Genomic DNA, 142,600 nt, shown 5'->3' with positions numbered 1-142,600 from the left:
GTAAATAATGGTGCATAGTTTAAGATTTGCTTATTGAATTAGATTTTTATCTTGCGCAATAGTCTGTGATAACATGCGCTTCCATAAATCTGACCGCTATCTCTTCTTTTGAGATTTTGCCAACTATCACTGCGTTGATCAAGCTTTGCCCTAAATATTATTATACATATGTGCGTTTTAATGCACGATAAATGATGAATTCGAAATTAACAACTAGACAATACGAAATTTCGATGAGTATTCGACGTCTTACCTGGTTAAAATCATCATCAAAGAAAGAATAAGAACTGGGTTTTCTGCAACTTTCGAAATCTGTTTGTCTGTTAAATGGTGCATACCCTATATGCGCGGGAAATTTACCTGGCTGGCTTTGCTACAGTACCATAATCCGATCTACGAGCTGACCTCCGCAGAGTTGCCCTGATACGGGCATCAAGGTAATTCTTTCCAAAAGACGTTTTCTGATTTATGATTTATCCATCATCGCAGTGATAATATTATTTTCTGCTTAACCACTGTCGTTACGTAAAACACTGGACTGCGTTGTATTGACTGCGAATGCCCATGAATTCGTATAACGGATTAGATTAATTGTTCGTTGATTAGGAATGAGCGCTGATGACTAACAAGCCTAGACCGCTACACACCGGACTGTTTCAATATCGTCCGAGGCGCATGGCAAAAATCCTAGCACAAGTGGACAACTACTTTCTTTGGGTTCACTGGCGTGAATTCTATACCATAATAGTTCTACCGTTGGTATTATTTAAACCACCTCTCTACGTTTCGAGTTTTACGTCCAGTACCGCCTTCCACCGGGCTGTTAGCTCCCAGCACGAATCGTGTGTTTACGCCAGAATTCGAACCTAGACCACAACGTGTCCTTAAGACCAGCAAGCATATAGGTTTCCCACTAACCTATCACGGGAATCTCCAGATGCATCAGTATGATACGATGCAATGATTGAGAGGAAATAATTGTTTCGTGGTGAGGAGAAAAAAGAAAACAGGCTCAGCCAGGATTAAAATTTTACTGGTGAAGTTATTCTTGGTTCGTTCCATAAAACAGTATCAATGATGGTTACAAAAATCGTAGCAGTCGTAGTGCCCTGGGTACAGTGCTTCGGGCATTGCACTGCCTCAGGGTGTCTGGTGCTTCTCCGAACACTTCCCCTTATTCGTGTTCGTCAGCAATAGACTGATGGTCAGACTACCATGGGCAATTCCCCCCACCCAGAAATCTCCGGCTATGATCGGCGGAACACGTTCGTGCGAGCTTTGCATTGACCGTGTTTTGTTCGCTGTTTCTTTCTTAATAGGCTGAGCCACTTGCCACGCTCGTCGGCCCTGACACGGCACTACGGGCTTCCTCTTTGCAGAAACTGGTACGTGGCAGCCAGGCAACAGAACAAGGATAGCTATATCGGACGTCGGGTAGGCTGTCCCTCTTTAACGCGCCGATACCCTTTCCTAAACAAGTGCTGAGCTCTTTTTGGCCGTAGAACCCCACGAATGGAGAGGGTTTTTGCGGGAACCCTCTCCTTGGGATTAGTCGGGGTATAAAATCGAAACACGTGCGTTTGCTTGCGTACTGTTTACGCTGGACCTCAAACAGCGCATGGGTCTATACGTGCGTCCGACAAGCAAGGCATTGGACGTGTATGATTGGACGTGACTGATATCTGCACACACGGATAGATTATACGAATAATTGTAAAGGCGTACGTGAAAATATGACGCCAAAAGCGAAAACCAATAAAGTGAGGATTTCGGTACTCGGTGGCAAAGGAGTTGGCAAAACAGGTGTGGAAAATTATCGATTCTACGTGAGCCAGTACATTGTTGAGTGATAGAACCTGATAACCAAATAGTAAATTGTTTCTATGACTGATACGCAGAAGTTCGTGTCACAATGTACAACGCGATTCTTAATTATCGCGTTTGCGTGTATAAAGGGTTTTCATTTTTTTCTTTAATCCTTTACATTTAGTATAACCTACATGAGTTTTTATGCCTAAGGTTATTTCAATACAACGTCTGTTCGTTGATAGGTTTATCGTACTCATGGGTGACAGTTGTAGCTTGACAATGCATTTGAAATCTCTTTTAGTTACGCACGTGTGTAGAAATACATTTCTTAAATCCATGAATTATTTATGTTAAGAATGCTAGTACACACACACTGTAGTAGGTACACAAATAGGGGGTTAAATTCATTTTACTGTGATAGTCCTGCAAAGGATAGTTTTTATTAAGCATATGAAATCCTCTAATTATTCTATCGTTTTATTTAAATGGTTGCTTCACTAAGAAAAAATCATTACTTAATGAAGTGCCAGTTATGTCACTGTATAGTGTTTGTGACGGTCAAGTAAATGGTTACAGGAAATAATCCAGACAGCTTGTTGCCTCTTCTTTAGTACTGTCTGTGCAAGAGTAAAAAATAATTTTTTTTACAGTAAACAGTGGAATATAGATAATAGTCAGCAAATGGTAGAAACTGCGCACTCCTAACTTAGCCTTTTTTAATCATTCTCTTGTATAGATTTGCTAAGCATAAGAACCTTTAGTGGAATGATTTAGTCGTGAATTGAACGCAGGCCTAATTCGTTTCGTGCTGGACAGGGCCGCCAGCTTTTTACATTTATTTGAATGTTTTGGAAAACTGCCACTGTTTCCTTCGATATTTGTTGCTGTTGTACAATTTATCTGCGTCACGCGGATTTGCAATTGATTCGGGGAAATTAGAACTGAAAGCTTCCGGTTAGTCTGCGCCACATCTTAAATGTTTAACAATAAATGACATTCTTTGGAATGCTACCGACTGAAGGCGCCCGCATCTGATCGTAAGGCTTACCGAACCGGTTTCCGTTCTAGGAAGGCTTGCTGCAAACTGCAGGCTTTGCGAAGGAGAAACGTGAGGCCTTCAGCCCTTAAGAGATACTATGGCGCTGTTAGCACGATGCCAGTCGATGTTCAAAGCCTATAATCATTTATGCTTATCTAAGAAATCTATATGGCATTTGTGCCATGTACGTATATATATATATATATATTGAAACTGCAGATGCAATGGATTTCCCTATGTCACAAGTACAAATGTATTTATTTACGGGTGTAATACTGTTTCAATTGTAAGTTTAAAATTATTCTGAGGAAGAAACAAGGATAAGGCTTTGATCGCATCGTTTGTCCACATCTTGTTCATTGCGTAATTGCAGCTTGCATCACGCGGCTAATGTACGACAAATTCTTCCACGATCCGCACCATCACGCTAAGGAGGTCCATCACAGGACGTTAGGCATCGCCGATGAGTCGTTCGAATTGGAGATGCACGAGGAGCACAAAGTTAGCGTGAGTCTCTCTTTGACTGTATCAGCAATCGATCTGCTTCAAGCTTCGTCTTCCAGCTTAAAGACTCAAACTGGCCAAAAATCGCCCAGGGTTATAACGACAAATACTAACATGTAGTAGCAACTACTGTTGCTAGCCGTGTATTGGGACTGATCAAGGTTTCCGAACGAAAAATCAAGCAAAGCAAATTTCAGTTGCCCTGCTGTATCCTGTTTGTCTTACGGGTGAACGTCTATCAGGTCATACGATAGACGCACAACGAACAGCGTAAAGGTGAAAGATTTGTACGCAAATATGTTCCTTTTCTATGCCCCTTTCAAATGAGCGTTGTGTTATTGCGTTTTGTAAAACAAGGTGCTATTCTGTTCAGAAACATCCAATATCGTTTCTAGTTTTGTCCTTTGTCCGCTTTACTTATTCTGTACCTGGGAGGTTAGGTGGCGACAAACCCGGAAGTGAGTGTGTCGAATTTGCCTCGTACGTAGGCGCGCATATGTGTGCACCTACCTAAGCTGCTCGCAAGGCTAATTTCCACGTGGGTTTCTGACGGTCCACATAGGCGGTCAGTCACCTTTAATTAAATTAAGGAAAAATTTCGTTTCCATTCTATATACATGTATAAGCTTATGGTTCTGTTCCTCGCTGTCCAGTCTACCCAATCCTACTATAACCTTGAACCTTTTTTCAGCTAGTAAAAAACTAGTTTAATCGGTTTCATGTTGACACAAATTTATAAGGAGAGATCTTTTTCTAATGTAAAATACGCACATTACGTTATTCTGACCCTCGATAGTTGTCCAAGGCTCAGATGCCACGTAAAGGCATTCTTCTATTTTAGCATTTGATAGTATTCTAGGAGCTTCCTTAGCTAATGTTAGAAATGACTGATCGAAATACCGTCTGCTAATGACGGTCGAGGAACGTAAGCTAGAATAAGCGAATTAAAATGCTTCTATAGACTGGTAGGTACACGTTCATTCTTTGGTTCGCGTCACAAATACGCTACGAGTCTCTAGAGGGAATGTTAACCACAGACGAAATAAATGCGATCCAACAGGAACAACATTTTCTATTTAAATCGTCACCTCGTACCTCCATCGTGACAATTGACTGCCACTTGCATGCCAACACTGTATGCCGACCAAGGGCTAAATTGCCCCTATCGGTTGCCTTCACTCGGCTTTATCCAATTTTACGTTGGACTTGCACGTCTCAGCTTCAAATTTGTCTGAAGGTCGCTTAACCAGTTAGCTCGAACCGCGTCCCGACTCCCTGCGATGTTGCTCCCGGCGCCCGAATTCACTACTACCCAACAAAGCAGAGGAGCTTGGTGGAGCAGTGTTCTGACTCAGCAAACGGCTGCTTGCATAAAGACGATCTTGATAGCAAACGCCACCCGGTTTCAGAGGTGAAATCGTAATCGAACCATGGGTCGAATGTGTGACGCGCACACCATGATGGAGCCATAGACCCCCTGCTCTGCAACGCCTTTTTCCGTACAATTATTCCACTATGACTTGGGTGAAACGCCCTTCCACATTTAGGATGCACCATGGCGTCCTAGGAAGTTGTGACGGAAGGAGGAAGAGATGTGAAGAGCAAAGGCAAAGCCTAGCTGAAACACGAAAACGACCCTGATCCTTATGGGGTTTTCATAAAGTCAAAGACAATCGTCTCGACTCCCTAATAAGATGATAAACTGTAACGTAAATTGTTCAAAGGCTTCGAATGTCTGCTTATCGAAATTGGAGACAGAATTTCATGAGATAGAAATACTCATACGTGCTAATCAGATATGTCGAGGTAAAATGTCTCAGAAAAAGAGAACTCAAACAATAATTTACTGATTTTTTTTTCGAATTGGGTCTTTTTATAGGAGTGGACCTTTTAAAAATGTTAAGTTTATATTATGCGCTTTAGGAACGTCAATAATAACGATTCTCTATTACTCATTAATTCTATTTAAATTTCGCTTGACATAACGATCTCAATATATGAGATGTCATTAAATATCAGGATTTAGAACAGAAGCATCGGCTGAGTTTTCGCTCGACTGTTCACTTAAGGGCCTATCCTTTCGATAATGTAAAATTTTTTTCCAGAGTAATTTTTCTTTGAATTTCGCTAGCGTTTTTTTTTAAAACGAATTTTATATTCGTGGCAGCAGCGGCAGATAATTATTGCAGACCTTCACATAATAAAGTTTCCATAGTGGAGCTTCAGATTGTTCGTTGTAGCCAACCCGAATTGTGATACGCTCTGAGATACGATGTTTGCAGAAAAAGGCAGACTGCTGAACCGAAATTAAAAACTACATTAATAACACGATAATGTTCTGAGCGCAAAAATTTCGAATTCAGTGGAACAACTTTTGTTCCAGCCAAATAATAATTAATACGAGAGTAATCATTTTGCCAGCTAACTTTTGTACTCTGGTTACATCGTTCAGTTTGAACAGTGTAGCCACACGCACAGCATCGAAAATGCTGATGCTCTTCTGGTTATCTATTCGATCATTAGTCGGCGAAGTTTTGATCAAGCCGCCGAGCTGGTGACGTCCTTGGAGCAACGCTGTCCCGAAACGCCGCTCCTGCTTGTAGCTAACTGCTGCGATCTCAACTACAAACGCGAAGTTGAGACCGAGGAAGGTAAGCGTGCCAAAGCGCACGAGAACGATTGCGTACTTCGATGCCAAAATCCTTTTGTTGACACGTTACAGTGAGTTCTTGACTAACGTCATTTCGCAATCATAGTAATAACAATAACAGCTGTCGACAAAGTAGATCTTGTTTGGTTGGTTTATTTGGTACATTGATCTTTATTCCTTTTATTGGCTATGTATGATTTACGTACTGCTAGTGGCGACGACATGTACACTAAACGTTTTGCTATCTTGCATGTTCGCCTCTTCATCCACGCTGGCCACCAGGGCGTGAAGTGAGCTCAGACTTCGTCGAGGTGTCGGCCGCACAAGAAGGCTCCACTGATCTTCAGTCAGCTCTTGAGAGCTTGTTGAGACGAGTGGCCGCTGTTCGAGAGTTAGGCCAGCACAAACGAAGACGCAGCATTTCCAACGTGCTTGAAAGTATTTTTGCATGGAACAGCCGCGGTAGCTTTAGCATATCCGTCTAGCAGTTCGACAACTTCGTCTAGAGCCGATCTGCTCAGTTCTAGCCGAAGCATTGCCATGGCAAGCCTAATGCTAACTAATTTCGGGCTACACACGTAGCGTAAACAATCGAGAACCCTTAATGTGTCTGTGAGTGATAATCAGAGCGTGCGCTTTCATCCGCTATATTTGAAGGGGTTCACGCATTCAATCCAAGCATGCTGCATATATATACCTATATAAGCGATAATTACACGGCGCCGCCACAGCGGCGCGTCACGGATCTGACAAATAGCCAGCCTACCGTACAGCAGGGCATAGCTTCACGGTGTTAAACATCAGATAGGAAACGTGTCTGTAATCGAATCTGGGGGGTTTCCAAAGTACGCTGTCCGCTGTCCTAAATCAGGGAATAACCGTTGAGTTAGTGGAACCGTCTATATGAGCGCTTCTGTCATATGACCACACATACTGCCGAAAAACATCGTTCTAATAAGTAGAAGCTTTCCTCGACGATTGCGCAAAGCGTATCGAGACGCGGCGCTGTTAACAGCGATGCATAAAAAACAAGTCTTGGCCCATTCGTAAATGTGAAAGCGAATTTAGTACGTACGATCACCAAGGGGGCAACGTGACAATTTACAGCCATGGAAAAAGAGGGACATTATTATAATAACTGAGTAGAATCAAAGGTGACAGCAGCGTTCATATAACGTTGCGGTTAAAGAGTGTTACTACCAGCAGTGCTACATGAGAAGGTATATGAAGATGGATGGTACCGATGCTAGCAACAATAATTGCAAAAATTAAATATTATAATAACAAGAATATAAGAAAGCAGAAAATAAAAATAAACAATTATTACACATTGGAATATTACGATAATAAACAATCACACAAAGCATTTCTACACCATTAGAACGTTTGCGGTGTTTTTACTCAAAATAGCGATACTATAGAAATAGTTTCTCTAGAAAATAAAACACGTTTCAGTGGCTCAGGACATAGCGTGGTCTGTCCAATGAGCCGTTAAATTCGGCAAAAATCTCGACACTCAAGTGCTGTGATTGAGCTACGAGCTGTTCATGTCCATGATACGACCTTGTGGACGAGCAGCCCATCTATGATTCTATAGGACCAAGTTGAGCTGAGGGAGATATCGGTCAGCAGAATTTCACTGGTGTCGACAAAACAACGTTCATGTTCGAGAGATTAGACTTTTAAATAAATATCAGCGAGTTCGTTCCCCGGTGTTTTCTATAATAACTATGAAGCGGCACGATGTTTTCAAAAACGTTTAGTAAATACAACTATGAAAGCTGATAACTGGTTTTCGTCGTGAAGACAATAAAAAGTACAGTCGATGTATCATGATTTGTTCAAGGTACTTATGGATTTTTTATCGCACAAAAATGGCTCAGTGGAAAAACTTTTTCATACTACACTGATGATTTCGTTCTCAAGGAACCGTGTTACTAGAGTTTTTAACACCTGGAAGTCGTTTAAAACGTCTCGTATAAGGTCATTGATTAGGGTTTGTTCTCAGAAGATCGGTGAATCGTTAGGTGAAGATCCAGTTGTAGCTCACATTGAACATCGAATTTCGTATCGAACGGCCACTGTAATTCGCTAGGAGCTGTGTGATGAACGTGGAATTCTATTGTGCCCTGCCAAAAAACGAGTTTTTGAAGAATGTCTCTTTTTTTGAAGAAGAAGAAAACTTGGACTGCGAAAAGGAAAACATTTCAGATATACAGTCTGCAAGTTGGAAACAAGTGGTAGAAAAGTAACTTTGGTTGGTTAGTAGTAGTTTCTAAGTCGTCTAGGTCTAATGAAGCTGCATAAACTGAGGCACGAATTCGTGAACATTCAGTAAGTAAGTAAACTACTTGAAAGTAAACCAACATTTTACGAAAGGCCATCAATAGGTGCACGAAGAGTTCATGTATATAACACCTGATATAAACTTCGAATCTATGTGCCTCGCTTTTTAAGACAAGAAAACTCCACCAAATAAGATGTAATTTCGAAGACCTCATCCTTCCTAAATGCAGCATGTCTATTGCTGCTTTAATATAATCAGATCGAACTGAAACTGAATTGATTAGATATAACATGAACCCAACATTGTCTGTTTCTCCGAAAAGACAGGTATATCAGGCGTATCAAATATATATGGCTAAACAATTTTCGTGAGGCTTATTTGCTGCCTTCTTTTCGTGGCCCCATCAAAGTGACCGTATCGTCCATAATAATCACGGTTCACAGACAAGACGGTCTTTTTCCTGTTGTGGACGACATGTAGCAATTTGTAGGTTTAGTTAAACATTGTAATCCGAACAGCTTTTATTGGTTGTGTCGTCTCCTTTTATATATATCTTCCTTGAATTGTTGTCTCGACTTTTCCATCAGCTTTGTACACCATCGCTGCTCGCTCTTACGTACCGGCTCCCGTTAAGTTTTCCCCTTAGCCCGCTAATTTCCATAATTTTCGTCCCAACTACGGCGAGGTGAGTTCCAATTAGCCCTAGTGCCGCAACCGTCCTGCCCTTTCTGCTTCGAGGTTTTGCCGATTCTTGGTCATCGTTTGAACGGTGGTTAGTAGGTCTTGATCGGACTTGTCCTACCGCACAAGTCCAGTTCAAAGCGGACATTTTCTAGTGTACGAAGACGTAGACAAGACCTAGAGAAATAACGGTGTTACTGTGTGGCGACTTCTATTAGAACACTCTTTTGTTATGCGTGTTTTGCACACTTGCTAGTTCAAATACTAAGTAATCTAAGTTCAAGTAAATAATAAGGCTGGCTAAGCCGTCATTGTTCGTATTTTCGATTGGTTGGATCTTTGGTCGACCTCAGTCAGTCGATGGATGGTCAGTCAGCCTTAAAGGATACTTATGCATAACATAGCACACGACTCAGAAAGGTCCGATAAGGAGGTGACCTTTATATTGTGGCACGGACGAAAGGCCACACGAATATTGCTTCCAAATAGCTGTGTAGAGCAGCAGGCGAAGGAAAATCTCGGAAGGTGGGGAAACGCCAATCTTTGAGACGTCTGGCTAGACCCCAACGTTTACATATTGGAGCTCGATGAACGCATCCCAACCATATGGAGGCCTTGCGATCTGCGAACTTCAGGCGTTCTGCTGTGTAACCTAAAATATATAAAGCTTGTGTAAAAAAAAACAATGCGTATTTCGTCAGTATTTTAGAGGATATCTGCTGTGTGGGGGTTTTTCATATCCCTTCGAGAAGCCAGTTAAAGAAAAACAGCCTAAAAAAAACCTACCAAATAACAAAACGTAATCCTTAGGCACGATTTGTCTTATGGAACTTCCTAGGTATCTACTGATAACGGGAAAAACGGATTTTGCAGCCATTAGATGACATCTTGAATTCATCCCCTATATTCGTTTGTTAGCAATTTTTCTATGACGTGCCTGCTTAAAGGATAACAACGAACCGAGCTCATACTTTTACAGGAAATAGATTTACCACGGTCAAGATTCTATTAGTAATTACAGATTTACAACGTATGTTAACATCTACCATCAATTTGTAATTTTTTAAGTGTTTGATTACGTTATCTTGATAGAGTCCGGTGTCTTGTTTACCAGTTGATAATGAGATAGGAGGCAATTTCAACCACCTTGCCTAAACCTATTGTATTACATTGAAGGTTGCTGTTAACATAATTGAATGTAGAATACACCGGCGATCTCAATTAGACCGACGAAAGGAGAAGAAGACAGTGGAATCAATCAGAAATTGTCGGCAATTTCTAAGAGTATCTTCCTTGAATTGATTTAACGAGTGCATACTTTGGAGAGAGGTAATAAGAGAAATTACACGCGAGTCATCATTCTATAGAATATTTTGCCGCCAAAAATTAATGTCGACACAGAACTATGTAAATCCAGTCTACGCGAAATTACCACAATATACCTTGATATAAACCGCGTCTCAGTACTGCTTACGTCGCGAGGTTCCCTGTTTACGTGGCCGACCGATCTCTTGCTTCGTCTTTATTGTTCACACCAACTCTTTTATACCTTAGTCCGGTGTAATCGTGTGGGCCTGACTATAATTTAGGAGTGTCGAGGAGATATGCTTGCCCACTGGCACCTGGAAAAGGCCACAAATTTAGTGGAATCGTCAACAAAACCAAGAAAAAAAGAGGGTCGATGAAACGATGACAGTGGTCGAACGGAGCCGAATATGTGGGGCTGAAAACCATAAACAACACTGTAACCAAGTGGTGATGGTGAACTGGTAGAAAACAATAGCCAATATCGTTGAGGACCTGATTTGCATAATATATAAAACCAGTGAAGCATACAAGGGAATAAAAGGATTTGTATTCATAGAAGCTAGGACGGCCGACAACATAACGCACTTTTGTCCCATAACAGATTGTCGAACTGCAAAAAGTATTTTGCTATTAGAGATCAGTTCATATTATAGCAACGGATAATTTTTCGGCGCGATGAATTGAATGGCTAGATCTCTGGCTGATGAATGAGCCAACAAAGACCCCCTGATTAGACACCACCATCGATATGCCTGAGTAAACGAAAAAGGCTAAAACTATTATTATTTTTTATTAACTTCAAGGGCTGCTCAATGCGTTCTAGAAGAAATCATCTGTCTTTTCAACCACTCACGACAAATGACCGCTACTGCGTATACCACAATATCACAGTGACGTCCACTATTTATACGAACGCCTGTTTCAAGTAAGCGCTTCTCACAAATGTATGTAAAGAAAGCAGTCTCAGCGTTTTGCACATAAAACCACCAGCGAGAAACGCAGCAGAGCTAGGCAAGATGGTCCTAATGAGTTGTCCCTAACAGGCCAAACACTGTCTCATCAACGAGGTACATGTGAATAAAAACACTGGTCAATTATCCTCGTTACGCGTTCAAACTTGGTACATACATTGAGTGATAATATATTCTTACATGGAAAAATGAGGTCATCTTAGCCTTCAATAGGATTAGGCGCTTACTAGCTGCCGAGCGACGCCCCACCGAAGCGCATTTGCTTGACCCTATCTAAATCCTGGATCATTACAGCTTGCAGTGGTCGCTTGACATGCTGTGTATTGTGTTGCTCTTGGCTTGACCAGCTCTCTCAATATCGAATCCTTAATGGACCTCATCTTAGTAGGTCGCCTCAGTCACCTTTTAGTGCCTTTATACCACGCCTAGCGGAACCGATGGCTTCCTCGACACATAAGGTTTCCTCATAGGTGCATCTCAACACACGGAAGTGCTTAAACCTGACGTCGCTGACCCACCCCTAGAGTCAGTTGACAACCCCTTTGAACAGGATCGTCGAACAACCTTACAGGTCGGCCAGTCGACAAGGAAAATATGGGCCTTGTAATCATGCTTCTTTTCTTCGGCTTGCCATTATCTCTGCTTACGCCGTTATTTCAGTGAACAATAGATCTCAGGGGACAATAGAACAGTAATGACCACAGACGCCTGTAACAGACGCAACAAGAACAAAGGTCTGCCTTTATTAAATTGAGGCTTCCCATTAGATAACATGCTATGATCGTTACTAGGAATCCCGGGATGTCTAGGATCCGAAAGAAGTTACTTCCTGGTGTCGAGTCCGGAAAGTACTATCGCCTCCACTACCCTTGACTGACTCAAGGCACCAGATGGAGACACCGGGGAACTGGTATAAAAAGCCGAGTAAGAAAACAAGATGAAGGCAAATAAAAATGGATTTCATCACTTTATTAAAACCCCGGAAACAGTCGAAGACACCCTTAAAAAAGAAAACAAAACAGGGACAGAGCAGCAGCTGTAACATCCTGCAGGTCAACAGGTACTATAATAACAATAATGTACAACACGCGGAAAGGACAGAACGATATGAAATCATCGGAACAATAAGGTAAGAGTAATATGCTTGAATGAAACAACGTTCGTAGTACAGGTATATATTGCATTAGTAGGGAAACTGATTCCAGTATATAAGAAGTATTAAAGCTGATGAAAAGATCTGAGCTGCATGGTAGATTCTATTTGGGTCGGTCCTATTATATTATACAGTAGGCTGTAATGTTCAGTCTTACGTACGCAGGCAATCGTTTGAGATGCAACGACGTGCCATGTTTATCGTTTATTGCCCGTCGACGCGACTGTCTCTTTAAGCCTTTCAGCCGTAACTGGATTTGAATTCTATTTTTCAAGATTAGCTAGTGATTGATTAAGACTATTGAGAAGCATATACATAAACTAATTTTGTTCTTGTTCATAAAGCCCCAGTTTTGACAGTCACCTTAAATTAATATAATGTCCGTCCACCTTGAGTACGACTTCGGGACCTAAATTTCTTATAGACTCGTATAAAACATTCTGTCTGCAATCACGCGAACGTCCCCTTGATGGCACGAGTGAACGATTCAACGCTGTTAGTACTTGCTGGATTCTCGCTCAAAAGCCTGTATGCATAGTTATCCACCACTTTTAAAACTGGCCAGGGTTGCGATACCTATACCGTTCAAGCCTGCATCGTTCGACTATGATGAACCTTTTCTCTGTGGTGTGCTGAAACCTGGTTTTGCTCCTTTTGCGACAACATCTCTACGATGCCGTACATTGTCGATGTACAGCTTATTACCTCGTTTGCCATTCGTCTAGCCTGACGTGATAAAGTAATAACTCATTTTCATTCCCTCGCTTACATTCCTCGGAAAGAACTTACCAGGCTTAGATTAATTCATATGTAAAGCTGCGCGCGGCCAGTAAAAAAAATCAAAATTTTAACAGATCGCCCTGTGTTATTACCTGCCCATATAGTATTGCCAACTGTTTTGTAAGTGGTGTTTCACATGCTTCATGTTGCCGTTAGTTAGAACGGCAGGCCTTATAAGCGGGCCCACGTCAAGTACAAAGAAGCTAAAACTGACCAGGCGACCTTATTAAACAAGCAGCAGGCATAATCTTTGCCATGCGAAACGTTCTAAATATTTTTTTTAAATAGAAAATGTAAAAAGTTACCTGCGGATAATTTAAGCACGCAGGTAACTTGAGCAAATTCAAAATATATTTATATTAAGAATGAATTATGTGCTGGAGTGTTGAGGCGTCATACAAAGTACTCACATAATGGTCGTTCGAACGTTACAATGCAGTCGCTTTTGAAACGGCCGAGGCATCTAGCGTATCCCATGCCCGTCGAGTCGCTTATGGACAACCAACGTGACCTGTGTGTAGTTCCTCGCAATTCATCCTTGTAAACCTTTTTTTTTTATTGCTATTTCCTATTACTAACAAAATCATTTAGTTGTCGGGCTGTTTTTCAAGCGTCTATGTCCGTTCAGTGTATTTCCTTTCAGTCCCGTATGTTCTGACAAACGTTATCCTGTTTATGACCTATTATTTGGAAAAGCGATGAAATTTTAGCAAGGTGCCACGACCGCCCAATACCAATCGAGGACAATGACCTATACCAAATGTTATCCGTTTGATCTACTTGACCTTTGAATATCGGGAAGAGACATAAATCTGTTGCAGTTGAACAGAGAGGATTGCGGTGTCAAAGCCTTGATGAATCAAAACGATTTTACAATGTCTGCTTATTGATTTTCAAATGGCCCAGAAGAAAATGAATAGTCATTAGACGCAGCGTTTACTATAGTCTGCTAAACGAAAAGACAAAGGAAGAGGCATTTTTATGTGAGAAAGAAGAGTTAACAATCTATTCAAGGTTTCTTGACAAACAAGAGAAAGCTGTCTCAAACGTTTTCATTTGGAAGGTGCCCTCTGCCTACGATTCAATCCTATTCTCTCTGCAAGAAAACCTGAACCATTCCATCTTGGCACTCTCGTCGAATATTTCGCTCGCGGTAAACCATTATTGATTCAATAATCGCTAGCAAGTACAATACCACACAAGGCCTGTAGATAAACACTGTAACCTATATGGATATGGCAGACATAGGGATCAGTTGTAGGCAACAGAAGAATAGGAGTACTGCTACAGATCACTGTAGGTAATGTGTACTGCTTGCGTTATCGCTATACATACATATATAGATGGTTTCAGAAAAAATATCTTACGCATTTTAAAAATGCCTAAATCAACCATTGGGTGAGTACCTGACGAATAGATGATAGCTATTTTATGCTGAAGAGACCTGTGCGTTTCGAAAGGCTTTGTGAATAGGCGCCAATGATGTATCAAGCAGCTATGACAAAATCACAAATTTATCGTGATTTCGCAATGACATCAGGTCGGGCAGAAGTATGCTTAAAGACTTCAGGAAGAATAGTGAACTATATTTGAGATCCTGGTTAAAATATGAATATGTACAGGTGTATGAGGGTAACAATTATTAGGTCACTTTGATTTTCTCCAGTTATCGTGCTATTGCAGTGATTATTATTGCTTATCGGCTATATTATCTAAAAGGGGCCGAGTTTTTCGCCATTTGTCGACTTGTCTATACGGATCAGATATGTTTACTTTTTCTATTTATATTTGGATGCATGACAATATCAGTTATAGTTTCCATCCAGTAGCGTCCATAGTAACGCACCAGATCAAATTCATCTTCAACAAAAAAACCCTTAGTCACTTGGATCAGCTATCTGTATACTGCTATCGAAAAAATACTGGTTATCGTTGCGTTGGAAAGAACATAAAGTAACTTGGGTAACTGGGAGACTTCGTGTTACGTGAGGTGCAACTAGAGCGGCGATTAACTCCTGAATACGACACGGATGTTAGAACGTATTACTCGTACGTCATCAATGTACTGATCTCATATATTTTAATTGTTACATCCTTCAGTCTGCAGATCGGTTTTACTGATAGCTATATAAATACAACCCACATTGTATCTGATGAAATAATAACATAACTGATCTATTATGTCTCGCGGGGTTGTCTTAAATCGGAGTCCATACCTAAAAGCTTTAAGCCCGCTTTCGTCCACTTTAGAGTTAATTGCATGCCCATTTATAATAGCTGCAACCTTACTTTTAACCCCCATTCCTCTTTCCTTGTGTATGATCTGAGCTGAGGGGCTTGTCCGTACAAACACACATCTCTAAGAATCAGCACAAGAATATAAACGCATACATAAAAATTCGTTTTGATTTACTAATAATTCTGTTTTCTACCCTTAAGGCACTTTACACATTGGAGCGATATTTCCGTCAATGTCGTATTCTTTATTATAATACGACTGAATGATGTTGATAGACGCGTACACCTATGCGATCGTTGTTGTTTAGCGTCGTTTGATTTCCGTCGAGCCATTGTAAAATGAAACGACGAGACGGTCAAACTGACTGTAGAACTATAAACGTCCCTAAGCAAAAAGGACCTGAGCTACCCGCGTCCTTGCGTCTTCTATACTACGACCTTTACAAAGTTCGGAGTTCTCCGGGGAAAGAAGCCACGAGAAATTTTCCAATCAGAGCGAATGCAATATCCGAATAAAAGAACTAGCGATGGTTCTTGTCTTTTTTTTAGAAGAAAAACCATCCTAGTCGACATGTCCGACTGAGAAATCAACGTAGATTGCCGACACCGTCGACACTGTTCTACCATAGCAATGTTGTCCCTGTCACCATTGCACCCTCGTGGCAAACAGTAGGCCCAATACAGGCTGTGGGGACAGCTTTCTTAAACAGAGGCTAAGCTAATCGAGAAGGCTCTGGTAGTAGTAACAGCAGATTTTGAGAGTCTCCGTGCTTCCACTTCTGCTGCAGTAGCTTTATCCCCTGCTGAAGTCGTTTTACTGTGTGTATGTGTGTCGCTTCCGCTACTACTACTGCTGTTGCTGCTGATCCTGTTGCCGCTGCATCAATTCGTTCGTTTCTTTTTCTTCTCTTTGGTCCTCCCTTAGTCGTCGCCAGTGGAGCAAGCTTTTGGGGGTTGCGACAAAGTAAAGGGTTTTTGGTATGGAATCGCCTCCGCTATAGTGTTCCACTGGCCGCATTGGCTAGGCACTGTCAATTTCGGGCCAATACGAGGGAAACCATACTCATATGGTTGCATAGTCGATCGGTCGGTCGGTCGGTCAGTCGCTCCTTGCTCCAAAAAGACGGAAACGACAAAGAATCAGAGTGTCGGCGCGGAAGGTCTTTGGGGCTAGCAACGGAGGCCACGGATTGGCTGCGCATCTCTTTGAGATGAGCCCACTTTCCGACTCCTTATGACAGGCTGGCTGTTGGCAGGCCCGCAGACTTGCCACCAGCCCTTTGGGTTTTCCCAAGCGTTCATATAGCTACAGTCTCAGACACGAAAACACAGACGCCCATATGGTCACATAGCCACGAATTGAGATGAAGAAGAATAGTAAGTGGTAGGGATCGGAGCTAAATGGAGGGCTGCGTCGGAGCACGAAGAAGCTACAACTCGAGTTTTAAGGACCTTGTGTTGGTTCAAAAGGATCAAAAAGTACAGATTGTCCCTCTGGGGTTGTTAGTAAGCGAAACGGTTCTAGCGTTTGGCCGTTGTGTTAGCCAATAGCAGCACAGAAAAATCAAACCAGGAAGGACGGACCGGAACACATGTTGCTCTTCTTTCTGGAACGTGGACAACACAACCCTGAGACACGCGGCTGGCTCAGGTCTTTCCCCTTTATAACCAGCTGGGGCCTTCTTCCCTTTTTCAGCCTTCTCAGGCCCAAAAGAAGAGAGCGGTAGTGTATGTAGGAAACTTTAAGATTTTACGGTCGTCGCCTTAGGATCGCAGCAGGAAAATTCGCTCTAAACCTTTTCAGAACATTTAAGAACAGCCGCAACCTAAATATGCGTACTGATCAAGTGCAAACAATGGCGTCGTATAGCCTAAACCGAAAAATATCTAAGATGCTGAAGGGTTAGGGACGCGTGGGGGGCCTTTAACTTATTGCTCCTTCGAGCTGAACTCTCGGCTTTGATCCAGGTTTTGTCCACCATATCCACTAACAATATTGCCTACTCACACAACATTTGTAGGATGCAGACTCCTGCGCTCGAACGAGCGTCCTACAATAAACAAAATAGAAAAAAAAGATAAAAACCCTAAGCGAATTTTGAAGGCATACTGTTTCAAGCGTAGGTTGGAGACAGAAAAAGATCTGCATATGAATGTCGGCTAAGCAGTGCCATTTTTTTTACGTGTGTAGTGTCTACAAAAGGCAAGTGAGCATGGTAACAACGAATCAGAAAGTGTATAATGCTCGTAAGGTCGACTGAAGGGGGTCCGGACGCATCTGGTACTGATAATCCGTGTAAATTAACCATACGAACGCATCCTGCACACTGAAGCCACCTGGACAAACCATTACTTTGCTAGCAAAGGTCTGCGGGTTGAGCTTTAGTTCCACCACCAGTTGAGGCAGTGGCACCTCTATTTTTCCCATATGAAGCAGGGGTAAGCTTAGTCTTCAATAAGGCTGCCACAGTTTCAGTTCGGCCATTTGCTCGGTGCTCTAGCTAAATTGAAGTATTGCATGAAGCTCGTTAAGCTGGTTTGTCTTTACGAGCGATGTCACAGTGGCTATATATGCGTCGCGAAAATTACTTTGCTTCTAATAGGTAGCTTTGGCAGAACGCGCTAGATGCTTTCATCACGAGTAATTACGGCCGGGATAAACGCAGTCGTGATTCCTACATCCTAGAATATTGAAGTGTAAAATCTGCGTTAGCCCAAAAATAGGCCTCACAAGGTGTACAGTGTTATTATTGTCACAATAACAAAGTAGCCATCATCTAGACGATAAGAACATTTCGTACCAAGGGAGTTGCAATTTACCGTTCTTACCGGAAACTATCTATTGGTCAACATGCGATGCTGGCAGATGAAAGTAGAGCAGTAATAGGTGTCAGCCGAAAGCTGGGCACGTTTCCAGATGACAATGGTAATTTCCTAGAGGAAGTATAACTTCTCTAGAGGTAACCGACTCTCTAAAATACAGCCGTCAAAGGTGTACCATTTTCATCTTAACAGTCATACGAATATTATACACTCTTTTGCCATTGTATGATATGACAAGGTAAAAATATAGCTATCTACGATGAAAACGGATGTCAGTGTCTCACTATTTTGTACGCCGTGTATAAACAAGGTTATATATAAAGCTTAAGCAACAATTTTTTTTATATTCACTGAAGACTTTACATTGATTTCGTACAGATGCCGCAAGAGATGTTTTATCGACATAGAGTTAGTAGAGACACTTTGTCAGTTGCGCAACAATTACCACTGCTTATGTACAGGGACAAACGACAAAAAGAGCATGTTTTCGCACAGAAATTATGGTTTAGATAGAACTTGAAAAATATGAACTGATAGCAGATTTCCTGTAAAGACTAAAACATTTCGGTAATTTGAAAACGATGTTTTTTTATTTTTATCGTATTTATTAGATAAACTTATACGATATTATCGGAATATGTATACGGAATATGTATACTTACTTACAAGTAGCACCAGATCCAATTTTTATTATAGCAGCAACGATGTTAAATTCCAGTGAAAGTTTACTTTGATGTGCATAATGTACTTTCAACAGAGCTTCTTGCCGATGTATAGAATTTGTCAAAGTATTTCAGTCATTCTCCTACTGAGTTCATGATTTCAGGTTTCTTTTCCTACGACGTTGTCAGTCAAAGTCGGTTGCTGCGACCTCCTTATCGAAAACCCCACTACATGCCAATATTTTCTCGGTAACTTTTGGATTCGAGAAACTTCAGCATTACTCATTTAGTTCCACATTGAGCCGATATATCAGCAGCCACAAGTCGTACCTACGGAAAAATCTTAAAATACATCCAACATGAATTGGTAAGAAATGCACGAATACCTTTCTGTGTCTATGTGTACGTCAGTACGGTACGAATCATACCCCGTCGCCAATCTAAGGCATCGAGCCTGTCCCCTTGACCCGCGCGGCGATCGCCCCCTGGCGGCTTTCTCTGTCAAAACGAACGAAGAAGCCTAATTCGGTTCGACTGGCCTGCTCTTTAAATGCAGCAAGGCACACAGGGTCAATGGCCAAAGTAGCGCGTTGTGCCTTCAGACCTTGTTCAGTCCTAGCTGAACCGACAACTCAGTCTTTTCGCTTTTTTTCTTCTCGTTCTTGGAGGTTTCTTTCCACCACATACACAGCCATTTACACAGACAATCTCATTGCAAGCCGACGTGTTGATCGAGTGCTTTAATAGATAGCGCTCCGACGTAAACATCACTTTGCTGATCATTTGCTAGACAAACCGAAGGGGGAGAAAAGCGAATGAGACACAAGGGAGCAATTATCGCGTTAGCTGAGTTAGGCCAGCACGTACCAGGCTAGATTTAAACGTCGCAACGAGATAAAGATACTAATACCTTCTGAAGGTCATGTCACCAGGAATTTTTTCCAAAAGCAGCAAACACTTAATACTAGAGTGGTTTCTGCGCCCAGACCCATTGTAGATCTCGGATCTTAGAACCCAACATAGAATAGGGGCTAAATGCAACTTGGCTAATAGTTTGATTCCGTTTTCGAAAACTGAAATTTGAGGGGAAGGGCAGACCATTGACGATCCCCGGGCACCTTTTAAATGCAATCGCAAGCCCCGAGTTTCCCGCTTGTCCTTTTCCCTACCTTGGTCTTTAAGTCCCTTTCCACATCCCGTGTTGCCCGTTGTTCTAAAAATTCCTATGTACTGCTAGTCATCGTGGGCTACTTCGACCGCCAGCCGATAGTGCTGTGTTGCAGCGACCATTTTGTTCACCCTAGAGTACCTCATTGTCACGAGGTAGTTCCAGCTCGGTCCAGTCGCATGCCGCTGATGTAGCTACTTCGCTTATGGAAGCTGCACGTATCTGCTATTTGTAGGCTTGCTTGATCGTTGCTTCAACAGATATAGTAAAAGGAGCTGTTTCCGTCTTTCAGACTCTGTATTAGCTGAAGCTGAATCTAAAGAGGAGGACGTTGACCGTTCCCGGTACGACGTCGACTAAAATCAATGCGATGTAATTGGAATGTTCCGTCGTTAGAAGCATCCTCTGGGCGGTATTAGTATTACGTATATACGGGAAGAAGGAATCGGTAGGTGAGACAGGCAGCTAATAAGGTTGACTGTCGAAAAGTGCACTGTGTTCTTATCGCTGGCAATACTTACAAATAGCAAATTTTATTGATGAGGACAACAACAGAACTCCTACATTAGCTAAACAGATTGTAAAGAAATGAATATTTGACAAAGAATCCATATGTATGTGTACAAAATCCCGATATTCAATAATACATTGTAGTATTAATATGATTTCCGTACCACACTGCTACGCTATTCGTACTGCACATCTACGCTTCAATATAGATCTGGGTGTCAAATATGACTGAAAAATCTGTGACTGTTGCTAGTTTACCACCGTTTTTAGTTATTTGTGATTAAAGTTATTAGCATTACATTTCGTTTATTCGAAATAACAATTGCATTGATATTTATTATCATCTTCTAACAAATGTAACATATTGTCAAACTGAATAACCTAGTACGCGATCAGAGGCATTTCATCCGGTATCCATGTACGTTCTGGCAGGGCACATCAAGCCGAACTAATTAAAAAGTTTGCGAACATCAGTGTTTTTTTCAATAAGTAGAAATTTCATTATTCTCAGATCTAGGCGGACTCTGCAATCCATTTTGGCACGGTAGTAAATAACACTTTGATGCAAGTAGACTTTTCCGTAACTAGCAAACTGGGGTCTTGGATGATTACGTTATGGGGTATTTCCTTGAGTAATTACTGTCGGTGGAACAATAAGGTTGTATCTTCAGATCAAGCTACCAATATGCCAGCTCTAAATCGGCATACGTAAGCAGGAACTACTGGAAACAACCCATTTTTTTGAAGATTAGACTGCTGACGCCAACGAAAATGACAAGACTATGGCTTGGTCAAGGGCCGTTGTGTTCTGGCATAAGTTTTCGCGGTGGTTCTATGGCAACATGTTGGCCCTGCTAAATCGAGGGACATCTGACATGTTTCAGGTTCGAGACTAGGCGTAGGCATGCTTCGCTTTTAGCTGAACGCTAACCTTCTGAAACGAAACATAATCCGCAAAGCTGTATCGAACGTACAACTCGAACCATTCCTTGACTTATCCACTGAAATTCAGAGCTAAATAGCATTGTACTGTAGAGTTCAGAACTACTGAAGCTCTTTGCATCAGGCTGACAGCTATCTTGCACTCGAAATACTGAGGCACGTAATAAGTAGAAAATGTCATGTACGACGAAGTTAGCGTGTTTAACGCCTCTTGATCGGTATTCCGGGAAAGAGATAGCGTAGCGACAGGCTAAAATGGCAAGATAAGCTCCAATGCTAAACAGAAGCGGATCAATTCAGGGACATGCTTGTGGCCCTCACACTAGGTCCATGGCCTTGTCAAATCGGGGTAGCCATTATCGTCTACTGGTAGTACCACAATAGCAGCCTCTCATATTGCCGGTTGAAAGTTTAGTTATACCCATTTTGCTACAAGAAATCACCAAATCAAAACGTATCTAGCCGTCTAACGGCCCATGTTGTCGATAGCTAAATAAGATTATTTGCGACCTCAATTCCCGAACATGGCTGATCCGTTCAAGGATAAGCACGCCCTGCGTGGGTTGTCGCTACGGCCAGTGGTGGGTTCCTACTTCTTGACGGATGATGAGCTAGGCTGAGGGTGGTGCTAAGACCACGAGATGATCAAGTTTGGTCCTGTGTGGTTAGAGCATGTGCCATCAACAAACGGTTAACCGCATCGTGCTCAGCGTCATAGAGGTTAACTGCTGGAACGACTCGGTGGCGTGACTTCATCGTGGACAATTTTGGCATGGTAGGCCTCACATAGTCGACATGGCAGCAGAAAAACAGAGTTACGATAATATGACAAGGTAGACGAGGTTGCCAGGATTTTTGCAGTTTCGTCTTACAGTTTGGGACAGGAACCAAATGAGCGAAATGATGCCTTGGTTAAAAGAATAAAAAACAAGGAGGCCGTAACGTTTCTAACGCCACCCTATACTGGAGGAGAAGCCTGCGTCCGATGAAGGACGACGCAAAAGCGCGTTACGCATAGCTACGAGACTACGTGGTAAGGCCCTCCATTCCATTGGATCGATAGCCTCGCATTGATCGGTAGGCGCAAGAACTAGCTTTGAACTTAATTTGCAATGGGATAAAAATTTTAATTTTATTGTGATACTTGCCTTGTTGGACTAAAGGAAATTCCCAGGTTATTCGATAATGCCATAGAGAACACGTGTATCTGAGGCTGGCTGGCCTACGACATAATCTGTTTACGCATTTGTTTGATGGTCAGACTTAACTCTAACCTTTTAAAAAAATAATGCATCTGAGTGTATGATATTAACGAGGTCATGCTACGCTGCTGAGCCGGTCGTGTGGGTCGCTTATTTCGCAACTCCGACACCTTCTTGCATATTTAAACAGCATCCGTAGATATGTACGCTAGACATGTTTCATGTTATAATTGTTCTTGTACCTCGTTCAGCAGTTTCCGACGGGCTAAGTAGGGCTCTAATGGAAATGTCGAATCTACCAGGTTCTGGCTTTCCCCATTGCTGCACCCCGACACCTTAAGTTCGTTATGGTATCCACCTACGCGAGGATTTAACCGACCAATTTCCCAACAGCACCGGGCTGTATCTTGAAGTTATAGGTATGCCACGTTCAAAGGCTGCTTTTAGGCTGTGGCAGACTGTTCTTGCAAAGGTTCCAGGGTCTCGGTCATCGATGCACGTAAACACTATGGTTGCTCCTCACCTAATCCTCGAATTAAGCTTTTTCAGAGTTTGGCTTCAACGGATTCGCTATGCGACTGATTTCGTTTAGCTCGTAGCTAGCGTATTAGTCCTGGTTAAATCAAATAGAATACCCGAGGCGATGTTCATGATGCGGATACACGCAGATCTTAAACTTTTACCTGGCTGTAACACTGGTCGAACGCCATAATAAAAGTTTACCCTTTACAAACCTTTACCCATTTGCCCAGATGAAACGAGGTCCGTGGAGGATGACTACCAAGAGAGCGGACTCACAGGCTGACCCACTGTTTGCGACAGACGCGACACGGACTATTCTACACGAGCAAAACTGGTGAGGAACGAGGGCAAACAACCACACACTCTTTTTGTGGCAACCCCCTGATGTATAGTACATACAACGTAGAGCCCAAATAGTCCATAGACATGCATTTCTAGCGATCTAATCGTGTAGCAAGCCATTGGGTATTGAAAGCGCTTCATCAGTGTGTTTAGCTCTTAGGCTAATGACAGGTTCATAATGTACACCTTCTGTCTAAGGGAGTTCTGCTTGTCGTTTATCGTCTGCTCGCCATAAATTCATGGCCCGTGGCATGTTATAAAGCTCACGTTAGGAAGACTCGATATGCTTCGACCTTTACGCCTACGCAGCGAAGCTTGTGCAAGCGTTATGGGTTGGTATCATCGTATAAACATAGAGAGTCGACTTTCAGGAGATCTGGGTCGTAGCACCCCGAAAAACGGGCTTGCAGTACTCCCTAAACCTGAACTGATGCGGCTATCCGAAAGTAGACTACTACTGATGCTGTTCTCAATTGAATATTGAATCGTTTCGCTTGCAGACCGTTGGTTTTGTGACAGGTGGATATCGATGAAATGTAATGTTTAATACCTGATTATTCGGCTACAAACGAAGCTATTCAATATAATATTTTTTCGATGTATAATGTAACCTAGCGGAGATACTGACCTTGAGACTCGTCGCCAGCTTTTGAACACGAAGTAAAGGGACTAATCCGATCTTATATATATATATATATATATATATATATATATATATATATGTGTTATAGACTACTTGAAAAATGTGAGATCATTTGTCTGTGTTACTGACTGGCTCCTATCAAAAACGTTTCTTTGAATGCATATTTCGTTCATGTGCGCTCCTCCAAGCCGTTGCCAGTGTTTTTTTCTAACTTTTCTTGGTTTGCAGAACTAATATTTACATTAACATGAAAGAGTCAATATTTACTTGGACGCAATCAACACAAACAGACACATGGAAACCAATTTCAGATTTTCTTCGTTCTGAGCTATATATAAAACTTTTATTCTTCCGTCCGAAATGTGTATATCGAAATACGAAAGCAATATATGAACATATAGCCGTATATTGGAGAGTACGTAAATATATTTCCTCAATTAAACTGTGCTCATAAAATGGCGTTTATATCTCTAGCAAAACATAATTTTGAAAAATAAACGCAGGTAAATCTGATATACATTAAACGGCAAGACTCCTTATTTATTAATATTATGGCTTATGGAGGCCAAAACGCAAATATGGGCCCTCCAATCTAAAGCTAAATAAAAATGCGATTACATGGGTTTACGTATGGCATATTTTAGGCCCTTAATTTCATGAACATATATGGTAAGTACACATGACCTCCTTTTCTAGCGAGGTTTGATTACATCTACGGCAGATTCGTACATGATCGTTACGGCAGAGGGCTTTTTCTACCTCCCTGTGCATAAGTAGTCGTCTGTAGGGGAGAACTTTTGGATTTGGGTGCGAATTTCTCCAATTAAATTACAACAGAAACGGATAAGCCGAAAACTACCCGCCCAAAACTAATACCCTCGTCTCTGTGTACTGCTGGGTGTTACTGTGGCAGTATTAGGCTGGCCGAGAAAGTTTCGACCGTTTTTCCAGCTAGATGATTTGGAGTCACATATCTCCAATAATATGAGTCGCGTCGAATGGACATTGGTGTCAGTTAAGGCCTGAGATTTGGCAGCAGTCGATGCTTTCATTTATACTCAAGATATATGAATGAAATGTTGTGATTTTTTCGCGATACAGGCACAAATGCTGCCCAGGCCCATATGCTGTTTCTATACGGGCAAGATGCGTTATGGGAGGAAATGGCCAAAAGACAATTCTATATTCACCTTTCGTTCTGGAAATTCTATGAAAGGAAAATTACGGAAAGATTGATGAGATTGTTCCGATAATACAAGTCGAAGGCAAGACCGAAAGGTTAAGAGTCATGACATTGCGAACGAATTAGAGATCTGTCACTAAACTATTTTAAAACATTTGAAGGAACACTGGCTACGAAGAGAAGCTCGCTGTTCATGTGGCACACAAATGGATGTAAGAAAGTAACATACGACAGTAATGTGCAATAAAGACGTGAAATAAATGTTCTCTACAGTCGGTGGCAAAGCCCCAACTGACGCCAAGGAAGACATTTCGTGTGGTCGGTGAAATTGTAAAGGAATCGTACATTATGAGCTATCACCCGGCACAATGATAACGTCAGACCACATACATGTTAGACACCGGGTAAAAAATGGAAAGGACTTGAATGAGAAATGCTAATGCGTTCGCCGTTGAGCCCGGACCCCGCACCATCGGACTATCGTCTACCTCGGTCTATGCAGAACTCTCTCACTAGCGTTAATTTCGAGTTTAATGGAGGGATACATTCTAAAATGATGGCATTATGGCCTTAGGCCCAAAATGATGCACTTCCGGGTTAGTTATATTACTTTGAAATACAGAAAAACATTTATTTTAATTTGTATTTGAAAGTGGTGAGTACCTCTGCCGCGACACGACAAAGCAAACGACAATTTTTTTCCTTGTAACACCCCAGATCCTTGACACCCACGCGTTTACTATCCAGGTTAATGAATAGCCGGGGTTATATACGTTCAGATATAAAGAACATATCTTTATATTATGGGTACTGATGCTACAACTCAATGCTTCAGAACTAGCCATTCCAATCGCCGGCTCAAGATGGGCTTTAGTTTTTAAGTAAAATACCTCAGGAATGAATCGCCTAGCTGTTGAAGGTGTCCTAGCTAGCTGGCTAGTGACACTGCGTGCTAGGCAGCTCGGTTTGTTGGTGGTCGTACTGTATTAGTATATGTCTTAGTGCAACGAATCAACCCAGTAGATTCCGCCCGTATGTCGTGATTTACTTGCTATGTGACGGCAAGCGAAGATTGGGTTTGGGCCGCACTTCACCCACTTCTTACTCTGGCAGATCTCGTATCCCTTTTATCATTTGTGTGCTGCATTCGTGCATCGCTGAGTTGGCATTCTGTCGCCAATGGGACTCATCTGCATAGAGATTCTATTCAATGCTTCTGTAGCAAAGCGAAACTACGCGAACACACGCAGGATCGAAGAGTATGTTGTCGTTCGTGCGGCTGACCCATGCATATAGGCAGATAGTGGATTGGAGACAGAAGTAGCAGTTCTTAACTTACGCTTGCAACGACGGCGACGACGACATCAGCAGCAGCTTTCAGGTAAATGGTTTGGCCTATTTTAACAACTAACGGCCAGGTTCATTTCTAATCTTATTTATTGGATACAAGAGTTTGCATCGTCACTATTGAGTTAAGGCTCAAGGCCAGTTTTAATCGATTTCACAAGGTCATACAGCAAATGTGTTTAAATAAACAGGCACTTACAAGGCCAATCAGCAATTGCTAAAAACCACTGGTTGCATTTGACCCAATTGGATTTGCAGGACGAGCGGCTCCTAATTAATCAGTTCTTATTTCATTGATATGCCGCTTAATTGGTGAATAAATTAAAATAAAGAAAACGAAAGCCCTATATAGTTTCATAAAAATCGTGTAGATCAATTAGGTATGTACTGTATTAATTAATGTTAATCTGAACTTAATTTCATCAATGCGACATACAGAGTGTTTGGTACACTTAAATAAGATACCTTCTTGCCAAATGTTCAAAAACTTTCATTTCGTAAAAGAATATCTTACATAAAAACTTGCGCCCACTGTTTTTCGTTTTGAGTGGACAGAGTTGCTTAATTACCATCTACTAATATTCAACATAGAAGCAAAAAAAAAACAACAATATAAAAAACAATCATTCAACCCACAAAAGGCTAATTAGAATTTTAAGTTAACAAACATACTGCATCTATCTTTATTCCCAGAACGCATCAGGAAACAGAACGAAGACTTCTATGCTTTGGTAATGTCTATTCAACGAGTCGTTTGTTTTGAAGGCCCTGCTTTATCAGGACACTGGCCCTTAACCAAACCCTCACGAGTAGCATAAATTTTTCAAGGCAGTGTTTTTCTATATCATTACTTACGTCAGTTATGGCCTATGAAATTATTTGCTTTACATTACGACGATGCTGTCATGAGCTCAGCGAAAAGGACAAAGCCAAAAACTTATTATATGCCTAAGAAAAGACAATAAAAGTCATCTGAATGCAATGGGAAACAAATACCACTACACACACCTACCTCGCAGAGTTTTGGAGGATATTTAACCTACGGGTTGGAGCAAGTAACCTAACGGTTCAGGCACCATTTATTAGTTGAAATAACATAGCATACTCGTTATGCTCGTAGCGGTTGAAAGGTACGAGGCTGTTTAACAACTAACGAGAATTTGTCCAATGGGACAGGGACGATGCACCAATGCACCAGAGCCTATAAACGAGTAGTATGTCTGAAAGAGGTTAAGGCGATAAAGTAAGGGGTAGTTTTGCATTTCTTAGTTGTACTAGTGGTAATAGTTGTGATAATGGAGCACCAAACAAGAAGAATGCGTGAACAGGAGCAATGACCTCAAACCATTCCGTAGTGCTCGGCTCTTCGCCAAATAGAAAACAGCTTCCATTATGTATTTATTATTATTAATGAGAATTTACTGCTGTCTGCTCGTGTGCTTTGTCCTTGCGTTCCGGAAATTCCGGGACCAATTACAAGGAACAACGCTGGCGGAATGAATACGCATTAGAATTTAGAGCTGAAAAAGATGTATTGCTAGTCGGTTTATTGTTTTGTTGTCTAGTAGCAACATCAACCGCTTCGACCACTGTGCGCTTCACTCAAATCGTATGTCGGCTGAATTATTGTTGAAAAACTGTAAATAATTTTTCTAATAGAATAATAACGGAGACAGGATTACAGTAGTGTCATAATTATAGTATGATTCGTGATTTCTATGAGAACTTCAGCGGTATTAAAACCGCTGTTCCATGAATAAACCAATGTTAATCCTAAATTACTGCTCTAACTAAGTTCCTATGTTTAGAGGAACTGTTAAAATCGACGAAGTTATAGAGCTTCTCTAAAAGGTTCCTCAAGGTAGGTAAAGTTTGATAGCAACAAGCCTACACCAAACAACTTTGATTCATTATAGGCTGCAATAATAAATCGAGAACCTTAGAATCAAAACCCTAGAAGAATATTTTTTCTTTGTTTTTTAAAGAAGAGGGGGTAGTATAAAGCCACGTTCAGCTCCACGCTTTAGTTAACATTCCAATGGAAAGGTTAAGATGCAGAAACTTAGCATGGCCATTCTAGATACACTCCTTGCAAGGCTCTAGACAAACAACTTTTAGCATTGGTCATCTCTGTCGCTACTTCTTTATAAAGGAGAACGTTCAATCATTCATATTTCATATACTTTATATAAGTTGAATGATAGACTTGTAAAATATTCGGCAAAAGCTTATCAATATCGACTTTAGTCCCATAAAACGAATCCTTTCACACTTTTATTCTACAGTTTAGAACCTAAGCAGACTTTCCGACTCCAGCAGGAAACGATTACCGATATTAGCACGATGCATGTCAGCATCATACCACCCAGGTATTAGGCTATATTATAATTTTTATTACCATTACTGCCTCGGGTACAATAAATAGGGGATACCCTATTTGTGGTCACTATAGAGTTCGAAATTTATGTGTCTAACGGACGTGTCTCACGATCTACTCTCTTATTATCTCTCCCTTAAATAAATCTATTTTTATGGTTATATTAAATTCGTACTCCCTTTTGTCATTGTTTGCCGCTTCCCCGGCGAAAATCGCCGGGGAAGCGGCAAACTCCGGCATAACTCCGACGATTTCGGAGAAAATTTCGATCCCATTTGCCCCAATGAGCTACCCTGATCCGATACTGTTTTTTCCATGCTCCGAATTCTTCACTTGCTACGGTAAACTACAGTAGTTTGTGACCGTTTTTAAAGAAGTGTCTCTCTTGTATGGATAATCCCCAGACTGTCCCCTTTTCCAATGCCAGTCTTCGCTCTTAACATATCGTTACAGAAGCGCAGGTGGACCTAAACTACATTATGTCGTCCACAAGCTTTTGTTGCATGTATTTCATGAGAGCCGTCAGTTTCTGATGCTGCTGTCTCGCCGGGAAACCCTCGTAGCTATGTCTTTCGTTCGTTTTAGCCCCAACGCCATCCGCCCTTTCTTCAAAATTGTCATTGACTAATGGTGACTTTCCAGCCAGCAGATCATCGTTAAGTACGACGCAAGAAGACACACGACAAGTCTCTTTAGGGTACGTTACGGTTCGTACGTTCGCAGTTCCCGCTTTCGACAGCTACTAGATCGCATTGCTTGTCTGCCTGCCGATGCTGTCACCGCAGATGCAAATGAGAAGACGTACCCATTTCACCAGAAGATGGCAACGCACTCCTTTGCTTAGCCTTTCATTATAACCCGAATTCAGCGTACACACTTCTCTATTCGAAGGAGCAGGGCACTTCTCTTTCTGCCCTGCAAAGCCCGAGAAGAAAGAGAAACCGGGGTATACTTTTGAGGCGTAGAAGCAAGAACTCTTGGACATTTTACGGACCAGCCAAGGGTCTAGAGTAATAGAAGGTTACCTCTATTAGGCACGAAAGTTTCTGGTGTTTCAGGGCAGCTAGAAAATCAGTTTTACTGCAAGGTGCGGCACCATGGTAGTGGCTTCGGAGGCGGAGGCGTCTGGCTGGCGGACGCGCTCCGCCATAACACCATTTATAATAGGGTTGTAATCGTTGTAGTTTGGGGAACACATGACAAGGCAGAAGATGGCGGAAGTCTAGACCACAGATGATTTCTTGAATTTGTTCAAGGGACAGGCCAGAATAATCTACGTAGAGGCATTGTGACGTTGAATTCAAAAGGAAGGTAAAGGCTTGAAGCAACGCCGATTGGTTTTTGCGCTGTTCAAAAAAGGTATCCATGAGCGCGAATACCAGGGAGCCCTAGCTGACGCAGAGGCTGGCGTCGAAAAATAGAGGAAAGTCATTTATTGTATGTGAACAGCCATTGAGAATCTACAGATGCAAGAAGCAAGTGCTGATAAGTCACTGAGCTACACTAATTATAACAGCAGCTTTGATTTCAGCAGCTGGTGGCAAAATACGGGATACATCTTGGTGCCACACGGTCTAGTCACATTACACTTACAAGCAAACGTAAGGATCGGGGCCATACCGCCACCGTCGAGAACCGACATGAGAAAAAGTGGGACGAAACGAATAAGAAATAGGTGTACTACTGTTGTCGCCCCTACGACGTACGTTAGCGCTATTATTGCTAGTGTTGATGTATGCAAAGTTTGAAACGCGGGTCGGGTAAAAGCGAGGACGCACCTCAAGGTTGACGAAACTGTTAAACGCGTGACCACATGTAGCATACCATATGAGGAAGGTTCCCACTTTACTAGATGAAACTGAATCATTCGAGGCAGGGGTGCAGGATGTTGAGAAAGCAATGAAGTCTAGAGTACATGTTGTCCTCTCAACAGACCATAGTACAAGGTACCGCCAGTCAGATTCGTAAGTCCGTATAATTCAAACTAGGTCGATTACAGCGGCACTGGTGACATTACAGCGACGCACATTTCCTGCTGAATTTTTATCACTAAACACGCGTCTTACAAAGTATAAGCAGGCATAGATTGACGCGTGTCTTCAACGGTTTGGGTATCTATTCGAATTGCTATGGACGGCTCCATCGCAACAACGGGCTTATCTGTAAAGTAAAAATGATTTGCTTTATATTTGTTTTTTATATTCTATCTCGCGTAAACATCATGCCATAATTTACTATCCGTTCAAAGACTTCTATAAGTAGTATTATAGAAACGAAAGATATTTAATCGACATTTATGTAATCTCTCTTCTTTCTAAGCTAGATGAATACATATTTCTTGCACATTTTTTTTTGGACTCCCGTAGATGTATAGCTTAAGTAATGTTTTCGATTCTTCTTTAATCAGTCTAGGACTCATCGTACACAACGACAGAGCAGGTTCCGATCATCGTTTAGACCCCAAGGTGTAACGCTCTGTATGATTTGAACTCACTTAATTCCGTGTGCAAAGTTATACGGCAAGTAGTCGCACTATTCGCATATAGCTGTGTTCCGGTAAATGAAACAACTTGAAACGTTGAGAACTTGATATTATGCCAGTGAACTCTGAAAAGTAGTGTTCTCGATAAATCCGATAAAAATTCATTTAGAACCTGATTTAGGTGAACGTGGACAAAGACTCGCTTTCGAGAAGAGGCTTTATCGGGAGTACTTGTAACCAGTCGTAGAAACTAACGCTAGCGTTGCTCGTGTTTCATGATGCAATATCCAGTCATTTTACGGTCGCATACGTTACAGCGGGTTCTTAAGGGCCACTAGGCTTTCCATTTTATCATGACTGCATCGTTCCTATGTATCTGAGTATGCATTGGCAAAAAACTCCGCATTCATCTGCATAGAGAATAACTGGTTTATCGCTAATGCTGCTACAGCAGCGGTACAAATGCATAGGCTCAAAAAATTATTGAATTTTTAGCTATGAGAGCGTCGAAATTCACAAATGTTCTGCTTATAACCTGATGCTCGGAAGTCTGAAACCTGTGCTAGATTGTTTGACTGCAGTCGAAAACGCAGCTGTAACGTCGGCCGGCAAAACGCGCATCAGAGAAGTTGATATCATGAATTAGAAATGTATAGTACATGGCGCTTATAGCTAAGTGTTTTGGGTCTTGGGTCTGCCACTGGAGCTAAGCATTAGCCGTTCTTTTATGCAGAAAAAATAAATTGTAGAAAGCTATTAGGTATATTTTCTCTTGTTCGTTAGCTCAGCCGAGTAAATATACAAGTATCAAATGAGTCCGCACCGCCCATACTTGCAAAATCTCACTCGTATGGTTTTCAGCTGGTACACAGCAAGCCGACAAGAGAGCTATTAATTAATGTCGTCTTCTACAAGCCGTTACATAACACAAACCCAGGAAGATGTAAGGAGGAGAAAGCTCGCGACTTTGGCATCTTGTACCATAGAATTGACGGTGACTCGTGTAGCTAGCGACGGTGGCTGATGAGTAACCCAGCGGGTCTGCATCGTATCGCTGCTGTCGCCACCGTATCAACGGTCTATTCGCCAGTCTCTCGTTACGTCGTTTGCTAATACAGCAAACAGCGACACATCCATAACGAGACCTTTAAATAACCCGGACATCCGATAGCATCCAGTGGAATCAGCACACCCCACAACATCCCCTCAGCCACCCCAGCTGCCCGCCTCCTGAATGGATGATGCTCTTATCGGTACATTGCACCGAAAGAAAAAAAAACAGTGTGGATAGTCGCCAGCTTGTTTGACGAGATGGTGACCAGCGTAAAAGCAAAGGCAATAATATAGGGATTGAACAGGACCAGAAACTCTGTCGATGGGCCGGTGTATCTCATCGACTAGATACTGTCTGTGTCCTAGACGCGCCTCGCTTACCCAGGTGAAAATCTCCTTACGATCCATACAACTAACCTATGTAACCAGTTAGCCATGGTGTGGCATACTAATTATAATAAATGATAATTATATACCGCTGTGGATGAAATTTCGCGCATAATATAATATAATATATATATATATATATATTGATACATTTACTTTTAACGCTCCATCTACTGTATATATTAGCGACTTTTTGCACACTCGTTGCCACTGTACGAACTCTAATTTTTACTTTTTAAGTAATCTTTTGAAACGTATTTTGTCGCAACGTGACGATCGTTTTTATTTTTTATCACCAGCGAGTTTGAATAGTGATTTGTCGATAAGCTATTGGTATCGTTAAAACACTTATATTAGGGACACCTAGAATACGTATATTAAACAGATTTTTCACAAACAAGGTCGTATATCCTGTACCCAAAGATATATCAAAGGTAACGAAATCAGTCAGTACTTACTATTTACAGATTTATTTATTAGTTTGCTTCCTTTACTAGTATTACAACTGGAAAAATGTTTCGCATAAAATTGCAGCGGTACATACATATAAGCATCAGAATTGTTCCGTGTAGGTCACAGTTATCAGAAAATTCTCGCCGCTTTTGCAAAAACATGCATACATTATAATATCATACATTCAGTACCCAGAAAAGTAGTGTCTAAGATTTCACAAGTGCTGTGTACGCATGCGTTACTGTCGTCATTATATGATTTCTACGATTTACTGCAGTAGTCTCAGTAATCAGTAGGACTTGATGCTTGACTTGATTACTACACCGCTGATACGATCCTATTTTATGCTGAAATAAAGAACGTAAAAACGGCCAAAATGAAAATACGTTCACCATATCCGGATAGACAGACACGTAAATTTTCGGCATTTGTTTCGCGACGCGCGCTAAGATAAGCGAAATCCATTGCTTCAAGGTTTAAAAATCGGAGCGTATGTATTGGTGCTACATACCGATCCATGCGGCTTTATCGGCATCTAAAACACAGCACACACGACACAGGAGAACAAGGTCAAAAACGTCCTAAATCGTCTCCTATGTACTCCGTTTAACTCACGGCCTGGGCTGCAATAACTATGAGCATATGCAAATTTGCTGGAAGACAATAGCTAAAAACAAGCACAACAACGCAGAAGGGAGAAGAATAACGGCTGCAATTGGTTTTGAAAAGTGCTTCAGGACTAAGAAAAAAGCTGCGTCGAGATTATCCTAAGCCCGGTTTTGAATTTGTAAAACTATCTACGTAAAAGCAAGTTATGTTCATAGCGCTGTTCACTTCTTCATTTATCACAGTGTTCGTATTCGTTCAGACGGTTGGCCTTCAGCACGGAGGTAAAACCTGAAATACATTTTTGTAGGCTAAATTATTAGCTATAATTGACCCACGCGATTTTTTTAAGTAAACTTAACGCACTTTTTAATATATTGCACTTCGTTCTTAAAGAACGTCTGTAAAACCATTCCCACCGGATGGCTATATGCTAATCTATGCCCGTGTATGTTCATTCAACGATCTGTCGCAAAGGATATGGTCGATACACTGAAACAAGAACCTCAAGAGTTGCGATCGTACTCTCCGCTTGCTGGCTGCTTTCTCTTATCCTTATTTAGCTACACAAGTTACGGAGCTACATTGCAGAAGCTAAACGAAAAACACTTGCAAATTCCCCTCATCTTACAGCATTCGGTGGTTCAGATCCATAAACACACGGCAGGCTTGCGACAAAGCAAAGAACCAAGGATAATAATCATCCGAAGTGCAACTACCTCATCATAGTGAAGGTCAATAGCTTCTTATCACGAGTAAACATACGGAAAGGAACAGCTTCAGGGTCCAGTCGTTGTCGGCGTCATCATCCTACTCTATATTGACCTGCAGAAGGTTGGTTTGTTGATCATACAACAGATATCAACAGGGAAGGAGGACTTTGGGCGAGGGGTCTTTCGATTCGGAATTTTCGTGTTACAGCATCGTAATTGAAATGAGCTGACTGAGTGAGCGAATCTTCCGTTGATTAATAATGCCTCGCAAGCGAGAAACGTTTAGCGACAAGGGCTATTTTTAAGTAAGTTAGAGAAATTTCATGCAACCAACTGTACGAAGGACAAAATATCAAACAGGTCTAAGCAGTAAGCACGCGCCTCATTTTTAATGTTTCACTTATTCTAAAAACTAACTAGAGTAAACATTTGTTTATGGAACGTGAATCAACGTTTATAAGTCGCCTCAGGCGTTGTAATCTATTTATCAATATATTTATCTTACGATCAACATAAGTGTCTAATCCACTGCGTATGTACGCCTATCTGTCTGGCTGGCTGAAGTAGATGAGTATGCGTAGAGGGGTCCTTTTACACGATTTTTTCTGAAGCCATAGAACTTTATCCTAAAATAAGTCGCGCATTGAAATGTTGATTGAGTATTCATTTTCGGATCGCGTAGTTAGTTTTTTTTTAATTGAGAGCATTAAGTTAATTGAATTCACGCCGGCCAATGAATTTCTTAAACGAATTAAAGATTAAATTCTCTGGATCTCCCTTGGCTATTTTTGTTTTAGAATAGAATCACTTTAAGGCTAAAGAGTCGCTACATTGGCTCTGCAGGGCAGGTGGCCATTTACAAACTGGTCCTGTCGCCATTGATCATCGACAACATCAGCAGTCGCATCGTTGCTATTTAAGGTGGACAAATCAATTATTCGATTACAAATACCAAAGCAGTGAAATGTTTTTGCACATTTCATTACTGAAATCCAAGAAAATAACTTGAACATTTCGCGTTTTTTCCACCAATAGATGAGTATGGGCCTTAGGTAAATGCATTCGCGTCCATTCTGAAATCACTGGTAGACACGGACGAACTAGTACAGGAAATATGCAAAATGTTAAGGTGCTTTCATAAATACCTTTAACTAATTAGGTAAGTTAAAATTAACTTACGGAATACACTCTTGTGGAATGCTACAGAAAATGACTATGCGAATTGTGAACATGATTTGTTTTGAGCTAATGTAAATGTTTAATGCACTCGAGTTACGGGTATTGTCCGCGCTCCAACTGTTAAAAGAGTGAAGAAAAAAGTGATTTATGCGACATTGCACTTCCTTTGCTCCCCTTTCAATTCTGCTAATATATATATATATGAAGAGCAATTCAATTTTTCTAAAAATTTCATCCACCTAGCATTGTCTGTGATTGCCATTTCACTGTCATTATGGTCACATCGAAGGGAGTAGATGTTTAGACACGGTAGACTGCCGTAGGTTCATAATGGAAAACTTCGTGCAAAATTCCCTAAATAATTTCGCTTATTTACTCACTATCAGCGTAATACACATGTAACCTATGTAAATCAACCTGAAATTTAGATCGTCGTTGTTCCATTTAAACGCGAGTTTGGTGCACGCAGTTATTTAGACGGAGGACAGCTAATGTGCTTTATAGCAGCGAAACCGAGCGTTCTGGAGTCAATAATTTATAGAAGAAATTTAGAACTTTTCAATTATGTTTTGCGTGTCACAGTTTCGAGCAGTGCCAGTAGCTTAAATCTCTGAACGTGACATAACAGACAGAATACAGGTTAACCTAGGTAGCTTGAACCCCTGCCTGACAGGAATTCAAGCTTCCTAGGTTAGCACGTTTGAACGCAACTAGTGCGGTGTTTTGTCAGAGGAGGTATAGCAATGTAAATTAGTGAAAGCTTTTATAATGTTAAAATTACTCTAAAAAATGTTTAAAATTAATGCAATTTTTGGTAACCTATGTGTACGATGTACTTCAGTGTAGTAGGTGACTTTACGAAATGACTATACTGCCTAGGCTAACACTACGCAATTTTTTGAATAAGATAGCCGTTTATTTCTAATAAGTAACAGGTTCAATTTAGTTTATTAGAGAGCGTTAGCCTTTCTTAGTTGCACCACATCCACGATCAGGCTTCCGCCTCTAAATTTGAGGAAATGTACGCCCACATTTATTGTGCCATTGCATACGTGCATTAGTTCAATTTTTCTAGAAAAAAAACCCAAACAATCATCTGTTACAGACAAAAAATGTCACACATCCAGCACACTCCACACTATTGAACTATTTACCTAACTAAATGAAGTTTTCTAGCTTCCCGTATACTACCCAATTTCACCCCACCACCAAAATTACCTACTGGTCCAATAATAAATACCCAAACCCAAACCCAAATGCTTACCCTGTAGCGGCAACTTTGATCGTTATTGCTAAAAGCCATACTCGTATTCGAATCCCTTTCTCATCTAACCTCCGCCCCGTCCCCAGTCTTCACAGCGGTTAGTAAGTCAGTTAACTCAGCTAGTTTTTTCTAGTGCGGGGTCAATGGATAGACGAAACGCTTCCATACAACGAGCTGCTCATTCGCTCAAGCAACTGTTACAGAGAGCTCGTCCCGGATACTCGCGCAACTGCTAGCGCCGCTTGTTAGCCGCTCCAGCAATCTTTGTTTCGCGATAGCAAATCGAGCGATGGCCGACAGTTGTCTTATAACCGTGACGGCACGGAAATGAATACCAGTACGGCGCAGTTAATCTCAGCCTGGCTAACAGGTAACAGCAAGTCGCACGACTGAGGATCACTCACTCGTAAGCCAGTCGCAAAAAACAGACAAACAGACCGCCAGAGTTAAGAAAGAGGGTAAGTGAATCAGCGACAAACAAGGAGAAGGAAGCAAGCCAACATCGTCGCTCGTGATGGCTATTGCAGCCGTCTGACGGACGAAGGCAAACGGTACGCTCAAGATCGCTGCAGCAAGCGAGAATAGCGCAATAGTAACGTCTGTGGCTATCAAACGTTGCCACGGTCGTTACCACTATGGCCGTCAATGGCAACAGCGCTGAGACTCCACTACGTTGAACACTGGTGAAATCTTAGCTAATTTGTATTGACCGACTGATTTGTTACTGGAATCAGTGGTCAACGGACCCACAACCAAGCTGCTACTCGGACTGGGAAAACATTTTAGCTTTTGGTGTTGATATAATCTTGAAGCGCTTAAACCCCGCCCCGCTTCCCCCTATCGGGGTTTGAGGACTTTTGATGGCTGTTAACATGTTACTGCTTGGTAGTGCAATGATTAGTGGTCAGGTGTAGTGGACGAAATGGGCGGTAAAAAGACAGAAGTAGTGCTTTGTTTAGAACTATGTTCGAGGCGATACAGCAATTGAGTAGTGATCAAAGATACTATCGATTGCTTCAGGAAAATCAAGAGTGTGTTGATTAGGTCATCTAACTTTGTCTCTCACTTTTGTAAACAGAACGATACTGACCATACTACTTTAGTCGAAGAACAATAAATCTTGGTGGGAGTGCCTTTCGTAACTATTCGTGTCTTCAGTAATACTTACTTGAAAAGAGACAATCCACGAAAAAGGAAGGATGTCGGCGAGCTCGTCTGGAAACGTTCGTTTGCCACGACGGCTTCCACTTTTGATAGTAGATACTGTTCTTTTTCCAGGAACATCAATTCGAGTGCCTGTCAGCTCATCGAAAAGGTATAACCGCATATATACATCAGATTATTATTCTGAAGTTTCTATTACAACAGGTTGATCTATAATCCTCTGCTCAAAAATCAGCCTAACAACTAATCTATATGGCTCTTAATTTGACTTGCATAAAAACATGGAAACGATGCCACGTGTTCAAATTTGCATTACTAGAATTTTGCTCGAAAGCGATTGCTGGCGACACTGGTCGAAAAGCTTCTAAAACCTTTCTTAATATATGTATATGGTTTGTATTAGACAAAATAAGGTGGCTGAAACAAGTAACGCATAACATTACATTTATTATTATGGGTATATAACAATCAGTCTGAAGCTGAGAATTAAACCACTTGCAACTTAAATTGCAGATATATGATTATATTCAATATAAACCTGAATGTGATAGCAATACCTAGAGTGTATGCTGTTTATCCTGTTTATTTTATACCTACTTAGACATTCTTATTGGAAATAGGTATTCAGTTGCTGACTTCGAGCTTCAGTCGTCGGTACATTTTGTCATTTTTAGAGGACTATTGGGTTTTGCGTAAACCAATGCTCACAAAATGGTCTCTTTGTATAAATAGTACTTGATGATTCGTCCTGGAAACGTTACGAAAACGTCCACATTGTTTATGGATTGTTGTCTTTTGACTTGATTTTGATTTTCCTGCACACCAGAAGTTTTTGGATTTGCGAACGAGCCAACATTTACAGTGTCAGGGGTCGTGTAATCTTGATACATTTATGAAAGAAACACAATTTTAGAAATAATTTGAGGTTTCACGAAATCTGTTAAAGATTACCCAGTGATATTCAATACTATCTATCAAAGTTCCTCCTCACAAAATTAATTAGAAAAAGAAATAATTGGAAAGATCTGCATGTGTCTTATTGAGAATGGAAAGGTTATATTGACGATTGCGAAGTACTTAAGATCATACAAGCTTTTCATAATATGTGAACGTATGTATGAACCGCTAGGCTGTTAATGATTATGTTATAGGTTATATTTAACGAAAGTATTACACAATCAAGCGGGCCGACATCTAAACAAAACAAATAGAAACGCTGGTTGTTAGTCCAAATATGCTTATTAATATAATATTATAACTTCCAGTATTCGTTACAGTGCGTGCTCTCGGTCTTTTTTTTTTATTCAAGAACGATAATTAATTCCCTATTCTAACGAGGAATGAAACAGCGGTCATTCACTAGAGGCTATATTAAGTTTCTATCATATCTATATACTACTCTATAGTTACATTATTATTTACAAGTTCTTTTGTCATAGTTTTTATTAGAATTCAAACGTTGTCAAAACATTAGCTTATTGAATAAACTAAAAATTAATACAAATACAATACAGTGTCTTTGCTGAGACTATTAGTAGAATGCAAGATGTAAAGAAATGTTTCGATGCTTTGATGCCTATTTGGTGTATAGGTACGTAAACTGGCACAAAAATTGAAATGAACAATGATATTCGTGCTTAAAATTATTATACTGCGTATCTCTGTATACAGGCGTAAATTAAATCTAATGGGACATTGACCATTTTTATGTGATGCTTTTTCGAGAAGACCCACATAACCAACGTGCCCAGTGCTACAAAAAGACACATACACACATACGTAAACTTCAAATGAATATGCTTGTTTACCGCCAAAGGTGGTTTTTGGTCGTCGCTGACGGCCTCCATATGCATACTTCTGTCACTGGCTCTTTAACCGCTGTTCATGAGCGTCTCGTTTTCATCCTTCCACCCATTGGACCCTGCGCCACTTCGTCGATCTTTTTTTTGAACGTGTTGTAGCTCCTTGCTGAAGGATGTCATCGATTCGCCTAGAAGGTTCTTGACAACATTGCTACGTCACGTCACTGCGATGTGCATAGCGTACTAATAACTCTTTGGGCTAAAAAATTGAAAAATAATAAATAAAAATGTATGTGTGTATGCAGTGAGAAAAAGAGCGTTTGAATTGGCTGTGGTCTTTCTGGCTATTCTAACAAATTTTGTTAAGCATATGTTACAGCGATTTACCTTTTCCACCGATTGATGATCCTTTCGGTTATTCTGACTTTTCTTTGCATCTGTTCTGGCCAATAGTTTTCTTATTATCGATCTGCAATAGACGTGTCGAGTTCGAACAAGTAAATACGCAACATTGCGCTGTGAGTTTTTTTGCACACGTCTATATAAGAGCAACTTCAATGGCGAGTTTATTCTGTTAAGCGTGTTGGGTAAATGTTTGAGGGAAAAATCCATATGTGTAATTGTAATTAATTTCTGGCATCATTTTCGAAGCAACAATTAATGAGGACCCAACTAGGATTTTCTTATGTAAATTAAATTCAATACGGAAAGAACAATATAGAAAATAAAAGAGTTGATAAATATACTTCGGATCTGTGCTTATAATAGCCGGAGTGTGCTCGGTGTCTTAGCCTTTGAGCGGGGGCATCCAGTCAGAGCTCACCGTAACTAATATTATTGCATCTTTACTGTATTTTCCGATCCGCAGTATTTCAATGATAAAAAACCACTTGCTAAATCAACACACTATCGGCGGAGCCTTCGTCGGCGTCGTCCCTAGGGAACACCCTAAACGAGAGGTAGGGTATGAAATTACAGAGATTATTATGTGTTGCGTGTATTTTCTCTTACTAGACTCAACAACAAGTGCTTATTTATGTGAATAAAAAGTCATAATAAATTCCTATTATTAGGTTTCTGCAGAATTTAGCACATGTTTTCTCTAATCGCCTTTCTACCACGCACATTAAACATTTGGTTTTCGTAGAAAAGTAACGCAACGTCTATACTAACAACTGTATAGTCGACAAGATAAATAATAACAAAGAGCTTTAGTTTTTTTTACGAGGACTCTTGAATGTCATCAGAGGACATACCTTTCGTTACCTCGTTTACCGTTAACTAAGCTCTCACCAGTGATACGTTCCGGTTTTTGTCTGATTATAGTCTGGGCAATCAGGAGTTCTTCATCATGTGGGCACTGCCGGAATGGTCATCCAAGTAACTGGCAGCAGTTGGCCGAGGTCGACGTATACGTTACTAATCAACGGAGTTTGCAGGTTTAGGTGAGCTGTATACATACAGCAAAAAGCAATGAACAATTTCCACGCTCGAAAAAACGCAAACAGCCAAGCCACAGACATTAACACGAAGTACAGTATGAGAAGCTGGTATATGAACAATGTGATAAAGAAATACTACTCGCAGCACCTTCCCGATACGAATGGCAATGCCTTGCATTAGGATCCCCGACTTGCCTCAACCATTAGGGGATTTTGTGATTTCGCTTAGAAATTGTGCGGAGATCCTACGGAGAAACCAATTCGCATCAGATCTATTGGCATTAGTTCCGCATGCTTCTCTTTGATATTAACACATTTTCAACTAAAAATTAATTTCCTAAACTAACTTCATTATGAATTCTAAAGTGAGATAACTTGCCTCCGTTGCAATATTTATATACTACTCCCTGTAGTGAATTGGTTGTCCATCAGCCCGCTCGTTGACTGCTTTGTGTTATGATATGCCCGTATAGATTTCGTGTAGATTTCTCATCGGGCCTGAGATATAATAAATAAACAGTCGTTTGTGACTCCCGTAACGTTACATTATGTATTTGATTAGTTTGGACGAGATTGTTCATGAATCGCCCTATTTGATTGGGTCGGTGACTCAACTTGATCGCTTGCCAGGAGACGTGTACTCCGTCACGTCACTAAACCTCGAAGACCCCCAGGATTTCGAGCTCTCCGAACTTCTTAGACAGATTCGATCAATGGCTGGCACACTTGTCGAACGGCTTGACCTCAGCCCAGGATCTGCACAGAGGTATAAGGTAAGTGTTTAAGTATAATGACGAAATTTCCCGGAAACGTAGTACAAACAACATTATGAAGGAACTTTTCTGTTTTTTTTTCCATATAATTAACTTTTAAAGTTACTATGACACTAAAAGCGGAATAAATAGCTGACCCATTTGATTATTTTACATATTTTGACTATATTTGTTGTTCACCTTCGCGTTAATTTTTCAGCGTCTCTTAAATGCCCTACCATCGTACGCCCTGCCAGACATCAGTACTTCAATCGTGGCTGCAAGCCATGAAGAACGTCTTGCAGTGCTTGATGCGGTTGTCCTTTCTGAGCGAATTAAAAAGGCTTTGCCTTTGTTACGCCGACAAATTCACGCCCTTGAGGACAAAGGCGGAGGCAAAACGAATGGTAAATATAAGGACGGACTCCTTGTTGTTGGATTCGGCAAGGACATGGGTCGTGTAAACGGGCTTGAAATGCAAGATGATGACGACATGGACGATGTAGACGACATGGCAACACTTGAGAAGAAACTTCGCGCCGTCGAGCTGCCCGAACATGCGCGAAAGGCCGCGGTAAAGGAACTAGCCCGCCTCAAAAAGATGCCACCACATATGCCCGAGCATGCAATGACTCGCAACTATCTTGAGCTGCTTGCCGATCTTCCATGGAATCTGCGAAGCAGCGAACAAATCGATCTTCAGAAGAGCAAGGCCGATCTTGACAACGATCACTATGGTATGGAGAAGTTGAAGAAGCGCGTTCTCGAGTATCTCGCAGTGAGGAAGCTCAATAGCCGGATCAAAGGACCTATCTTATGTTTTGTTGGACCGCCAGGAGTTGGTAAGACTAGCGTCGGGAGATCTATAGCTAAAAGTCTTGGCCGAGAATTCTACCGTATATCGCTTGGAGGAGTGTCTGATCAAGCTGATATTCGAGGACATCGAAGGACGTACATCGGATCTATGCCCGGACGAATCATGCAAGGTTTGAAAACCGTCGGCGTAAAGAATCCTGTGTTTCTGCTTGATGAAATTGACAAGATGGTGAGTTCTTTGCCTGTATGGTCCTTCACAGTTGTATTATTCTTTTGTAGCCATGTATGCTAGCACGTGTATGTTAGACATAGAGGAAAGTCCATACCAACATTTGTCTCATATGAACTTTAAGTATTATTTATTTCCATCCTTCCGTTATCAAGAGGAAACCCTTTTTCTCGGACTTAGACTCCAGGTATCCATGGTGATCCAGCTGCCGCCTTGCTCGAGGTGCTTGATCCAGAGCAGAATGGTTCTTTCACGGATCATTACATGAATATCCCGTTTGACCTTAGTGAAGTATTGTTTATTGCCACAGCTAATACGACGTCCACCATACCTCCAGCTTTACTCGATCGTATGGAGCTAATCAACGTGCCTGGGTACACGCATGATGAGAAAGAACACATAGCTAGGGAACATCTTCTACCTAAACAGCTCCAGCAGCACGGTATACTGCCTTCAATGATGCAACTTACAAAAGATGCCATGCGAAAGATTAGTAAGTAACTTCAAAATAAATTAAGGAAGTAGCTTAGAAACAACGTTTTGTTTGATTATGTTAAGCCTTCAAGGAGCTTGCTCTAATGCACCCTTCATTCAAGACAAATTGACAAAATTGCCTTTATATATGCTCTCTATGTTTAACCTTGACTTAAAGAATTGGTTTCCAAACAGATTCTGTATATTCAGTGTTTGAGTTTACTTCTGTCGAAATACTTACCTATTTGTACCCGATCGTTTTCCAATTTAGTCACGAGTTATACGCGTGAAGCGGGGGTGCGTACTCTGGAACGACGTCTAGGCGCCGTTTGCCGTGCTGCGGCCGTTAAAATAGTCGAATCAGACCACGACGAGGTGCAGCAGGTTCATATCGATATTGATGAGGAACAGCTTGAAGATATCCTCGGACCGCCCCTTTTTGATATGGACATCGACTCAAGGTTGAACTATAAAAAACACTACCAATGTATCTGAATGCAGCAGTAGTCCATTCGCAGCCACATTAATTAAAAACATCCTTAACGTATGCTTTATATAAAAATAGAAAGGCAACCAATTTGTAGCCAATAAGATAGCTGACTCTCATGTGAGCTTAACGCTATTAGTATGTATTATATTATATACGACATTTTCAGGTTGATCCAGCCTGGCGTGGCGATCGGTTTAGCCTGGACTGCCGCCGGAGGAGAAGTAATGTTTGTTGAGGCATCAAAAATGGGTGGCACAGGCCAACTCACATTGACAGGTCAACTTGGCGACGTGATGAAGGAATCAGCCACGCTGGCTCTCAATTGGACGCGTATTCACTCATCACGATTCGGTCTCACTCAGCCTGATATTATGGACGGAACCGATATTCATGTTCATTTTCCTGCAGGAGCAGTAGAAAAAGATGGCCCTTCGGCTGGGGTCACCATCGGTAAGAACAGGATTAATTAAGATCGAGCTATTATGTGTGCGTTATAACGTTAAATTCGCCCCTAAAAAAAGAGAGACTATTAAGTTATTTACTGGTAACAAAATGATAAAATTATTTCGTGGTTTGGCATAAGTTGATCAGAGAACCAAAAATGAAGCTCAGAAAGGTCTTTAATAAACAGGCAAATAGAGAAGAATATGTTGTGGCTCTTTGTCCAAATGAAAAGAAATAGTCTAGTAAATTCTGGTGATTCTCACCGCGATGGTGGAAATAGCAACACTTACTCCATGTATCCGCATTCTTCACAATTTAGCAGTGCTTTGCATTAATACATAAGGTGTGTCGTTTTAGATGATGGAGTTCTATCAGTAGATGATCCTTTATCACATGTTTTTTATTATGATTTGGTTTGTTTTTTGGCTTAGTTTGCGTATTGGTGTCGCTGTTCACACAACGAGTGGTTGCCTCCGATGTAGCAATGACGGGTGAGATTACGCTCCAAGGTTTGGTGCTACCCGTGGGTGGAGTCAAAGAGAAGGTCCTGGCCGCACATCGTTCAGGTCTTGGCAGAGTGATCCTTCCGACGCGAAATCGACGTGACCTGTCTGAAATCCCGCAAAACGTCAGGGAAAAAATGACGTTTCATCTCGCTTCAACAGTTGAAGACGTACTCCAGGAAGCGTTCTTTGGCGGGTTCCCGCAATTACGACCTCCAATTTCACCCGGAACCAACCAGCAACCGGCGTTTCAGAGTAAGTTATAGACACCCCCTAGTTTACGGGGGCCGGAAAGGCCTTTCCATAAGGGCATGCGCACCCGTCATAGAGATGCCCTTCATGGTTGATTAACTCATATTTCGACTGATATACTCAACCATTCAGCGTGAACACATGTGCTAGCGATAACAGGAACATACTCGTAGGTAGTTTCTAAATTCAAGTTTATACAACTTTCAATAACCCCACAACATAAAACACTTCCACTAATTAAATAACAGATGTTATCTACCAGTTGAATTGTGTCTTTCTGTGAGTATATGAACAGATGTAACGATTCAGATTTCTATCAAGCGTCTATTTACTTTGATTTGTAAAAAAGTGGCTTCTTTTGAAACGCTCTTAAAAACTGCTCTGTGGAGTGAAAACCAGCGTTGTGATGTACCTGTTTGGTCATATGTGGAACACATGGGAAAACCTCGTTGAAGCTCCGTCGCGACTTTTGTATGTACGTACATTGATGTGCAGTTGAGTACAGCGCGTTTTGTTTTGTTTTTAATCTTGCTGCAGTTCTCTTGTTGTTTGCATATAACGTTTTTTCATATACGCGTAAACTTTGACGTTTCGTACAACTGCATGTGATCACTAGAACTTCATCTTATTGTTAAAGAAACATTACGTTTTTAAACGTTTTTTTTTCTCCTTAGAGCTAAACCACTGCAGTTATCACTGTTTTTTTTCATTCTCATTTTGAAATTTAGGTTCTGTTTTTATCTATAAAAACAAACGATTCTGTTTCAAGTTTGCATAACATTTGCATACTTTTCTAAGAAAGGGAGAGATGGCACACGATACATTAACGGACAAAGATTTACACAGATTATCAAAATGCCATTCTTATTGATAACGAAGCATATTGTGATATGAAAAGGCTCAGTCTTGAATAAAATTATACACTCATCTGTAGCAGTGTATTTCCTTAGACTATAGGAACTCACGTAAAATATTACCAAATAATGATAAGAATAATGTTAATAATACAAGACTGCTTCATTTAACACTACATTATTTACTGCGGGATTTAAATCAGCAATGTTTGTCGTTCCCAGTTTAACTGCCTAGGACCATCCACGAATATAACGATAACAAAGGTCAATATTGCCTTACGTTTTACATTCAAAGTACTAGGGCACTTCTTACAGGAATCACACGCAAAGCTTTGTTAGTTGCCTCGTTTACTTAAACGAAACCTGTTCTTTAGTTAACAAAAAATACTATTAACTACACTCCATACTAGTTGGCATATACTTATTTTCTACAGGCAGATGGGGCAGAGAAACATTCAGAAGAACAGATGAATTTGAAGGGTTTTTATCCATATGTTAACTTAGCATACTAGGTTCAGGTTGACAGCCTTATCCATGTTATCCCCTTTTAGCAAAGTGGCAACACTTAACATATATTCGTAATAACGGATCTTGACAATTCAGTTTAAGTTATTTAATTATCTAAATTTGTCCCACAATTCCACCTGAAAGCCATAACCTTCTACATATGATATCACAGTATTCGCTCCAACAATTTCTTTGAATAAAGCTTTTCGTTAATGCAATAAATTGATTTGGCTAAACGCACTACTCAATAGTTTTACAAATCGAGAAACAACCGTTGGTAGAATTGAAAAATAGCACTCACAATAGTCACCAATTAAAAATATGAAAACAAAATGACGGAATAGCATTTAAGCGTAAATATAATTATTGTGCATAAGCTGACCAGTTAATCGAAACATCAATAAATATGAGTAATTCATTATCCGAGATCAATAATTCCAAATATCCAATCAAGATAGGCAAGCACGTTGACATAGACACCCGGCGAGTTTTTGAGGGCACACGCACGGCCCCAAGAGACTACTCCATATTGTACGAGACGGCCACGAAACTCCTGAAATAAAGGACCACCAGAATCACCCTAAAAGCAAAATGCAACAGAAACATTAGTAATACTTGTTTAGGCAATCAAGCAATACAAAAGAGAAGTTGTTGAAACCTTTTCTATATATCTACTGCTATTTTTGTGGTAAATTACGATAAAATATCATAATGCAACAATACCATGCAAGCGTCTTTGTCCTTGGTGAGGGTGCATAAGGATGTATTTGGGTTTATGTCAAACCCCGGAAGGAGTTCTAAACATTGTGAAGGTGGAATTACGTCCAGTTGAACAATTTTTAGAAAATCCGACGTTGGCCCATCTGAAATTTGCGACGGTGACAAGTATATCAGCACATACACAATGTTTGCTAAAAGTAACCAAATAATGCTTTCATGTGCTGAAATTCGGAAATGCCAACACAAAAAACTAACTCGGATAAATATAACCATATCCAGCAACGAATGCCTTTGGTGCTACAGTCGAACTCCTTGATGGAAGACAAATAGTATTAACGAAACCATCGAGAACCACACGTTGTCGAAGACGAATAATGCCTAGAACAGAAAGATAGGGTAAAAATGACTGGAAATCCTTCTTTCATTCAGAGATTAGGTTCATACTTCTTTTTTTTACATACATACTTATTTTAGCATTACTCGGACACTTGATGTACCAATTTAATAGATAAGTAAGTAATCCTGGACTTATCACTTTTATTAAAATGCAATGACTCGTAGATCTCCAAAAAGCTCACCAATGTCATTAGCTAAAGACCTTCTGTCGAACGCTGGGTACACAAAAAACTGGCCGCCCTTTTGCATTCGGCCCCTGCTGATTAGTGCAGGCAGACTTTTTCTATGCACTCCAACCCAAACAGTTACCTCACTAGAATTGAACCTGCAAAAAATCATCGTGAACCAACTACAAAATCTTTTTTATATCCTTACCTAATACAATCCATAATTATAACGATAAGTAAAAGCAATTTCCCCAGAAGAAGTTCAAAGATATCTACTAACGCTATCCTAAAAATCAATAAAGGCTCATATATAAATTTGATATGGCTATAGCAACTAGTTTAATAAATACACAAGCACAACAGAAATATCTTGTAAATGTGCAAAAACTTAATTAATAGGCAGAATGCTTTGCTCGAGGCTTAACGGTACTTTAGGGAAACCAATAGCTATCTTGTGAAGGGTGTGACACTTGCGACCCACCCATCAATGCAGTGCGCACAAGTCAGAACATGTCGATCAGTTAAAAGGGTCCCGCTTGCGTAGTAAGTTGATTTCGACGTTTGACGATAAAGAGCGACTTGGAAAGGAAGTTCCCCGGGTAAAGCGTCACGACCTCCTATGATTCGTGATGGCGCGGATGGGTGCACAAGTCGAGTGCCGCACATGGTATACCCCTAGAAAAATGAAAATTGTGTTTAATGGAGGATTTTAAGATTGGCGGCAGCCGAAGATAAATTAAGCTAGGAAACAAAGTCCGTTTTCTTATGTGAAGGAAGACCAGAGCTCATACGGGCCATTGCACATTTTTTAAGAAACCAAATCTTCAGTTCTATATGGAATCGACAAAAAAGAATGTTCGAAAACATTTCGTATGCAATTTAGTTACGAATGCGGGCCATGTGGAAATCGATATTGGACGCATGTGTAAAAAACGAGCTGAATCTTTAACGAATGTTATCTTTTTGCCAATTCTTAATTAGCATTTAGCCGAAGGATTCTGTAAGAATTTCGATAACACAATACAACTTCCACTGCGTTACTAAAACATAAAAAAGAAATATTGGGACACGGCGATTAAAAACAGAGCTGTTCATGATAATATTGCATCGTTACACTTATAAAGCCTGTAAATGTCATTCGTCAATCACTGATATTTGCAGGTTTGTTAAATGAATCAATTTAAATGTGTCAAATTTTAAAATCAATATCCCTTCTATTTTCCTATGAAGCTATGATTGCCCATATATTTATAGCCTTCCATAATGGATCGAAAATTTCCTCTATGAGATCTATATTAACAAATATTTTTCCTAGGTACCCTGTAAATTCCGTAGAGTAATAATTACAACAAGTGAACCTTATCTTTTCTTATGCCGTTTCATGAACATGTGAAAAACACGACCTTATGATGCTGGGGCCATTGAGCAAATAATTATGTTGAAAATCGGTATTTTCGCAGCGAATCCATTTAGGAGGACACGAGCGGTGACAGACGCACGTTCTACAGGGAATAATAACTCTTGCAACTGCTTTGTGATCTCAGGTATCATCGGTTTTCAGATTGCCTCATCCTACCCACTTGTACTTATTAATAGTCAGCTAGATGGTGCCACTAGAAATAAGAAATGATAAAACTGTATTGAACAAGTCCCGCCGAAACTGCTTGCAGATTGTTGCTATAGATTAAACTAAGACAATTAAAAAAGTGCCTCTAGAAAATACATTTTTTCCGTGAAACTTCCCATTGATATAGAAATCGCACTTGAACTATATATACAGTTATATATATATATATACGTATATATTCGACCACATCATACGTACTCTCCTTATACATAAAGGCTTCATGATGCCGAGTGCGTCTCCAAGAATGACTTGCATACTCAGTACGGCCATCCACATAAACGGCAGCGTACACAGTCTTGTCACTATCATTGCGCAAATTGACAGCACTTTTGATACCACAGCGGAACTCACATTTTTCGGCGCGGGATAAGCGAATACTTTATAAAAAGGTGGCAGAAAATAACCAGTAATGTTACATGGTTTTGCTTGTTTTAACCGAGAAACAGCACAATTCATGACTGGACCATTATTCAAGGCCATGGATTGCCATGGAATTGGCAGAGCCGATTATGCTGTTCTTATTGCATAGATTTCATGGCTCTACAAAAAGACAGCTCGTCTTTCAGAGACTGATCTGTTGTGGCAAGACGTGAACCACCTCGGGCCGCTATGACAGCGCTATGAAACCGCTATCACAGCGCTCAGTGAAATGGATCGCAGTTACAGTGGTGATCGCGGCTGTAGACAGGCCGTAACACCGTGGAACTCTCCCCGCCCTTGCCGTAATGGCATATCGTGGCACCCATCAAACGAAGCAAAAGACCTACTGACGCGTGAGCAACGAGAACCCAAAGCCGGATACTGCGATGTCGATCTTCAATCGGCGATAATTTCGCTGTAGTCATCGTTCAGTGTCGAATAGATAGAAGTAATTTTGCCGAAGAGGCGATCACAAAGATTCAAGCTTCTGTTGTAAACAGAGTGACGGCTATCAGCGAGAATTTTCAACATCCAATAGCTCGATTTATATGGCAGTGTACTTCAAAGCAGAGCCGAGTAGCGGCAGGGACCCAGATTTAAGATATCTACTTCTGATATTCCGTTTCTGGTTGTCTTCGCTTCCTCTTAACAACTAAATTGACGTTATTTCCCTTTAGTATTTCCCTAGTCGATATGTCTCTACGTATCAGCTAATCTCACTTGTGGTTGGACTTCTTCTCTTTGCGACTTCTCCGACTTCAACTGCCTCGTTGAGCGACAAATGCAAAAGGTGAGTTATTTCCGTCAGCAAAAGAGGACATAAAAATCTCCCGATCAAATAATAACTGGCGGTAAAACGTTTCTGTTGGCCGTTTTCTTTTTCAACGAGTGTGCCAGTGCTCAAGAAATATTCCCCGTACCGTCGAGGCCGCTATTTACATGCAGCTTTTTGCTTTCGACAACGTTGTAACACAAAAGAACTAATTGGCGTCTGAACAAAGCAGGCGTCTTGACTAGATTTTCTCGCAGCAAATGCCGCAAAAAGCACCATTTCGCCACGTAATTTTTTGGCAATGCATTCGAAGCACTCTATAACTGTGAATAGAAAATCGTCATCGTGTTGTCTGCCCTTACGTTTTCCTATTAAAAGTATTCTTAGCACCGTGACTCAACGACTCGCCTGCATGGAAAAGATGTAGTGCACAAGGTTAAAACGATGCAAACATTAGGCTTTGATGAGATATTAGGAAGACGAATTTTGATTTTTATGCGAAATTGTACGTTTATAAATATACCCGGTGCAGAGAACAAGGCAAACGCTCATTTATAAGGGAATTGAGTGGCAAAACAAAATAACTACTTTAACAAGGTCATAATTCTTAAGGTAAGGAATTCAAAATAAAAGGGACTGCACCCCATGTAATGTATGATTTGCAAATATGTTATGTTTTCAACTGAAGAAAGAACGTCGTTCAAATTTCAAAAAATATCAGTGTAAATGAACAGACATCTTCATGTTCAGCAAGAAACGTCTACACCATTTGATAAGACACTTCGCCTCAACTTAAGCGTAAATCCTGAAAACAAGAGAGCTTTAGAGTTTTCTACTGCTTCACTTAGTGATCAGATCTAGCCTCACAAGAACAGCAGAGAAAGATCCTTGGATCACAAAACGTTTTCAGATAGACTTTTAGCCTAGTTTAGCAAGTATAGTCAAAAAGCGAGAATGATAAAAAAGAATTATTTCAAAAGCGTTTTCAATGAGCAAAAAAAAGAGTAGCATAAGGGCCACTTGGTGATGACTCAACTCAACGCTCTATGCAACTAAAATTTAAATAAAAATGTATTTAGTTCTATACGGCGACAATCCATACGGAGCTAATAAAGCTAGATTTGATTGCTGTGATACTTCAGAGAACGCCCTATACACATTTACCTAATCGACAATGATGGCACACCTAGAATGTTGGGTAATCTTTCATGAGTGGCATGTATTCAGGATGACACTGTTACATCTGTATACTTCCATTCACATTCCCTCTGACCCACCCTACCAAGCAGGAAAACTTAGATCTCATATGTAATTGGTCGTATTATCCTATGGAACTTTGTATTGGGACTGACGTATAGTAATTGGATTACTAAGCTAGTATCCACGTACAGCCATGATCCCTATAGATAAAAATACTACAAATGCAAATTTAATACAGTTCCTAAAGTCTCGTTCTTCATCTCCCTTTAGCAAAACTGGCAACATTTATTATAGCTTCAATTTGCACAACTAACTTAACCAGTTTTGCGAAGAGTGAAGTTTAGTAGGTCTTGAAGTTGTATGCCGTCTTCAGGGCTTCCTAACTTCCACATACATTCAAAAAATAATATCTATAGAATCAACTGTTTTTGCCAAAATATTCTGAAGAGGTCGATAAAATTTGACTATGGAACGTTTACAGTATACTATTGAGGATTAGTAAAGACGCATTACCAAATTTTATATATATAAGAGGATTATGTACATATTATTTATAGATAGCATTCTATGACAATCTTGAGCCATGTATGCTTGTACGGGAAGAACGTCAACCAATGAAAGCTTTTTCGTTTACCCTTAAACAGCGCAGGCGTCCCATACGGCGTTCATGTTACTGGAATATAAAAACGTTGAGAATAATTTTGAGAATAGCGCGTGCAGCTGTTCGGCTGCGTACCTTATGCGAATAATGCTGAAATGCAATTCTTTTGTAGATCGAGTACTATGAAGTCAGATCGCTATGTTGATCGTTCATTTCTAAAAGGACAGTTGGAATTATTTGGCAGTAGCCCGCTAGTTCAAATCGTCCGATGATTTCTTTTTTTCGCTCCGTCTTGTTCATTGCAATGCAGAGAGCTTACTTAATTTGTCGGTTGCTTTCATTTGGTTAGTTCTACGAATGATAATAACAGAATCGTACCCACAAGAGGATTTAATAGAGTTTCTTATGGATCAAAAGCTAACTTTGTAGATTTCCGCGGTCAATGTCGACGTTTACACGGTAGCAGCAAGAAGTCACCTTCAGACGTGTTGTTTAAGTCTTTATAGTTCCTGTTTGTTGTTGTGGTTGCTGAGTTTGTTGTTGCGGCTGGACGCTAGAGGTCGCCTGATTGGCTTGCTGGGTCGGTTGACCCGGAGTTCCCGCACTTTGTTGCTGTTGTTGGGCCTGTTGCTGGGGTTGAGCTCCAGTGCTTTGACTGCTTTGCGCGCCACTTTGATTCGTTCTTCGGAGAACGCTAAAATGCTCCATATACTGTTGAATAGTATCGACAGGGGAATAGACTTCATTCATTCTTGGAGCCAAATACTGGTTCGGCTGAGGTAGGGAAATACCTGTTAATGAACATATAATAGCAATAAATCAAGCTATTACTGTGTTCTAGGTAGGTGGAATCAAAGCTCCTTAATAAAACAACCAAAAAAACATCTGCAATCTTTTTTTTTTTTAGCTTTTACTTTTCTGCTAAAAGGACTCACCGAGGATAGGTTCCATCAGTTCTCTTATGAGGTCCCAACAAGAAGCAGGTATTACGCAAGGTTGATATTCACATTCGACAAGAACTCCGCGGGCGGATGTTCCTACGGTCACGGTGCCAACTTTCACAAGGAAGTCGCCAATCTGCAATCGATCAGAAGAAACGTCTCATTTTAGGCAATATGCTAAGTAATTATTCTGTCGTAATTTTCAAATGCTAACTTTTTCAGTCAAACCACCTTCTTTAGGCGTTTTGCAAGAGTGTACGGCCTGAAACAAATATAACCCACTTTAGTTTACTAAACGCCTGAAAAGTCCCGCTTCATACCTGATAACGTGGCCCTTTACACTCGACTTTTGTTCCCATTTTTGTGGAGTAAAGCTGTGGACTAAGTTTATTCATCAGCGCATCAAAATTAGCATCCGCGACAAGGCACAGTCTTGATTCTAACAATGAAAACACTGACCTGCAATACAATGGATAATTATTATTAATAAGAAGTATGAAATTTTTAAAATACAGGAGCATAGCAAACGCAATTCCGCAGAAAACTAATAAGCAAAAACGGACGTCTAATATATGGTGATGTTTAAACCATAATAAATATGCATATGGTCACTGCACAATAAGCATAAAAACAACAGCCAATCATTAAAAAATTGCCGAGGGCGATACCCTTCATCTCATTCTATTTTGATGATTATTATATTTTTAGGTTCATTTCTCGTAACCATTTGCTGTAAGAAAAATCTATACATCTTTAACTAACAATCCAACCAGATATCAGACAACAGTACAAGATACTGTGGTACTAAACATCACAATTATATAGCCCAGTGTACACTGCAGAAATGAACGTCGAGCGCTGTTTAGAGGAAGGCTCTTTCTTGTGGCAAAATGATTCAAAAGCTTACGCAGGACGTTCGCTGTCATGCAGAATATGAAGAGGTCTTCCAGAGGGTACATTCTGGAAAGTTTCGCAGTCTACGCAGAAGCCGCCTTCTCGGCGTCCGCCTTGCCGTTCAACGAGTCGACAGACAGCCTCCGCTGTGGAGTGAAGAGCCTCCGGACCCGAACAAGGGACCATGTGGACAGACACGACACCCATTTATTTTGCTGTGCCTGAAACTGACAAAATATAAATCCCGCATATGAGCCATAAGTAATTTTGCGCATTCCCATCTAGCAACAAATTATCAGTAGCATAATAATGGTAGCACCATGAAGAAGTGCCTATCGCGGGTAAGACAAAAGAAAATTGTTTATTTAATAGATACGTGATAGAAGAGCGGAATTACATATAATACATATCCATAAAAAAGTTTACAGACCTATTTAGTATGTTGAGGCATCAAGGAATATGCTAGGTAAGAGTTTTTTCGGGATTACTGTTGCATCATGTCATTGAAAATAATAACTTTTTAACCAAATACAGAGTACCATTTCGTGTGCCAAAGAAAAAAGAGCACAAATTGAACTATTAGACAAATGTCAGGTATATATTCTGAGTGACCTCGACTTTGCTAAGGACTACAAACGCTTGCTATAAAAACAACTTTCTGAAAAGACAAATTTAAATTTCCGCAGATCTTTTGTCTGCTTATTCCGTCAGCCTATTTTGATCAACATACGTTTCGGAATTTCACCTGGTACAACTAAACTCTAACTCGGATGTTCTGGGACGAAGCAAAACAATGGATTTCATAGCAAAGTCGTCTTTCTCACCCAACTTTAACATATACCACTAGCACCATTGATAATTCCCACAAATTAGTAAGCTACTTAGTTTGTTAAGAATCGATCGCATTCTCACATTACTAAAGCGATCCTAGTATTATGGTTATGGATCAGAGGCCGCAAAACATTGACAGATTTACACACGATTAAGGCGCAAAGTATTGAGAAACTTGTCTCATCCTAGGAATCTCTATTCAAACAAACGTTATACCTTTTGTTTCACGTTACCTTATAACATACATAAGCCGCCGGCTTTTGATTCACTCCGCAATGTGATTCGAACTGCATGTTTATGTTCCCGAGTTGTTATTTGTTTGTTTACTGCTTTCCTTTTTGTATCCTGCCGTCTGCTAACTTCGCAGCCCGTTGGCGTGCTCCGCTTTCGTTAGCCAGTAAGTACAGGGATTAGAAAAATCGTCTGCTGAGTTAGCCCTGAAAGGAATCATCGTCATCATTTATTTTGGTTCCGTCTCTTGTTTGTGATATAGCAGTTAGTAAAGTGATTGGTCTCCTGCGGTCGCTTTACACCCGGCTAGTAGAAAACTCGAATGAGTCTCCATTGTTGATGATTCGACAGCGGCCTGACTGACAACTCGTTGCTCATTTAGCTACTGCCGTCGCCCCCTGTCACCTCGGTGACCCGGTGTTGTGCTGACTTCCCTAGGCGCATTGGTCAACTGCCCAGGTCACGGTGAGCTGAAGTTCGTTCCCGAGGACGAATTTGGCGGCGGTTAGCCACTCCGGACTGCTGTCACCTTCGGCTGTTGGAGCGGGCTGATAGCATCAAAATCAGTGCAGTGGGCCACTCGCGGTAGCTACGCCGGCAAGAGGTTCATTCTGCAATCGCGCCTGAATCTAGCACGTAGTTCAATACGAACAGTGTGCTTACTCTTGTATACAAAAACTGGCAATCGCCGCGGTTCAAGGACCTCTAGAGTGGCAATGAGTTCGTCGAATGAGAAACCCGTCTCTATCGATGGCAGCACTCTCGAAGGGGTTTGTATTTTCTCCTACTTTTAGCAACTATTCTTCTGCGAGTCTTATTACAGACACAGGTTTAATGTGAAGCAGAACTCGTAAAAACAGCTTTGTCATGCATCTGAAGCATACATTTAATATATTTCGGCTATTTCAATAAGATTTTATACCAATATAGCATGTCTCTACAACTTACATAATGAGTTAGCTTTACTATGTCATAAAGTGGATGTGAACGGTAGCTGATGATCAAGCAAAGTACCAACCAAGGTATCGTATACTGTTTTAATGTGTAAGCACGTTTGCTTTTGATTAGTAATATTTAATATTTGGTTTACTTGAACACCTAATTACTTTTCATCAAATATGTTCTCTGGTGTTCGAAAATAAATGTTCAATGTTTACGTTAGGTGTTACCGTTCAGCATCTTACATTATTTGCTTTTTTCTAGCATATATTAATTTCACAATGTTAAGTGTTTTTATCCAAGGCCGTTGATCTCTACCTCGTATTAATGTAGTACTCCTACGTCTAACGACTGCTCGGGCTCTAACTAGAGCATCTTCTAACACTAATACCTATAAATTTGTTGATTACGTACGCCTTGTTCCAGCGTACGGTATTAATTAGCTGTGCAAAACTTTCTGCAAGTACACGTTTAGCACAATAAATCGACGTTCACACTTTTACTTTTCGCATTTAAAACTTCTTTATAACGGTTATTTTAGTCAAATAGTCACTATGTATAAAATACATGCGATAAAAGACTAGTGAACTGTTACTTAAACTTCTTTTCTATATTTTGTGAGTTGTTCTAACCTTCTTTTTATGCTTAAAAGTTTTTTTTATACCTTTTTTATTTAAAATACTTTTATACGTAAAGGTATTTCCCGGGTAACTGTACTAGATATTTTCCCTGTCACGCTGAGCAAAATATGAACTTAAAGGACTAATGAAACATGGACATGTTCATTAAAAACGTAGTGCGATGCTTGAGAGTATTGTATGTCAATACAAAAATCCCTTGGGCATCAAAAAACACATGTCCTACACAACATGAAACTGTTTCGATTCCCAAATCCTCATATTGAAACAGGAGCGGATAAACATGCTATTCTATTAGTTTGTTAAGTGCTTGAAACTGTAAATGCAGAAGGTGCAGAAATCACAGATTATTAGATGTTGGCTGTAAGTAGATGTTGCATCAACTCTCCAATATAGTACTTTAGTGTAACAATGGTTGAAGTCAGTTCTAAGGTAATTTTGATGACGATTCTACTATCTAACCCGAAGTTTGATAAGAGTTGTATCCAATTTAAATAAATGCATTCAATGCTAATTTTTATTTGCGAAATCTTTGCTATTATTGAAATGGTATGAGTTGTTCATTTAGTTCAAAGCAATCTTGAATTTTCAATCTGTGAAGGAAATGGTACTAAGAAAAACACTCGCAGACTTTAGTAGAAGATTGATTTTTGTTCTGTTTCAGGGTGGCCAACTTGTTCGTGTAGCAGTCGCCCTTGCAGGAATTCTGGGAAAACCGGTCAATATTTTTAACATACGGAAGGGACGAAGTCGCGATGGATTAAAGTGAGTTTCGTTTATTTTCTACTAGCTTTAGTCGATATTTACGAATATTAAACAGAACGAGAATGAATGAGCCCACTTGTTCGACAGCATAAAAGGAAAAGCACGATTATATTATAGAGAAAATGTATTGGGTTGTGTGTTTATATGGGAACAGCTCCTTTGAGAATTTTTGCGCGTTAAATCTGTTTTTGCGGCGTAGTCACCTGTAGATCTTTAATGATGTCGTGTTTTTTAGGCGTCAACACATGAAAGGACTAGACTTGGTGACCAGGGTCACGCAGGGAGTAACCGAAGGCTGCAAAGAAAGCTCCCGAGAAATAACATTCTATCCTGGAAAGATTTTGGGCGGACGCTCAATGATTGCCGACGCAGAAACTGCAGGGTAAGCAGTGACTAGCAAAAGTAGTATCGACGATTATGTCTGCATCGTGTGTTTCAAACGCTTCATTACCTCCTAAATAATACTGGTTTAACTGAGACATATAAGGCAACGGTCTTCGCCTGAACTCTCGGATCCTTTTATAATGTTTTTCTTTTTTTATTTGCATTGTTCAGAAGCGTTGCGTTAATGCTTCAGGTGGCGCTTCCAGTGTTGTTGTTCGCTCCGGAACGAACGCCCACCCGCCTCACCTTGAAAGGAGGCACAAATTGTGACATGGCTCCTCAAATCGACTACATCGAGATGGTGAGAAAATGTTCAAATGATACAATTTCAAATAGAACCTGGTCAACCATGAGATCTTTTTGGAGAAAGGCTGCGAGCAGAGAGACAGATAGAGAGAAAAAGGTGAATTATGAGAGCTTTTTATAGTTTTCATCACTGGTACAGATCTGACAGTTAAAACACAGCAATAACAGCAGAGATATTTCGACATCAGACACCACGGAAAAACTCCCGCGAGAGTGGAAAAAGAAAATCATCAAAAATCAGATGAATACCAAATCAAGGGAAACAGTTGGTGTAAAAATTTTCACTCACAGACCAGTAGTATACCAGAATAGCCTTTGTTCGTCCGTTAGAACAGAGGCATGTCACTGATGCAAATACAAAAGAGAATAGAATTCACCATTGTCCATATGCTATACACACTCGCAAAGTCCAACGTGCTGCAGAAATAGTGACAATTCTGATTGCTTTCTTGTTGTATTACTTGTATCTCTTTCGTTTCGGTTGTATTCAGCTTGTTTCGTTGCATTATCAGTTTTCGTCTCATTATTTGTTTTCCTCTGTAGATAGCATAGTGTGTATGATTTTGAGGCTGTGACACGTGTAAATCTGTGTCGGGCCGATCCTCGAAACGCGTTGGTTGGTTGTATAGTAGCTTTGCTGAGGTCGTATTGTCTATATGGATGCAGGTAATTTTAATCCAAGCGAATCCCGCCGGGGCCCCAATCGCGGCCTCGTTCTCAGAGCCAGCTGATCGCAGAGTGACTACCTCCCGTGAGTATGACACTACAATCTCGACCATCGACCAGCCACAGAAGCCGCCAACTTTCGAAGAATCGAAACAGAAAACAAATGAAATAAAAATACGAAAAAGCGAAAACATTTTTTAATTAGACCACAACAACACCAACACCAAATCGAACTTGCTGTACTTGATCGATACGGTAACTTCGTGTTGTGTACTCCAGACGACCGTAGGCTTTGTTGATAACGAGCTGAGACCTGATAGGGGATAATATTCGACGGCGTGTTGTTGTCCTTAGGTAGCGGGCATCACTCGCTATATCTTGTCCTCACATGACGTTCCTAGCCGTTACCCCCGTTTCATGATGGTATGAGACCATCCCGCCACCGCAGGTGTTCGTCCTATTGATCGGGAGCTGGGTCAGCAGTCAGCGCTAGCCAGTGTTTGCCAACGCTACCAGGTAGTTGGTTCAATGGCAGTTCAATGCGTCGTTGCTTGCGTATATTGTCTAACGGATGTGTGCTTTTTGAATTTGAATGGTCTTCTCCTAATGCGCAGGTTCTTCGGCCGTGGCTGAAAAATTTCGGTGTACATTTCGTTCTCGACATCAAACGACGGTAAGCGCATAGGAGAGTAGTACACTGCTCTAAGAGATACTATCTTTATGCTGCATTTAAGGAAATCGATTTTTCGACTAAGGTCCTGTGACCTGACTATGATACTTTTTTTTTTATCCCTTAACTATGTTGTAAAATGTAAAAGGAATTTTTTGTAGGCTTGGCCCTTATAAACTATATTATAGTGCAAAAGTGTAGTGAGGTAAATGTGTGATCACGCTAAGCGATTTGTCAAGACCCTAAAAAAACATTAGTAGCACACAGTTTGCTACATAACGTAAGATCTAATATTGATAATTATTTTGACTGCTTATAGGGGCTATTACCCCAACGGAGGGGGCGAGGTTGAAGTTGTCATATCCCCTTTATCGGAACCAATTCAGGCTGTCGATATGACGAGACCCGGAGATGTTATTCAGATGACTGGGTACTCATTCGCTGCTGGAGGACTTCCGCTAAACGTCAGTACAATGTCACAATGCCTTTTCGAAGTTGTTCCTGTACTATTCATGATCTTTTGACGTTACTCAGTTGCAGGTAGCGACGTATCAGTGAAGTAATCAGTGAAACCCAAAACATTATCATACAATCTGTTGCTAAGGGTCGCAGATGATAGAAAAGATTAGTGTGATTCAATAAAATTCATTCATCAATTACGACTGATTACAGGTGGCGCAAGTAATAGCTGCAGGCGCATCGGCCAACGTGAAAGCTGATTACCCCTGCGAGGTGAACATTCGCCGGGTTAAAGAGCCGCCTGAAGTGTGCGTTGGATCAGCTGCGGGAATCGTACTTGCTGTACAATTTACGGAGGGCTGCGTTCTTGGTGCTGATGCGCTACTTCAAAAAAGTAAGTTTAACGGAGTAAATATATGTCTCGAGTTATCACAGGTCTTAGCTTACAATGCCATTATTGCTGAGGTCATCGAACCTTATACTAGGTCTGTTTGGTTTTTGTCAAATCACACAGTGCTGCAAATCTGTTGAACTATTTCTGATTTTTTTTTTTAGTTTTTTTTTCCTCTGCAGTACAGGCTGGCGGTCTGTTGCGAACGTCTGTACTCGGTTATAAAAACTCAACTTGTTGAAGTTTACTAACAGTAGCTCTATCTAAGTAATAATGCCATACGATAATCATCGATACGCTCTGTCCGTTTCTACTGCTATACAGATTCTCGAGCTGAACTATTGGGAGTCAAATGTGGAAAAAACCTAGTGAAAGTCATGGATCGAAAAGTGACAGTTGACGAGTACATGCAGGACCAACTCGTCATCTTCATGGCTTTGGCCAAGGGCAAATCGCGTATTCGGTGTCACCGTCTGAGCGAGCATGCTGAGACGGCAATCTACATTTGCGAAAAACTAACCAACGCGAAGTTTCGTATAAGCGAAAGGGACTCGGGTACGACGATCATCGAGTGCACCGGTATCGGCTGGGCCCCGCCCCATCTTTCACATAGTTTAGAAGCAGGTGACAACGGCGGGGTTAGTGACAGAGTGAATGCACAAGACGGATAGTTTGCTAACTGGAACAGGAGCTTTTAAGAAGCGAAGACAACATTCAAAGGCTAAATATGATCTAAGGCCAACGTTCAGCCCACTATTAAAAAAAAAAGTGGCTGCACCAAGGGGTAGTTAGCAACTACCGACAGTACGCGACCTGATAAGAGTGCAGGCCCTAATCGAAGAAGTGCACTTTTTTCCTGAACCCTGTTGTTAAGACTTTTTGGCACGAGGGCGTGCACACAAGACACAGTACGAATAGCGTGACGAAGCCAGAAATGAATTGAAATGTGTTAGGTATAATGTAGCTGCGATTAATTCGCTCATCTTTGTTCGTTATAGATCAAAGCTGTTATCTGCTACTTCCCTTTTTTTCTCTTACGACATTTAACGGCCTATTAGTTTGCTTCAAACTTGAAATTCTGAAAGCTTTCATTATTCAACGCTTTTTTTCATTTTTCGCTGAACACTTGTTAAAGTGAAAACTGTTTTGTGAACCATAACAGTTTAGAGAGATAATCGTACCTATACCATTTTTGTTTTACTTAATATTTCGCAATTCGTGTTGATGGTACACTAGAAATGTTTATCAGCACTTGGAAATTGGCTACGGCCCGTGTATCGATGCGACATGTAAGGTGCATAAGCATTTTCAACATTATATATATATATAAGATTGTAAATTAAGCTAAACAATTGTGTTTTGATTGAACGCCGCCGACCGAAACAACCAGGAGTTTGGTGTGTGCACAACGATAATGCTAAAAAACTAAGGTTCTATTAATCGTGGTAAGCAGGTCGACACTTAGGTGGGAACAGATGGATTGATGTATAAACGTGCGCTGTAAACGAACATCTAAAACCATTTATTATATCACAAATATATTACAAGTAAATAAAAAAAACATGCGTAAAATTAAGATTGATATAGAGGTAGGCTGTACCTTATTTTAGGTAGCACCCTATGCGCGCCAGCTTGTTCTGCGTAAACTTGATTACAGTTTGTATGATTTGCAAAGTTGAAGGAAAACGTGGTATCTAAAAAAGAACAACAACTTTCAGATTTATTTTCGCTTTCTAGCCACGTAAGTCCATGTCCGCGATCCTCGTGGTTAACGGCAGCAGAGGATCAGGTAGCATTTTCTTCCTCTTTTTTAACTCTGTTTCTTTCCCTCTATTAAATAGAGTGAGATACACGTTTCGTGTATAGATTCATCTTAGAAATTTGTAGATTCAGTGAGTGTGCAGGAAGGCCAGGAAATGAAAGTTATTCAGTAAACGGCATAAGTAAAGCGAATGAGTCCGACATTAGTGCATGTCCGAGAAGGGTTAGAGGAGTAATAATCTGTGGACTGAATTTTTATAAGGAAAATCACAAGGCTATTGAGGATCGCGTTTTGAAAATTGCGTGACGTCATACGTACCGCTATTATCTATATTTAATAACAATTATGATACATAATTAATATAAGTACCGATACATACATATACAGTATAAGAAAGGCTCTACATGCTTCCATTTTGTTGCAGTTATGATGAAGTCATACGAAAAAATTTTTCTCCTATCTATAATGGTACAACTGCATAAAAATTATTTGTAATTATGTACAACGTATAAGCAGACATGACTGATATGGTCAAATTAACCATACGATCAATCTGCGATATTTTACCTTTCGCTTGCTAATAGTTATATTGGTACGGTACTCTATAAAGATAACCCTTACCGTGTTCTACCGTCGATTCAACTGAACTGACATCATTCGTATCAAATACGCCTCTTCCTAACAATTTTTAAGGCGAAAAATTTATTAGTAGTTTAGTTTATAGCTTCACGAGTTCTAACCCGCTTGTAGCTGCAGGAAATTCTAATAAAATTTCAGAAGTGTCTGTCAAAAAAGTAAAAGCAAGATGTGTAGGTGGCGATACATTTGATATAAATCTATTTGAATAAATTTTTTTGCTTTAGTATCTATAGCACTTCACGCGACTAAACTTAAGAAGCGCAATGGGGTTTTCAGTGTGTTATCATTTGTACTCCGGTGTGACTTTAACGAATAGGATTGATACAGCAAGAACTGATAGAATAATAGTGCTCTTGTTTTTGTTTGCTTCTTCACTCGTGGATAAAAGCGGATTAACAAGCACCCATTATCAAAATGCGCCAGTGCGTCTAAAGTACCACACATACGGTACACCGAAGAATCCTCCCTGAGACGACCTGCGCCGACCCGTCTCCTGGTCCGTGCAGGCCAGATGTACCTGGCCTGCTCATATTCAGCGTCGGCGAAGGATTACCCAGAGATAACGATGCTGAGCTCAGTCGTTCACCCGTTTCGTTCAAAACCCCCGCAGGCGGAGGCGTAAACGTACCTCCAACCGTTGACGCGGAATCGCTGCAAAACCCAAAGGTGCGAGTTCAGTAACAATTCAGTACAACAAGCTTTAATCAAGCATATGTACTCATGCGTGGTAAGGCTTATAGAATTGATTTCAGCCTGCAGCGGGGAAGGGATGGAAAATGTTTTTCTGTTGTCTAGTGCCTCAAGCTAGGTTTATTTGTAAATATAAATTAACTTGCATTGTATTCGAAATAAACATGGAGGAAATTGGAAGTTAGATATATATGATTGATATAAATTCCTCATAGCCTACCGTCTGGCATCGCTCATGCGTGGTCGAAGCCGCAAGTCCGAAGCACTTCCGTGTGATTTCGGTGAACCGGCGTGCACTGCATGGGCCTGGGCCACTGCCGGAACAGGTCCTCCTGTAGCCTCTGAAGTTAGCTGGTGCCTCCTATTAGGAGCTCCGGGCAAATGTGGACCAGGCGCTAATGGAGCTGAATGGATTAGCATGTTGGCCCTCTCGATAATATCCTGACAGCGAGAATTCCAGTCGGCATCTCGCCCATATCCACCATGGCCACCTTTAAGCGAAGTCAGCAATCACACAAAATGTTGGAAAGTTGTTGTCAACACTCTGTTGCTGTTCCAATCAGAAATTTATTTTCAAATGATAGTTTTTTAGAAGCTATCATAGTAAGCAACAGTACGGACACCTTACTAATGCAAGACAGCATTACAAAACTGGACAAGTTAAGACCGTCCATTTCAGTTAGTGTACAATTGGTCTGCGTTTACTTACCTACTCCGCAAAGATCAATATATACCAGCGACGAGAGAATAACAGCTATAGGACCTGGAGGCGGCCACGGTGTCGGTTCCACCATTACAGGCACAATCGGTTTACGTAAAACATCTGCTAACGAGAGTTCTCTGGCACAGTTAGCGGACGCGGCATATCTGTAAACGGTAATTTTCATCTGCTTAACAAGGGTCATACAGTGTTTTGGCGAAAATTCTTTCGTTCAGAAAACATCAATTAATGACCAATCAATTAATTAAGACCTTAGAGGACGCAATACGGTCATTGATTTTAGCTATTCAGTATAAAATGGCTATACCTAGCTGTTAAGCAACAGAGCACAAGCTTGCAACGCAAGATGCCCTCGTAGATTTTGCCATAAAGAGAATCGCCCGCCCCAAGCTGGCCCACATCCATCCAACATGGGAGCCCAGCCGCTTCTAGTCTTTGCCGTATACTCAGCACAGCTTCCTACAAAATGACAATAAGATACAAGCGCAGCAGATGTATACATTCGTGAACAGTAAGGAAATGTTTGCTCGTAGAAATGATATCACCGCCAAAGTTAATTAATGAAACAGCAATTCTTATAAGGCTGTAGTTCTAGAGAATGAAAAACTAGATATCTTATAGGCCGTTCGATGGAGGCTAAAAATCCATGGGGTCCAAAATTCAATTTATTTTACAATTGTATTACCATTGATATTATAATTATTATGTTTTTTACCTGCGAATGCCATTGGTAGCTAATAAACACGACGGGCAGGGGTGCCTCATCTGATTGGATGAGGCGCGCAATATCCTCTCGTTCCATCTGTTGAAGACACGATACTAGAACGTCAGTCGAATACATTGTAGCTCCGTTTGATTCTCTCCAGTCACGTAGTAAGGCCAGACCTGCTGCCGGTTCCTCTGAGAATCGACTCAACTCTCGATCAGTATACCCTAAAATAGGAGAAATACCATTTTAACTTAAAATTTAAAGTGATAGCGTACGGTACAGCATCTATACTGACCCGGTTGGTTTGTAAGTTGTTGCCGCTAGTAAAAAAAAGTTTCCCGTTATCTTCTTCAGATATAATTTTTTAAGCTTAGTACAGATGTATTGATTTCCTAGGAAACAAGGCCAGAAACAAAATCTCAAGCTGGCTCAAATCAAAAGACTACTATCTACTCAGATATGTCCAAATTATAGAAAGGACTGAAATTAGCCAGAGTGTTTGCTTATAAACCCAACGTATCGCATTTAGTATAGTTTAATGAAACAAAAATTAATAAATCTTATTTTAATAACTCTGAGTAGAGAAAAGGTAATTGCGTGGAAATTCGTGCAGCGACTTTTTCGGATTGAAGGTTTTCGGCACGGTACACGCTATACTCTTCCATGGAGCTGTAAACGATTCGCCTTGTTAAAGGTTTTCATTGCGAGCTCATAAACGACACATTTCTGATGAACGCGTTGGTCGCGAACAGCGAAATATCTACAATACAACGTACAGTCTTGGGAAGTAAACTAGTGGTATTACGCATTTCTAAAAAGGACCGGCGTTATGCTTCAAGGTAACCGTCCCAGTTTAACTATAAACACAATCATCGTTTTTTTATTATTATTTATAAAAAAAAAAAAGCGAATTCGACTTTGTAGATACCACCAGGTAAATGATGATACGTTTTCTGTACCTATGCCGGCTTTTATAGTGAACTACTAACCGAGTCTTTTAGCAAGTGCAACCCAATCAGATCCTATTAGCCTGGCAGCTTCCTTTGTCCATTCTGGTTCATCCCAAAGTGAATCTGCGTTGAGCGTCAGCTGCGATTGCGGCCAGGCGAATCCAAACGAATTTCGGCGACCACTTGCCGCACCCCCAGCGGCCCCAACAGCCATCCCATGGATAACTGAATGCGGAAAATGATCCCGGATGAACTCCGTTTCAACGCGTCTATTCCGCGTGCGTTGAAATGACACAGATAGATGTGATAAGTGTGAGCAGCATTGAAGTTCGGGATTGGCTAAAAGACTTGTATCAACTCCGAGGATAAAATATAATCGTTTGCAAGCTTCCTATAGTATGGAACATTTATAGCAGTGTATTTCTGGGTGGCAGAGTCGACCGTCCATGTTAGAGCGTACCTGAAATCGCAGTAGACCACTTTCTTCGCCAAACAGTCATCTAGTGGGAGAAGATGTAGGCAGCTTCTGCACGGTCGAAGGCCATGCAAGGCACAAGCAGCGCCGTCGCATGGGCATGCCACGGCCAGCTCGAAAGCTAATCGAGTGTACCAAGACTGGCGTAGAGATTCCAATTCTGCTTGGACTAGATGGCGAACTTTTTCACAGATTGACGGCTGTGGCGGTGACGACGCTAGCCAATTTTCACGACCACGTTGCACACGTTGGACCTAAGTGAATCATGCGCTGACGTTGTAGTTGTACTGACAAGGTGTAGTGTAATTCTTAACTTTCTAACTCCTAGGGTTACGTATGCTCTAAAGTTGATGAAAAAATGTTCGCTTGAAACGTTGAGCAAGTTAGTTTGTCGATTTCCTTATTTTATTTTCCCGCAAAACATTTTCCTTCCTTGTTTTTCCCTAAAATTGCATATTGTGCATGTGTATTATCGCATTACATAGCAAAAATTAGAGCTTGCTGAATCTTTCACCCGGAAATTTGGTCATGTAAATCACAATCGTAACACGCTTAACTGGCTACCTAATAGTAAGATAGTCGCTGGTACAATATTGTGCAAAACGCCATATTACTGACGTGTGCATGGTGTGTGGTTCATATAACATATTTGTGGTACCTAAAATGTGTTTTTCATTATTTTGATTCTTTTTTAATTTAGGCGCTGTTCTTCTATCACTACTGAAACTCTGTGACTTCATGCAATAATATTAAGCATACGTAATTTTCTTGTTGCCTTAGCACGATACTTGAGATCTGTCATTGGCCTAGCTTGCCTGCAGCTACCTAGAGTAACCTACTGTGGTTGTTTGTATGCCAAAAACTCTGATAGAATGTGATTTGAACAGACTGGAAAAAATCGCGTGAATCGACCTGCTTCAAAGAAGCATTCCTTCGCAAAGAAAAGGGAGAAGATTAAAAACGTATTTTTTATATTTATTTTTTGCTCTCCGAGCTCTATTCTAGGCAACGGGAAATCTTCCACAATGATGTGATTCCCGATCCTGGTTAGTTAGATTACAGCAGCTGCGTTCAAAATTTAAATGACATTTCCTGTGTTTTTTCTATGCGCTAAAAAACGCACCATAATTTGAATGAAGCGGTTATTCTGTGTAGCCCGAACTAGTAATGTATGGTCAGCGTCGAGTGGGATCACAAGCGAATTCTTATAGATGTCGCATTCGCGCCAGTCGGTCCATCTGAGCAGCCGGCACGCGAACCGATGGTACACGCTTTCTGTCAGTGCGATACCCACGTCAACAAAAAACACCATCGTATCTAGCGAACACTGGTTCTGAAACCTGGTGAACGTCATAATTAGGACACATATGCAGACACATCTCGCCAATTTCTTCGCTAAAGCCAACAGGAACGCATATAATAATACATCGTTTGCATTGCTACATACCTTTACTGATTCTCAGGTGACTAGAGTGCCTAACAGCCATTGGTTCTCGAGTCTCTTGGCAGCTATTATGGAAGCCATGGGAGACGTGCCTTTGGCCTTGTCGCCGTACGACTTTAAGATGCGTGTCTTTCTGGCATTATTAGTATGTTTCTTACTATGGCTCTTTATTGAAGATAAATTCTTTATTAGAAAGTCCAGTAAGCATATTTTTGCCCAGATATACATATCCGAACATGTCACTGATTCAAGATTGGCCTAACGCAGCAGCCTTGCTACCGTCCGACTTACTACCGGAACATTATTACATCATGTATAAGAAAAAAGCATTTTAGAGATACGTTTTATAGTCGAGTTTAGTCAGCGGCCAACATGAAGCAAATCGTGGCAACAACGATTAACTCATAGATATAGTTCAAGCATGTGGATCCAAAGCTTCCGTTGAAAAAGTTCTCAAAAAAATATTATAATATCTCCATTATCCAATATACGTTAAAGTGACACTTTTGGTAAATGTATTGCAAGTTGATCACTATCGTCAGTAAAATCATCAGTAAGTTGTCAATTCTTTAAGTTATAGACTTTTTTAGGGAAAAAGGCTATGGATAAGCTAAATGTTGTCGCCTGCCTATTATGAGACTTTTCTGTGGGAATGTGAAACTGTTCATCAAAATGATAACTGGACTAATTTTACCTGAGCGGCGTTATGGGCCTGAGAGCTACCCAAGGAAAGACCGCCAGACAGCGTTCGTTCTGCTCGGTATAAGTCCGTCGTAGCTGAGGTTCGTAATAGCTCTCGACTAAAATATCCAATGCATCTAATATTGACACCAGGGTGCCTGCTTGGTCGTCCAGCTTCGGCCAGACCTGCTCGGTTAAATAGGACTTGCTCAGTTTCATCAAAGCGTTTTTATTGGATGTCTGTAATCGAAAAAAAAAACAGAACACGGTCAATCGAAAATACACTTTACTCATATGACGACGTGTAGGAAAATTAGATATAAGTTTCGTGCCACTAAGCTGCTCTGTAGGCATCTTTGTCTAGATATCTCATAGTTCGTATTGGACTTGGCAAAGGTTTAAGCGACGATAAGGCTGAAACTGTTTGTACCTATGAACATAGCAGAAATCATAAAGTTTGATGTGATTTATCCCACACTTTAATTATCATAAAAAAACTTTATCAAAATGTATCATCTCACATTGAATAGCTCAATGCAGCGTAGGATAAACCAATTGGGTCGTAAGATAATGACCCCGTCCCACTGCGAGTCCAGCTGAAAGGAGTGAAGGCAACCAAAGCAGAAAAGCTTCCCCTGCTGGTGAAGAAAGTGCACCAATGATCGAAACTCTTGACCGTGTTCCAGGCCGACCTGGCGAGCCATCTCTTCGAGCTGATAGAATCCGGCAAAAAACGAATCTTGTTCTTGTACTAATCGACCGATAAGTCTTTCGAATTGTAGCCATTTTAACGGTATGTCCACATCAAGAGCTCCGGAGCGAAGAGCTATTCGTTCAAGCTTAGATCGCAGCTCATCAATACTTGAATCTTCTTCGGCACTGCAAGCGTTCAACGGGTCCATAGGAGTTTAGTTTTTTTTTGGCTGCTAACAGTCAGATAAAGCCTGATCATCGGTAGACCTTCTTTGATTTGGTAGCATCTTAGTGTTTCCAGGATATTAACTAGTGTAAAGAGGTTGTACTAATAAACTATTGATATACTAATTAGTTTCCCAAAATCATAAATATTTCTTAATGATCTGAAGAAATATTTGTAACGTTCATACACTTGTTTGCACCTCATAATAATGTCGGATAATATTCTAGCTATTAATGGTATCATTGAGATTAGAGTGTTGGTCATTATTGGGTATTTGTCCTTTTGCAGTAAGATGTCTCTAGGCCTTTGTTATGTATGAAACCTTGAAATATGAAATAGATTAATTCGAGCGCATAAAGACTCTCATGGTTTGTTTGACAGTAAACAGACAGGAAACTATGCCTACAGCTGTCCTTATGGGTTTAAATTATAATGGAAATGTACTTGATTCCATGACCTGTATAGTCTCTATAGAGATACAAGTACAAAGCGGCACATTTTGAACCATAATTGATTTATCCCTTTGGGACATTAAACGGACCAAGCTGGTACAGTCCGGTCAGATTATATACCAGAAATTTATAGTACCTGTTCGTTTCTTGTTACTTTTTTTTATTTCTTTAAATTAACTTCTTTTTCAGGTTACCTGCGATTTTGTAAGCCCCAACAAGTGCGGCCTTTGTATTGTGGCAGGGCGGACAGCCATTTGGTACTGTGAGTTTAACCGCCTGGCCGTCGTGGCAAAGAAGAGAATCATCTGGTGCTTGAAAGCCTCAACGAGTTTGACAGTTTCGACATTATGGCAGGAAAGAGACCTATTTTGTACTTAGAAGCCATAACGAGTTCGGCCGTCTGTCCGTTGTGGCAAAGAAGATAGTCATCTGGTACTTGAAAACTGTAAAGGGTTTGGCCGTCTGGATTTTGCGGAAGAGAGGAGAGCTATTTGGTACATAAAAACCCCAGCGAGTTTAGCCGTCTGGCCGTTGTGGCAAAGAAAAGAATCATCTGGTGCTTGAAAGCCTCAATGAGTTTGACCGTCTCGACATTATGGCAAGGAAGAGACCTATTTTGTACTTGAAAGCCCTAAAGAGTTTGGCCGTCTGGCCGTTGTGGCAAAGAAGAGAATCATCTGGTACTTGAAAGCATATATTACATTTTTGAGCCTCTGAACTTCCCTGATAGGTGCCAGATTTCATTTTTGAAAATTATTTAAATACATTTAATATATTAACTGTTTCTTGTAAGCTAGGTACTGGTTTCCAGAAAAACATACTTTACACATACAATTCTACACATATAGTAAAAGATTCCCTCAATATTTAAGCTATAGGGTTTTGTTCGATTGGTGCATGTGAGTGTGTACCTCTGATCGACGAGCTCAAGAGAGAAATACATCTGAACTACGTGAGCTGCGAATTGTTTTCCCTTCAATGAATCCCGAATACGTTGAAACTTTTCTGAGATCATATTAAGGCGCTTGTCTCGTTCCGAATGTAGGGCAGCGATATGAGTCCCAACGAGCACTACTGGTGGTTGTAGTCCGCTGATGTCCGAGTCCTCGCCTAATGATTACAGTAAAGACTGAGCTTTTACCTACAAATGACTCGGAACTACCAATCTCCTACTGACGAATAACTTTAACTGAGTTGATAAATTGACTGATTTATCAATAAATGAATGGTTAATCAATCAATCACAAATCAATTCAATGAGATAAGTAGATTAGTACAAAGGCATTGTTTGTGGAATCGACATTCATGAGCGATCCTTCATGAACGTCAATGCGATTCTAACAGGTTGAACTTATCAGTGGAAGCCACTCATGACGCAAGCCGAAACGGTGCTCTTTATTAGCAAAATTTACCGAGCAACTTGACGTCTTCTGGAATTTCGGTGCCAGTATGCGCAACCCTGAGATGAATCGACATCAGTGTTTCATGAATACACTCAAGATAGGTCTTATCCTGCGGACTAGCCAACGACATTTGATCGCCTATTGAGCTGTCTAGTTCTTTCGAGATGTCGAACACGAGCAGAAAGATTCCGTTCGGCGTGAAGAATGTCTCTGAATTGAGTCCTAAGTGGCGATCTCCACTGATGTCAACGATATTCACCGTTAGCTTGACAGGCGCTACGGGCTTTTGAAAGATGGGGCTCTTTGCTGATGATCTATCGGTTTCTTTACTGTTGCATTCTTGTTTTGGCTCGCTTTTTAGTAAACCTGGCAACAGAAGTGCATTTAGTGAGCAAGCTTGAACAACGCTGCCGCATCATTTATTAGGCACTGCAATAAGGAACTTGTTTAGTTCGCCGTGTTTATTTCCGTTGAACAGGCGCATTTTTTTTAAGGCACTTTGCTTTTGAGAAAAATTTAATCACTTCTGAGTGATATTGCACTGTTCGAGAACGCGCTGTGCTCAGCAAATCATAAGGCTAGCGCTTAAGGCACAAGTCAATTTGATAAATGGTGATTAGTCTTTAATAACAAATACCAAGAGCTATTACACTGATTTGTATTCCCTCAATTAGGCACAAAACGCATAATAAGAGACATTTTGTTGTGAAATCGAAACAAACCATCTATTAGGCGCATGATGTTTTCTGGCAAGTCTTGTACGATTCTAGCGTCCTCGCGAGCCGTTATCCGGCCCGGAGCTTCTTTGTCAGAACTCGCGTCTGCTGTGAAGGACGAAGATGATTGAGGGGCAGGCTCCGCGCGTTTCAACCGAAGGCCCCGTAACGAACTTCGAGATACAGCTCCTAGAAGAATAAAATGGAAAAATCTTGACTAATGATAGTAAAGTTGAGTTGTATTACACACATTTGATTTAAAAGACATATGTATATGTCGACATATACCACATGATTAAATTTAGCAATATTTACATTTATATACTGACCAGAAAAGAAAGAGCGAACACAACCGCTTACGGCTAATATAGATACATATATCTATAATTTTTTTTCCAGTGTCAATGTTTAACGCTTATAAAAATCGAAAATATTTATAAAGGTCAAGATTATTAAATCATTAAAGCCGGTTTTGGAAAATGCGGGCCTACCTTTGTCTGTGTCAAAATACGTATTTGTGGACAGCATAGATCATCTGCGTTGAGAAATGCTTAGGTATATCAAACTTTATAAGTACCATCTATATGTAACTCATCGTCCTCTCTTCTCCGTTTCGTCTCCGACATGCTAACCTTGTTTAGCTTGCACAGTTTGTTTTTTCCGTTTGGAGAGAGTTAGCTCTCGTACGACGTTTTGAGCAATGGCTTCCTCAAGCCGTTCGTCGGTGATGAAGTTTTCAAGTCTCTTCTCTAGGTCTTCTTTTTGAGATACTCCGGAGGCATCTGGAGGGTACGATGCATCTTTCAGTCGCACCCATGAGGTGCCATCGCCTTCCTCGGCTGTGATACAGTCGACCGAATCGAACATCGATTCCGCCGACTAGAAATAATGGGCAATAACGACGATTTTATTTTTGTGACGAATATGTGTAAAAATTCTCTTTATCGCTGCTATGTCTGTAGCCTGTTCTCACCTTTTGCACTATCTTATAAACCTTTAGCCAGCTCCGCAGCTGTTATCAGCTGTAATTAGCAGTTATCATTTATTTTATCAACAGTTCTTTCATGACCTGCAAGACCTTTGCTTGATCGGTGGTGTTCAAGAGGACACGACATCGTGTGCATAAATAAACAGACAAAGATAAAGAAAGGTTATGCATCTTTACTTGCACGTTTTAGTTGCAGTAGCTGAATAGAGGTGTATGGTAGTCAAGTCCTGGGCTATCGCTTTTCTTTAAATTTATATTGATTTTATTATAAATACTGTTTTTACAAAGGCTTGAGCAGGATACGAACAATGGACATGTGTAGACTGATGGGGATAAAAAAATTGCTTGAAGGAAGGCTATTTTTGCGTGATCGCCAATCCATATTTCACAAATATATTGATTGGAAAGATACAAAGAAGCCGGTGCATTTTGATAACTCTCTTTTTAATAACAGCTTTAGCTATAGCAGCAACAAGTCTACCTGTGTATATCAAAATATCATTTGTAAACTGTTCAAAACGTAATCCATACATTTATTCAGTCTGAAATTTGCACCGTAAGCGGTTAACTTAAAAACAGATGGGCAGCAAATATTATAGGCACGCCTATGGCTGAGTGTTATGCAGGTTTATTATACTATGACGGCTAAAGTAATCCGGATGGACACAGTCATGGACCAAGGCTCGAGACTTCAAAGTAGCTCGATTGTCTAGACCAAGCATGATTCACATTTGCCGACGCTCCAGAATTGACATTTCAGTATTTAGCGGCGAGATCGCGGTTTTTGCAAGAACAGCTATTTCTTATTTCTCCGTTGTTACTGAAGAGCGAAACACGAAAATGTTTAACAAAAAGTTTATTAAAAAGCGGCTACAACTTTCTGATGATTACAAATACAGATCTTACGAACAAAGACATTTTTTTAGTAACAAGATGTTTGCTTATATAGACCTGAAACAATTCCTTCCATCAAACTATTTGATATTTTTTGTTGGGTTGGATTTTGCGTGCACGCAACACGACCAGGCCAAGTTTGATAGATCGACGCATAGAAGAGCAGGTTAATGGTACTATGAAAGCCAGTCAATCTAATATAGATTACCTATCTGTACATGTTCTATCGAATATTGACAATAAGCCCGTGACCTGAAGATTGTAAGATTCTCAGTGATTTCGTCTGAATCAAAAACTCGTTTTGACAACCATACATAGAATTAATGCTTTAAATTTTTGCTACTGACAGAGCCATAAACAAACAATTTTCATACGTCAACACCATTTCAGCACCGATGTTTCCGGCAAAAGTTATTTCACATCAACTGTTTGTCTGTTAAGGAAAGAGCCAAATTGTTCACTAATGAAACACATACGTTCACGGTAACTCAAAATTGATGCGGAGTTTTTTTACTTCGTAAAGATTTTCATTGAGTTCTTAAGCTTGGATATATCTAACTTTACGAACAAAATTTACGATTATACATATAGCTGCTGCACAGTATCCGTGTTCGCATCCTGTTTGCCATACAAGATCGTTTCGATATCTGAATGACAGTACCTGCAAGTAAAAGCTATATATAAATTGCTGAGCTTGATTATAGAAGTTTATAAAGTAATGCTCAGCGTAACTAAGCGTATGGAGTCCAATGTAGTTTCTCCTCTAAATGTTTGATAACAATGGTGTCAATCAGATTGGGGTGATTTCCTAGTCGATTCTGTTTTAGCTCGTAAATCGTAAGCTGATGTGAATCACTGAAGAGAGAACTAAGCGTCTACAATAGATTCTTTGCCACGGTCATATTTTAAAATTGTACTTCTTTACCCGTTTTTGCTGCTCTCCAAGCTGACCTTGAGTTTTGAAGTCTTCCGATTCCATTTCTCCCAGTAAGGCCTTTTTTAAAGTGGATTTTCCGCTGCCCTGTGGACCCACAAGGAATAGTCGAATTCGACGCAAAGGTACGCATCCTGCAGCACAGCTTTGTTTGTATGCGCGAAGAGCATCGGGACCTCGGGCTAGAACCTCTACTAGAGTGCCACCAGCTGTAATAAATAAATAGATGCAAATAACATTTTCGGCGTACTTATCACTTAATAAAACGTACACATCTTAACAGTTGTATGTAAAAAATCTTTTGGATTTGATGACTATCTGCCGGCCCTCTGCGCTTCTGTGTCAACTATTTGTTTTGGCAACATGTGGACTTATTTGCCTAAAATATTTGATGGCAATTTTATCACTACGCTAAGTCCGAGAGGCTAAATTCATTTTAAAATTGAAGTTTTTTCGGTGTTTGACTCTTTAAAGTTATCACAGGCCAAAATGGTGCCTGATTAAGGAAAATAGTTATTTCTATCCAGTTGCATACCGAATTTATATTCAGTGTTGGTCCTTCGAGGGGAATATCAGAGCTTCAATGAAGAACCAAATGAGGTTTCCACATTCGAGTCCAGCTTTTATGAGTATACATGGTACTTCATGTACCGTGTGTTTAAGCATGTATGTATGGATGCATTCGCGCCTGTATTCGTAGACAGGTAAATGTTATAACATATGTCGTAGATGGAATAATAGATATGATTGAATGAATAGATAATAAAATGCAAGTATTCATGACTGCATTGGCAACATACTCTAGGCTGTGTCATAAAAACACAAACGTGTTGAATGAATAAACCTTTTATAGTAGATAATTTTATAATAGACGTTATACATCGGACGTTTCATTGTTTTCCCCATATTCGCCGTTGACCCCTCTGTTTACAGCTTCATTTTTGATAACACAATCTATCTAGTCTTGATGAGCTAAGCTATATTGATTTTCATTTCGGTCGAAAGATGCTCGATATTCATACAGAAGGATGCTTACAAGAGGACAAAAAGTGGCACGCAAAGGCTCTACTCTCACCCTATAGAGTAAATAGCGCTAATGTTTGCGCTCGAGCCTAACGCCCTCGTTGCAGAGGCCTTTAAAAAAGTACTCAGTGGACGCTCAGTTATATACGATTCTACATATATACAAAGTTGACGGGTAGTGGAAGCAGGAACGAGCTTGTACCAGGCTGAACATACGCTAATTGTCCATACGAAAGTTCAGATAAGCGTTATTAAATATTAAGTCGTTAAATAGGACCGATGAATGGACTGTGCGAAACTGTGGGAAATAAGGTCAGTCGTTTAATGAAGGATTAATCGTGTCGGGCCCGCCTAATGGAATCGCTGTAGGTATCAAGAAACAGCATATTGGTGTAGCATGATGAACATCACTCACATGTTTCAATTTCGAAAGCGGCTATTTTCGAAAATTGTATAGCACTTCCAGAAAATATGTGCCTGCTTCTGTAGGTCTTAATTAGACATGATGTAGATGCGGGTAGTAAAAGCGGACTGAATACTTTCGTTAAAATTTGTGTCATGACCATATTAACATTGAAGTTGTCATTACTCATTATTAGTATTCGTAAAAAGGTCACTGCTTGTTAAAATTAGCTAGTCACTTTGGTTGGGGGTGGAAGGGGGTAATAAGTTGTACTGTAAACAGTAGTCGTTTTATCATTCATACTGCTTTACTTACAGATAGTAGAGGCAAAACAAAGCCGTACAATGCCATCGATTTTCAATCGGCCAGATAATGTGTACAGTTGTTAAGTGAAGGCTACTCTTGTAGCTCCTCTAGCCTGAACAGCAAATTAGTCAGTGAAGTGTCGCTAAGCCTTCAGATATAATCAATGTCGAATAACTACTAACCATGTGATATTAATCTGGCAGATGTGTTAATCCCGAAAAGGTCAATGAAACAGTAGAGGCTTTCGGAAGCCGGTAGGCCGGATAGCAACACGCCCTTATACTCGTTATTGGCGAACAGAGCGAGTTCTCCCGTCAGTGAGATGTAGAACGTAAGACGAGACTGGGTCTTGCAGAATTCCTCGGGCAAAGCAGCCAACCAAAAACCTTCTTGACCTGTAACAGGAAGCGCAAAAAAATGTCTTATCAGCGAAAACAACAGCCGACGTACAAAATTATGTAAATAACTTATAGGCTGCCGTAAATGAAGGTTTTCCAAGAGAAACACCAGACTTGCCAGTTCGTTTAACTAACATTAACTCGTGGTTTGGTCAAATATTAGATATTATAACAGAGCTTCTACATATATATTTGTATTCGCGTAGCTATTTATATGTACATCAATAAAACGATATATTGCTTTTATAGAAACCGTCAGATTGACCAGATAATCGGATTATATGAAAGCCGATGCGGCCATTGATATTGTATGTTTCATTCATTTGGATCTTGAGGACGAGCTTTCAGGGGAACAAGTCGGATCAGCGTGCTTTAAGCAACTGGTGAAATATCTACAAGGATGAAAATATTATACTCCGCAAATTGTAGAAGACCAAGTTTAATTCACATAGACAATGGATTGACCAATTAGATGACGTACGCCATTCATCCCACAGGCGTAGTAACACGTTTTCATATCCGACTACTACAAATGAGCTTCCAATCTGTTGTCAAATCCCGAAATAAAGTGTTCGGCGTCTAGCATGATAGTTATATGTTTTTGACCGATCCTCGATCTGGGGCGCCCGCAACTTTCGGCTATTGAGTGATTTGGACATTCCTAAAAAATCGCGAAACGCACGGTTGGTTTCGAAACACAAAACTTAATTGGATAGTGAAACATACGATGGCCTGGAAAGCTACCGAGAATAAAATTGAACAGTGTCAGCGTCTGTTCTTAACTGGTAAACTCAACCTAACTGCATTGGCTGTAATGGCCCTAATACGCCTGTATACGAATATAGAACTAAGTCTTTCTATTGCGCGTCATTTTTCTCTATTGTGCGTTATATGCAATATAAATATATTTCTACAAGGAAGCTCGAATGTTTAAATGCCCACTAAGAACGATAACAGCATGAACACACTAACGCCTTGGGAGACTCGCGTCTTTCTGTTTGGTCACGTAGACAGATAGCTCTACAGGAAATATTTATTCTCGTCCACGAACTGCTATGACGCTAGGTTTACCACGTTAAGCGCTTAGACTAGCTAGGTTTACATAAATTTTATCCTCTTCTGTAGGCCTTCGTTATCAGGTTCGTATTAATAATCCAGCTCTGCAGAGTATATCGTATTAGAATAACTGAAATCTTTGAGTAAAGAACTTTCATGTGTAATGCTTGCCTCACATGTATCTATTAGAGTGGAAATTCTTTCCAATATTTTTTCATCACCTTTTTTAGGTCTTTTTTGTACGACAGTATAGAAATAATAAATTGCGCAAAACCCCTTTGTAGTAAAGAAAATTCAGTGAAACCGCTGTCGTTCTTTCCACCATTAAATTCCCCAAGAAGCGAATTAAATGATCCGTTGACGACACACATGACTCCCTTTCCAGTTTCTCTTACTTATTTTTTACAAATTATTGCACATATTAGTCGACGCCTACAAAAGCCTAACATTAATCGGATCTGTAGTGACGATCTCGAGACATCCATGTTCGTAGAATAAAGGTTGAGGTCTCAGTTTCAAGCTGTATTTTCCCAAGGAACATATTTTTGTAGAGGTAATGCGCTGAACTTCAAATTGAATCAGATTAAAACTTTGCTATATAATATCTGTGTGAAAAGGGGCAGCTGTGAAATAAAATGATTTTTTTTTAAATATATAGTTCTACTGTCAAAGCAATTTCTGTTATTTTATAACTGAATCAGATGCGAGCCGGTTCCCTATTTGACCTACAGATGTTCAGTAAAGGTCAAGAAATCGTGGTATCTCAAAAATTCGTTCTGTAGAAATAGCCTTCGTACTCTATAATGTGCTTAGTTAGAGCATAGAAGTTAAGGAATTAACTTTTAAACATCTACACATTTATGTAGGCGTTACAGAAAGAGAAATGAAAAAAAATTCTGCTTCTGTTAGAGACACTTATACATAGCGTCACTGATCGAAACAAGTTGCAACACCCGTCGAACGAAAACGTGGCGTGCTTCTCTATGGAAAAACAAAGCATATCCACTGATTTTCATGGAAGTCCTTGAAAACTGTCGTTCGGTTATGCAGCTAAACACTCTCACAGCTTAGTACTCGACGTGGTCTTGTAATCAAAAACCAATATAACTACACCTCGAAATTATATAGAAAGAATAAGGTATGAAGTTAGCGAAGGATCAACTATCTGTCATTTAGCGTAATCCTAGCAATACTCTGTGGTGAACTTGGAAGAGATGTGCAAAGGGCAATATTCTGAAACGGCCTGTACTGGAAAAGAGAAATCAACACGTGTAGTTTTTTTACTCCTAAGAAAAACGTTACACAGAAAGCATGTCCAATATGTTCCATCTCCATTGTGAATATATTGAGCTATTTACCTCTGTAGTATCGTTAAAAGTACATTTTTAGCCAGTATTGAAAACTAGTTCACAATCGGGATTGTCCTAACTCCGTAGCAATGTTTTAGCATAAAACAATTCTACTTTTTAATAGTGTTCTTTTAAGTGTCAATTTTTGTAACTATATGAAGGTTATCTGGCCCAATGGTCATTGGCACGGAACACTAGTATGAGAGCGACCTTCACGCTGCATGAAAATATTCGTATAAAACGCGAAGGTCGGCTGGCCTTTTTGTTTTAAATAGGCGTTTATAAGTCCGCGAGGCAGAATTGATTCAATCGATTATTTCAATGCAATTACATCGAACGCACGGCCATATTCGGATGAGTCTTACTACTTGAGACAGAGCTAATTTAGCGGGTTTGCATCGTACAGGTCTATGAGGAGACAGCGCCATTTCATTTTCGAAATTATCCCTAACATAGATTTGTTGATGCATGCAATTTGTTATGCGCTATTCTTCATAAGCAACAATTACTACGTATATAACATCTCCTAACGATAATATAATAGTGATGGGAAAGATATGTTTGATTTTTGTGCTGCATCTATTTTATGAGATTAGTGGCATTTTTTCATCTGAGGTAAAAGTTTTAGACAGGTAAGCTGATAAAGACTGTGAAACACAATACCTTCTTGAGTACTTATTTGGACAACGATGTCAAGCTTTATCGAAGGCCCAGTCAGGCCTAAATGGCACGCTTTTCATATATAGCTTTTGCATGGCTCAACCGAGTTGCATTATGACTTGCGTTCGATACGATCGGTCCAGGAGTTTTTGACAGGACAATTTTAAGATTTAGAAAAGATTAACATCGTTTATCTAGAACACGACCCCTGATAGCTGGTACTATATAGGTATTAGCTTACAATGTGGTCGCGAGATTACTACCCCTTCCGTCAGTACCAGTACGAACCCGAGCGTTGGCTCAATCGACTTCCGAATGTAGCCCGTAGCGACCATACAAGTGTGCCTTGCACTTAGCGTGATCTAGTTTTATTTTACTGACTTAGGATTTCCTTTTTTACATCTAGCAGGAATTACTTATAATTTGATCCCCGTGCGAAACAAGCTCAGCGTCACGACCATATTGAATAGAACTAAAGTTTCTGCACCCCCTGGAAGTCTCGGGATTCGGTGGCCGAAATCTCATTTTCTCGAAAGACCTCTCGTATTTACGTTTTGAGTATAGGGGCAGTAACTTGAGCGGCTACGTCTCAGGCGAAAGAGGTCAAGAATCCGTCGGTTGAGGTCCCGTTATGTGGCATAACAGACACGTGTTTTATGTGAAACAAAATTTGTTTGCACTTACGATTGTTCTGTTCATTGATATATTAATCAAGTGCTTTACGATTGACCTTTTTTGTGTAAATTAGTCAATGATTCTTATCAAAGCACCTCCATAGTGATTGACTCCACAGGAATCTCGACATCTAGGAACCTAGCGATGACAATTTTTCTTCTCTGTTTTGTGTTCCTCCTATCAATTGACCATAGAGGCCCAGTGGTATTTTTCTAAAAAAAAGACCCAGTGATTGGGATATGAATACTTTTTCTACAGCACCTTTTTCCTGAATAACAAAAACATACTTTGCGCAGTTAGATTGATTATCGTAGTGAATGGGGCTGGGTATGCTTCCATTGAATAAACCAGTCGTCACCCCCTTTCGGTAGAAGATCAGCTAAAGAGTTAGACTGCTTAATTTTCTTATACTTACGCCTGAAAAATCTAGCGTTACGCAGATTAAGCCTGTCGGCTTGTTCGACAATATGAGCCTTACTTATTCACAATACAGTTATCCGGGCCGAAGCGCCGCTTGGTGAAGGAAGTCTTTCGAAGAAAAGGTGTATACCAGCGCGGAGTATCGCGCCGATATGTTACACTTCAATGAAGATTACAGGTCGAACGTGTTATCTTGTTTCTAATATTCGGTTTACTTCTAAGGAAACGTTTTTGTGTGGTCTATAACGAGCATCGCAATCATTACAACATAACTGTGAAATGTGGGCTAACCTATTTACAGTGCCTAAACTCGACAACCGCCAAGGCTGTTACTAACATACAGCCACGCAAAAATTATAAGTTTTAATTCGCAAATAAAATCTATTGTCAAAAACATACAGCAAAGTAAAACCCACATTTATAATATCACTTACGTATAAACGTCCTCGATATCCCTAATATAGCAGTAATTTATTATGAAAACCGTTTGGATGTCACCCCTTCCAGCAATTAAATATTCAGTTCAATCAAAATCAGTAGCCAAGTAACTTCTGTCTGCTTTAATAAAATCGAGATGTTTACAAAACGGTGCATAAGCTTGTGGTTTTATCTAAGCTGGATCCACGTATACGCTTATATAAATTGAAACACTATTCTGTGTATTTTGTGTAATGACTTTATTTCGCACATGTTTAAGAGGGCAGTTGGATAGTATTTCGTTACTCTATCCTTGTTATGCTATCGTCGTACCCAGGGTTCTTATATATTTCATAATTACATTATATTCGATTTTTTTCGAGCGGGCTGATAGCCACTTATACGTGCAATAGACCGCCGCAATCCTTCAGCTCTAAAGTATAAGAAAAAACAAACTGGCCGACACCCTATATATAATACATTATAGATATGTTCTCCCAATACGTATCCTGTATCTATAATAACCCGTAACTAACCAACGAGCTCCGGAAAGGTAAATTTCGGTACAGGCTGAATCGAGGCCGGATCCTTGGTGGTAAGTCCCAGACGAAGGCCACCGTTCCAAGATTCGTCCGTATTTGCCAGCAGCAGCGAATAGCGAGTCCCCACTGACAGAGGCTTTGCAAAAAACACGACAGCGTCATAAAACGAACTTCGCCGACAGGCAAACTTTCCTCCCTCGTCAATCGTGACATTCTCACCATGGATCGTCGTATGGAATTTCATTGTCACTCGCAAACGTGCACACACTGTAACTTCTTTACGCGCACATCTCGCTACTATGTTAGGAAAATACTTTTGAAAGAAGACTAAGGACCACTTTGATGGGATTCAATGATAGGCTTGTTCCAGCTTTTGCATCGTCTCCTCTAGACGCCTTCATTCACCCAACATGCACACACCATTGTTATGTCGCCTTTACATTTTCACATACACACTAGCTAAGTGCTTATTGTTGTTTGCACTTTATTTTCACATATTTCCGCACCTTCCGGCTGTGGATAACACCTACAGCAATTTCCGACAAACTGTCTAACGCGTTGCATGTACAAATCTCATGCAGCAAAGAACCACATAATGGAACGATTAGTCACTTATTATGAAGTATGATGCGTAACTCACTCATCTTTTATTTTCGTTTCGTCGATTGAGTAGTCCTGAGTTTTTTTAGTGGGACGAGAGACCACTATTACCAGACAAACCTGGCCCCTAGCTTCACTCAGCTTCCAAGCTGAAGTCCCTCGCGGCTGTAAAGAGCTGAGTGTCTACAACCTAAGGCAGGCGCTTTTTCTGGACTACGAGCTCCGAATAGTGCCGACCGGAGCACCGCAGCAGTGCCGAGGGCTTGTTACCCTGGCGACCAGCAACACGCGATGATTGAGCTCGCTTTGTGTTGTTGGACTTAAAGTGGAATTCAATGGAACCCATCGATGAGTTCTATCGATGTCGCATTCGGTTAAACATTTTACCAGCAGCTTGGACTTGTACATCTCGACCTATAGATATTTGAATGTAAATTTAATTAAGCCTCATTGTCGTCTGCGATACTGTTTTTGTATAGTATCATGACTACGTGTCTCTGCATTGGTTGAATTGTTATAAGTTTTTGAGATTTTCCATGTCCCGAGTAATACATATGATCTGTGCATTTTTTCAGTTGCACTGATGACCAGTATTAATTCTGTAAAGCACTGATATGAACATTAGCACGAAATAATTGGTTAGAACAATTAGTTTAGGGTTTTTATCTCCATACACATCTGCGGAGTACTAGACAGAAGGCAGAAGTTTAAATATATTTGTGCTTTCGCGCTCATTACGTGTATCTCTTACGTTTTTTTCGAATAGAATTTGCGCACGCGCGAAAAATGCCCACGACAGGGATGCGAGTACATGAGGAACATTACGGCCGACAGCAGAAAACGATGGAATAGTTCTAATGCTATAGCAGCTTTTAGTTGATAGTGGTCGAGAAGTTCTTAAGGTACGAAAGAGATTGACAAATAGATAGACCAGAATTATGTTTAACATAGATACAAGGTCCAAGTTAAGGCTGCACGCAGAAGGTGATCTTCCTTGTCTACCTTACCCATCACTGAAGTAACATAAACATAGTTTCGCATGGAAGTTGTCATGACGTAAATATTTAAAGTAATCTTTGCATATTTTTTTTATTATTACTGCAACTAAACTTACTCCAACTTTTTTTGCTGTTGCCTCTTACTCGGTTTACCTTCATGATAGGCTCACCCAATACTAATATCCAACGATCTGAGGTACTCTCTAGTCTTCCACGCTGTCAAATGAGGCTTTAGTTTAGAGCCGGTAGTGGCGACAAATGTCAGTGCTTTTTTAATATATATATATATCTGTATATATAAGGCTAACGATAATGGGTTTTAGCTCAGCGTCATTTGTTAAAACTAGTCTAAACAATTTTGACATTTTATTTCCACTTTTTGCGAGGTAAAATGTTTAAATTGCTAAGTCAAGCTTGGTCAAATAGCCAGAGCAAAGCTAAAGCTAGTTCATATCATATTCGATCAAACAAATCGTATTTCATAGTAGAGCTAAGATGTCTCACATATGTACATGTTTACTCTGTTTGCTCTTAAATTGAGAAAAAAAACTGCCTACTTTTCATATTGTATAAAGCATTTAGCCTGATCAGGTCGTACGGCGGACAAAATGTTCTAGTCTATTTAAGGCGCACTGTTCGTCCCATGTTTGTTGCATGGCAATAAGACATTTGTTACGTGAGCCTGATAGAGGCAAATGATCAGTCCCCATCCACGCGTACGCCTGTTTGAAATGGCGACTTCGTAATTCAAAAGAGTGGCCATCGTCAGAAGCCTCTGTGCGAAAAGGCAGATTGTTAGAGGGGATAAAAACGGATATCCTATCTATGTAGATATATGGCGGTGTCCGAAAATTTTTTTGCAAACTTAGCTCTTCCGCCTGTTTTTGTAATCAAATTAGTTTTTTTTTTCAGACAAAATCTAGGTAGAAAAATAAATACAATAGGGCCTCTCACAGGGTCCTTACAGTAGTAGTTTTTAAATAACTCTGTGCTGTCGAAAGGCTCATATAGGTTTTTAGTATTAACGATAAATCAGTTTTTTTTCTGGAGTATTACAAATATAACTAGGTTTCTGTTTCAGAAGTGTGATATAACCAAATATTTCGCATTCTAATGTAACGGCTTTACGCTGTTGTCGCCTTTGTTGATTAATGTCATCAATATAGAATAAGGCTGGTGCTTTCCAGGTTTATACCATACGTTATATGGCATAAACGTATACCATAAGACGGTTACACGTCAATATTAATTCTTCTAAGCGATTTGGAAGTACTTCAGACAACAATTAAAGTGAAATTTACTGAACTGATGTTACTGCATCAAAAAAATCGGAAACTTTTTCAAAGAATAATAGATAGAATAGCAAAAAGAAAAACCCAATGGCCACAGTATGTAAAACCCCAGTTTTAAGTTAACGCCAGCTTTAGCAGTTTGTGCGGTTTTGGGGTAATTACCGGTTTTGCAACCTTTCGAAAAAATCATCTGCCATTAATTATATCTAATTAAATTATCTCTATATATAAAATTTCGATAGTTCAGAGCAGTAAGGACTGGTTTATTGCCGATAGACATTTAATTGCCCAATCCTCAGTGTGTTTTCGTTCTTCAAACATTGTTTGCTATAACATTTATTATATGAATGCTAGCAACGTGACTGATGCGATAATCAGATGATATGCAAGCAACTTAATAGGGGCTGACTGCGATAGACAGTTCGGTAGGTGCTTCTCGGATGTTCCATGCTTTGTATATGTCTATGTGAGATGACAAAAAAGCCCGAGATACAAAACGTGTTGCTTCTTCAGCTGTTTCAATACAGTACAAACCCGATTCATCTATAAAGGGGTTTAGTAACAGAAATGTGGACGTTAAAGCCGAAAGCCACCGATAGGTCAATACCCAAGTAAAGCTGTTATTAAAAGTCCCAGTGTGGGTCGCTTGTGCGGGAGTCACTGGAAAATCAACTGTGCGATTTTTAAACGTCTTTCCTTTGTTACTTTTAGCTTATATCTAGATTTCCGTTAGCTTCCTTACGTAAACAAGCCTTACGTTTATCTTTTTTTATATCAAAAACGTATTGGATTGTTGATACGTTCTCGCAAGCTTACCGTCAGTTCCTCGGAAGAATCTATTCTTCTGTAGGAAGCGAATAAAGTTTTGGATTTTTTTTTGTCTGTATTTGTGTTGAGTGTGCATACATTACTCGATGCTGAACACCTTCTGTAAGATCCAGCGTAAATATACTTTAGTTCAATCGGCCTTTTTGCTATTTAAAATATCGAAATTTGTTTTTTGATAATATTGTATAAAACCTTATGATATGATGTGTATTCTACCTGATACCTATATTTCACTAAAGTTTGTTATCCAAGATCAGAAGCTGTGACTGTGTAAGCAGGATAGGGCTGTTATGGGCGTTGTATCTACTCAACTCGACAAACGAAATGCTTGTATGATGCACGGTTTGTCCATGTGGTTGTCTAAGTCATACATTCACTGGCGACATCCCAGCCGTCATATATCTCGAAGTCCCATTAGGTCGGAGCAATGTTTTTTTTTTATAGTCGATATGGTGCTCGCTCTGGTAATAAACTATGAGTATATCTGACATTTAGTGTACTTGTAGAGGAACGATCATATGTTGTTTAGGTTGATGCTGCTTGCGTTCTGCCACAACCCTCCAATATTGTTTAGTCTCGTGATAAATCGTTTTATCTACATTATAATTGGAACAACGCACAGCGAGTATCGATGTGGTGGCAGTAAATGCTTCAATAAATCTGTTAACTTACTGTTTAAATTTGTCATAAACGCAGCTAGCTGATAAACACATGTAATGTATCTGAGTGACTTCCATTAGTGAGCCAGCGACATCGGGCGGGGGCATAACGTCAACAACATCACCATTCAAGTCGTCTACTTGATCACATCTATGGTACTTGAATGTCTTGTTCATCATAGCATGTATTTGCCCTTTAGTGCATACGATACGTATGTGATCCTGTGTTCCTACATGGGGCTTACGGTTATGGCGAATTTCTTCAATTTTTTCCCATGAATTTCTCACTGTGCCATGTTGCGTCCTTTCAGAGGAAAAAGGAGACCGTTAGATGAACATCGAACTAAGATGACACTAAGGCCATAAGTTCAAGAAAATATAAGAGTCTCGAGAAATTTTCGGAGCTCCTCTAGACATACCAGACGAGGTATACGGTACAATATTCATACATCACTCCTGTCATTTTTTCACTGCTAATTGCATCACATGAACTCTTAATCAGTTCAAATTTAATGATGTATGTTTCCTCAGTTCGCTCATACCTAACATAGAAATACATAAAAATAGCATAGAAAAATGTAATGTGTGAGAGACCGATATTGTCGTCTCCCATAGCTCACAATTATTAGCAAAAGTCTGATTAGCTCACAATATTGACTAGCGCTCGCGCCGTATCTTGTCTTTGTCTCTGTTTCTTATGCTGTTGCCTGCTCTTTTTCAAAAGGTCGAACCGGCTGTGCTTGTAATAATAATAATAATAATAATAACAGTAATAATGGTCGCCTAGACCTTCATGGACAATATCTCTTATTCTGCAATATCTTCTCACCTTTCCATAGCCCACCTATAAGCGGAACTCATTTAGTCTCCATGTCCCTTCACGGGTCACGCTATCATACGTCTCCATACATCGTCCCGTACGCGCCCTGGCCCACTGTTACGGCATAGCTGACAGAGCCGTATACGAACAAGGAACGACAAGTGAACTTTGACAGACATCTCTGCCGGCACACGAACATCATTGGCGACACGTAGAATATCGGCCACCAGCGTTGGGCGGACGCCTTTTCGCAACGGCCTGTCCCCCATACCGATCCCCACACACGAAAGCTTACAGGAAAGCCCGGCACTGTTAGCCGTCGACATCCATGACCGAGGGCTTGCCCCCACCCTCTCTGCCCATAGAATTTCGTCTTGATTTTTCTCTTTTTGCTTTACTGGCCATAATGCTCTCCTTTACACGCCCTAGTTAATATCTTGTGTCAGGAGAACAGAGGTAGGTAACCTTCGCGTTGCACTTGTCGTATCAAAGATTCGTACAGAACGTTTCGCGTTCATTCACGGACGTGTATTTTAGTCTAGTCTAGTCTGTTTAGCTGCTCTGCTAGATAAAACCTCTGCAGAGAAAAGAGTTCACCTAGAATAGCTGCTCAGATATGTGTGTGTCTAACCACGATCAATTGCAATATACGTTGAGAAACGTATAGATTCACAGGGATTTCTTAGAGTATCCTGTTTTGTGTGGTTAATCAAATAAGCACAGTGTAATTACTATGGACAAGAAGCGGCGGAAACGAGACTTGCGTAAAGAAAAGTTTGCAATCTCCAGAGCGACGAAGTATTGCATCACTCGTTATGGCGGTGATTATGAGTAATACTCGAAACGTTTGCCGAAGTCAGATTACCAATCATATATATGCGCCATAGGAGTTTAGCAGGACAACATGAACCATATCTTAATTACGCTTAGCCTCCTAACATCTAAGATACCGACGATTCAGGTCCAAACATTCTGGGTTGACTTGGAAGGTGAGTAAAAGACTGGCTATGCAAAGGATGAATCATCTACCCTGAAAGCTCAACTCGAGCACTTGTTTGAGTAGGGCTGGTTTGTTGCAATTAGCTGGGACTTGGCACTAGTTCTTTAGGTGTGAGCCATTACGGGGCACGTAGATAGCATAAGTATCTAAGGGATATGGGACGCCATCAAGATTTTTACAAGAACTTTCTTAAACTTTTTCACGTCTTTGTCTTGTTCTGTAGGCAAGCCTTGATGCAGGCCTCATGCAACACTGACGACATTTTACTAAGCAACTCTAAGTGTTCTATTTGGTTTATTCATGGCAAAACATTTACGGATTCTATTGATTAACATCTGGATTTGGAGCTAAGGTCAAGTCATACGGTAACCAGCAGGCCACTTAAGATTTTAGTAACAGATGCAGTTTTTAACTAGTGGAACGCGTTGTTTTGTCGCGATTCCGTTCCCTATTCATTTTAGAAACTTGTTTTTAAATGGTCGGAGAGAACAAAAATAAATAACGTGTTCTATTTATCTAGCTGGCCACCTCCTCAGTTTATCGCATATAAAGCAGTTTATCGCATGCTATTGGTACCACTAGAAGTAACTTGAAATCTTGTACATTTTGTAATATTTCCACTTTAACAGTTGTAAACAACTTTTTCAAAGCATGTTATATCTGAAAATTACCGTGTTCTTTCAGTGATATCAATATTTATAACAGCTGATGCTTTTATTATACTGAAATAAATAATTATTTTAGCATTCTGAGAATCAATACAGTTGTGATATGGCAGTTGATTAAATAAAAATAAAAATCAACTTTAGAATTAACATATATAATAAATGCTTTCGAAATCATAGACTTCATCTATTTAATTTTATTTGCATTACCTTGCCACCATTATATATTTCATACTTAGTCGTATTACAGAGTCGTCCATCTTTGAAGCTGGGGGCTGAGCACTTGATCAACGAACGTACCGCCTCCTTACTCGTGTGTTTCCAGTAATTTCGTCGATAGCAGTCCCCAAAGCACGCTGAAAGTCGCCCCTGTTTAAATTCGGATACAGTATCTACATAGAACAGCGGTTAACATTTAGACCTTGAAAATCAGGAGCAGCCTGGAACCGTACAAGCGAAATAACCCTGGATCGCGAATAAGCCTTGGATTAAATGTTTCTTTTCTATATAGAGTATTGTGTCACGATACAGGTTGGACTAAGCAAGTGTTTCTCAGGCAGTGACTAGCTACCGTTCACCGGTTTTTTTTTTTACCAATGAATTATTCGCAAGAAATACTACGTTCGAGGACGTAGCCTCTACGCAAAGCATATAAAGGCACCAGGGTATGTAGATCACAAAGTCGTTGTCCCCATATATCTGGGGACGTGTTCAGAAACAAGCTGCCCACGCCTGCTTATTGAAGCTAATAAAATCTAATAATGCTTTTTGTTTTCAGTGGCAAATGTGACTTCAAGTCTCCAGGTGCAATTGGTCAATAAGGAAGAAGCCATAATCGGACCCCTCTTCCTTGATGAACGAAAAAATATAGCATGCGTCGTAAAATGTAGGCGCGTTTTGTCATTTTTCGACAACGAAACTATAAGCAGTAATTAAATAATGATTGATTACTTTAAGTAAGCATAAATCAATTGGCCGATTGTTTTATTTCCCTTTAGTGGACTCTGTCTTACTACGCTTCATTCCACAGCAAACATATCTGTAGATGAGATATCAGCTACGTGGACATTATCTTCAGTCGAACTCAATTCACAGCAGGTCGTGTCTCGTAGAAAGATACTTTCCTCGCTGAGTCTCCTACCAAAACGAAGTCACCATCTTCAGCGACTCTGCTGCATCGCCGTTTGGAACGGACTCTTTAACGTTGCCAACGACTGTGCCATCCTAGAGATAATCAGTAATTTCTTTTTCAAATCTGTTATTTCCTGAGCAGGACATATACGAACATACGTCAATAATTAAACCTAATAATACGTATGAATAAAAATGCAAATAAAAAGGTTCTACCGACGACTGTCAAGGTTGCTACCCAGAGGCCTCAAGCAAGATAGTATTAATACTCTCTTCGTGTGGACCTTTAGCGAACGTCAATGTAACACTAAGTCGTTGCAGTTGATACTTTCCAGCCCCTCCCCAGTCTGCGCGCATTGTATTACCGACACCATTATTAGAGGGCATTCCGTGCGAAGTGCATTGCGTTATATCGGGATCTCGACCTCCGCCAGTCGTTTGGTGGACACTCGAACATCAACCCCTTGCGGAATCGCTGTTTCGTCCTGGAGACGGGTCCGAACAGTCTGCTTTAAGTGTCCTCGTTTTCACACCCGAACCCAGGCATACCGGTCTCAGCATTGAATGTCGAGCCGCGAACCCGTTAATTCCACGCAAACAGACTGCCGCCGAAGAAATCCTTAGAATTACAAGTACGTGAGAGTATTAATAATGATTCGACTCGAGTAATCATAATAAAAAATTGAACAGTTTTCATTTGGTACAGCTTGTATGACACAGCATGTGTAATGATGGTGAAAAAAGTATGCACAAAGCATTCCAGTCTGGTCTTCATCGTGCTTAAGTACTAATCTCACTCGTGTGTTCTCTTCATTAGTGAACTACGATGCACTGGCGCTATTTTTCAAATTAAGACCTTGCTTTGCTTAGAAAAATTCGACATTTGTAAATAACATGTAGATTTCAATATACTGACTCATCAATTCGGTATATAACATCATCTAATGTCACACTGTTTAATAACAATATGGAATTATGAAACTTGTTTGTAATTGTTGTCTGAGCATCGTCGTATAGCCGGATAATATTTGTTTAGCTCCACGTTATTGTTTCTATTATATCGTATTAACATTATATTGTTAAAAGAGTACTTGTATTTGTGCAGTGATCTTCTGAAAAGGTTTACTAGGGGAAACGAAACGAAACGCAAAGCGAACAGTGAATTTTTCCCTAACAAACATAGGCTCTGGAGAATAGTTGTAGGCTGCTTTGATGGTTTTCCAATCGATTTCTCTAGCATTTCAAACACAAAGTCCGTTTGTGTCCTTTCGACTTCGAAAGCATAAATTTTCGTGCCGTAGTCTTCGTCATAGAAGCTTCACGCAGTTGTCGCAGTACTAGGGTATCTCTGTCTATCGGCACCGTATAGCCGAGGTAGAAATTTATTGCTGTGATAAAATTCGCTTATGTATCAAACCATAACCTAATTTCAAGTAGCTTTCGAGTGCCACGTATTCAGTGTTTGCCCATGGTAACTATCGCTGATGGTAAATATATGGATCTCTACATAACCCTTACCCGTGGCTTCTGGTCCAACAGAAACGATGGTTCTAGACAGAAATTTTTGTCTTTTGTGATCACTATTATCATGCATGTCTATCTGTCGTTCAGTCATCTAAATTATCGTTCTTTACACAGATTCGTCCATGGCGAAAGCCCAACTCACTCAGTACGTCTACTCGGAAGGCCCGTATTCACCATTTGCTATGTTTAGTTTCCATCGAACTACATAAGCAAATGAAATTTCGAGTATCTTGCGTCGACATAGGTCCTGCACAGGTTTTCGTCTCGGGAAAAAAGGGTGCATCGCCCCGACGGACCATTAACCGAACCTTAGCTGGTTAGCCATGGACCTAACCATTTCTAGTTACTGTTTTTTGATTCGCCGCTCAGCCTTCAAATGCAAATAATCAACGCTTTATACTAATGAACGTAGCTCCCCTCTATCGATGGATAACGTAGAGATTCACGATTCAAACACTACAGATTTATCTTAGATACTGGCGGTCTTGCCGCTCGCTGCTTTTCCGCGCGACGTCGAAATTCGACACGGAAACTTACGTTCTGCTTAGTCTATGGCCGCACCTATTCATCTCGCTATACACGTCTCGTGAAGCTATCGAGTACTGTAAGCCCAAATACAAGAAGTCACCGGTATCGCTCCGAAGCGTCAACAGCTGGCTGATGACCGCTGTTAGCCAGACCTAAAAACAACTAGGCGCACTGCTGGCTTAACACGTCCGAAACAGAAAAGCCCGAAATTTAAGAAAGCGCGGATCGTGTTAGGGCTTATGCGAGAGAATCGAAGTCAAAAAGTAAGATGCATGCTTTCAAAAAAGAAAGATGGCAAGATAGTGGAGGAAAAAAAACAGCCGTCCCTTCTTAGTCGACATCATCGTCAGATATCTGCGGCGGCCTCTTCGTTTTCCCTGTCGCTGGCCGAGGACCCGCCGCGTTGTTGCTCTCAAAATAATCTTTCGTGTTTGAAGCCTTCTATCTTATTGTTTCTGTCTCCTATGCTTTCTCATTCTTTTCGGCGCTCGCTACGCGTCGCCACCGCCGCCGCTGTCGACTGTGGTCCGAGACCACCAGGCCACCAGGCGGCACTGCCAAGGACCGAGAACGAATCAGCGGAATCCTGGATGAACGGCTCGACTCGGTGAGCCTCCTGTGTCGGCCACGCAGACAGACAGGCCAGCAGCGCTTGCTGAAGCAATCGCTGCTGGCCTGTCTGTCTGCCTGCCTGCCTATTGTCAACGGCAGTTTTGCGGTGTACCTAAGCTCAGGCCACCGAGTAGATGCTAACTGGTGTTCCGCTGGTGACTTTCTATGTCTGTTGCTGCAGCGGTAATGGCAACAACCGTGATCTGTTATGCGTTAGCGCGACCCGTTGCGTTCGTGCTGGTTGTTATTTCGGGACGAAATGTTTATGCTGCTGCTGCTGTTAGATAGACAGGAAGAAAGAGCTGGTTTGCCGTTTGCTTTGCTGGTTTTATACCGTCTGCTGGCCATACAACTACCTCTGATGCTGACGATGATGTTGGTGATGACGCCCTTCGTTTGAACCGCGCGGTCAGGCTGATCGCTGCTGGTTGGCTGGCTGGCTGGACGGTCGAAGAAGAACTGAGCTCGACTCGGAAGCAACCCGCAACGATGTACGGCTGCTCATACCGGCCACAGATAGGGCACATTGTCTCGAGTTGACCGCTGCCTGCCTAAGCCTCGATACGGGAGTACATATGGACGCGATCGGGTCGAGTAGGTTTGAGTGAGCCTGGGTTAACGTTGTGCCGAGTCGTCAATGTTACTGAACCCGTAAGATGGTACCGATTGCGTTATATGTGTATCGAAAGCTCGTCTATAACATGAGAGCTCTAATCGTATAGCGAGGTTCCAGCAGCTGCAGTTAAAAAAGATAAATATGAAGAACATTCAGGTGGCTATTTATATAGTGCGGAACCGTGTTATAGTAACAGGGTTAGTCATCTAGGCTAATATGAAACGCGTATAGGTCTATCTAAGTCCCGACGTATAACGTCAAGATAAGCAATTTAATTATCTTTTCTGTCCTATACGAAAAGCTAAATCAAGTTGCCTTTCATGCTATGGCTATAATTCTGGCCGCTGTTTTTCCACCGACTAATTTCATAAATCCTATCCGTAAATTTCACACTTAACCTGACCTTAATCGTAACTCAAGTACACGCGAGCAACTAACTTCATTCTGAGTCTGAGTAACTTTATTATTATGAGTCTGTTCAACCTACCCCGTTGCCTTTTTATAGCTGTCCGCTTTGCCTATTAATAGACTTCGCCAATCCTGATGTTTTGCGAGTAATTTCATAAGCCTAATATAGTATAATATAAAGGAACTTGATTGATATCATACCCAGTCTTATATGAATTGTGAACTGATCACAGACACCTACACAATGGGTCGGTTAAACTTTTTTTGAAACTCTGTTGTATCTGCTTCTATTCACTGCAGCTATCCACGTTTATTCTTCTCATTTAGTCTACTTGCTATCTACACGAATAACTAAGTGATCAATAATCCGACCTCACCACAAAAACAAAAATAGGAAAGATGCTTTTACCCCTATCGACAGAACAGTTGAAGAGACAGAAGAACATGCACAGCCACCATAGGCAACGTTGCTATCAGTAGACGCATTACGGTAACCTCGCCGTTTATCCAATCGCAAATCAGATGTAAAAAATTGCTCTCAGCTCTAGCAAGATTGTAATAACCGGTTCGGAACTCGCGATTTCTGCTAGAGAAATTTCCTGAAATGCATCTATCCGTTTCTTTCAGAGGGTCCTGAAGTGCGCCTCTGGCTCGGCCGAGGTCTCAACGCCTCACGCATTAAACGTGGCTCCGACGTATTTTTTGAATGCGTGATCGATACGGCACTGCCAGATTGGATACTGTACGTGATTTATTCTTTATTTATTTATTATTTAGCACGTGTTCGTCTCACTAAATGTCATGAAAGGTGGACTGATCTCTAGGTAATATCCGATCCCTGACTAGTGGGTGTAAAGCACCCTTTTGCCAGAGCGAGTGACGTGAAAATAACTACAGTTGAACGAACATTTATCATATCCGTCAATGGCCTATACTCACGCACCGTCCAAACAGCCATTACCTAGTAGCAGTTAGCAACAAAATAGAGGTAAAGATGTTCACTGCTAGAAAGGCTATTTGAGCTCAAAAATATGTACACGCCTTTCTCTAAGGGTATACATTAGTGGTTCTTGTAACTTGCAGTTATTTGTATTCGATGGGTATTTATGAGTGTACCGACAAGTTGTAGTGGGTGATCGTTGTCATTAATGTGAGCGCGCATGATACCATGGTGATTGTTGCCTTCCCTCAGGCCGTACCGTCCATGCTGAAACGTTACTCAAATCCTTGCAGCTCAACTAGTTGAGGATGTCAAGTCATCTTGATCGGATTGCATAAAATGTTCTATTGCATATTTTTCGCTGGCGTATAGAGAAAGAAAGCTATTACAATATTATGGTAACTTAGGTTTTACTAGGCTATTTATGTGCGCCTTAAACGCTTTGGCTTACGTTACCTGTACGGAATTGCCATTCTCAATCGTTCTAGTAAACGTGATCACGACGTCTCGTGGCTGAAAGACGGGATCGCTCTCAATCCGCAAGGACTCCTTCGGGGAACAGGCGAAATATATAATGGTCATGCAGACACAACAGGTGGAGGCTACCTTGTGCTTCGAAACGTGACTGGTCGTGACGAAGGAAATTACAGTTGCCGCGTCGGAAGTCGACTACATAAGCGAACTTTTATTAGTACTAGTAATCGAATTCACATACGGATACAGTGTGAGCATCCGTGACAAACAGAAATCAAACTACGAAAATAAACAATGCACGGCAAAAGACAACTAGCTAGTTAAGTAATTGCGGGATCGTCTGACTACTTTTTGCTTTTTCAAACTGTATCCCCCATCTTCCCATATTACTTACGGAAGTCTTGAGATAACATGTGTTAGGCAGCTAACCATATGTTGTATAGGTCGACGGATATTTATTTGGATCCTTTTGCTGTGTTGTGCATAAATGAGCAAAGTAAAATCATATGCGTGGCATTGTCCAAGAATCCCTTTTTTTTTCTCACTTGATCGACCTCATTTCCACAGTTACTATACTGTTTCAGTAAGGTTAGCCAGAGGATAACTTGCAGAGAACTTATAATCGTTAACAACAGATATCGCTTCGCGTGGTTGGTTTATTTACTAAACTGACCTGAGTAAAGCAGCGGGATTTCAGGGTGGAATAGAGGGAACATTTGAGCTCGAAATAGCAGTGGTCTTAGTCGAAAATGAGTTTCTTCATTCCTTATCTCTTCTTGTAAATTTGCCAGTCTCCCATAATCTGCTTTGATGACGCGTCCAACAGCATATGACATACACATGTCGGCTTGTCTAAGATAAAGCGAGCGGTGTTTTTCAAGAAACAATACCCATCCTTTGTTCGTTCGTTCGAGATGGACGAGCTTCGAGAGAAAGCGCCATCCGTACGCTGTGGAGGTCGATAGAGAAGCTTCGTTGAGACAAACACATTTTTCACAACAACGAAAAACTAAAAATGAAATAATAGATCGTCATTATATGCTCAAATTCGTTGCTGTCTTATAAAATCAGTGACAGAAAAAACGTTCACTTACCTGATTTCGTATGAGTGAAGTTTTTAAGTGTTTGTCGATCATTAATCGATAGTCAAGGTTTAAGGCGTTTGCAAACAACCTAATAAACTATAAGCTAAAGCATAATAACAAGTAAAACACTGAAGTCGCTAGTTTTGTGTACGCCTTTGTCATCGTGTCTTTGCTTGTATTATAATTATGCCCATCAATATCGAAATAGGTGCTTTATTACTTGCTGATAGGACTTCATCGAAACATCATTTCGTGACACGGTTATTGTTACGGGACTTTCCTAAGCAACGGCACATTTTATGTGGTATGATGAGGTGTAACAAGATGACATGTGGAGACACATCGGTTTCATCAATGAATACCCATACATTGGCATGATAAACCGTAATATTGGCGGTCTGGTTTAACACGCAGTCGTTAGAATCTTAGTCGCTTAGTACTCCGTGCGTTTCATTTATCAATGCTACATATGTTTCATATACAATCACACTCACTGTGCGGTATCTGTCATTGGCTAGGGCTGGACTAGTGACTCTCGCGTTCTTCAACCAATGCTATATGTCTTACGCTTAAATAATTTCCTGTGTGAAAATTTGAAAAATGATTTAAAGCAACCAGTTATATATCAACGCTTTGCATTTGGCGGTTGACTTTAATGGCTAACATGTATATACTTCGTGTAGCCAATAGTCTAAGTGTAGCATAAATTCAGTTATATCATTTCGATAGGACTAAACCCGTAAGAGTTTGCACAAGAGCCTGCGCAGTGCGTAATCCGTAAATTAATAAGTTAATTCTTCGTATATTTAGAATCTTTCTGCTGCGCTATCGGGCCATTCCAGTTGACTCCTTAGACAAGCAAAATTTTTAGCTTTTGAACCCTCTTCTGCTTAACTGCGTTGCAGATCCGCCTCGCTGTCGATGGCGGTCGGTACAAACTATCTGGGTAGACGTCCTTTCACCAGCTGTATCGCTACGTTGTGAATCCGCTACGGACATTAACCGGTTCGGTTCAGGCTTTAGATACGAGCTCCCAGATCGATTCCGTTGGCGCATTGGATCACGGGAATTTTGCGAACGTAGTCCTAGTCTGCATATCGCCGACGCTCGTCATCTGCTTCATCACAGCATTCACTGCTGGGCCTACAACTGGGTCGGAATGCAACCTTATCCATGCGTCTTTCACCTACTACCGAAACGTAAGGCGCTGACTCGGCCGGATCGACTGACCCTTTAGGAATGCTCTGGCCGTATATGTGTTACGTAAGATACCTATACCTGTCGTTATATATAAATTGTGATATGCATAACATATGATATGTTTTTGTAGTGATCCGTTTTTTACCTTGGTTTGATTTGATGGGCCCTGCATGTGTCATATGCCCAATATAATTGCATATGGATATCTGTATAATGGAAATCTTGAGGTTATTCTATGCATTAAGATTTCGGTGGTACGCGTATCGAATTGCTTGGGATAACGTTGGGGTAATTTAAGAGGTCGGCTGACCATTACACGCTCTCAAACAAAATCTCTGTTGTTTCTCATCTTTGCATAGGCTTCACTAACAAGCGAGGCAGGTAGAGGGACCGTTTTCGAACACAGCCAGTTGTGACAACGTCTCGTCTTGCGGTTATATGTTACGACGAGCGTCGTTAAGCTGAACCTGAAGGGGAACCTGGCCTATCTAATTTTCACTAGTTTGCATGAAGCAAACAACGGGCTATGGCTGTAACATGCATAGGCAGCATGAATGGGGTTGGGCCGATTAGAAATCGGTGCACGACTGACATAATGGCCTGTAATAGAAGTTCACTGCCTACTGATTACTTACTAATCAGTAATTCTCGTTGATTTCTATACACCTATTCAGTTTTCCCTGCTTTGTTTGATTAGCTATGTTGTGGACAATACGAACGCTGAGTTACTAGTTTGCATAAGGAAAACAATGGGAGATGACTTGTTATAATAAACAAATATTGTTTTCGCGTGGATTCACGGACTATGGGTCGAGAAGCGGCAACGGATGGCTCGTCCCCAGCAGAGATACCCAACAAGCATTGTCGGGTCACCGACCCCACGGAACGGGCTGTCGCGGTCGAGTGCAACGAGGAGGTGGGACTCGTTACGGCCAAGGAAGTCTATTCTGGTGAGTAGCCATTATTCAAACTACGACTGCACACCACGACGATGAGTACAACAACATTAATAACAATAGCTCTAATTCTCGGGAAAATATAGGGCCAACCCATCTGCTTGCTGTTGCAAACATTAACTTATATCCTGCACAAGGTTACAAGAAATCAAAATCTATTGGCTCTGCTCGACGAACTGTTTCACCCAAATAGCGTAGACGTCAAGAAACTTCCCTTTTGGAGCCGGCATGAGAAAACGGGCACATCAGACATGGCCCCCACGTGGCAATCTAAGGAAATAAGAGAAATGGTTGTCTTATTAATATAATGAACATCTTAATAACCAAACGTATTATACGAGGCTAGCATATGAAGCTTGAAACGTTTCAGGCCGCCGGGTTTTCGCAATGACCGTCCGTGAGCGACGCGTTACAGTCACTTCACTTCGACCTGGCACTCTGCACGTTCTTAACGCAGGAGGGCAGCTCTTCCACGTGACGACCAAAGCTTTTTCAGAGACTAACAACATGCCCTGGGTTACTCTGTTAAATTGGATGACTTCACAAGCCTATTGTAAGCTTCTATTTTTTAGTTTCATATAACTATCACTAAAAAAATCAAGCAAGCTATGAGCTTGTGTGAAATGATCTTCACTTCATATTGGTTCTGCGACATTAGGAATATTTTTCTTCACTAAAATAACACTGCTTAATGGCAAGGCCCCCATGCCATACCTATGAACGTTAAGAAATATGCGATCGCCTATAAAAGATCGAACCACTTAAGATTCAATAGCAGCACGACCGTATGTTCCTTCCGACATACGGTGTTGCCTTCTAAACTATCGCAACGGCCCTTTTCAAAATAAAACCATGCATCGGGTCAACGTTCTCGAACTGTGCTCCGCCGATGTTCTCTGCCCGCCTATCAGAAATCTCCCTGAAATTAATCAATATGAATTTATTCGTTGGCGATTTTTGACTAGCTTCAAGGTCTTCATAGCATAGGATCTAGCAGAGCCGAAGTAAGCAAAGGGTGGGCTGCTGGCGGAATAAAAGTTTGCTTCTCGAATAGAACGTTTGTTGAATTTTGCTTTTGCTCTTTTTCCTAGAAGAAATACTTGTGGTGCTTATTGCCGGTGCTATGTCCCGGAGTCTGAACACCCAGACTGAGACCTCATTCATCCTCTAATGAAATTCGATTCATTTAGTTGTTACACGTTGTTTTCTCTACTGGCCCTATGCTTTCACCAGGGCTGTTGCCATCAGGAACCATGCCAAAACTGACTCTAAATTTTTTGTGCTGTTCTTTCCGGGGACAGTGACTGTGTTAGTCAGTCTCTGTACGTTATCGACAGGCTTCGTGCTATTGTTATTGCTGCGAAGATTCCACGCCCGTTGGAAGCACCAAGTTGATGGCGTGAGCATGGATGTTGCTGATGATCATAACAACAGACTTTACCATTTCGCTCAGCAACGGGAGACCCCCCCCGCTAGTCAGTAGCCTTTCGAGTCTGTTTAGCTCACAGCTTAATCTTGCCCTGAAAATGTGTAGGGGTACACAAAACGCCGAAGAGCGTCTACGAACGATGCGTCTAAAATTATGTTGTTTCCGTTGAAAAGATGCATTCGAGTCACTTGCCGCAGGGGGGTTGAAAGTATGATTGAAAATTATTGATACCTCAGACATACAGCGATCGAAAATAGCATGCATTTATTAGATCCTTAAAAAACTAACAGCTAAGCGCGATGTAAAGTATGGACTCGACCACAAGGTACAGCTTCGAACGAATAGATCTGCAAAAAATAGCACAGACGTAACTGCGAACACCAACAGCCTAGCATATATATATATATATATATATACAGCACTTACCCAATTATAGCTGTCATTGCCACACGAGCTCTTTATGAGCGAGCATAGGTGTAACAAAAGAAACTAGCGTTGCTTGTAAATAAAGTATTAGGTTTAATCTATGGCAAGCTTGGCGATATTGTTATTGACAATTGGCAACGCCAATTTACTAGTTCGGGAGCCCTTAACAATGGAGCTACAACAGTACGTGCAGGAATAGTCATATTGACTATCTGAATGTAAATGTAGATTATTAATATCGCTCACACATCAAGGTACCACTGAATAAAGCCGGCTTTAATTATACTGAAAAAAGCGTACACTCTGTTGTTTTCGTTTTTAGGTACCATGGCGAATATATAAGACTTACCAGAACCCGGACACATGCTAACTTAGCATGGTATTCCTGAATGCAGTTTTTAATCGATATCTCGTAATAGAAGTTTTTGTATGTATATAATAACATAGTTGCTATTGCTAAAAAGCAGTGGTAGGAATTATCTTTGTACACAAGAGCGATAATAATAGCCAAACATCCATCTAAAATTAAGTATGAGGACCCGCTGAAGTTCACTATCAATAAGCGGAGATAAAAAAAATCAAATTAGATTTCCAGAGTAACTGCGAGTCGCATTGCATTATTAGCTACTAAACGACTTTCAACCGAACGGTCTATAGCGGGGGCCTAAATCCTTAACGTTTTAGCCCTTTTATAGTACTTTATGCATTATGTTTTTTCTTTTTTTTGCTAAAAATGCATATGAATATTTTATAAATCTCGACGATGGAGTAAATTAGAATCGCCAAAAAGCAAATAATACCTTAACTATGCAAAAGTACATTATCAATACATTTATTACGCATATTATCTACGCACAAAAGTAAATCCCTGAACTTCACAGGTGGCGACAGTATCTATAAATGCTGAAAGCCCCCATGGCCAGTTACATTCATAGATATGTTTCACCCGATTTACCTAATACCTACATCGTCTGCCACATATTTAATCAGCCCGCAGTCTGCCACTACCCGAAATTTGGCTCGATCAGCAGCAGTAACGGTAACAAACAAGTCCAACATGTTTTTTCTTCCGTTTGCATATAGGCTATTACAGATCCCATTCATTTTTTTTCACGTAGTCGACGCATTTACTAACCTAACTAGAGAGGCAGACCGTTGCCCGGTTACTCGGCGGTTCTACCGCATTCTCGATGGAGGAATTTCGCCCACAAACGCCATAATACGGACAAGAAAGCAGCAAAGAAACCGGCCAGCAATGAAAAACAGTGCGTTTAGTGGAAGATAAGAAACTTTTAGCTGACACCGCGTACTGCTGTGCGATCAAATGCCTTCTCCACGTCGTGGCCCATGTTGCCGCCGTTGCTGTAATCGCGTTTCTCTTTCGCATCGTCTACTAGATCTTAGTTAACAGAGATATACCAAGCAGGATACCGAGTAGCGTTGAGTTGGCAGGACGTACTGCTAGCAGGGGCTAACCCATCGCCTTTTTGACCGAACACTAACGGTATGTTGACGCTACTAGCGGTGCTGGCGTTGCTAATGGTAGAACCAATCTCGATCATCATGGCTGCAAAGTAAAGGGTAAAACGTCCATCATCGGCCGCAGCCAAACTAGCGTCAATAACGCCGTGGCTGGTTACTGGCGAATCACTATTGTTTCGTAAAAAGAAAACCCAGATCGATGACGGGGTGCGTGATGGGACCGCGTCAATACCGCCCGACGACAAAGGTAGCGTCTGCCGAAAGTATCTCTAGAGTGTTCGGCTTCGCCTCGCCTGCTGATGGCCTGCTGCAGTGACCTAATCCGCAAGAGTGACCGGCGACGTGGTCGTCACTATGCCACATTTCCATTGCTAACGGAAGAAAGCTGACATGATCGACAGTGAAGGCGGCAGGAAGCAGGCAGCAATGATGACAAGGAGCGAGTCAGCCAGCCAAGCAACCAGCGAATCGTCTACCGAAACGAAACGACGCATAAGCGACACAACCACCAGATGTCGTTGCTTATCCACTCGTAGCTGACTGTCGCCTCCCGCTACGTCGACAACACATCACGCTAGCAGGCGCTGACCACTCGCTTGCACTCAGCCACCCTCCGTTCTTTCATCGAAGTCTACTGGGGCTCGACGACAGCCGACAGGGCAGCATGCGGTAAGGATGTAATGGCCGTTGCAGGTGGCCCGCTGTTGATCGTCGATTGATTTGGTTCGACGCCGACAACGAGAAGCGGTGCAGGCCAACATATTCGGAAGTTGTGATAGGGCAGAGATAGCATGTTTTTACTTGACAAAACGGAATCGATAAGCAAAGCGAACACGTAGCGAAAGGACAACATGTATAAAAGCAGCAATTATGCGAAGCAGCTAAATTAGAATATGCGTGTAGCCTTACGACATGAGTTTAACGAAAAAGGCCCGAAAGCAGAGCATGCAACGCCTTCATCCGTATGTAAAATACCTATACCTTACAATTTTACGTACATTTCTTTCCGAAAAGGAGGTTCAGCACTGAAGTTACGTACACATATAATTGTATTGTGCTATAGATAAGGTTATGCGAATTGTAATAGGAAAATAGTTTTCCATAATTCTGCATGCGAGCGATACTGTAATCATGTGCCGGGCATGTACGTGCAATGTAATTCGTTCATGTCATTGACTAAATAAAGGGAAGCGTTCTGACTTAGTTTGGGGAATCGGTTAGGAGGTCGGAGAAACAGCAACAATGAACTTTAGACCTCAATCGAACTTCGCGCAGTTCCACAAGCTTCATAGGCTCGCAAGAGGTCCAGACAGAATGGGGACAAATGCTTAGCACACATTCAAATGGGCAGTGCAAATATTTTCGAGTGAAACATTAGCACTTGCGCCTGATGTGAAAAGAACATACAGCTTACTTGAATGAGCGAAATGGCGCGATCTGATCATCCGTAGTATTCGTAGCATGCTGTTTTGAGCGTGGGTCCTCCATACTTCTTTACATTCCATAGTCGAATATAATATGGGATGGCAAAGAAGTATTGCAAACGCCATCGCAGGACTTTGCAGATAATACGTTGAGCGCGTCCACACGTTCACGGATGACATGGATGGAACCGGGTCGAAGATTTCTTCAGTTCCCAGTTTTTTTTTAGTTCACTAAACCAAATCCACAAAAGAAGACTAGCTGATTTAATATGTAGCTATCGGTGATTGGACTGAACGAGGCTTGCATAGGCACACGGGACTGATAGCATATCACAAATAAACGAAGTTAACGCCAGTCGTAGGCGTTCTGCAGTTTCGACGTGTGCAGCACCAAGATCCTGATCGTTCTGAACGGCCACTGGTCATTGGCCTTTAAATCGTGCATCGCTGCCTTTTTATAGCTTCGCGCTCGGCATTCTGGAAAGAATGAACATGCCACGGCCGTTGAGTCACCGTTGTACCCGTGGGTTAACGCAATCATCTGGTGCCCATGTGTGCATGGCCCGAACAATTCATTAGGCTGTTCAGTGCTGCAACAAAACCCAGCAGCTTAGAGACAAGCTTACGAACGAGCTTAAAGAGCAACAAACCGCCCGTTACCCATTCAAAAATGATCGGTTTTTTGTTTCTGCCAACAGCATTAGAAAATGGCAACGGAACATTAGTGACGCGGGCAACTAGTAAGTCTCTAATTGAGCATCTAATGAAAGAGATAAAGAAAAGATTACTGATAGTCAACCTTAGATCGTGCAGAAAAGAGCACGTGTTGATACGAAACCTGCTAATTCCATCTACTACAAAGCATCAACCACACCGCACAAGTCTGCTTTGGAGATAATTTATATTGCAAGCATTTCGCTAGGTACCGATACGAAGAATGATTTAGCTGACGATTTGGACTCGGCTCTACCGGGACCAGTGAATATCATGCCACCAAATGCCATTACAGTTACTGCACAAGCTCGACGAACATGCATAATCAGCTTCACAGCGTGCAAAAGAACCTCATAATGTTGACGATAGTTGCTGATGGACGATTCGAATTCTATCAAATGATTACAGTTTTTGGCTCGAAGCTCAACTTTAAGCAATTTCGATTAGACCTAACAAATATACGCTGCAAACGACGAGAAATTTCTCATTAGCTAGCGTTGTACGATGTATGGTTCATATGCAGAGCATAGTATGCACTACACTTAGCGTCAATGAAGGTCTCACGTTGCAGAGGTCGTGAGGACGCAGTGGCCCGAAAAGAGCCAGCAGACGAGATACTCGCAGTGGGCGTAGGCCTCGTCCAGAAAGCACTAACCTTGACGATGCTTGCAATACTGAAGACCAGATGTCTACAAGTGGAGAAGTAAGTGCGGTAGGGCAGGGCACAGACCGAGCGACTGATAAGACAGGACAAGATATCAGGCAGACGGAACGGAACGATATCCGAACGGAGTTCCAGATCCGACCGCAGTTGACGGAGACTATCCAAACGTTTCGCTGGAGAACTTGGCCCGTAGTTAAGAATAGACATTCCAGAGACCGGAGACCTACATGTGTTCCAATAGAAACGGGCTGGGATTGGTTCGAGAAAGAAGACGGCGTCGATGGAGAGTGCGCGGCCAATGAGACGCCGAATCACTAGCGAGTGCGGCCACATTTCCCTTTTTGGAAGGGGCCGCGAGGAGGGGCGATCGCCTCCAGGACCGTCTTCGAGAGCAGCTTTTAAACTGTTCTAGGTTACCGCCAGCGAGGGCTCTAACCCAGCGAGGAGAAGAACAAGAAGAGCCCTGGTCAGGGCTTTCAGCTGAGCCTTCCTTTCGCGTTAGGCCGTAAGAATGCTACCGACAGCGTACCACCGGCAAGCCGACAAAGATGCTTTAGTTACTAATTCGCTGGTGGCGAGTAGCCTTTAGAGAAGAATATTTCCTGTTAGCTATATTTGAGAGGGTTTCCGATTCGGTGTCGGACAACCACAGATCGACGTGATTTTAGCGGGTCCCGAAATAACTCCGCAGAGGGCATGCATGACTGGGAAGTCCTATTGGGAGCCTCTTCCAAAGCTCTTAAGACGAGGATGGGGAAAACGGTTCACGATTATATCTTATAATGACCATATATAAGGTAGGATGTGCTTGACGCGGCAATGAATACAATGGAACTTACACACATGTTGTCCGTTCATGAGGTAGGTATATGACGTAGCGAAACTTAGGATTAAAAACGTGGCAGGCAACATTGCCAAGGTCCTAGAGACCGAACATGCGACGTCGAAAAAGCTCTAACAAAAATTTGGTCGTTCATTTGAATGACTACTCCATCAAATGCGGCAAATTTGTCACTGTGAAAATGTATTGGTAAAAATTCCATTTGAGGGTTTTTTTCCTTAGTTATGCAAACATACTAAACATTTCAAAGACGGACATTTCTGGAAAGGTCTATCTTTGGACGACAAATATTACTGGATAGTAGACGACAGTAGGACTTTACTTGTACAAAATTATAAGAGCTTCTAACGATGAAACGTTGAGCCGGTGTTATTCTGCTGATCAGTAGTCAGCGTCGCAACACCAATCTTCATTTCTTATAAAGAATTATTAAAGGGCCCTAAATATTTAAAAGCAACTGAAATTTACAAGTTAATATGCAAACAGTTTTACGCAAAAAACATTTCGGACGTTACCACAATGCAGTAATCTACACACCCTGCAATATACACGTATTCGCAGAGCACGAATACACCGACTTTCGTGCTTATCTCAATGCTAAGTGTTCGATTTTATTAGTCAGTATTAGAATAGATATTGGTCTCACTTACCGTCCACAAACTTCCAGAAACTACACATGCAGCTAACAGCCTTACTGCAAAAAAAAAGTCTAATCAAGTCAATACAGTTTAGGTTGAGAAATATATCCGGGTTTATATTAAGAATATGTTCGAAGTCTTTTAAATACCTGTGAGTCTTAAATCAGTTTCCTGCCGGAGAAATTCTATTAATTCCGAAACAGGCATTGGTCATCTGCGAAAGTCTAAAATCTGCGAATGTCTAATTGTAAATTAGTCCTTTTGAGGATCAGTCGAATTTAAAATGCTCATGATTTTGTTTTGTTCTGTGGTTTTACGCCAGTATGTCGATTCCTATTTAGTTGTGTAGTATAGAAAATCCAGCGCCATGACTAACTTCAAAAACCATTTTCCTATTTAACTGACCTTTATTTAGCTGTCCCTGTATCAAAAACTAAAGAGATAGATATACCGTCTTTTTTAAAGTAATCAAAGCTCTTTCTTTGCATTTAAGAGTGTACTGATAAAGTTGTTATCAGAAAATACATGTGGGTAAAAAGTACTAGCAATAACGAACACAAAAGGTAGTCTGAAGCAACAACAGTCGCAAAAGTCTATTCTACTATGCCTAAGATGCATTAATTTTACCTTCATTCATATCAACCCTCGTGATTTCAATTCTGCGTGTTTCAATGTCGGTAGGCTAATAAGCTCTAGTAACCCTAACAAAGTATTGTTTATTTTCAATGAGGTTCTATATGTTACTAAATTAGTGAGCTAACTAATTGCTACTCACAGATGGAGGACTACAAATGATGTGTACCAGGCGCAGCTACAAATGGCACTGATAGAAAGAGTAGTAATACGCAACGTTTCGTTCAGTTGTATTTTGAATGGCTACAAACCAACATGAAGGCCAGAGATACCTGCTTTTTCTTTCTCTTAAAAAAAGTGCGTCATATAAACACGCAAAATTAGTCACTCATTTGGACTGTGTCTGCAATTATCTATGCGTCACAGTGCATGTTGCCTGTCACCTTTCACTTTTCCGAAAAAAAGGAGCTTCCGAGCGGCCGACTCTCGATGGTATGGCGGGTACTCTGACGCATGCCCAAAAGGAACAACTATACCTTTTCATTGTTCTGTGAGCAGTAATCGCCTTATTCGGAGTTGTCTGAGCGAGCTTCCTAGTGGCAAACTGTCGGTTGACATATTTGAAGCAAAATAATGACGAACCTAACGTCGTAACGGAATTGTGACGGGAGGCAACAGATTTTCCTCCAGTGTGATTGTAAGATCTTTGTCATAAAGGCCATAAGGCCGCCAAAAAGAAAACCGATGTAGTCCTGCTACCTAGCAAAGCCGGTATCTTTTATTGATCCAGTTCAGCAAAATGGCCAGTTTCATTCTAGTAGTTGGTTATTCTGTCACTGTGTTTGTCAGAATGCTGTAGTTGGTTAAATCGGCAGCTTGTAACGTAACCATTATTTGGACAATACATAATGGATACACTCGTGTCGTTTCGGCTTCGATTGTACATGCAAACATTAAGAGCTGATAAAGGAGCATGCAAGCCTGTTTTCGATGCCAAAAAACGCCCTAGACTTCAATTCCTTGACACAACTTGAAATGATCTATTTAATCTAGCATTTATGTCACTTACAATCTGTTCTATTTTTATATAACTCTAGATCGTTTCTATGGCGAACATTGGTGAAGCACGTAGCCAATCTTCGCAGCAAAGTTTTGAAAGAAAAGTGACTGAAACTCATGTGGGTTTGTAATATAAAAGAATTGTCAGGCTTTTAATGAAAAAAAAAAAGGCAAAAACGTTAAGCATTGGCGCTTCAAGCTTCATGTTTGATTTTCTTGCATAATGTTTCCATTCTTGCATTCTTATGCTATATATTTATCTCACCGTTGCCTCTGAGTTTGATTTTCTTGCAGTTCTAACCTGCTGGCGGATAGGCTCTAATTAAAAAATATGCAGTAACCTGTGAAGGGAAAAGAGCGTCAGTGTTCGTAATGCTTATGTAATAAATGTATCAATTCAACTTTTTAAAATAACGAAATTCTCGGTAACAACCTCTGGCCTCACGTACACGTCCAACTGACGTATCCCGCTAAAACTGATAGCGATAAAATTATTATGAATAAATTCACTTAGAATAATAATAATTGTTATTATTAGGGTCGTTTGGCTTCCCACATGAGCCTGCCGCTCACCTTCCTAAAGCAACACTTTGTGGCGCCTCGTGTTACAACGGCGACACGATTCTACAGATGTCTGATCATCGCTTGGACCTGGGGTCTTCTAAATGCATCTGTATGCGAAGTTTCCCTGGATTCCCCCATCGGTGACAATCCCCCTCACGAACTCGACATATCATCTGCATTAGTTTGGTTACGCTGTTATTGCTGCTGCAGTCGATGGATACCAACGAAATGTACAGCCATCTCCTACATCTAAATCAGTAACTAGACCGTGCGGGCACCCGGCAAAAAAAAGTTCTTCCTGACGAGTCCGTTTACTTCTCTTTCTTCGTGTTTAACCGCTTCTCCTAGTTCTTCCTTCGGCTCTATGTTCGCTTTTGCCCAAGAACGACCCAACCTCTATGTATGCATTTTCTCTACGTACTCGAAAGAAGGTTCTCTCCCAATGGCTGTCATCGAGCGCGCCAAGAAAAGTTCCACGTCTTCTCGACACATCTGGAACCCAGCCGTCATCTAAATACGCTAATGTTGGAGCAACAGACTACCGTCCACTATTCGGCTCGGCGGGCGCAGTTCAGAAAAGCCACTCGGGGACAGGCACCGTCAAGTAGATTTCTACTCGTCTTACTCTCTCTAACAGACACAAAGTTTGATTCGCAGTAAACTTATCGGAATTGAGTCGATTCGCGGTCTGGGTTTTGTCTTTGAGGTTCATAGTATTCAACTTGCCCGGAAATGTTTCGAAAATTCCGAATTTGCAAGAGGTTTCCCGTCAATTAGGTAGCTAACAAAGCTCCGTTTTAAGGTTTTCGTTTTGTGCGAGGAAGCTGTTTCAATCAAGTGGTACGTTTAAACACTTCTGTTGCTATCACCAGCTAACTTCATTAAATTAGGTCCGACCAGGTATCTTTTTACAAGCCGTACGATAAATGTCACTGCACTTATTTGCTCGTATAATATACACAATGCCTCATACCTTTAATTAAAAACACTCTAGAAAAATGCAAGCGTCCAGTGCTGCTCAAGTCTGGAGAAATATCAAGCTTTATTTCATCGTCATCATTAAAAATTGAACAAGCTTCATTGAATCTGTTGAATCAACAGTGGCAACCAAAATTTTAGAACTCGTATGTGTTTACTTGGTTAGCGCTTTTTTTTATCCACAAAGTGCCCAAAAAAATATCTACATTGTACTGTTTTCGATCTACACATTCGTATATAGCAACAGTAATAAAGAACCTTAGAATACGTTCTATCCAGATTATCGCACAATGGTAGAATATTTTCATTCTCCGAATAAATGGTACCGATCTTAAGCAGTATCCCTGGTGGTAGATTGTAGTAAGACGGTATAATAACAACATAAGGTGAACTTTAAAAGATCAAATACACGAATTTCATGGATGGAATGGAGACTTGAATTTTTAATGGTATCATATTCGCTCTGATTTGTTAACGTGCGTATATGAGATGCTTGATTACTACGACCAAAGTTGAACAAATGAAATTTTCTTTGTAAGAATATCTTTTAAAAAGAAAATATGAGAAATCCCATTGTAAGTTTTCTTTTTTCGTTTATATAATTTATGTAACGTTCTAACTTCAGTGTTGTTGTTTTTTTACCAAGTAAACATAACAATGATATGATGCTTGTGTTGCGGTGAGATGTAACTGCGATGTTCCGTAATAGACCAGCGAATAACGTGTTCGCGTGTTGATCTGGGTTCGATTCCGGACGTAAACGCTTTATTTCCTGCTGAAAGCTAGCTTTGTGAAATAACCTTGACGACTTAATTACCGGACGCAAAACATTATAACATTGCAATGACAACAATGAAGCTAGAATATTAACCCGGAGAGAATTCTAAGCTCTTCTGTAGTTTGTATTTACAAGTTTATTTTCCAGCTCCTTACTTTGTACGGACTTTTATGCAAACTTAATACATTATGTTATAAAATAAAAAATTAACTTTTTTAATTTGCAAGTATATATTGAATTAGTTTTTATTAATTCTTTCTGACTATACTAAGAATGGGAGTTCTGATAAAAACAAATAAAACGATAAATAATGTAATTAAAACTTAATGTAATAATGTAAAAACTGCTGAGCAATAATAAAGATATTTTTTATATTACATAATAAGGTAAAAATGATATACAAATTTAACATAATAAGCACTACGCTAATGGAGAAAATAAAAGGCGAAGAAGGAGAAAAATATTATATAAAAAAAGCAGAAGGAACATGGAGAGAGATTAAAAAAGGCCGGTCACAGCAGATTTTCTTGCATGACAACCGTTGTAACCAAAGCCTTCGAACACATATCAGGCTTGCACTCATTATCATTGGTGCATCATTGACTAGTTTTGTTAATAAATATATTTAGGAATCCATGTTTAGAACAACCGTAACCTACGTAAGAAAAGTTGTTCTTAAGAAACTTATTGGAGACCCATCAGTATAGCCATTTATTCCCTAATTAATCAACAGCCTTATGCAGAAGACTCGCGGAACGCTTAAGTATTTGGCTCATACAAACAGCCATACATGTCAGAAAGTCCTTCAAAACTGAAAAACAAGCAGGTAACGGATCCGCATTTAAATTGTTCTTCCTACAGAAGGCCCGATGATAGAAAACACATGTACATTATGTACATTCGCACAAATACAGCGACGACAGTATAGCGTACAATTACTAAAAGTGCTGTAAGTGTAATTAAGTTCATCATATTTTATGGTTTCGACAGCATTTCATATCTCACTTCTTTCTTATACAACTGTTACGGTTCGCAGGTAAATTTCGTGGATGTAGAAAAATTGCTGTCTGTATTGACACTCGATAGTCCCACTCTGGTCCATATGAATGGAAAGATTATGTCCTAAACTAGCTTTTCTACAAGCTAGCTTTAATGACTAAAAAAAGTTACTACGCCATAAATTAGTTCTAATAAGTGTGCCAATGTAAGCTGACGTTGTTTCCTAGGAAAAGGTTTTGTTATATATAGACGATTACATTTATATTTAACAACTAACTTAGACTACAGACTACTATATTTCAAATCTTCTCTAAGGATCAAGAATAGTGTAGAATTATGAGCTAAAGCATAGCTTTTCAATAGGATAAGATCGAGAAGAGTTGTTGAGGTAAAATTGATAAGTAGATTGACAAAAAACATTAAGTTTTTTACTTAGTCTACAACAATTTAAACGGTTCTATAGAGGTAGTGACACTTTTGCTTAGGAATTGAACATCTTTCACTAAATTAGTTCGTACTCAATCTGGCTGTAAGCTTCCTTAGAAAAACAAAATTAGTTAGTACATATTCTTGGGGAACAGAATTAAGCACGCGAATTAGAAGATAAATCTTTACATCAAAAAACCTAGCCGACTACGATAAACCAACGTGGAAATAAAAGAGCGCCGAATTGAAGCATGAGACGCCAAATTTGATTTGCTGGCGTTGTCCGACCTTTTCGGTGAACCGTTTTCTCACATTCAGTTAGTATCGATACCAGCGAGCTAATAATTCCGGTATAATATACTCTAAACACTTCCCATCATGCCGCATGCTATGCGGTTCCGTTGAAGATATTTGTACTAGGCGGTTTTAGGCCTCACAAAAAAATTAATTCTATTCATTCGTCTGTAATGACTGCGGGACCGACATCAATAATCTTCTATGTGTGAACGTTCTCTCTATATAGCTCTGTAACTTTTGTAAATTTCAGTATACTTTTTTTTGGTTTGCCCTCAACATTAGTTGCCTGGCACGTATTCAGATAAAGACTAAGATTATGCTATGTACTGGCAAGCATTTTAGATATTTTGGCCCGACACATCGTTCTAATAAAATTATCAATCTAACGAATTATTAAAGAAAAGGTTTTCTTTACTTTTGTCAATTATTAAATGCTCTACATATGCTTTAGGTAACAAAGATCTATTGAATTCTGCTGCGATAGACATCTCGTTGATATTTAAGTAAACATACCATTATAATATCAAATTGATAATCCGATTCAGTGTAGAGCCCACATATATGTATCCAATTATTATTAATATTTTTATATTATTATTCATGATTTATATAATACCAGCGGGTAAAAGGTGAAAAAGCAAATAAATATACTTTTTTTTTTCATTCTTCAGTCTATGCTTACACCAGTACACACTCACACAAAGGTATGTGTGAGTGTCTCTCGGTGAATATGAGAATTTCACAAAGTATTATCTTTATTTTACTTTTTATATTTTTGCAAATTGGCTGCGGACATTTTGACCCGGCCCGGCATATTGCGAGCCACATCCTGGTCTTTCGCTGCCCTCAAAAGGTCTTTCTCTCTTTGCGTTGATGATTTATCATGCTGGAACATATTTAGAGCAATTTTAGCTGCCTTGCCGCGCTTATTTATTCCAGGAGTCAATTTGACCTGTACAAAAAAGGAAACAAGAACGATCAAAATTAGATATTCACACAAAAACCAACTAGGCGCAAGGAACAATTATAATAAATTTCTGATACTAATATATATCATACTTTTCATTAAAAATGATGAAACAAATTTATCTGTATCTGGGCTGGGCAAGCAAAACGCGGACTCAGTATCGCTTTATAGATATATCTAAAAATAACCTAATAAATGTCCAATATTTACGATAAAAAATTGACTTATTTTTACAATTTTTACACAATATATCCGTTACACTAGAGTATTAGATTACTTAGGTCTATTACCTTATACTTGTAATTTATTATCGTGGAATATGGGGCACAAATTGGTACGGCATATAGAAGAACGTCATCCTCGACCGGCACCCCAGTAAGCGAATTGAGTATCGCGGTGAAATCATCGGTGGGGGACGCGTCATCGTCTGTATCGTCAGTCGCACCCTCATCATCGGCGTCATTATCTTTTTCGCTTTCTTTGTTGGCTTCTTCGGTCGCCTTGATTTCGCCTTTGTGACGTTGTGGGTCCCATTCTCGGGCGTTAACCCTAGTGCCATCGGTCTCGTCGCCACCTAAAAATTCTTCAGCGCTCGGCATATTTTTCAAACTTTTTTCATCTGTCGTCGTATTTTTAGTTACCGCGCTAGTTTCGTTGTGTTTTCCCGCAGACGCCAGAAGCTTCATTTTCAGCTGACGTTCTTCTTCGTCCTGATCTCCGTAACGCTGTTTAATTTTACGCTGTTTCGCTTTGGACATTTTTTTCTTTTGGCTCACTGCCTGTTGGCCATCTGCTGTCTGTTGCTGTGGTGGTTTTTTCTGCTGGCTGTAAGAACAAAGAATCAAACTATTCTATACTATTTCTCCTAATAAAAATTGGCACAGTGCTATTGCAAAATTACTGCGATTTCAGCGATTGACTCCTCGTAAGATAACATGAAAATCGTGTACATAAATTCATTTGATGGAAAAAGTTACTTAAAAACAACACTGAAACATTCAAGTAACACACCCTTTGTCTTTCTTCTTATTGGCTGCTTTCACTATCGTTTTTTTCTTAACTGGCTGTGAATATACAACGACTTCCTCATTCTCGGGCTTTTGAGTGCTTTGCAGCAGTTTCCCCGGGGCAACTGGCTGGAGCACCTGAACCTGCGTGTCAGGAAAAGCCGAGCCCTCATCTTCATCTTCCGACGAGCTTACTGCGATCTCGTTTTGGTCATGGCTTTCAATATCATCCGTTACTGATACATCATCCATCACTGGTAAGTTGTCGTCAGCTAAACGCGCCTACAAAATAAAACAATAGGTTTCCTTGAGAGCATAGTATATATCACCTTCTTTTTAGAACAAACGTTTGTAAATTAAAATATATCACATAAATTAACTATTTAGAGCTAAAAACTTGTGCGATAGGAATCTTGGACAGAATTAATACGGGTGTGATTCATTTGTAAGTTCAAATAAAAAAAAAATTAAGAAACTTTATTAAAACATACTGGATACAAAACGTATAAAAACTTCACATTGTAGCTGCACCTTAAACCCAAGTGCTTGGTCTCACCTTACGATCCTCAGCATGGCGTGGAATACTTTCCTCATCCAGGCGGAACATGAATCCGAATCCCATGATTAGGTACAGCGGAGGAAGAAAGTTCTTTTTACCACGAACCATAAACGAACCTTGCGAAAGGTATTCACCGGTTGGCGCTCTTTTGCTAACCTGATCCTGGTATACCCACCACGCCGTCGTGACCACCTTCGCTTCCCACGCTGCACTGTAACAAATAGCCATAGTCCCTGCTTCATTTAACGTTTTCGGTGGGATTGGTTCACCTGAAAACGAACGCGTTATAGTTGGTTTAACTAACAGTTTAGAGGCGCACATCTATCGTTTAGTGATACCGCTAAAGTACACGACGGGGGCGTCTTATCATGAGGCGGTAATAATCAAACGCATTTCATTTTTAAGCTTCCAACTACAGAATATCAACGCAATAAAGCAAACATACCCGATGGATTTTTGATTACAATGCTTGACGCTCCATGAAGATCAGCGTGCACATAAACGTCGCCTTTGTTTAGGTACTTCTTGACGATTACCTCATTCTGGAGTGCGTCGCGTCCCCCGATAACGAGGTAGTTTTCAGACGAAATGAACCAGTAGAATTTTTCGAACCAGTACGTCTTCCTCGCGCGCGCAATATTCGTCGTTAATTCAACCTGCTTCAGCATTTCTGTCGTTTTTTTCTGAGCTGACTTCAATGCTTTTGCTGAACTCTGCAAAGTCTTCTCCTGCTTTTTGGCTGCTTGCTTCTTTTTTTCGAAATACTTTGTCGCGTTGGCATATGCACTAAGATCGATATCTATGTCGACCACGGCAGCAGCTTCATCCTCGTTAAACGGATCAGAAAGGTACATCAAAAAGTGATTTCGATCAAGGTGTAGCTCTTTTATAGATTCGGCTACAGGGTCGCCTTGGAGCTGGGCCTCTTTGATCATATCACCAATATCATCCCAGCTCCTTTGCGATGCGATTGCCGACCGCACAGCAAATAAGGCTTTTTCAACAAGTTCAAGATTGTTTTGTATGAGTTTAGCTTTTTCTACGTCCATCTTCTGGGCCGTTTCGAGCGCGCTAACTCGTTTTTCATGATCGATTTTAATATTTTCTAGCTTCTTCACCGCTTCCTTTTCAAGGTTGTGGGCTTTCAACGAGATCTTTTGCTGCTCTTGTCGAGAAAAAAATGTGTCAACGGCCTGCAGAAAAGATTTAAAATTTTCTGTCCGCTGGTTCACAAGGCTTTTGAAGGGAAAAGGGTGGAATTCGTTATACGAGATAATTTCCGTGCTTCCATCTTCAGTAGGTTGAAATCGTTTTTCAACTTTAAGCGTGATGATTCTGAAATTTATTTGAAGGTTCAATTTAAGGCGTGAAATTATAATCGATCAGCACTAATAAACTGAAAATATGAATTTTGTTGATAGTAATCGAATACACAGCCATCACTGAACACTTCGCGACTTGAGTTGCCTATACTACGAATGTAACGTGTCACGCTTTATAAAGAAAAAATATATAATTTCTTTTAATCCGCATTGCTTATACTTGCCGCTGTTACCTTTATTCACGACACGTACTATACAACCTGTATCAATGAAGAAAGTTATACATTATTTGAGCTGTATATTCTTGAATAAACAAAATCAACTCAATCAGAACTGACCCAGAAGTTGTGCCAGGTCGTTTAAAATTCTCGAGCATTTCGTGTCCTTCAAGAATGGCCTCGTGGATACGTTTTACCAGGTCATCGGTAATGAACCCCTTTTTGATTTTCGTGTTCACTGTTATATCACGGCTTTGCAAGCAGTGATCAAGGATAGCAGGTCCACAAAACACTTTGGGAAGTATCACCTACGGGAACCAGAACGCATCTCACTTTTAAAAATCATCGAGCGTTTACAACATAACAGTGAGATCATAACACAATATTGAGTTATCTGCATAAATGAAAAAAAAACCGTCATAAAAACTAATTTTCTTCCTTCGATTAGATCTATCCATCAACAAACTCTATAGTTCTGGACAAATTCAGATAAATGACGGGAATAAAAAATAGCGCGAAAAACTGTATCGCCTCTACCTTTTTTAAACTATTGCCCTCCTGAGCGTTTTCCAACCACCCGCGGACATCACTCAACTCCAGAATAGGGATGGCTTGCGTTAGTGCGAACACAGGATACTTTTCCCGCACGGCTAAACGAACATCTTCAGCACCTGCCTGTCGTGGTCTCAAGATGTTTAAGATTACGTAATTGCCATCCGTCAGCACAACGTTCCCTCTATCGTACATCTCAATAATAACGTGGTACGTAGCTTCGTTAATACCTAAAATAAAAGAGCATGTTTGATAAAAGCGAATTAACTATAGCTAACACGAGGTGGTACAATATATTGAACATTTGATAGGCAAAATATTCTATGCAGCATTCCTAAAGCGATTGGCTCGACTACCCAGCCTTGAATTCACTGAATCCTAGACCTACCTAAATATCGTAATTACTTATTACAGCCTTTTGAAAAATATCTACGTGAATGCCGGTTGATGCATTTGCTAATTATAGATAAGACGTGAGAGAACAAATTTACCAAACTGAATATTGACGATTCGGTCCACACCAAGTTGACGAATATGCTCAATTCGTTTGTTGCTTAGGTGTTTCCGCAATTTCATTGAGAAGGTTGAGGGAGCACTTCCTTTTGGCCATTCGTACTCCGTAGTATGTATTCGGATACCGGACTCAAATAGAAGGACAGTTTTCTCCTGAGGCACGCATTCAACAGGCACCATTATTGTCTTAAATGTTTGCTGCACCAAGTGCGTTCGATAGAGCTAAGGATCCCCATTCTCGTTGGACGATAACACCATTATTACCATAACTTGTGTATATTAGCTGAATGAGTTTAAGAAACCTAAAATATTGCATCAGAAAGGAATTGCAGTCTCTTCGTTGACATCGCACCAAATGTCTGCTCGGTCTATAAAGAATAATGAAATGACCTCATTGAACAGATAGATGTGCTTAGAAAAAAAGAAATGTTTCAATTTCTCCGCTATAGAAATATAATTTCTATCCGAGAACTATTTCTTTTTTTTGAGTAAAACCAACAGTGCCAGTACTGATACCCCCTTCTGCTACAATAGGCAATCAGTACGCATTAGTTTCGAATAGGGAGCGTAATCATGACCACGCTGATAATCACGTGCGTAACAGCACGGTGAGCTGAATTGCGAACGCAGATCATTTAAAAAATTGCTGCCTCTTAGTTAAGGATCAAACGTAATACTTCACAGCTGTAAGTTCACTATCGTACTCCTTTAGCTATTTACGAGGCAGTTTTACAGTTCTAACGAAATAAAGACGTTGTTGTAACCCAGAAAAGAAGTCAAATTGACCCCCACCGCAACTTAAAGTAAACAAATATAGTAAACAACGCAAAAGGGCTTTAATTTGCTTTAGATTAGCTTTATATACGCTACTTCAGAGGGCAATAAAAAATCCACTGTCATATTGATAACTGTAATAGGCACAGATTTTAGATACTAAAGATTTTATAACATTTGCAGACAAATTGACATGTTTCTTGTACTCTCGTATCAGAGTATCAATAAGTGGAAATCAGATTGGTTTGCTCTTGAAACTGTTCAAAAAACCTTTTATCACTAAAAGTTTTGTGCATTGTTTTATTTATATTAACAATATAACAGAGATATTTCCACGAAATATTCAATACGAACACTTCATAGCAATCGTTAGCGCACCTCCTGTCTGTTGAGTTTAAAGAGATAGGTCTTCGAATCGACATCGTACACCTGCACAACTCGCATACCAACTAGGTTCTGTAATTCGTTAACAGCTGCGACGATGTCTGCAGAAGTAAACCTTGACTTCATGTTGTCACTTATGTTTGCTTCAGCCGAGTTAAAATGCAGGTCGTCTGTGCAACAAGGCAAACGCGCAAGGAGCAGTAGCAATAAACAATTGCCACCTGATAGATGACAAATAACAGTGCAACACTCTACAGCGCCTATTTCATGGGCGCACATGGAACACCTGGTGCCGCTGGCACCAATAATGCGTCGCCTTAACTCTACATCATCAGCGCACCCAAAACATCGGAGTGCATAATACTTAGTGGCTTCCAAATCGAACGTTAAGCAGTCGACAGGCAGTTATGCGACTACTATTGGAAGGAGCGACTTGGTTGCTATCTGCTAGGAGCTGCGCTGACCAGGTTAAGTATTCGAACGGCACGTGGAGGTCTTTATTTCGCGGGCTCTTGTAGCCCCGCGCTGGCCGTGAAATGGTATGACGATTAAAACAAAAGGATATAGGACAACACTGATGGCTTGTGGAGCTATAGAAATCATAGTCAGAGCCAAGTTAGGTGTAAGTCAAGTGTCATCATTAGTCTTACTTATTTTTGTCTTTTAGGACACATTTCTAACTTCAGAGCTTACAGTAAGAAACACCTACTCTCGTGCTTTTTTTGTTTATACATCTGTTTACGCACAAATAGTGCTTGTTGAGTAAATATTTCTAAACAATTAACATCACAATATAATCGTAAGAAAATTAGAACAATAATACATACATTTCCACATAGTAGCTCAACAGAGCAGCATGCCGAAAAGTTTATCGCATAACTTGCTTCATCGGTGTCAATGAAGGAATCGCCGTACATAAAACACAGAATTCTTGTCTTTTAGGAAGCAGGTGGCCAAGATTTATAGGCAGAAGAATGTATATATATATAACCGAACCCTGTAACGATTGCCACAGGAAAGGCGAATGTATCTGAAGTTTTGTGTCACGCGCTATTTAATCAGTATCTCCATTTATTACCTAAGTATTTTTCTTATCAACAGTGTCCTGTTTCAAGATTCTATTAAGGCGGTTTATTTCGTCACTCCATTTTTGTATCGTTTTCTCGTTGACCATTTTACTTTTCAAAGGCTTAATGCAACACCAACACCACAGCAAAAAATTGACTTTTTTTTAGAATTCTTTGAGCAAGTAGTAGGGTGAAAAGAAATATTCTTGCAATCAAAAATATCACAATTTTGAAAAAAGAAAGTCTTGCAACTTTGGCATAGAGATCCTGCTATTTTCTGTGTTGCTAGGCCTAGTATCTTACGCATTATTTTGGGCTTCGACAGTCTCAAATACAGGGGTGTAGTTAGATTTGTCCGGCATAATTTTGTTATTAAAACATATCGAACTATAATCCTCAAAATTATTTCAGATGTTTACCTGTTTTCTATGCTATATGTCGCTTACTACAGCCCACGCCAAGCCACAATCCTTTGTTCAGGCTCTACATAACATGCACACAAAATTATGCGTAAACAATTTTCTAGCTTAATGGGTATTTCTTTAAATAGGACCCTGATCGAATTTCCTTCTTGATAACGAAATTACTCCAGAAGTGTAGTACGGCATGACACTTGTACATGCGTCCATCCAATGAAAAAGGACACAAAAAGCCAAAAAAAGAGTTCAAGCACGACCTGACCCGGTTATTCATATTTGTTAGTTGGAACTCGCGCCGTATCCCACAATAATGAACGACCTAGATTATGCACCGCATTATCTATAATAGTGCTGCTTTTTTTCGCTAATCACTATCCCATTCAACGACCTGAAAACACACCAAATCAGTGGGTTTTACTGTTTTATTCTAAATCATCGATCTCGAAACCACATCATCGAGATCACCACATCATCTTCGCTCTCATAACATACTCATCATCATTACTCCTAATCATGCTTTTTCCGATTTTGTTCTTCATTTTCTTTATCTGTCTAGTGCTCACGGGCTTATGTTAGTCCGCGGCTACATTCTTGTCTATATATATATATATATATATATATATCTATAGACTTCGCTTTTGCTAATCACCATCCCCTTAACATTGTCTTACGTCTTCCAGAGTCCTCATGCATCTACATGACACCTCCTTAAATCGTCGTATTCGTCCCCTGGGAATATACACAGTTGCGTTACCACCCTCGCCATCTAGATCATCCTCAACCTACAACGGCATCGGTTTACCACAATCCCATCGTCCTCATCATCCGTCTAACAATTATGCACTTGGTACTCTACTATGCCTCTACACTAAACCATCGCAATATTCGCTCGGCACAATGTTCTTATTGTTGTATTGAGTGCGTTTATTTTTTCGAATTTTTGTTATTACATCCTCTTCTTACGCAGCACTTCCCTTATACAGCTATGTTACCATATGTTGAAATCTCTCTTTCTTACGTATGGGATTTATGTCTGAAGTTGCTTGTACGATGGCTATAACTGCCACCAATTTTGTTGACGCGCCGTCCTAATAATCGCCGCTACCTCGTATCTAGCTGCTCAAACAACACATAGCGACTGGTAGGCGACTCCAGCTATAGGAGCTAAAATATATAATTAGTATTAGTCTTTCAGAATATATATATATATATATATATATATATTCGTCAATCACCGCCCCCCACTCACTTGTTGCTTTCGACCACCCGTAACTTCTGCGATCTCTGCCTATACCTTCAACTCTCCCCTTCATATAGTGTATTAAAAAAATAATAGTAGTAATAATCACCATGTTACCAGCTCTCCATTTATGTATTTCTTTCTCTTTTTCGATATTTTTTATCATATTTCGTCAATCAGGCAAGCAGTCAACGATTATTACCACTATTCTCCTTTTGCAGTCTGTCGCAGCTGTATGCGCGTTTGTAAACTGTTACTATCGCACCACCATCACTATCTTTAGTTATTAATTATTCTTATTAGTCTATTAGCCACCATCATCATTATTACATTGTTACAGCTCTAACGCACACGCACGCGAAACAGCCTTTCGTGGATCACGAAACATTAATGGACCATATTATTCCACTCGTCTCTAGCCGATGACAGCTAGGCATAAACACAGGGGCATTCGTTCTCTTTTATTAATATCATTATATAGTTGAACGCTTTTAGAATTCTCTTCGTCTCTATGTGAAGTCTGTCTCATTTTTCTCCGACTTTTTTAATCCGCACTGGTGCCTTTAGCTTGGGTTGTAACAGCTATAGCCGCTGTTAGCAGGATTGTGTTTTTATCTGTGATTGCAGCTGTTTGCGATGCGGTTATGTTTGCTGTCGCGGCTATTCCCGCCATTATTGTTGTTGTTAGTAAAGTGTCATCGTTAACGTCATCATGGTGCGATGCGCCGTCGTTGAGTTTGCTCTTTTTATTATTGTTTGTTGTTGCTCTTTTTATTATTAGTTGAGTCATCGCAGTCGCGTATTTTTTGTTAATGAAATTCAAAGGCAACGACCACAATGTCGTAAATATTTCGAGGTTTTTGTATCTTGTTGTTGGTGATGCTGCTGTTATTATCGTTACTATTGCTGCTACCATGATGGCGGCTGCTTTTGTTCCTTCAATTCTACGTCGGTAGTTCGTCTCGGATCAGTCGTCCTGTAAAAGAAAATTGGCCGCAAGGTTCTCGTTTTTCTCACAGGCGAAGTACGCTTGCACGACAAGGTGTTCCGGAAAACCAAGCTGTTTGAGCCGTTCAATCGCCTCTTTATCGGCGGGTGTCACATGAGCCTCCATGACCATTGGGGCACCAGCTATTTCTCCTGGACCACCAGCGACGCCTAAGGCTGCTAATGCTTCAGCCTCGCCGACCTCATCATCTTCTTCGTTGAGCAGACGCATAAACTCTGCCTGGTTTTCCGTGATCAACCGTAACAGGTCCGGATTATTCGCGCCCAGCTGCTGGATAATAGATTCAAGCAGCGTGGGGTTCTCCCGGATGGCATTGCGCATTTGCTGAAATTGAGGTTGACTACGAAGGAAGTTCAAATGAGGTTCGCCCCCCTGGCTAGGAGTACCCTCCGGAGCCATAACACCACCACCAGTGCCAGGAACGCCCCCGGTTGCTGGGACATTTACACCGACTGCAGGCTCATCTTCCTCAACAGGAATGCCCTGTAAAACATTAGTTCATTATGTTTACATCTTCATAATGACAGTTCAACTGCATTAACCAGCAAGCAGAAGCCAGTTCCATACTAAGCTTAATATCATAATCTGAGCCACAAATTAATAATTTACCTTCACCAAACTTGGATAAATAAAATGCGGCTATTAGTTTGATATAACTATTAGTATCAATCCGAATTTGTTTAGCCGTTCTATGATTTTGTTGCATTGCCTGCAGAACTTTAAAGCTGTTTTTTGTTGTACAATTGCAACATAGTATTCTACTTTTTTCTCCTTACAGTCCTCCCAACACCATAAATTAGCAAACTCACTATGTCGCTCAACTACTTTGTTGTGTCGTTCCATAACCCGACTTGATCAGTCCGATCACACTACCGCAATGATTTCGATACCTTTTTTATTCTTTAGTTGTTTTGCTTTTAATATTCTATTGTTGATTCCTAGCCACACTACGAGGCTGTAGTATATTTGCCATAGCCCTGTGTTAAGTACCCCGTAAGGTTAGGTTGTCATTATGCTATTGACCTAATAACTTCTCGTGAAGACTCTGCTACTTCAAGATAAACCTGACCTTAGTTGTCCGTGTACTTCCATATAGGCATTGAGTCGGTTTAGGAACCATGCAAATAGACATTGTAAAAAGAGCTCTGGACAGAAAATGAGAAAAACTGAAATTCAATTTTGTGCTTAGGTGGCAAAAGCTCTGCTGACAAAGGTCAGGAATCGCTTCTTCAAGCCCCTCCAACAGCGTATACTACTTTATAAGTGCGATTAGATAAAAAAACAACAACAATTCATGTAGTTTGAAAACTCAAGTGATTTCGAAATTCAGGTGTATTTCAATTTTTTTGTTCATTATCAAGAAAATTGCAAAAAGTCGTTTTATCTCGGTTTACATTCGAGACTATACAGAAAATGCCTATGTAATTTTAGTACAAAAGAGCTTTTCCCAAAGGCATCGCTTTCCATATGGGGTTTTTCTAGCAAGCCAGACCTATACGTAAATAATCACAGGCATTGTTGGAGCCACTTCCAAGATAGTCGACACATCTACACATACAATCTCTTACTTGTTTGAAAGTACGTCTTAGGCGGCTGGCTCGAAACGAAATATGTCTGCCCCCACTTTCGAACCTAGACCATCTTATTGAGGCCTCTAAGTTAAATAGGCAAATACCTTTCCGTTGCACTGTCACGGGGTCACGTACAGTGTATAACGGTACTTACGGTGACAAGGTACTCGACGGCCCGTTCAGCGTTGTTATACGATGCTCGTAATGCTCTTTCGACTTGATCACGTGGGTAACCCATCTCCATAATGTTGCGAACTGTCCCGTCATAATTATCACTTCTAACAAGTCCACTTTCACCCGTGGCCGCGTTCGGGGTTGGATTCGACGGCCGCGTGGGAGTAGGTGCTACAAAACAACAAACAAACTTGTAAGCTAGACGTCAATTAGATACCTAGCACCTACCGTTAGGTAGTATAATCGATTACGCCTCAAGGGGTAGATTTTTATTGATATACTAAATGTTTAAACGTCAAGAAACTGATAATTTACAAATCTTCTCCAAATAGTAGCTAAGCAATCATCTGGGATGTAACCCGAATATAGTACATTTGATTCATTTAAGTTGAAGTTCTTGAGAACGGATTCACGTACTATCTCTAGATGGTTCATCTCTATTTAATGGGGATTCTGGGGCGTCGGGCGGAGCTGGTTTTGGTGCTGCCATGGCTCCGCCTGGAGGTGCAACAGGTGCGGGTGCAGGCTTTGATACCATAATAACGACGAATTTAACCTTATCCAATTCATATGTCTTCAATTTATCATCATCCGCCATAATTCGGCCTTGCGCGATTAGCTTCTGGTGAGCGGCCGGAAACGCCTCGCCCTTCTGTTCAAAAATCTTTTCTTTCATCTCTTTAACCTGTAATTTGAAATGCGAGTACAAAAGATCAAAGAAGCGTTGATGTGTAAATTTTTGTATTCGTTTTTTTATATGTCATCCTTATGCCATTGGATCATACTCGTAAAAAATTCTCTGAAGTATATGAAATTCCCAGTCATAAAAACACAGTAGGAGCATAAAAATTCCACATACATTACTCTCGAAATAACCCGATCCCATAAATAATAAAGTATGACGAATTAAATATACCTATACCAGGAATTATCGTAGAAATATAAGATACACAGCTAAAAGGTGTAATCTATATTTACCCACCGTATCATGTGCCACCGTATTTGGCAAAATACGACATAAACGTATACAATATTCCAATGTTACATGTATCAGAATTTAGGTGTAGCACCTCAAAATTGTAAAGTTTTCATTAAGGTTCGCCATTATGATTCAGTTCAATTAACCTGTATAGCATTTTGTACAGCAAATGATTAATTTGCCTTAAAAACTTATTGGCGAAACTAAAATGTCTGGAGAATGCAAAATCTGGGTCAACACCAATTATCTAAGGTCTGTTTAAATATATCTCCTCACATTCGCCAGATGGTATGACATAAAATGAAAAGACCACAATCAGATATCACAATCTAATATACATTAATGATAAGGCATTCCTGTTAATTGGCATCCTTAATAATAAACTTGGCAATCACACATAGTTATGTGACGCGCATATCCTATGTGTATCAATTTCCTATTGAACCAGAATCGTCTTAAGACTTGCTGTGATTATAGCGAAATGTCCTTTACCAACGAATAATACACGCTTATTTAAGTACCAGGTGTCTAGTGGTCACCAACCCACACAACGCGTCAAAAGCCAGTGCCCTGATCATTTTCGAATAACACTGAACCATAATTAGGAATTAATTAGGCTTGCCATAGATCAAGGCAACATTATCGTGCTGACCAAATATTTACATTAAATGGAAGTAAAGGTGTAAAGAGTGTCACCTATAAGGTTAACAAAAATGCGTCACATGCTATCTATAGTAAGGTCTCCATAGAATCTTTGTACGGATTTATGTAGACAATATTTGATATCCGCGATTGCTTAATGCCTGTTTTTCTCCATTAACAAAATTACACAGCAGAGCTTCGGTAAGGTTTATTGTCGTTCCCTGTAGTTTGACTCATCATTCGAACGGTTGGCCATTTTCACTCAGCAACAAATCAGGCAACATGTGTAGGCGGCAGAGAAAAGTTTCGAGGGCTACGCTACTGCTACTAAAACTGCACAGTTTTGGTCATCTCGTATTCTTCCAACGTGATGAGGCGAACTTTTTTCCTCAGACGGTTTTACGCTAAAAACGAAAAGAGTTCATCAGTTTGTTTAAAATTTGCCAGCACTGTTAGGAAGTCACTCTGTTTCCCTGTATACAAATAAAAACAACTGGTGCTGCTGAGAACTACATTTGAATTGGTTGGTAGTCTTACGTTTAGCAGACACGACCTTCGAACAGTCACAGTAAAAAAAAAAACAGTAAATTGTTGCTCTCTACAACAATTACATACGGAAATACACGCAAAACAAATTCTACAAAGCAAAGGGACAATAACGAGACCAGACATATGCATTAAGTACTTTGACCTCCAACATTTCTAGTTGCCAACGGTCTAACTCTCTCTCTCGTGCCAACGAATACAGAGAGTTGTATTGCAGATATCCCCTAACCAGATCGAGTCTCGTCGTTAATGCGCCATTTCTCGACATTTCCGAAGTCTACTGCCGCAATAGCAGGCTGTCTCAACGTTAACCGCCTAGCTGCTAAGTAATATTTTACCATTTCTTTCATTCTTCAAACATCCACGCAATCGAATGTATAACATTAGCTATATTGGGCATGCTAGGTGAAAAACGAGGATGATCCAAATCAAATGATGCAATATAGGCACTCCACTCTTCACCGGTGGGCAGATCTATATTTATATAGACCTGACAGCAGTCATTAGTTTCCATTAGAGGCGGCGTTGAATAGTAGACATAATAAGCTGGACATTATCTTTTCACACGTCCCTAGCTATCAACAACGCGGCTCGAGACCCTCGCAGCTTTGGCTCAGCCATTTGACAGAGCCGATTTGAAGACTGTTGCCGGGTTAAACCCGAGTCGACTAATGGCCATAGAAATAACTACTGGGATAAATTCAATCATACTAGAAAACAGGCATTTGAGGAATGCTGCGCCACGAAAAAACTAGCAATTCATATCTCTCGGTAATAATAGGCGGACAAATACACACGGCATATAAAGGAGAACCAAAACTATTCAGCCCGTCCCATGGGAGTCAATGCTAGCAAGTGACTATTGCAATAATCCCGCACAATTTCAGATCAAAATAATTTATAGTTACAGTACTGATGCACCATAACAATGTTTCCTGTTCACTTCTGGGTTTTTCTTGGTCACTTCACTGGTGTAACAATAGAAGACCGAGGATTTCCGCATCACAGATCAGATTCGAACAGTCCCCCCAATCATATGTCCTACTGTTGTGTGCACAGCACGATCCTGCCAGCGCATTAGATTACTACTCACCGTGCACTCATCGTCGATTTCGACGGTGAACAGTTCGTTCGTGAGGCACTTGAGACTAACCGTAAGTAACATGGTGACAAACGCTCGTGAAGATCACTGCTGCCACCCAGATTTTTTTTTGTCTCCCCTGCTTAGGCGGTGCGTTGCGAGCACGCGAATCTCTAACGTTGTAATAAAACAAAAATCTCACGTAATTTTTTTTCTTATTAATACCGGGTCCTGCTTGTCTTGCACCACTGGCACCAGTCACCACACCGCTCCCGTACGCTTAAAAGGAGCTGCGTTATCCTAATCACTCTACGACGACTTATTCACACAGCGTCACCACAAGTCGCGCCGCCATATGCAATTGACTAACACTAAACGGAAAAATGGTCGCCGGGTTTGTTTTGGTTATAAAAACGGCGCGATTTTTCGAAATTAAATGTTGGCGCGCAATTCGATTTTTTTTCTGTGTATTCATGTATATATGTATATAATTTGTAAAAAAGCTGGAGTTGTTAATAGCGCTTAGAAGTAAAACAATGCGCGTATTCTCGTCGTTGTTCTATCGAGCAACCGCTTATATGTAGCTTCAACCATGCTGCTTATGCTACTATACTCGACGATGCAGATATGTTTTAGATAATACAGGAAAAAAATTCAATTAAGGAGAATGGCGTTTTTTTAAGTGATATCTTGCCTTTTTAGAAGATGCATTGAATTCGGAGTACGAATATACTTACACATGTATAAAACACAAAAGTTTCAAAAACGGAAAGATATACTTGGGTTATTTTAGAAATGAGCCTTGCTTAGCGAAAAATTCATGTTTGATGATATTCATTTTGATCCTAAAAATACAAAACACCGTCACGAAAATTTGTGTGCACATATAGTATGGCCTATAGGACACAATGGTCATTTTCATGCTCTTGAAGGTCCACTATTTTATCTGCTTGGACCTACCGTTACATTAGTTATTAACTATATGGGATGTCTAACAGTAACACTAGGTATAGACCTCTTGCAAACGCCAGAAGCATTTGAGTTGCTCGAAGTTTTACTGTCTGCTTTAATCATTACTATGGCGACGCTGAGTGATCTAATCATAATAACATAATATTGCGTTTTTTTAACATAACCCCTTTTTTTTTTCGTGAACACGATGCTTCAAATTTTTCGCAGTGTCCTGTAGTGCGAATTGACGAAATGTGAAACGTTATTAGTCGTATCGACTGGATAACAAGTGTCACTGTTAGAGATATTATGGTGTAGGACATGAAAGCTATCTGGCTACCCCGTTGTGTCAGACAAATCCACCTGAATAATAAGGCATAAGGTCATCGATTAATCTGAATTGATTGCGGTCGAAAATTATCAAAAAACAACGAGTTAGAAAGAATGCTCATTCAAAACAAACGACGAATTTTACAACTAATTGTTAATTGCGTTAAAAAATATTCGCGCACCGGTTTAAGCGCCAAATCCAACATTTACCTAACATGATATAATGGCATTATTTCCCATGAAACCTATTCAGAGATGTCAAGCAAACATTAGTAAGAACGTCACCGGTCGTTTGTCGGACCTGACTTAATTTTCTTGCTTATTTTAGTACACAGCAGAAATGGAGGTTAAAGAAGGTATGTTTACTTTTAATAGTGTAAGGCGCATGATCAAACAGTTTGCAGGGACCTACATACATGTCACACAAGTATTTGCTTTTTTTTTCTTTTTAAATATCCTCTTCTTTTTTTCAGAAGATTATGAAAAATACCGGGCTTCACATCTGGATTTTTGCTGAGATAGTGTACACTTAAGTCAGCATTTGCTAACTGCAGTAGAACCTACTAAAATCACACGTTCTTCCGTCTATTGTTGGTCGGCACTAACTACTCTGAACGTCTTCGTTTAAAAAGTTGTGGAAATGTTTTCACTAAAATGATTTGTCACTGATTTTTGCTTGCGATATATTTTAGGTCAATATGTAGGACGAAAAGTTGAAACCGAGTTTCTTAATTCGATACTAATACGGGCCTTTCTTGTAAGAAGATAGTAGTGAAGGAGAACCCCGAGGTTTGATTATTTTAATGACAGGCATCTGCCTAGACGAAAGCGATAATGGACCAATAAGGGATACATTACATTACTTTAAATCTGAATACCAGTCGTTGTTTGACTAAAGGCCACAAAACACACAGTTATCAACGTTCAGCGACCCCCCAGCGTAAGCTTAATCAACCTTCGCAACCTTCAATCTATCGAGAAGTGTCCTCGTTGTAGTATTTGCACATATGGATACTGTTTAAAATGGCTACTCTAACAGAATAAAGGAAGAGTGCGTAGCAAAGGTATGTAGGTTAGACAGGCTACCATTAATATTCGATGGTATTATGGTTGACTTTAAGTAATACTTTAGTAGGAAAGAACTGGGCTTATCAAGTTAAGAGCATCGCACCATCGCGAGAGCGGAACGGTCATGCTTTTTGCGGTGTGAATTTCAACAATCCTGCTATTAAAGCCAAGTATGTTGTTGAGGTCGATGACCTGGCAAAGCGTATGAAAACCTTTTAAATATAATACTATGCAGTTCTGGCCCACTAGTTCCTTTGACGAAATACCTATATTCGCTTTTTTTTTTTCAATTATTTACGGTGCCTAATGTTTTATTACATATTTATTGCGTTATATGATGGCTTTATTCATCTATTCTAGGTACTAATACATTTTAATTCATTGAAATTTTGTCTCTTTTAACATAAATGTATTTATCTATCTTCAGAGTTTTATCCAAGTATTTGATATTTCGTTCCAAACCCTTTAACGGCAAAAAATATTGCGGTGCTTAAAAACAAGCGTGCCGTGTAACGATTAATATAGAAATGTAAACATATTCCCGCTTAGTCATATATAGCCCTTTAATTATTGTACCTGTTTGATAACAGTTCATATTATTTTCCTTTTGACATAATTCCTATACATGTACAGGGTAACATAGGTCATAATGGCAGAGCTTGCACACAGTGGGATATAGAAGATTTTAGACGTTAAGAGGCGAGCATTTTGGCACAAAATTAGGAAAATGGTTGCTGGCCAAGCGGAAGATTCGTGCAATAAGAACCAAGCCAATCGCTCCTGAATTCATGTATAAAGATAGGGTTATTTGGGGTCTCAAATGACCCCATTTATGATAGTGTTACTGCGTAACTAGCACATATTTAATAAACAGCGAATTTATTAGTTTTACTATTCATGCTCCTATTAAGCTTGCGAATTCAGTATTATATAGATCATTCAGTCAGTCCCGCTTCATTTCTTTAATAATTGCAGAATATATTTAAGGTGACGAAACACGAAGCTATTCCAAATTTATCGTGAACTCTGTTGCGTAGCTTATGTTTATTATATTAGGAACTGCCGTACAGATGACAGATTCGTATGGCATATTGGTCGTCTTATGATTCATTACTGAAATAAATTCAAAAATTGGCCATTAGGACGTACTAGCAAAATACAGGTAAATTATAAACCACAACAAGCGTAGTGAAAGTTTAAAAACAGCAAGCGACATTTGCTGTAAAAATAATCCCAACTCAGGGCGCCATCACGGTCATAAAAAATAAATTGCACGAAGTAGTGGCAACTTTTCATCGGCAATCCTGGAGTTTTACATTTATTATATAGTGCGTATGCTTTACAGAATAACAGCACTATCAACTGGACGAGCATTTGATACCATTACATACGTGTTAAGATGGCTAAGAAAACGTTATGCACGTAGCTGAAGTGACTGCGTTTTTCGCGCACCAGAGCTCGGTGTACAGTTTATTAAATTAGCGTGTAGAAATACTTACTTATACAAATTACTTTCGGATGTTTCTAAATTGACTTTTGACTGCTTGTGTATTGTGATCCCTGAAGAAACATTTCTATGGATAATTAATTTTTCGCTAAATATGAGTTCACAGTATCAAAGTAGGCTGGTTCGTAGCATGAACGGAAAATCATAGGATGCGAACTATTAAGAAGGGTGGCCTTAGTATGAGGTAGGTGTGTTAGATTGTCTGCCTTTTCCGTCGGGTATGCTAACTTCCGTGACCTTCGAAGCAGCTGCAACACGATTATCAAGGCACGTTAAAACCAGTATGGTGATCACTCTACCAGTTCGGTCTTCTTTGTACATCAACTCTTCGAAAGAACCCCGAACGGACTTTTTGGACGTTTATTCTGGAATATTCATGCAATGTTGATCGGGTTCAGCGTTGTTACTCGGGTCCTTTCAATGGATCGTTTGAGGACGTCACGAGCGTTTACGCCTTTTGATATGTACTAGCTTTTGCTATTGATTGCATCTAAATCGTCCCACAGTACGGTCCTTTCCTGGGCCAAAGTGCACGATCGAGTTGTCATTATAGCTAACCACCTGCACTAGTACTGATCACGTATTCGCTAGTGACCAAACGGTGCATCTTCATTGCTCGACGGCATTCATACGAGGCGCGTTCAAAAATACACTTCTTTTCTATTTGTGCGAGACAAGCGTGACCAGACGATTGTTATTCCTGTTAACGGATATATCTTCGTCCCTAAAACGACTGGATTTATTGCCTCCTCAGAGGTCATTAGCAAGGGCCAATCCTTCGACAGGACTTTCATAACAGAGTCATGTCAGCGACTTTGTTAGAGTTCAAAATGTCTGTAGTATTTTTTATTTTGTTGCATACAACGGGTGATATCATTTCGATAATGAGTAACACACGTCAAAACGGAGGCCGGCGGTCACAGTCGTATTGGTTAAGTACCAATTAGGTCTTTTTGTGGCCCAGCATTTACCGGGTCTTAGTTATAGACGACAGGTTATAACCGCTCCGATTTTTAGATGAATATGACACACTTTGCTCCAGCTTCCTCGACAATTTTAATCCAGTCCATCGGATTTTGTAGTTTGGCAGTAAAGATTTTGTTCCAGGTCTTAATAGCCGAGCGTCGCTTTGTAGTTCTTGTGCATGGAATGTCCATACGATCGTACTGTTGAGTTCTTCAGCAGCCTCAATAGTATAGCCACTTGTTTTCAATCCTCGGCACAAAGTAGACGATCTAGCTTAGCATTATTTCAATTTTTACTTTGTCAAACCAAGTGACTATCATGTGGTTAGATGCCGCTCGGCACAACTCAGTAAGAGTAAAAGCGTTACACTTTTTACGTGGTTATTTATATACCTGTGGCACCGTAAGTCAAAGGAAAAAAAAACACATCAAGCGATCTTTTGACAATTGCATTTCCCAGACACGGAATTGTTCCTCCATTTTTTTCATTTTCTTTGCGAAAAAGATATGGAGATTCGTTTTCGCATAGAATTTCAGGTAGCCGATATTCGATTAGAGGTTTACAAATGGCGTTTTTGATGGAGATCGTTGGAATTGTTCTGTAGTAAGCTGGACAAAGATCTGCCGCTATTTAATACAGTATCTCAACGCCCTACAAATCTCTTTGTTATAGAACGTTTTGCTTATATTTGTTCAGACCGATGGCGACGGGGGTCCGTATACCACGTTGAATATATTATTAACAGATAGATTATATGAAACAGATAGAATTTAATGTTATTTTATAAAGCTATATTTTTGGATATGCTGTATATAGTTCGAATGAAGTGACCCATGCTGACATAGATTATTTCGTGATCACCTATGAACATACGGTGTGCGATACAAACGTGTTAACTGCTAATCAGATCAGACGATAGTCCAGCTTATCAGAGCAGTAGAAAGAAGGCAAGCAGGTATGATAATGAGACATATTGTCGCAAGTTATAGAAAGGTATATTTCTTTTAATAGTATTTACAGCTACAGCTGCAAAGTGGCTCTTCAACAGCATCCAATTATGGATCTACCTAGAAAAGGTTGAAAATCATTGCCCTCGTATTTCTATTAGGTAGCTCCATATGGAGCTCGAAATTACGTGAACAGGCTCCTAAGTCGAGCCTTAAAAACAGTAACATAAAAGTTCTGTCAAGATAAGAGAGTAACGGCTGAAATGGACGTTTCTAAAGCTTACCTCTCACTAAACACCAGGGAACTCTTTATTGAAAGTAGGGTCGCTTGCGTTGATTTCGTTCCCTTCACGTGCCACCGGTACGCATAGTACACACACATACATACACGTAGATTGGAACGTCGTGCTGTGCTATTGGCCTGGTTATGCATGTAGATTACAGTGGCTTTCGCATTTCCGCCGAACACTTACTTCTTGGCGGTACTTTGTCTGTTATCGTTGGCTTGGCTGTCGTTGTTGTTCGCGTATAATACCCCGCGACGAAGTAGACCTGCGCCCTTCGGCCAGCTCGAAGCGAATGCAGATTAGCTTGTTGAGAGAAGTGTAGGGAAATTTTGCAACACAACGAGTAGTTAACTCGTTGCCGGCTATTATGTCACGATATTGATGTTGTGACCCTGATGGGTAAAAGTGCCACGCGTCACTTCCTGCCCTATCTAAAAGTGTGCATCTAAAAATTAATTCCCGTAGTTCTTTACTTTTCGACAACTTAGCTCCACTGTAGAAAAATATTCTTTGCCCAAAGACGATGCCCATAGTTGTGTGGGCTTGCATCTCTCTTTTTATACAGAACCAAAGAAACAGTATGCTATGCACTCCCTTTGATCAGAATACAGCTACATAATTCCATGTATGTTGTAATTAGGCGTGATTTGCGACGAAGACGCTATCGGCCAGTATAACTCGCAGTCACCGATGACAGCGGAACGTAGAATAGCGTTGGAAGAAATGTCTTCGGGGTTGCTACGTTTAGCTCTAGGGGCCAGTGCTCTAAAGCGACGTCTAATGCCAGTAACAGACGTAAAACCCGATACACTTAAGATTTAGAGATTCGTACCGTTATTTTCTCGTGTTTACTTTTGTTGATTTAAGCAAAGTGTTGGAGAGCTTTTAGTGCGCCCATATGACCATTCCAGCTAGTTGTTTTCCACTGTTCAACACCAATGTTTCTGAAATAGATAAAAGCACCTAGCCTGAAGTAGAATGGGCAAATTTTAAATGCATTACGGGCAAAAAGCCAGTTATGCTAGCTCATCCGATAAGCATGCAAGCTTTTTGATCGATTCTGTCTTGATTAACAGTGTTTGCAGTCTGTGGTAAGCCCAGACAACCCACAGTCTTATAGGCGTACTTAAGTAAATGCACTGAGAATTGACTATCTCTGGGATTTGCGGGGAGATACCAAAAGTTCCGTAGTAGGGGTAACCATCACAGCGTCTCTGGCTTGATTAAGCCATTACCCTCGTTTTATATGTGGTTATGATTAACGTCGGCACAGAATGAAAACTAAAAAATAGAAAAGTCTTGCAATGACTTCTCTCTAAAGGGCTATAGCTGGCTGACAAAAAAGCCGCTTCCTCAACTACACTTAAGCAATAGTCGGAAATGGTATTTTATGAGCTGCCGTACGCGCTAGCAGCCTTATACGCCGTTCACTGCGAAAACCATTCAAAATCTTGACACCCATCTTCCATCGGTGTAGATAACACTTCAAATAAAATTACAGAGCTTATTTTTGATGCACGCGGTACAACTATTGTGAGTTATAATAATAACAGTTTGATTTGTCTGCGTACAATGTGCCAGCTAAATATTATAAACTACAAGGTTCTGGAGTGTTTGCGCCTGTACCAGTAATCGCAAGCTCTTTAGAGACCAAGAAAATTGTCTTATCACAAATCCTTAAGAAGTGATATAAGAGCTATTCAATTAAATAACAAGCGAATCTTTGCTAAACAAGCTTGCTACCATCTCATAAAAAGTACATTGTCGCAGCGATGTATTCGCTATTTGCAAACCGGCATATCAGCTGAAGTTTACATTATTGTTAGTAGACGGTTTTGAAAGTTTTCCACGTGTTTAACTCTTTAGGGTAGCTAGGGGGGAAGTAAACACCGACGATACCTGTCGTCGTAATAGTCATCGCTAAGTACAAGTGATCCCGCCATGATTTGCAAGTAACCTTCTCTTCTACGTGTCTTACTGAAAAGCCATCAAACTTCTCACCAACAAACACAAGTCTAAAACAAACACAGGTCCCTTTATATAGACTTAGTGTGGTATACAGTCCGAATAAATCCCAAGTGGAGCCCGGCTCCATGCGGTAACCACAGATTTGTAAACTTGACCAAGGCGACGGCAATCAAGTTCAGAAGGAGAGGTAGTTCAGCGGCCACATACACCTTGTACCTCGCCAGGCTGCTTCTTGTCTATATAACCCATTTTTGTACCAAAATGGCAGAAGTTTCACGGCGCACGTCAGAAAAAGATCGAGGAAGGAAATGGTGGCCGTATGAGCAATAAAGTCGTCTCACCACTTATCCTTCGCAACCAATCTCACTTGGCTGGACCACAACATGCCTCCGGTCGTAAGGTACGAGACAGGCGTGGTTTAAAAAGATCTTACAGTGCAGAACCTCGAACAGTTCAATTGCATCGAAGCTTCCTCACTCAAATGTACACTGGGACTACATTTAGTGGGCCGAAATCACCTCGCGTACCTCCTAACCGACTCGGCACTGCTCTCCTACGCAATCGCTCTGAGTTACTAGCAACGGAAGCCTTGAAGACCAAGTTTAAGAAGTGAAGGCGAAAGTTCGTAGAGATCGATAGAAATTATCTGTTTCAGTTGCGATGAGAAATAACAAATGGAGGGAGGACGATCGGCTAGCCAGACGTGTGGGGGTCTGCCATAGACTTTATAATAGTGCAGATTTCTACGAACCAGACAATGTGTGTAGATGCCGAAAATGCGCTAAAAATTCCGATAGATATTACGCCTCCCATTGCCAGCTGATGTCATCTGTACGACATATGAAAAGTTTCTTAACTTAGCTTTCAGGGTACAACCAGGCTCGCATAAGCCACATGATGCAGTGTTTTAAACGGTTCTATATACTCTCTATATGAATAAGGCCAAAGATCGAACGTTTTTTTCCAAAACAATTATTTTTCACTTGAAGTTTACCTGAGGGATCGTTTTTGTACGATTCTGAATCGAAATGCAGTATATACTCATTCCTACAAACGTCTGTTTTTCAGATCAATGTATCTCGACTGACTGAATATGCGATATATATTCCATTTACCTTATACGGGTATATGTGGGCGAAAGTCGCAAAAAATCTATGATCGCATTGGTTAACCTATATACGAACGGGGTGAAAATTTTCGTTTCGAGCTGCTTTTCAGTAGGCTTTAAACGAATTTTTAAAAAAATATCACTTGATAAGTTAAAGCGACTAATATAAGGTTGATTTGAAAAAAAAATCTAAATTATTTTCAACGAAAAATGCCAGAATGCCAAAAATATTTAAAAAAATCCGTTAAAAAAATGTTTAAAAATAAAAAACTTAAGCTTCAGTAACGCAAGCCAACATATCGACCATGAAGTACTGTACTGTTAAAACTCTGTTCTATCTGTAAATATCTAACTATTTATTAAAAAAATTAATTTAGAAACATCTTTAGGTCTTTATGTCGTCCCGTGATCAAAATCAGCGCAATAACCGAAACATATAAGATTATCAGTCATGTTTAGTACATCCTCATTTAATAAAACATATAATTACTTATCATAAAGATAAATGGTAAAAGCTCTGATGATGTTCTGGGAATAGAATCAGTAGATCAATCACAACAGCTAAAAGTCCGGTGAATATTTACTAGATTCACGCAGCTTCTTCAGAGGTTCAACGATATTCACGTGCATCTCGTAAAAAACGTCAAAAAAAACAAGCTGATAAAATAACTACAGTAGGATAACCGGTTAAATGGAGCAGAGTAACTACAACGGGATGACCGTTAATCTGTACTCAATCCAGAGTAGACCTTGTCAGTTCAGACGAATAAATCAGTTTAGGTATACCTAATGAACGATAAAACAGGCACAGAGCGAAGCCTGCCCCAAATTGATTCTTCTTAGGATTGGGCTGCTGTTTTCCGGGTCGGTATAGCTGCGCGTAAGATGCAGCAGATTGTACAAATACTTTTTCCAAGAGCATAAAGTTTCTTTTTTCCTTTAAAGCGTGATGTGAATTCAAATCAAATTGACTATTCTCGGCGACTTGTTTGATAAAGCTTAGCCAAGTTTTTTTTATTTTTTCAACCGTTACACAATTAGGCGCAATATTGAATAAAGTAAAAGTGTTCGATTTTTCTTGCGATTAAATCGTTAAATGGTGATTTTCAACGTAGTTCGTAATTGTTATATTAGCTCATTATTTTCAAGTGTACGATATTTTTCAGGGAAGCAATTTCTTTTCCCTATAAAGGGGTGCGATGCCAATTTAGTTAATTTCGAAAATACTTGATGAAATATCACACGGTTCTTATTTTTCGATTGGACAGAAAACTTTGTTCCAAAATGGAAAAGCAAGATAAATGCAATAAGGCATTGAAGTTACAGCACTGAGCCAGTAAAGAAGCTGGAATAACTGTAAAAGAGCGTAGAGCTAGGTTAGGTCTGCATGCTGCACACTGGCGTCGCATGCGCGTCTTAAGGTTAACTTATAAAAGTAATGTGGTTTTGTATCGGCAATTTCGAAATTGAGGTGCGTCATTTTTTCAGGCAGCAGGATACAATGTACGGTTAGGTTAATTTCAGTTAAATAAATAAGTTACTGAAGGTTTCGAATAAGAAAGCGGAATCATTCTAGTAAAATAGCAACTAATGCTTCCAAATAAAAAATGTACTATATTAAAAAACCAAAATTACTGCAACCGGAGGGGCGCGACGAGAAAACATAATCCATATAACCGGCCACTGCAGTCGGACGTCTGTCAATATAATAAAGATCAAGATCTTACATAACCAGCAGCATGTTATATTGGGGGTTCGGTGCAATATCAGAACAGACTGATGAGCTAAGTGCGGCGTGACAGAAGGACTTCTATAATATTCGAATGGGAAAACAAGATACGAGCAGGAGGATAATTGTAACGGGATAAATTTCATTAATAAATTTACTGAATTAGGAAATTATGGTTGCTGTGACGAAATAGCTACAAGATGATAAATCGGAATTGAGGCTGTAAAATTTCAAAGAAACTGCATCAGGGCAACTGTAAAGATAGAGATGTTTAATTTAACAATAGTTTGTAAATAGAACGTAATTTTTTTTCGTTGCTGTGACTGTCCACCTTTTTTGTTCTTCTGTTTGGAGTCTCTTATACATATTTATGGAAAAGCCATAGGAGCTTATGTAAACTACATTTTGATAAAACTCAAAGATGTTTCTTTAAATAGCAGGGTGGGTGAAAAGGTTTTTTTTGCGATTAATCGATAGATTTTTGACAAGCTAAAAACAATGCCTTGGGTGTCCTTAAACCTAGAATTGATAGTTCTGCGTGCGAGTCGTGGAAAATCTAATATGACATTTATTTTTACTGTGTGAAAATGGAATGAAAATTTGTTCAGGAGGAATCGGAACTATTTTTGAACGAATTTTTAGTGCATATCAATCAGCTCATATGGCGGATATTTTTGGCAACATATTTTTTTTTACAAAATATTCGTCAAGACAAATTTTGGTAGAATCATCAGAACGTCGAAAACATTTTTTATGCAAGGTACAATTTCTTTTGATGATATTTCCTGATTTCAATCGATGGATCTCGACCAGTTAAGTACAATGCAGTGCACCTTGTTATACCTAGAATGGGTACTTGTGTATGGAAAGGGTCAAAAACTAAGTGGGGTTACCGTTTCGCCTATGTGACACTGGGATGAAAATGATTTACATGGACGTTTATTGAGAGAGTGCTTCTTGGCACCCATCGAAACGAATTTTTTTACCGTCGAAGATTTTTGGGTCGAGAATATGAAGACATGTGGAAACTTGAGATGGTGTTTCAAATAGGAGGAATATATGTTTACTAATAGTTGAGAGATCGACAGAGAATCAAAATACCTATTTACTGTAGTATAGTATATTACCATAGAGAAGTTCTATCATTTCCTGTCCATTTTCGACTATTTATCCATTGCCGAAAATGGACATTTCGTCTTGATTTACCTACTAATAAAAAAAAAGAGTTCCAGAATGATTTGGAATGGCTCTTTGAGCGAATTACTAATAAATGTCAGTTGCTAAATTAGGCCAAATGTAGCCTACACCAGATCCGTTCGTGTTAAAACAGGCTGATGAAACAATTGGCAAAGGACAAAAATCAGGCGGACAAGAACGGAATAACTGGTTTGTTCTTAAAATATACGTTACACTGGCCGTAACACCAATAATTTGATTTCGTTAAATAAATTAACGTAAGACAGGCGCAGGACGACGTACGTGGGTTTATTTAGTTAAAACTAGCTTTGCAATAATACTCAAGCACAGCAATTAAGCCTACGCGTATACTTTTGCATGCCTTTATTAACGTTATACTTGTTAATAAAGTCAATCTGTATTTGGCTAAATCTTCCGAAATGTACGCAACGGAACCTCTCCGCAATCTAGTATCTTCAAGTGCGGCTTAGAATTGTTTTTTCTTCTAAATGTAGAGAAGTTTAATTCGAACTGTAGGGGACAAAATTTGGTATCAATGGATAAGAAATGGTACTGTCATTTATATTATCTGCCAGACGACTACAAAGTATATATTTAAAGCGACAAATTAGGTCGTAAACTAATTATATTATATATAGTAATAGCTTGTAAAGTTATAATTGTGTAAAGGTTTTTTGTCGAGCGACTTTCGTACCTGGCATAAATTCAAGAAGTTAGCCATTTTCGACGAAGGGTAGTCATATAAATATGTGCGAATGCGTGAATAGACAATTTTTTGTTGTCAATGATAAGCTATATTTCTTCGTAATCGATTAAATTTAACAGAATCGAGTTAGTCACGACCTTTGCGTCACGTTAGCGTTAGTAGTGCTGGCTCGCCTGCGACTGTGTCAAACGCTCTTGCCTACCTCAAATCAGACTTTGCGTATCAAGCTAAAGCTACAAAAGCCCGTTAGCAGCGCGCCGGAATGCTATGATACGGACCTTGCTGGTTCGCCCGATTATTCCTTTTCCGGCTGTCCTCCTGCCCCTTGGCCTTTATTTCGTGATCGCCTTTGCGCAACGTTGCTGAATAAATTTTTTTAGCTACTTTTCCTACTTAACCTACCCGTGCCCCTCTTCGTTCCCTTCGCATCACGGCTCCATCGTTCCAGTTTTGCTTGTACGTTTACAACGCCTTTCTTCCTTCAGTTGTAGTCGTTACAGATGGCAGAAGCCACATTTCAAAACTTCAACGCATAACGCAGAGGAAGCGCTGCTTGCTTTCGGGATGCTCTGGTTATGTTCATGATGACGGTTGCCGTTGGGGATCGTCGTTGCTAAGGGATGCTGTGGCGTAGGCATGGTCTCCACACCGTCTAATTTTCCTCTTGCATCTTCTACGTCTTCTACCCAGTAACCCCTTCGTTTTCTGTCGCGCTTCATTCCTTTCGTTTGCTATCGATAACAAAGCTGATACTAACGCCTGTGCCCCTTAGTATTACTGTACGTAGGGTACTATGCATGCGTATAACTAGCTGTCCCCCGTATGCCTAGATACCTAGCGCGACAGAATTAGCTAGACTACCAGACACCCTGTCTGGACCAAGTGAAAAAAGCAACTATCTACTTATACGCTACTTCTACCGCGTGCTTCACCAAGACAACAGCATTTAGTCCGTCGTATGATCCCCCCCCCCCCCCAACACGTCGAGCCAAGTGCTGGCGTCAGCTGTTGGGACAACTAACTAAGGCTTTTTGGAGTGCCAGCAGCAGTAGAAATAGTACAAGTAGTTGAGACAGCCTCGACACCGCCGGAGCGCGAAGACGGCTGGCCCGGAACTCTCCTGCAGCTGTAATAGCGGAAAAGATGTATTCATAAATTAGCTGAGCTACTGTGCCATAGAGCACTACCAGCCCTTTCTTATCCTCTCCATGTTTTGTTCGCGCACCAGCAATCCTGTCCCCTCTGTTTTCGTTCTCTTTGGGTCTTTGACAGCATCGCCTGATAGAGCGAGTGCTACCATCACAAAGCGACGACTTAACGAAAAGGGAGTGCGTGGAGAGAAAACGGCCGGTTCTCGCTCTCTCCTCTGCTTCACGGGATAGTGCACCAAGCGAACCGCTGAAGCACGACAACAATTCACCGCCGTTGGCTTTTAGTGCGAGCTGTCCTAGCCAGCCCAATGTCGTTGCCTCGGCATGCTATCGTCCTACTCTAGAAAGTCGTGCGGCGCGAGCCGCAGAACATTGCCCGCGGTGCTCCTTACCCCTGCGGAACTATAGGAACACCTCAAGCGCCAACTCACCCGGCCGTTACACTGTTTCCAAACACGGAGAAAGCAATGTAATGCCCCTCACTACCAGCAGACTATGAAAGTTAGCTAAATATGCTGGCGAAAGTATCGTTACGAGCAGTGATACGACTTCGTAGGTCACGTACATGGTGTACAAGCCGCGTTTGCTTGGTGTCAAGGAGAATACCTGTCCAAGCCATAGCGGCGTCATCGTTAGAAATGCACAGCAAGGAAGATTTAGCTAAGGGATTAATCAATAACTAATTTTAGTGTTGGTATGATAGAAATAGGGCGGGCTGTTAGGGTGCTTTTAAGGTTGTGGCATGGAGTCTTGTAAATACGAATTTTAAAAATTAAAGGTCCTGGTTAAGAGCATGGCCAAAGTGAGGAATTTTCTAGTAAGTAACTAATGATACGCTACAATGTTAAATAGGAGAGCATCATCCACAAGGGAATCTAAGACCACGGACATGATTCAACATCTAGCCGTCACTACGTTAACAAAAATGCCATTTAATGTGAATGAATAAATCAATTAAATCTTAATTTATCTACCCTAAATGCACCATTACGATTTTAGTTGACCCTTTTCCAGTATTTGATCTATATTTCTTCCTGTGCTGAAATAGGGCAAACCCCCGACTAAGTACACCTGATTCAAGAAGATGGCTGTTGAAATACTTAAGGTTAATAACCATATCATACGCGACCTTTGCCTTTAGTTCGCGGGCATTTGTGCCCGTTATCTCCTATATGATTAGGTCCTTGTGAATACGCAAGAGAGAAGCTATCAGCGACTACGAGCCTAAGACGAGTCATTCGTACGAAACATGAGAGCTCAGATAATCAGATATGTACGAAGACATAATTTATTGAGTAACTATTGTTTCGTCTTAGGCGCTACGCTAGAAAGACTGCATTTTGTTTTTCAAATAATTCGCCCTTCTAACTAATGAAAGCTAT

The 142,600-nt window shown here is 40.4% G+C and overlaps 9 protein-coding genes and 3 long non-coding RNA genes across 42 annotated transcripts in view; 6 read left to right on the top strand and 6 right to left on the bottom strand.

Moving 5' to 3' along the window:
- Positions 1–7,417, top strand: part of LOC111245704 (ras-like protein family member 11B) — a 7,824-nt gene extending 407 nt beyond the window's left edge. Inside the window, exons 2-5 of one of the 4 annotated variants that reach the window (XM_022794379.2) lie at positions 380–437; positions 3,222–3,355; positions 5,805–6,003; positions 6,285–7,417. In XM_022794379.2, the coding sequence (XP_022650114.1) occupies positions 3,239–3,355; positions 5,805–6,003; positions 6,285–6,487 (519 nt within the window). In that variant the 5' untranslated portion in view covers positions 380–437; positions 3,222–3,238 and the 3' untranslated portion in view covers positions 6,488–7,417. Of the gene's footprint in view, positions 1–379; positions 438–1,580; positions 1,804–3,221; positions 3,356–5,804; positions 6,004–6,284 lie in introns of those variants that run through there. The other 3 variants (XM_022794378.2, XM_022794380.2, XM_022794381.2) reach the window with 3 other exon arrangements.
- A 26,100-nt stretch (positions 7,418–33,517) lies between these two features.
- On the bottom strand, positions 33,518–53,061 carry LOC111244075 (trypsin-4-like). 15 transcript variants are annotated; one of them, XM_086978791.1, is made up of 9 exons: positions 50,116–52,155; positions 48,772–48,965; positions 48,306–48,448; positions 47,983–48,105; positions 47,731–47,870; positions 40,632–47,587; positions 37,279–40,442; positions 34,028–34,051; positions 33,518–33,863 (listed from the first exon to the last, which is right to left on the bottom strand). In XM_086978791.1, exons 1-6 carry the CDS (start codon positions 50,395–50,397, stop codon positions 47,426–47,428), a joined length of 1,044 nt encoding a protein of 347 aa, XP_086834917.1. In that variant the 5' UTR covers positions 50,398–52,155; the 3' UTR covers positions 33,518–33,863; positions 34,028–34,051; positions 37,279–40,442; positions 40,632–47,425. The 15 variants fall into 15 exon arrangements, with proteins under 15 accessions (XP_086834917.1, XP_086834918.1, XP_086834910.1 ...); XM_086978792.1 differs by having other exon boundaries at positions 38,447–40,442; XM_086978784.1 differs by having other exon boundaries at positions 33,518–34,051; positions 37,279–39,322; positions 40,251–40,442.
- LOC111244074 (lon protease homolog 2, peroxisomal-like) lies at positions 38,460–46,575 on the top strand. Its single transcript, XM_022790671.2, has 9 exons — positions 38,460–38,593; positions 41,113–41,203; positions 41,571–41,689; positions 42,249–42,459; positions 42,659–43,483; positions 43,664–43,976; positions 44,229–44,418; positions 44,614–44,897; positions 45,323–46,575. The coding sequence occupies exons 1-9, from the start codon at positions 38,478–38,480 to the stop codon at positions 45,658–45,660; spliced, it is 2,487 nt and encodes an 828-aa protein (XP_022646406.1). The 5' UTR covers positions 38,460–38,477; the 3' UTR covers positions 45,661–46,575.
- On the bottom strand, positions 52,827–55,968 carry LOC111244076 (mediator of RNA polymerase II transcription subunit 20-like). 8 transcript variants are annotated; one of them, XR_015320071.1, is made up of 6 exons: positions 55,810–55,968; positions 54,759–54,972; positions 54,172–54,310; positions 53,846–53,987; positions 53,289–53,701; positions 52,827–52,982 (listed from the first exon to the last, which is right to left on the bottom strand). XR_015320071.1 is itself a non-coding variant. In XM_022790680.2 (6 exons), the coding sequence occupies exons 2-5, from the start codon at positions 54,950–54,952 to the stop codon at positions 53,403–53,405; spliced, it is 774 nt and encodes a 257-aa protein (XP_022646415.1). In that variant the 5' UTR covers positions 54,953–54,972; positions 55,810–55,968; the 3' UTR covers positions 52,827–52,982; positions 53,388–53,402. The 8 variants fall into 8 exon arrangements, 5 of the variants coding, with proteins under 5 accessions (XP_022646415.1, XP_022646411.1, XP_086834921.1 ...); XR_015320072.1 differs by having other exon boundaries at positions 53,293–53,701; XR_002670733.2 differs by having other exon boundaries at positions 53,333–53,701.
- A 66-nt stretch (positions 55,969–56,034) lies between these two features.
- On the top strand, positions 56,035–62,607 carry Rtca (RNA 3'-terminal phosphate cyclase). Its single transcript, XM_022792672.2, has 8 exons — positions 56,035–56,577; positions 58,049–58,149; positions 58,385–58,531; positions 58,705–58,834; positions 60,120–60,178; positions 60,495–60,639; positions 60,848–61,028; positions 61,350–62,607. Exons 1-8 carry the CDS (start codon positions 56,524–56,526, stop codon positions 61,694–61,696), a joined length of 1,164 nt encoding a protein of 387 aa, XP_022648407.1. The 5' UTR covers positions 56,035–56,523; the 3' UTR covers positions 61,697–62,607.
- Positions 62,608–62,720: 113 nt separating this feature from the next.
- LOC111244995 (uncharacterized) lies at positions 62,721–84,144 on the bottom strand. 4 transcript variants are annotated; one of them, XM_022792671.2, is made up of 17 exons: positions 82,646–84,137; positions 77,317–77,529; positions 75,394–75,611; positions 73,219–73,465; positions 72,593–72,775; positions 71,880–72,236; positions 71,379–71,577; positions 69,618–69,975; positions 69,110–69,336; positions 68,095–68,311; positions 66,957–67,225; positions 66,536–66,765; positions 65,553–65,770; positions 65,145–65,296; positions 64,826–64,983; positions 64,337–64,607; positions 62,721–64,077 (listed from the first exon to the last, which is right to left on the bottom strand). In XM_022792671.2, the coding sequence occupies exons 1-17, from the start codon at positions 82,893–82,895 to the stop codon at positions 63,855–63,857; spliced, it is 3,990 nt and encodes a 1,329-aa protein (XP_022648406.1). In that variant the 5' UTR covers positions 82,896–84,137; the 3' UTR covers positions 62,721–63,854. The 4 variants fall into 4 exon arrangements, with proteins under 4 accessions (XP_022648406.1, XP_086834904.1, XP_086834905.1 ...); XM_086978778.1 differs by lacking the exon at positions 71,880–72,236 and having other exon boundaries at positions 82,646–84,136; XM_086978779.1 differs by lacking the exons at positions 77,317–77,529; positions 82,646–84,137 and adding an exon at positions 77,144–77,281.
- LOC111244997 (uncharacterized) lies at positions 63,969–71,608 on the top strand. Of its 2 annotated transcripts, XR_015320073.1 has the most exons (4): positions 63,969–64,092; positions 66,129–66,385; positions 70,657–71,147; positions 71,513–71,608. It is a non-coding gene; the product is annotated as an uncharacterized LOC111244997 (long non-coding RNA). The 2 variants fall into 2 exon arrangements; XR_002671161.2 differs by lacking the exon at positions 71,513–71,608 and having other exon boundaries at positions 70,657–71,406.
- A 4,151-nt stretch (positions 84,145–88,295) lies between the features above and the next one.
- On the top strand, positions 88,296–101,135 carry LOC147757227 (uncharacterized). 2 transcript variants are annotated; one of them, XM_086978523.1, is made up of 10 exons: positions 88,296–88,837; positions 90,292–90,399; positions 90,544–90,750; positions 90,980–91,276; positions 94,960–95,074; positions 95,761–95,996; positions 97,737–98,030; positions 98,850–98,981; positions 99,358–99,540; positions 100,289–101,135. In XM_086978523.1, exons 1-10 carry the CDS (start codon positions 88,753–88,755, stop codon positions 100,468–100,470), a joined length of 1,839 nt encoding a protein of 612 aa, XP_086834649.1. In that variant the 5' UTR covers positions 88,296–88,752; the 3' UTR covers positions 100,471–101,135. The 2 variants fall into 2 exon arrangements, with proteins under 2 accessions (XP_086834649.1, XP_086834650.1); XM_086978524.1 differs by lacking the exon at positions 90,544–90,750 and having other exon boundaries at positions 88,297–88,837.
- LOC147757228 (uncharacterized) lies at positions 89,688–94,965 on the bottom strand. Its single transcript, XR_015319893.1, has 2 exons — positions 92,706–94,965; positions 89,688–91,263 (listed from the first exon to the last, which is right to left on the bottom strand). It is a non-coding gene; the product is annotated as an uncharacterized LOC147757228 (long non-coding RNA).
- Positions 101,136–102,279: 1,144 nt separating the features above from the next.
- On the top strand, positions 102,280–110,788 carry LOC147757226 (uncharacterized). Its single transcript, XR_015319898.1, has 2 exons — positions 102,280–103,286; positions 108,776–110,788. It is a non-coding gene; the product is annotated as an uncharacterized LOC147757226 (long non-coding RNA).
- A 2,031-nt stretch (positions 110,789–112,819) lies between these two features.
- On the bottom strand, positions 112,820–119,011 carry Clbn (Nuclear export mediator factor NEMF homolog Clbn). The gene is made up of 9 exons (XM_022793577.2): positions 118,570–119,011; positions 117,396–117,570; positions 116,890–117,134; positions 116,473–116,660; positions 115,258–116,147; positions 114,810–115,081; positions 114,258–114,535; positions 113,537–114,071; positions 112,820–113,231 (listed from the first exon to the last, which is right to left on the bottom strand). Exons 1-9 carry the CDS (start codon positions 118,852–118,854, stop codon positions 113,040–113,042), a joined length of 3,060 nt encoding a protein of 1,019 aa, XP_022649312.1. The 5' UTR covers positions 118,855–119,011; the 3' UTR covers positions 112,820–113,039.
- Positions 119,012–120,465: 1,454 nt separating this feature from the next.
- On the bottom strand, positions 120,466–127,675 carry Rad23 (UV excision repair protein Rad23). 2 transcript variants are annotated; one of them, XM_022793189.2, is made up of 4 exons: positions 127,316–127,675; positions 124,473–124,740; positions 124,036–124,226; positions 120,466–122,793 (listed from the first exon to the last, which is right to left on the bottom strand). In XM_022793189.2, exons 1-4 carry the CDS (start codon positions 127,385–127,387, stop codon positions 122,269–122,271), a joined length of 1,056 nt encoding a protein of 351 aa, XP_022648924.1. In that variant the 5' UTR covers positions 127,388–127,675; the 3' UTR covers positions 120,466–122,268. The 2 variants fall into 2 exon arrangements, with proteins under 2 accessions (XP_022648924.1, XP_086834659.1); XM_086978533.1 differs by lacking the exon at positions 127,316–127,675 and adding an exon at positions 127,131–127,262.
- Between the last annotated feature and the right edge of the window lie 14,925 nt (positions 127,676–142,600).

The sequence above is a fragment of the Varroa destructor genome, unplaced genomic scaffold (genome assembly GCF_002443255.2).
Source record: "Varroa destructor unplaced genomic scaffold, Vdes_3.0 BEIS01000002.1, whole genome shotgun sequence".
NCBI lineage: Eukaryota > Metazoa > Arthropoda > Arachnida > Mesostigmata > Varroidae > Varroa > Varroa destructor.
This window is presented reverse-complemented; position numbering and strand designations above follow the sequence as displayed.

Excerpts from the sequence above, each read along its gene's own strand:
- LOC147757227 (XM_086978523.1), top strand. The coding sequence starts at position 88,753 with ATGAACCATATCTTAATTACGCTTAGCCTCCTAACATCTAAGATACCG. Across the intron at positions 90,400-90,543 it reads TATAGCATGCGTCGTAAAAT|CAAACATATCTGTAGATGAG; the intron begins GTAGGCGCGTTT and ends TTCATTCCACAG. Across the intron at positions 98,982-99,357 it reads GGCCAAGGAAGTCTATTCTG|GCCGCCGGGTTTTCGCAATG; the intron begins GTGAGTAGCCAT and ends GAAACGTTTCAG.
- Rtca (XM_022792672.2), top strand. The coding sequence starts at position 56,524 with ATGAGTTCGTCGAATGAGAAACCCGTCTCTATCGATGGCAGCACTCTC. Across the intron at positions 56,578-58,048 it reads ATGGCAGCACTCTCGAAGGG|GGTGGCCAACTTGTTCGTGT; the intron begins GTTTGTATTTTC and ends GTTCTGTTTCAG. Across the intron at positions 58,150-58,384 it reads CGAAGTCGCGATGGATTAAA|GCGTCAACACATGAAAGGAC; the intron begins GTGAGTTTCGTT and ends CGTGTTTTTTAG.
- LOC111244076 (XM_022790676.2), bottom strand. The coding sequence starts at position 54,952 with ATGGGTGTCGTGTCTGTCCACATGGTCCCTTGTTCGGGTCCGGAGGCT. Across the intron at positions 54,311-54,758 it reads CATGACAGCGAACGTCCTGC|GTCAGTGTTTTCATTGTTAG; the intron begins GTAAGCTTTTGA and ends ATTGTATTGCAG. Across the intron at positions 53,988-54,171 it reads GTAAAGGGCCACGTTATCAG|ATTGGCGACTTCCTTGTGAA; the intron begins GTATGAAGCGGG and ends GATCGATTGCAG.
- LOC111244995 (XM_022792671.2), bottom strand. The coding sequence starts at position 82,895 with ATGAAATTCCATACGACGATCCATGGTGAGAATGTCACGATTGACGAG. Across the intron at positions 75,612-77,316 it reads TGCCAGATTAATATCACATG|CTGGTGGCACTCTAGTAGAG; the intron begins GTTAGTAGTTAT and ends TATTTATTACAG. Across the intron at positions 72,776-73,218 it reads AACTGTGCAAGCTAAACAAG|GAGCTGTATCTCGAAGTTCG; the intron begins GTTAGCATGTCG and ends TTATTCTTCTAG.
- LOC111244075 (XM_086978783.1), bottom strand. The coding sequence starts at position 50,397 with ATGGCCTTGAATAATGGTCCAGTCATGAATTGTGCTGTTTCTCGGTTA. Across the intron at positions 48,966-50,115 it reads AGCCTTTATGTATAAGGAGA|GGGTATACCATGTGCGGCAC; the intron begins GTACGTATGATG and ends TCATTTTTCTAG. Across the intron at positions 48,106-48,305 it reads GTCTTTAGCTAATGACATTG|GCATTATTCGTCTTCGACAA; the intron begins GTGAGCTTTTTG and ends TTTCTGTTCTAG.
- Clbn (XM_022793577.2), bottom strand. The coding sequence starts at position 118,854 with ATGTGCGCCCATGAAATAGGCGCTGTAGAGTGTTGCACTGTTATTTGT. Across the intron at positions 117,135-117,395 it reads AATCGTCAATATTCAGTTTG|GTATTAACGAAGCTACGTAC; the intron begins GTAAATTTGTTC and ends CTTTTATTTTAG. Across the intron at positions 113,232-113,536 it reads TAATAAATTACAAGTATAAG|GTCAAATTGACTCCTGGAAT; the intron begins GTAATAGACCTA and ends TTTTTTGTACAG.
- LOC111244074 (XM_022790671.2), top strand. The coding sequence starts at position 38,478 with ATGTCGGCGAGCTCGTCTGGAAACGTTCGTTTGCCACGACGGCTTCCA. Across the intron at positions 38,594-41,112 it reads CCTGTCAGCTCATCGAAAAG|TATTTCAATGATAAAAAACC; the intron begins GTATAACCGCAT and ends TCCGATCCGCAG. Across the intron at positions 42,460-42,658 it reads GATCTGCACAGAGGTATAAG|CGTCTCTTAAATGCCCTACC; the intron begins GTAAGTGTTTAA and ends TTAATTTTTCAG.
- Rad23 (XM_022793189.2), bottom strand. The coding sequence starts at position 127,387 with ATGTTACTTACGGTTAGTCTCAAGTGCCTCACGAACGAACTGTTCACC. Across the intron at positions 124,227-124,472 it reads AGATGAACCATCTAGAGATA|CACCTACTCCCACGCGGCCG; the intron begins GTACGTGAATCC and ends GTTGTTTTGTAG. Across the intron at positions 122,794-124,035 it reads CCGTCGAGTACCTTGTCACC|GGCATTCCTGTTGAGGAAGA; the intron begins GTAAGTACCGTT and ends AATGTTTTACAG.